At 42.0% G+C, this 144,179-nt stretch overlaps 2 protein-coding genes across 7 annotated transcripts; one reads left to right on the forward strand and one right to left on the reverse strand.

Annotated features, from left to right (window-relative positions):
- Positions 1 to 311: 311 nt before the first annotated feature.
- On the forward strand, positions 312 to 81,824 carry LOC106579060 (ataxin-2-like protein). Of its 6 annotated transcripts, none has more exons than XM_082965916.1 (24): positions 312 to 869; positions 1,079 to 1,205; positions 40,355 to 40,394; positions 40,714 to 40,770; positions 41,031 to 41,102; positions 49,545 to 49,698; positions 50,924 to 51,045; positions 64,352 to 64,443; positions 65,345 to 65,578; positions 66,066 to 66,487; positions 66,914 to 67,000; positions 68,721 to 68,834; positions 69,208 to 69,285; positions 69,677 to 69,738; positions 71,605 to 71,909; positions 72,659 to 72,728; positions 75,335 to 75,472; positions 75,841 to 75,904; positions 76,612 to 76,808; positions 77,070 to 77,208; positions 77,429 to 77,538; positions 77,906 to 78,079; positions 78,828 to 79,002; positions 81,109 to 81,824. In XM_082965916.1, exons 2-24 carry the CDS (start codon positions 1,093 to 1,095, stop codon positions 81,156 to 81,158), a joined length of 3,069 nt encoding a protein of 1,022 aa, XP_082822042.1. In that variant the 5' UTR covers positions 312 to 869; positions 1,079 to 1,092; the 3' UTR covers positions 81,159 to 81,824. The 6 variants fall into 6 exon arrangements, with proteins under 6 accessions (XP_082822042.1, XP_082822040.1, XP_082822045.1 ...); XM_082965914.1 differs by having other exon boundaries at positions 312 to 685; XM_082965919.1 differs by having other exon boundaries at positions 312 to 685; positions 77,070 to 77,172.
- Positions 81,825 to 81,828: 4 nt separating this feature from the next.
- On the reverse strand, positions 81,829 to 98,260 carry adprh (ADP-ribosylarginine hydrolase). The gene is made up of 8 exons (XM_014158545.3): positions 97,927 to 98,260; positions 94,085 to 94,199; positions 93,550 to 93,658; positions 93,328 to 93,426; positions 91,627 to 91,732; positions 90,887 to 91,153; positions 90,159 to 90,373; positions 81,829 to 84,511 (listed from the first exon to the last, which is right to left on the reverse strand). The coding sequence occupies exons 1-8, from the start codon at positions 97,932 to 97,934 to the stop codon at positions 84,339 to 84,341; spliced, it is 1,092 nt and encodes a 363-aa protein (XP_014014020.2). The 5' UTR covers positions 97,935 to 98,260; the 3' UTR covers positions 81,829 to 84,338.
- Positions 98,261 to 144,179: the final 45,919 nt, after the last annotated feature.

Below are 144,179 nucleotides of genomic sequence, written 5' to 3' on the forward strand. Positions count from 1 at the left end.
AAATGAGCAGCCATGCTTCTCTGGATATTAACTCTGTGGATTTAGAAGCTAGAAGTGCTCCTGAGTATAATGGACACCCCTTTTACTGCAACACAAGATACAGAAAAGTGTGTAAGTGGAATAAATGATAGGAGTACACATACAAAACACATTGTTGACCATTTTGGCTTGAACAACAAAAAAACGATAACTAGTAGAAAATACATCGATAATTGTGCATCATTTTCAACCTAATTATTACACACGATGGGACTCTTATTCTGAAGGATTCCAAAAATCCCTGACCCGGAACAATTGATTTATTACTGGCTTGTGACGACCACTCAACAGCGCTTTGATCGAGTGAAGCTTACATCGAGAGGTGGTGAGCGACTGCGGGTTTTCATCCCGAAACCTGAAGAAAATACAATTTAAAAACGCTTATGACCAGTATATTAGCATCACAGCTGAGATTCTAAGGTTAAACCTTCAAGAAGAATACGTCAAGTTCACCTAAAGAAGCAAGTAATCCAGACAGGGAAGCTACCAAGCGAATGTCCAAGAGACTGCCAGCTAGCTAACGTAGCTAGCTTGGATCAGAAGAATCCTAAACCACGATCTGGTGTGAAAACATTGCTATTTTGTATCGACTTATTCTCTGTGTAGCTACAAAGTAGCCAGCCAGGGAATACAATCAGAAACCAAGGTATATTTTAATGTTGGGCCGCCTTACTCTAGCTTTCCAGTTTGCGATGTCAATTACTATTAGCGTTAGTTAGCATGGCAGTTCTCAGTCATTGAGATTAATACAGGCTAAACGAATTATTTGGGACTCCCTAAAAACACTCAACTAAGATACAGCTACGACCGGAAGTGACCATCGGTAGCAGGTTAGGAGAGCATTTTCGCTAACCCTAACCCTTTTCCTAACATTAACCTAGCTAGTTTATTATACTAACCTTCAACGTTAATTCTCCAAACATGCAGCTTGAGTTCTCCTAACCTGCTACGAAAAAGTAACTTCCTGTTGTAGGTGTATCAAATTGTCTCCAATTATTTGCTGAATAATATTTAGTTTTGTAACTTGATTTTGTGAAAGCTTGCTTCTTGGCCATGTTGAAACAACAGCCCAGCTCTGGTGGGCAAAAAACCTCCAACTGGACTCCAGGCCCTGCCAGTATGACTTCCACGGCCAGTGGGATCAACAACAGAGCACAGGTTGGGAGGTGAGTGAAATTAGAATGTCCAGATAGGAAAGGCTGGGGATTTTATCATGGCTTCAAGGCCTACCGGTCAAAGCATGTGTAGCTTGTTGTGGTGGGAAATGGGATTTCGTTGATGGGCCTGTGAAAATATATTGTGCGTGATTGACAAATACCTATGGAAGCTATTTCAAGGCACCAAGAAAAGGTAATGTCATCTATCAGCAGACAAGAGGTTACTAAATACCACGCCCACTATGCCACACCCACTATGCTGCTAGCACTGTCTCTGGTCCACACTCCAGCACAGTAGGTGGCGGTAATGTACCAATAACGTTGGATGCCACCCTCCGAAAACCCCACCGAAGGAGGCTGCTAGCTAGCTTAGGGGACACCGGTGCACTATGGGAGACTCTCAATTGCCTACTCCTCGCGCCCTCTGTCCTTTCTCCTTGCTTCTTTCTCAACACCCATTAGATGAGAAAGCCAGAGGTCCCTCCTCCCTGACCACCTTCAATGGGGTTTGAGAAGGTGAGGAGAGACACAAGGAGTATGAAATTGCGATTCTCCCAGTGTCTTTCACCCCCCCCCCCCCGCCTGCCCGCCTGCCCGAACACCGCTTTCTGTTAACATTACTTAGAGGGAAGTAGCTAGCTAGCAGCCTCAATGGCAGTGGGCGCTGGATGTTGTGACCGCGGTCCGCAGATGGAGTTGTGACATAGCAAGTCGTTATTGTGAGATACGTTTAGGCGATCTGTGTAACATGAATCCAATGTGCACTTTGCATCAGGCCCGCCTCAACTTCCAAGGGTAACCTTATGTACAGCCTATAGTCAATCACAGTGTGTACACTTGGGAGTTATTGTTCCAGTTTTGTTGATGTGTGAGTTGGTGCATGTTTAATGACTTCTGGTTGACATCAGATTTAATTCAATTAAATCCATTAAAGGAGCAATCTAGTGTTGTTACATCACATTTCTATACAGGATAGCTATTGTTTCTTGAAGTATGACTTACTGTGAGATAGTACTGTAAGTCATAGAGTTTGGCATTTTTGAACACCTGTAACTGCCATTTCCTGCAATCTACAGCAAAAAATATATACTGTGTTAGGGTGTGGTGCCTGGCCTTAAATGGTGACAAATAAAAACAATTGTATTTATGTTTTTACATAGTGGCGCAGCTAGTCCACAAGGTGGTGCAGTGCCCCTCTTAAAGTCTTTGGGGAGAACCCTGCAATAGCTGTATATTAAAGGTCCTCAACAGTGGAACTCATGTTTTCTGTCAAATTGGATGATATTTGGATAAAACCAGTTGAAATTAGGGTGACCTAAGTATGAGCGATGACTGTAGCTGGTACTTTGATTAAGTTACTGGTCCCATCCCCTATGTCAAACACTTGGATTGAGGAGGCAGGCATTACCATCCATTTTTAAATGTACACCAATGGTAGCATGTTATCTTTACTAATGTAAGTATGTACTGCCTTGAAGGAAAATTCAGCCCAAAACCACTCATTCCTATAATTTAGTTTTACATAACACTAATATGTAAAGAACAATATTTTTGTCAACAAGTGTTTCCTGTTGTCGTTATAATAAAGTTGAAAGCAACGTGAGAATCGCTGTGGAAATCTGTTAAACCCTCTTTTATATTACACATTTCTCGAGGTAGGAATATCACAAAAATATGATCAATGGCTTATTCAAGAGAAGACATCCTCCTGTGTTATGACATAGGCCAGTATTGAAATCTGACATGTATGATAGACGTTTTTGCAATCTAAAAGTCATATTCCTATTAATTTTCAGCGTAGTGAGAGTGGCTTTTTCGCAATGCGACGTCATACTGGCCAAAGTTATGCCTGCTTGAACGGCAATAGCTCAAATACACATGACAACATGAAATGACCCAGGGAATCGAAAAAACATCACTCAGAGATGCACAAAAACAATATAACATTCAAAATGGGTAAATCTTTATTTTTAAACCGTCATCACGTGCGCCTACACCTTGCTTTGGCCTTGTTTACAAAGATACTGGTAACCTTTCATCTGTGGTGTGACTGTTAGCTAGCAAGCTACTTGCCGGAAAAATCACGCTGTGCTGTGACTGGATGCCAGAGTGTAAATTTAACGTTACACTATTTTCTGAAGAAATCCAACAGCAGTCTGCTTTTCATTTCGGGGGGACAGGCTGCACCGAAAATTACAGTCGTGTGTGCAGTGTACATTTAGAGCAAAATTGCTTCATCAATTCGGGAGAACGTTTGATGGGTCTTACCAGGAAGCTAATACGGATGCTGTTATTATTTCACTTTCCAGCTCCTTTTCTCTTTTCACTATCTTAAAGCAGACATTAAAGAACATTCAACATCTACTCTGTCTGCACAGCTTCCCAGGCAACATCCGCAGCAGGAAGGCTGTCATACAAAATCAGATTTCCCAAAGCAACATAGACAGGCTCCTGGATCTCCTCTTCAACCAGGCCACCCTTGATCCAGCGCCATATGTGGGGAAGCTGTGCGAGCTGTCCATCCCAGGACCCCTGTCTGCCCAGTGTGAGGCCTGACAAGTAGGAGGCCATAGCTGGATTTGTCTCCCACTTCAATACCCACCTGCTTCAAGATGTCTACTATTATCGACTACAGCTCGGCCTTCTATACCATAGTGCCCGATAGAAAGCTCATGACCCTGGGTCTGAATTCCTCCCTATGCAACTGGATCCTGGACTTCCTGAAGGGCCTCCCCATGGTGGTGAAGGTAGGCAACAATACCTCCTCGACACTGGTTTTCAACATGGGGGCCCAACAAGGGTTTGTCCTCTCCCCTCCTGTATTCCCTGTATACCCACAACTACGTATACTCACACAGTTACAACTCCATCGTCAAGTTCGCTGATGAAACAACAGTAGTAGGCTTGATTGCCAAAAATGACGAGACAGCCTACAGGGAGGAGGTAGGCACTCTAAAGGCGCGATGCCAGGTAAACAACCTCTCCCTTAACGGTAGCAAAATAAAGGAGCTGATTGTAGACTTCAGGAGGAACCAGGCTGGACATGCCCCCATCTTTATCAACGGGGCTGCTGTGGAGATGGTAAATAACTCTACCACCACGGATCGCAAGGCTCTTCAGAGGGTGATACAGTTTAAGTCGGAAGTTTACATACACCTTAGCCAAATACATTGAAACTCAGTTTTTCACAATTCCTGAAATTTAATCCAAGTAAAAATTCCTTGTCTTAGGTCAGTTAGGATCACCACTTTATTTTAAGAATGTGACATTTCTGAATAATTGTAGTGATTTTAAAAATAATATTTAAAAAAATAATATATATTTTAGCTTTTATTTCTTTCATCACATTCCCAGTGGGTCAGAAGTTTACAAACTCAATTACTATTTGGTAGCATTGCCTTTAAATTGTTTAACTTGGGTCAAATGTTTCAGGTAGCCTTCCACAAGCTTCCCACAATAAGTGGGGTACATTTTGGCCCATTCCTCCTGACAGAGCTGGTGTAACTGAGTCAGGCTTGTAGGCCTCCTTGCTCGCACACACTTTTTCAGTTCTTCCCACACATTTTCTATGGGATTGAAGTCAGGGCTTTGTGATGGCCACTCCAATACCTTGACTTTGTTGTCCTTAAGCCATTTTGCCACAACTTTGGAAGTGTGCTTGGGGTCATTGTCCATTTGGAAGACCCATTTGCGACCAAGCTTGAACTTCCTGACTGATGTCTTGATGTTGCTTCAATATATCCACATAGTTTTCCTGCCTCATGATGCCATCTATTTTGTGAATTGCACAAGTCCCTCATGCAGCAAAGCACCCCTACAACATGATGCTGCCACCCCCGTGCTTCACGGTTGGGATGGTGTTCTTTGGCTTGCAAGCCTCCCCCTTTTTCCTCCAAACTTAACGATGGTCATTATGACCAAACAGTTCCATTTTTGTTTCATCAGACCAGAGGACATTTCTCCAAGAAATACGATCTTTGTCCCAATGTGCAGTTGCAAACCGTAGTCTGGCTTTTTTATGGCAGTTTTGGAGCAGTGGCTCCTTGCTGAGCGGCCTTTCAGGTTATGTCTATAGGACTCGTTTTACTGTGGATATAGATACTTTTGTACCGGTTTCCTCCAGCATCTTCACACAGTCCTTTGCTGTTCTGGGATTTATTTGCACTTTTCACACCAAAGTACGTTCATCTCTAGGAGACAGAACATGTCCCCTTCCTGAGCGGTATGACGGCTGCGTGGTCCCATGGTGTTTATACTTGCGTACTATTGTTTGTACAGATGAACGTGGCACCTTCAGGCGTTTGGAAATTGTTCCCAAGGATGAACCAGACTTGTGGAGGTCTACAATTTTCTTTCTGAGGTCTTTGCCGATTTTCCCATGATGTCAAGCGAAGAGGCACTGAGTTTGAAGGTAGGCCTTGAAATGCATCTACAGGTACACCTCCAATTGACTCAAATTATGTCAATTAGCCTATCAGAAGCTTCTAAAGCCATTTACATAATTTTCTAGAATGTTCCAAGCTGTTTAAATGCACAAAACTATAGTTTGTTAACAAGACATTTGTGGAGTGGTTAAAAAAAGAGTTATGACTCCAACCTAAGAGTATGTAAACTTCCGACTTCAACTGTATGTGCAGCCGAACGCACCATTGCCCTACAGGACACCTACAACACCAGGTGTCACAGGAAGGCAAAGAAGATTATCAGGGACCCAAGCCACCCCTTGTCTCCCTGCTTCAATCTGACGCGGGCAGTACAGGAGCATCATGGCAAAAATGAAGGCTGGCCAATAGTTTATACCATCAGACTGCTGAATAGCCACCGCTGGTCACCTACCACTCCACCCTCCCCGCTGATACACACCCTATGGACATTCACCCTCAACGGTCACTTACCTTACCTGCTTCTCCCCTATGGACATTCTCTCTCCTGCTGCCCCCTATGGCATTTTACTCTGCACCCACCCCAATGACATTCATCACTGTTAGTTGTGACAATGTGCATTACTTTTTTATTTTATTTATTTCAGTTGGTCCCTACACCCCCTCAATGGTGCTGCTCCCCCTAAGATCATTGCCCCCCACCCTCTCAAGTCTTTACTCTGCCTCCACCCCAATGGATATTTTATTTATTCAACACTGCCATAGTTTTGTATGTTGTGCTATTTCTATTGTTTTTATTGCCATATTCATTTTATCCCACTTAGACTTGCATGTTGGAGCTTGAAGCCTAAGATTTTAAATGTACCCTGCAATCACACATGCAACCCTGTACATGTGTCATGGCTCTCTCTCCTTGGTGAGGATCAAAAGGACCCGTCAGCTAGGTCAATGGCTGACAGATAGCCAAACTCTCTCTCCTGGGGGAGTTGACTTAACCGGATCGTAAATACCTGGCAGAAACTCTCCCTTTGGCTTTGAAGTATTGAGAATGGAATGTCTGAGTACAACAGAGAGGGACTAAGCCAAAACTTTGAACATTGGGACAATATATTACAATATCAAGATGTTGGGAATTATGATATATGGAAAATAAGTCAATTTTGTGATGTCATTAAACTTATCAGAAATAAGTTACAATGGAAACATTGTAACTAAGAGCTTTCACAATGTGTATATCAGATTTACATCTAAATGTTGTAGAACGTATATGAATAAATATAGCAATGTGATTTTATCCATCTAAATGAGAATTGGCACAAATTTTACACGAAAAACAATCAGTAGCCACGCCCAAGTGAGCTCAGAGTTCGTGTCAACATGATTGAACCGCCTTTCTGGCCAGAGTGCTTTAAAGGACTTGTAACAAAATTTACAGTAGACCAAGCAGGTGTACGGTGTAAGCCGGATGTCATAAAATGGTTAAAACTACAAGACCAGAAAATGGTAAGACCTTCAAACTCTCAACGAGTGAAGAAGTTGAAGACTAGACCAAAACATTCCCACTCTGCAGCTGGTATGTAAAGTAGTCTAGGACAATTGACCAAGACAAGAGGGAAGGACAAAACTCTCTCACCATCATAGATACCTCGGAGGTATCTTCTAACGGACATCTACGTGCAGATCCCACTGTGCACCTTTTGACGTATCTATTCTAACTAACACTCCAAGACAGAGGCCTACAACTAAGGATTGACCTCTGGTGGACAACCAGAGACTTGCATCGAACTACTCGCCATAAACAGTTGTTTCAACAGAGAGACGACAGAGAAATACATCTACGTGTAAATATATGTTGCACTTCTAATCCGAATGAGTTGTTGTTGGGGTGCTAAATATTTATATTTATTTATTTTCTCTCTCTCTCTCTCTCTCTCGCTCTCTCGCTCTTTATCCCCCCCCCTTCCACAGTGTAGAAGCTGTCATATTGGGTTAGTCCACTAGGGACTTTTCATTTTATGTTAGTAATCGATAACCTATACCGTGTATGTATTTCTGTGTGACTATTTAGTTTGGCTTATTTATTTACTAACTATTTATGAATAGCTGATTCATCACTCAGGCTAGGTTTCTTGCGGATTAAGATATTTGTGACGTTCAGAATGAGACTGAGGTAATAATTGGCTGTATTGATGTAAGAGATCTATGCATCTTTAGAGTTTAAGTCGGGAGATGGGGCACCACTGGAAAAGTTGTTTAAAGAGTGACTAAGTTCCTAATGAGTTAATTGTTACATGATTAATTTAATCAAGTAATAACTAAACGGACTAGGTCATTATTTGATAAATAGCAGTCATCATATTAATGGTAGTCATGACACGTGACTTAAACACTCAATCTGAATCCTGCTTGATTGAAGCGGGGTACGTGGGTCCCCCTCCCCATCAATCTCTAGTTTGTTGCGCTTCCTAAAGCCAAAGTAATTCACTTTTACTTGGTTTGATATCACATTTAGTTGCTTTGTATTTTTTTTAAGCATTTGGGTGGGCGATGAGTGTTATTTATCAATGGTACCTGCACACTTTAAAGGCCGGATCCCAATATTAGGCTTATGGAAAAAACATATTTTTATGTCAAATGATGTCTAACCATTATTTCTCATGAGTGTTCACGTTGATCAATATTTCTGCTATTCAGACCTATTGTAAATTATCAAATAAATATATATATATATATATATATATATATTTATATATACATACAATTCTGAACATATTGTCATATATAATGCTAATGTAGAGGCACCAATACATTGTCCAGTACACTTATTGTATGCTGTTTTCATGTACATTCCCTTATGTCTAATCTTCTAAGATGACCCAGGCTTTACTAATTCTTGTGAAGAAGCTTATCAGTGAACTGTATTCTGTAATTAGTTACAAATCAATGGAAATGCAATTGTGTATTGCTGCTGTTTGTCTGCTATCCAACAGTCCATGATCAGCTCTGTTGACCATGTGAGCATTTTGCAGAGAAGATGGGTTGAGGCCTACTATTTAGGCTCGTAATGACATGTAGCCCATTGTTTACCTTGTTACCTGGCAGTGAACACAAGGGTGTATCAAAGAGCTGTTAGTCAAGGTGAGCTCATGAATATAAGATCCCTGCCCACTCAGCCTGTTCTTTCAGGCTTCCTGATAGTTAAAGATAGGAGAGAGTACAATTCCTTAAATTCAGAGCATTTTAATAGTGTAAAAAATGGTATGTCTTACCCCATCAGAACCCAAAGCAAGTTTTGTTTTACTCCATTACTTACTCCATCCATGAGATCAAAATAACACAAATGTTAAGCTATACAGTGTTTGTTTACAATTGCATGGTCTACAAACATTGTATAGATTCACTTTTTTATTTATTATTTTGATCTCATGGATGGTCAGTCATTGCCTCCATATGTGAGAGTCCTTACTTCTATGTATTTGACAGTGGTTACGTTTCTTCTGCCCCATTTCTTAGCCGTTTACCAAATGAAGTGGCGAGGTGTACACTTTGTTTTTGTTTGAATCCCAGATTGACCCATTAATAAGTGGTCGACTTGCAGGACTATTCAATCAATCAAATGTATTTATATAGCCATTTTTTACAACAGCAGTTGTCACAAAGTGCTAATACAGAAACTTAGCCTAAAACCCCAGAGTGCAAGGAAAAACTCCCTAGGGAGGGACCAGGCTCTGAGGGGTGGCAAGTCCTCTCCTGACTGAGCCTGGTGGAGATTCTAAGAGTACATGGCCATCAAGGCCAGATCATTCTTCAAGATGTTTAACCATTCATTGAAGACCAGTAGGGTCAAATAATAATCAGTAGTTGTAAAGGGTGCAAGAGGTCAGCACCCCAAGACCTCAAGAGTTACTGGGAGTTGGCTTTTCATAGCTGAGCATTTAGAGGTCGAGACAGCATGTCCGGGGGGGGGGGGGTCAGGCTTCCATAGCCGCAGGTAGAACAGCAGAAACTGGATCAGCAGCACGAACAGGTGGACTAGGGATGTGGACAGCCAGGAGTTGTCAGGCAAGGTAGTCCTGAGGCATGGTCTTAGGGCTCAGGTCCTCCAGGAGGGGACAGAGAGATTTAGAGGGAGCATATCTAAGATCACACAGGACACCAGATAAGACAAGAGAATTACACCAGATATAAGACTGACCCTAGCCCCCCGGCACATAGACTATTGCAGCATAGATACAGGAGACTGAGACTTGGAGGGGGGCAGGGACACTGGCCCCTTCCAAAGTTACAACCAGGCAGGATATGACCCCACCCACTTTGGCAAAGCATAGACCGCACACCACCAAGGGAAATCAGTGGGCCACAAACTTATTACCCAGAGACCAGGCTGAATATCGCCCACAAAGATCTCTCCACCGCGCGAGTCCAAGGACAGGAAGGATGGAAGAGCGTGAGCAAGCCAGTGACTCAGCCCAGGTAATATGGTCAGAGGCAGAGAATCCCAGTGAAGATAGGAAAGCCGGCCAGGCAGAGACAACAAGGGTGGTTTGTCACTCCAGTGCCTTGCCGTTCACCTTCGCACCCCTGGGCCAGACTACACTCAATCATAGGACCTACTGAAGAGATGAGTCTTCAGTAAAGACTTAATTGTCGAGACCAAGTCTCCAGCTCTCACATGGATTGGCAGACCATTCAATAAAAATGTAGCTCTATAGGAGAAAGCCCTGCCTCCAGCGGTTTGCTTAGATATTCTGCATATTGGAATAGGATCCAGTAGACAGCTGGAATGTTTAGAGGCAATTACTTAAAAAGAAAATTGGCGGTGCAACTGCATCTAGGGTATTACACAAGGTTTAGGTCCTTGGTGGTTACTGATTTTTGTACTCCGACGTCCTTGGGTAGGTGGAGTCTGGAAGTGCATTGAGGAATTTTTGCGTTAGAGAATTTATAATGCGGTTTTTGATAGTCATGGGTTGGGGTCGAAGCACATTATTTGTTGTGATTGCAAACGTAATAACGTGGTCCGACGATCCAGAATTATGAGGGAAAAACATTTAGATCGACAATGTCTATTCCACGGGACAAAACTAGATCTATGGTATAATTGTGGCAATATTTATTTTATTTCACCTTTTATTTAACTAGGTAGGCCAGTTGAGAACAAGTTCTCATTTACAACCGTTACCTGGCCAAGATGAAGCAAAGCAGTGCGACACAAACAACAACACAGAGTTACACATGGAATAAACAAACGTACAGTCAATAACACAATAGAAAAAAGTCTATATACAGTGTGTGCAAATGGCATAAGGAGGTAAGGCAATAAATAGGGCATAGTAGCGAAGTAATTACAATTTAGCAAATCAAAATTGGAGTGATAGATGTGCAGATGATGATGTGCAAGTAGAAATACTGGTGTGCAAAACAGTAAATAAAAACAATATGGGGATGAGGTAGGTTGGATGGGCTATTTACAGATGGGCTGTGTACAGCTGCAGCGATCGGTAAGCTGCTCAGATAGCTGATGCTTAAAGTTAGTGAGGGAGATAAGTCTCCAACTTCAGCGTTTTTTTATTAATGAAAAAAAATGTTTTTTTTTTGCAATTTGTTCCAGTCATTGGCAGCAGAGAACTGGAAGGAAAGGCGGCAATGGCGGAGGTGTTGGCTTTGGGGATGACCAGTGAGATATACCTGCTGGAGCGCATGCTACGGGTGGGTGTTGTTATGGTGACCAGTGAGCTGAGATAAGGCGGCGCTTTACACAGCAAAGACTTATAGATGACCTGGAGCCAGTGGGTCTGGCGACGAATATGTAGCGAGGGCTAGCCGACGAGAGCATACAGGTCGCAGTTGTGGGTAGTATATGGGGCTTTGGTGACAAAACGGATGGCACTGTGATAGACTGCATCTAGTTTGCTGAGTAGAGTGTTGGAGGCTATTTTGTAAATGACATCGCCGAAGTCGAGGATCAGTAGGATTGTTCGTTTTGCGAGGGTATGTTTGGCAGCGTGAGTGAAAGATGCTTTGTTGTGAAATAGGAAGCCAATTCTAGATTTAATTTTGGATTGGAGATGTTTAATATGAGTATGGAAGGAGAGTTTACAGTCTAACCAGACACCTAGGTATTTGTAGTTGTCCACATATTCTAAGTCAGAACTGTCCAGAGTAGTGATGCTGGACAGGCAGCGATCGGTTGAAGAGCATGCATTTAGTTTTACTTGCATTTAAGAGCAGTTGGAGGCCACGGAAGGAGTGTTGTATGGCATTGAAGCTCATTTGGAGGTTTGTTAACACAGTGTCCAAAGAAGGGCCAGATGTATACAGAATGGTGTCATCTGCGTAGAAGTGGATCAGGGAATCACCCGCAGCCAGAGCGACATCGTTGATATATACAGAGAAAAGAGTCGGTCCGAGAAATGAACCCTCTGGTACCCCCATAGAGACTGCCAGAAGTCCGGACAACAGGCCCTCCGATTTGACACAATAAACTCTATCAGAGAAGTAGTTGGTGAACCAGGCGAGGCAGTCATTTGAGAAACCCAAGGCTGTTGAGTCTGCTGATAAGAATACAGTGATTGACAGAGTTGAAAGCCTTGGCCAGGTCAATGAAGATGGCTGCACAGTACTGTCTTTTATTGATGGTGGTTATGTTATCGTTTAGTACCTTGAGTGTGGCAGAGGTGCACCCATGACCAGCTTGGAAACCGGATTGCACAGCGGAGAAGGTATGATGGGTTCGAAATAGTCAGTGATCTGTTTGTTATCTTGGCTTTTGAAGACTTTAGAAAGGCAGGGCAGGATGGATATAGGTCTGTAACAGTTTGGGTCTAGAGTGTCACCCCCTTTGAAGAGGGGGATGACCGCGGCAGCTTTCCAATCTTTGGGGATCTCGGACGATTCGAAATAGAGGTTGAACAGACTGGTAATAGGGGTTGCAACAATGGCGGCGGATAATTTCAGAAAGAGAGGGTCCATATTGTCTAGCCCAGCTGATTTGTACGGGTCCAGGTTTTGCAGCTCTTTCAGAACATCAGCTATCTGGATTTGGGTGAAGGAGAAATGGGGGAGGCTCGGGCAAGTATATGTGGGGGTTGCGGAGCTGTTGGCCGGGGGTAGGGGTAGCCAGGAGGAAAGCATGGCCAGCCGTAGAGATGCTTATTGAAATTCTCGATTATCGTGGATTTATCAGTGGTGTCAGTGTTTCCTAGCCTCAGTGCAGTGGGCAGCTGGGAGGAGGTGCTCTTGTTCTCCATGGACTTTACAGTGTCCCAAAACTTTTTGGAGTTAGAGCTACAGGATGCAAATTTCTGTTAGGAAAGCAAAGGCTAGCTTTTTCAAACTGACTGCGTGTATTGGTTCCTGACTTCCCTGAACAGTTACATATCGTGGGGACTATTCGATGCTAGTGCAGTCCGCCACAGGATGTTTTTGTGTTGGTCGAGGGCAGTCAGGTCTGGAGTGAACCAATTTCTAAATCTGTTCTTAGTTCAACATTTTTTGAATGGGGCATGCTTATTTAAGATGGTGAGGAAAGCACTTTTAAAGAGCAACGGAGGCATCCTCTACTGACAGGATGAGGTCCATATCCTTTCCAGGATACCCGGGCCAGGTTGATTAGAAAGGCCTGCTCGCAGAAGTGTTTTAGGGAGCGTTTGACCGTGATGACGGGTGGTCGTTTTAACGCGGACCCATAGCGGTGATCGCTGAGATCCTGATTTGAAAACAGCAGAGGTGTATTTGGAGGGCAAGTTGGTCAGGATAATATCTATGAGGGTGCCCATGTTTACGGATTTAGGGTTGTACCTGGTGGGCTCCTTGATAATTTGTGTGAGATTGAGGGCATCTAGTTTAGATTGTAGGACTGCCGGTGTGTTAAGCATATCCCAGTTTGGGTCACCTAACAGAATGAACTCTGAAGGTAGATTTGGGTGCAATCAATTCACATATGGTGTCCAGGGCACAGCTGGGAGCTGAGGGGGGTCTATAACAGGCGGCAACAGTGAGAGACTTATTTCTGGAGAGATTAATTTTTTTAAATTAGAAGCTCGAACTGTTTGGGCATAGCCCTGGAAAGAATGACAGAACTTTGCAGGCTATCTCTGCAGTAGATTGCAACTCCTCCCCCTTTGGCAGTTCTATCTTGATGGAAAATGTTGTAGTTGGGAATGGAAATCTCAGAATTTTTGGTGGCTTTCCTAAGCCAGGATTCAGACACGACAAGGACATCAGGGTTGGTGGAGTGTGCTAAAGCAGTGAGTAAAACTAACTTAGGGAGGAGGCTTCTGATGTTAACATGCATGAAACTAAGACTTTTACGGTTACAGAAGTCAACAAATGAGAGCGCCTGGGGACACGCAGGGCCTGGGTTAACCTCCACATCACCCGAGGAACAGAGGAGGAGTAGGATGAGGGTACGGCTAAAGGTTATCAAAACTGGTTGTTTAGTGCGTTGGGGACAGAGAATAAAAGGAGCAGATTTCTGGGCGTGGTAGAATAGATTCAGGGAATGATGTACAGACGGGTATGGTAGGGTGCGGGTACAGTGGAGGTAAACCTAGGCATTGAGTGACGATAAGAGAGGTTGCATCTCTGGATGCACTAGTTATGCTGGGTGAGGTCATCGCATGTGTGGGAGGTGGGACAAAAGAGGTATCTGACACATGTTGAGTGGGACTAGGGGCTCCGCAGTGAACTAAAACAATGATAACTATCCTAAACAACAGTATACAAGGCATATTGACATTAGAGAGTAACATAAAGCGAGGCATAAAGCAATCACAGGTGTTGATTGGGAGAGAGGAGTCGATGATGGTTCCGAATGCTTTTTGGAGTGGGTCTGAGGACTTCTCCGTGAATATTGAAGTCACCAAAGATTTGAATTATCTGCCATGACTTCAAGATCTAATAGAATTCATTGAACTCAGTGAGGAACACTGTATATGGCCCAGGAGGCCTGTAAACAGTAGCTATAAAAAGTGATTGGGTAGGCTGCACAGATTTCATGACTAAAGACAAAAAAGCTGTTTTTTAAAAATATAAATTTGCTGTCACAAATGGTAGCAACACCTCCACTTTTGAGGGATGCGCTGAGGATATGATCACAAGTGTAACCAGGTGGAGAGGCCTCATTTAACTCATCAGGCTTAAGCCATGTTTGTCAGGCCAATCACATCAAGTTTATGATTAGTTCATTGACTATGACTGCCTTGGAAATGAAGGATCTAACATTTACGTAGTCCTATTTTGAGTTGAGGTATTATCAGTCTCTTAAAAAAATGACAGGGATTGAGGAGGACTTTATTCCAGTGAGATTGCTAAAGCGAACACCACATGTTTAGATTTTCCCTACCTAGATCGAGGCACAGACACTGTCTCAATGGGGAACACTAAGCTGACTGTGCTAGTGGCAGACTCCACTAAACTGGCTGGCTGGCTAACAGCCTGCTGCCTGGCCTGCACCCTCTCAATGTGGAGTTAGAGCCCTGTCTTGACCGGTAACATGAGAGCACCCCTCCAGCTAGGATGGAGTCTGTCATTTCTCAAAAGGCCAGGCTTGGTCCTGTTTGTGGGTGAGTCCCAGAAAGAGGGTCAATTATCTACAAATGTAATATTTTGGGAGGGCAGGAAACAGTTTTCAACCAGCGATTTAGTTGTGCAAGTCAGCTGTAGAGCTCATCACTCCCCCCAAACTGGGAGGGGGCCAGAGACAACTACTCGATGCCGACACATCTTTCTGGCTAATTTACGCGCTGAAGTTATTGCGCTTGGTGACCTCTGACTGTTTCATCCTAATGTCACTTGTGCTGACGTGGATAACAATATCCCTATACTGTCTACACTCGCCAGTTTTAGCTTTAGCCAGCACCATCTTCAGATTAGCCTTAACGTCGGTAGCCCTGCCCCCTGGTAAACAGTGTATAATCGCTGGATGATTCTGTTTAAGTCTAATATTGCGGGTAATGGAGTCACCAATGACTTGGGTTTTCAATTTGTCAGAGCTAATGGCGGGGAGGCTTCGGCGGCTCAGACCCAGTAACGGGTGGAGGTGAGACCTGAGAACACTTGGGCTCCGACTCGTTGCTTAGTGGGGGAAAAACGGTTTAAAGTTTCTGTTGGCTGAATGAGCGACACCGGTTGAGAATGCCAACAGCATTTATTTTCAGAAGCCATGCGAAAATTGTCCGGCTGTGGGGACTATGGGGGTTGATTAATACAACTATCTGTACTTACTGGTGGCACAGATGCTGTTTCGTCCTTTCCTACACTTGAATTGCCCTTGCCTAACGATTGCGTGTGAAGCTGGACTTGCAACTCGGCTGTCCTCACCACAAGCCAATAGTTCTGCATATTATGAGTACAGTGACTGCTTTGTAAACAATGTCATTGTTCACAGATACTCTAAATTATAACATTATTAAATCTTTTATTTGTGGTTTACATGATAACCACCAAAAACAAGCTCATAGAACGGGATCGCCAAGTGCTGAAGCACGTTCACCATGCACAATACCAAGCGTTTGCTAGAGTAGTATTAAGCTCGCTGCCAGTGTACTCTGGAGCAGTGGAAACGCATTCTCTGGAGTGATGAATCACATTTCACCATCTGGCAGTCCGACGGACGAATCTGGGTTTGGTGGATGCCAGGAGAACGCGACCTGCCCGACAGCGATGTGCCAACTGTAAAGTTTGGTGGTGGAGAAATAATGGTCTGGGGCTGTTTTTTGTTTGTGCTTGGCCTGTTAGTTCCAGTGAAGAGATCCTAACACTACAGCATACCACGGCATTGTAGAAGATTCTATGCTTCCAACTTTGTGGCAACAGTTTGTGGAAGGCCCTTTCCTGTTTCAGCATGACAATGCCCCTGTGCACAAAGCGAAGTCCATACAAAAATGTATTGTCGAGATTGGTGTGGAAGAACTTGACTGGCCTGCACAGAGCTCTGACCTCAACCCCATCGACCACCTTTGGGATGAATTGGAACGCTGACTGCGAGCCAGGCCTAATCGCTCAACATCAGTGCCTGACCTCACTTGTGGCTGCTGTGGGACTTACATTCAATGTTCCAACATCTAGTGAAAAGCCTTTCCAGAACATTGGAGGCTCTTATAGCATCAAAGGGCGGGACCAACTCTATATTAATGCCAATGATTTTGGAATGAGATGTTCTACGAGCAGTTGTCCATACTTTTGGCTATGTAGTGTATAATTTACGTAAGTATTCACACCCCTAAGTCAATACATTTTAGAATCACCTTTGGCAGCGATTACATCTGAGTTTGCACACCTGGGATTGTACAATATTTGCACATTTCTTTTAAAAATTCTTCAAGCTCTGTCAAGTTGTTTGTTGATCATTGCTAGACAGCCATTTTCAAGTCTTGCCATAGATTTTCAAGCCAGCTTAAGTCAAAACTGTAACTAGTAGGGCTGACCCCATTTAGTCGATTGTTTGGTCGATGGGTTGTTGTAGACTGAGATTTCTTTAGTCGAGCAGTTGCGAAACACATTTTTCATGGTGCACTAGACACCCGTCTCATTCGCGCATATCTCAGTGGACTAATCCATTGCGGAGGCCACGGGGATGGCACAGTCCATCACTCTAAGACATGTTATACTGAAATTGTATATAGTTATATTATGCAAAAATAATGGTGCAACACTAATAAATCTACTATTTTATATCAAATGCGCTTCCTCCCGCGTTGGATATGGTCCCTGTTTCAGAACCGCGGACAATCTTCTGTTCGCCGTAGAATTGGAGCCTTTTCATATGTTGCTATGTGCATAGTAGCAAAATTAAACAGCATATGGATTGAGAACAATGAGGCGGATGCAGTAGAGACGAGCAACAGTCCTTGCTTTAAACCCTATTAGGATGTGATTATTTTTATTGGGGGTGGTCGGGTAATGTAATTATGTGTTCAAGCGCAAAACACATCTGTCATTTTAATCCCGTCCGAATCGGCAATGTCAGTAATTTGTACATGGCAGGAGAGTAACAGTTCTAGCCAGAATAATCAACTTTTTGGGGGCGAACTCCAAAGTCCTCTTATTAATATTAGTCCCGTGCGAATCGACATCCCTGTTTTTTCAGAGTAATATCTGAGTTTGACAGGTGTTGCTCACAGTTTGAGCAAGAAAACAATAACTGATTTGATACATTGAATGAAGTGCTGCGCATAGCCTATATATGAAGGGCCTACATATATCAACATTCACAGTGAATGCTTTTGTTCATATGTTTTGTGCATATGAGTTGAATGTTGCCAAATGCATCAGTAAAAAATATTGCGCCTATTTAATGTAACCCTTGCTTTTAATAGATCGCAAAGCAGTGTCGTGTCTTTGGGGGGTACCATTAAACGGAAGATATGTTTATCAATTAGCTCCCTGTAATTATTATCACGCGATTAAACTGATTAATCGTTTAATTGTAATTAACTAGGAGATCGGGGCACCAAGGAGAATATTCAGATTACAAAGCTATAATTTTCCTAATATAACTTTCCTGTACTATAATATTCTATTATAGTATAGGCCGATTATCTTCTAGTTTCAATGGTGTATTTTACCTCTAGTCCAGTCTCATTCCAAACGTCGTAAATTGTTGTATCTGCACGAACCCAGTCTTTACTAAAATCATCCATACATCAATTGTCTTAAAATCATTTATTTACTACACTAAGTAATTAACAGAAAAACATACAAACAGTAATTATCGTCACAAAGGATTGGTATAGGAATGTGCCCTTGTGGGCTAAACAGGCAGGTCGGCCTGTTGAACAATGGATCATAAAAGGTCAGCTGTGGCACACAGAGTTCATTAATATTAACAATTGACAATTGAAGGCTCACTCATTCGGGAACAATTGCAATCAATATATATTTACGCTCAGTGTGTCGTTCTGATTCTTGTTGGAGAGTAGTTCTGATGGAGAGTCTCTCTCTCGGTGAGAATGGATCTTTCAAAGCGACATTCATTAATGTCGTCATCGAATGGTTGTTTCGTTGGTCTTCGCGTTCGATGATATAATTTACTTAGCTGCAGACTAATAATTAATATCAAAGACTTGTTCTTATTCTGTCGGTATCAATAGTCTAAAAGTTAACCACGTGGTATGGTTCACTTTCAGTAGAGGAATTAGATGGTAGAACCTATGTGGCCACGGAGTGTAGGCCTGGTCTGAAGAAATGTGAATCAGGGGGTGTTTTATAGTGCCCATAGAACAGCTTGTCAAATGATGCCTGGTCCTGTATGGGTCCCTGGGGGCGTGCCAATGACTGAGTTAGAATTGTATTTCTGTAACCAAATCTATCACATTACATCAGTACATAGCATCTCAATGTCTTACAAAAGCTTTATCCTTATTAATACATTCTATACAACCATTATGATGCTATTATATAAACAGTTTTATGGTAATATGGCTATATTGTCTCTTCTGAGTATCACAAAATTGTACCAAGCGGATCAGTTCGTAGCTGGATTCTTCACCAATCTTCCATACCTTCTCCAGAACACAAAATGTCGCTTGGCTCTCCAATTCTATGAGTTGGAAGAATTTCCTGTGTCTCTCTATGGGCCATGTGGCCAGAGACTCTCCTGAAATTTTAGAGTTTTTACAACCCTTTACACACAGGGTGGATTGGGTGCAAAAGGGAGGGGTCAACTGTCCTCCCTGTACCAAAAGAGGCCAACGTCATGACATACCCCCCTGGTGGTTTGGATCTTGTTTATCCTGCAAGTTACAAATCAACATAAAATCATGACCACGTGATGTCCCATTGGTAGATCATCGTTGCAGTCCTCTCTGGTGGTTGAACTTGGTAGGCTCTCTGAAAGCGGAGCCGTCCACCACAAGGATGGGCAGTTTATGTCCGGTTGGTGATCGCCGTTGCGGTCTCCTCAATTGGTGTACCTTGGTAGGTTCCCTGGAAGCTGTAAAGTACCCCAGGAAGGGCCAGGGGATGTCCTGGTTGGTGATCGCCGTTGCGGTCCCCCCCTCTGGTGGTTTACCTTGGTAGTCTCTCTGACAGCGGGCATGCCGCCACAAGGATAGGCTGTGGGTGTCCGGATTTGGGGTCGCCGTTCCGGACCCGTCGTCCAGACTGGAAGATCTGGGCAGTAACTTAGGCAGATGTTAACAACGCACACACACTCATGAAATATATATAATTACATTCATTCCCCAATGAGCGGCGTTGTGGCACTAAGTGATGGTTGTATGGGGACTTTGTTTATGGCTCTATCACTTCCTAAGTGTCAAAGGAACTGAACCGAAAAGGAATGAAAGCATAAACAAAACAAAAATATACAAAATATAGTTCACACAAAAAAATCATCTAATTGGACTGTATTCTATATACGTCCAATGTTCTGGCAAAATGATTATCATGGCATTGTCTCTAATGCCATATCTAGGGTTTTCCTACTTGGTGTGTTGCTTAGGCGCTATCCTAAATTGATAACTATATGATAAGTCTACAGCTGTAATGCACTAGTTTTGGGCAGTCTACAGGTATGACCTACGGACTTCTGGGAAGAAAACTGGTGAGTGCTGTAGAGTCAAAGGCCTAGAAGTAAATGTTCAACTTTACTAAGGCTGGTATATTGCTTGGGCCCTTAAGTGGTCCTAGCATAAATCCTAATTGGATGTTCCGTTGTGCATGTGCGTTTATGCTTACACAAGCGCTCATGTCAAGGGAAGAAAACCAAGTATCCGGGCAGATTACAACTTGTTCAGAATGAGTCTGACGTAGTCAGGTAATTTTCAGGTCAATGCCTGGAGGTCAGTCAGAATTGGTGTCAAGGGAGTCTGTAGTAGTTTTTCTACAAGTCACTGTTTCTTCCACTTTGTAGTGGTGATAGGTATGAAGTCCATTTCATAGCTATGTTATCCACGGAGGAGCTAACCTCACGACGGAAGTACTCTTTAAGTATTGGACCAGTCATACGTGGTGTGATCATGGTTCATGACTTCTAATAATTTTACTCCTGAATGGAGGGTCCTATTTATTAGTGACATGTGTGTTAACCATTGGAAGAGTGCACTGGAGATTCCCCTCCACGTGTTGCACTCTGAGTGACTCCTATGTCGCTGTTGTCAATGGTAATTTGATTGGTTAAGTCTCTAACCTTCTTACTGATTGTAGCTGGACTGACTGTTGATAGTATTGGTACTGGTACTCAAGGGGACCAGTTATCCTACCGATTTATTCTGAAATATTATCTACCGGAACGCATGATTGGAGCATTTTACTAGTTGTATTGTAGTTGAACCTACACATGGCAAAGAATGATTATTGATGCCATTAGTTTTGGAGGTGGACAAGTCCACTGGACTTCCTTTATGACCAGTGTGGTACACCTCAGTACTATCTTAGATGTCTTCTAAGATAATCCCCGTCTAGGGGCCTGTCTGCTCCTCACTGTTCTCATAGGAGAGTTTACAACTAGATTTGATTTATGCTCTGGCGGCCTCGTACGGTGTTGTCCGTAGTCTTGACCCCCCCACCGGCCTCGATGAGGCTCATCATGGGTCTGGGCTACTATTCCCCCCCTTTGTGCCTCGGGACCCCCCCACCAGCGGGTGGTGTTGGTGCCCGATGCGCAAATGAAAAGGTCGGACCCTATGTACGAGTTGTCAGCGGCCGCGTTTTTATGAGAGTGGCTGTAACCTTTCAACCAAATCTCCTGGTGTTTGTGCTTCAAAACGCTCAGTGGCTGTCGAGGCATGTCAGTCACCACCGCGTCCGCGTGTGGCAACCTCTTCATTACCTGTGAACTGAGACGAGGATATCGGTCTGTGATATCGCAAAGTGTTTCACAAGGGGGAGTCATCGGGTCAGTTGCTGGACTGACGCCATTAGTGTCATTGTAAGGGGTGACAGTCCCCAACAAAGCGGAAGGTGTATCATCGGAAGCAGAGTATACTCTGCGCATCAATGTTTTTCTTGCTGGGACGGCCGCAGTGCTTGCGGAAGTGTCCAAAGGGAAAGAAAAGTTCATCTCAACTACCGTATTACATGACTGCAAGGAGGAGGGAAGTTGCTTATTCACAGAGACAGCTGGCTCGAAATCATGAAAAGAATGGTCAATCAGGTTGGCTGATGGAATGTGTCGAGATATCGTACTATCTCCGTGGATCGGATTTTGTACCAAGAGGTTTCTAAACGTCTTTTTCTCAAGGGGTGCTTTCGACAGATACCCCTCGTGAAGGACTGCGTTGCAGCTAGCATTAGGGGGAGACGGTGTGGTCAGTGGAGAAGGCACTGTGGCCTGTGACCATACCTGGTTGGTTTTCCAATCCATCAATGGGAGTAACCGATCCATCAATTCTGCTCCAAGTAGCAGGGTTACAGTTTCGAGGCTGGTAACATACACAGGGTGAACGAGCGATACGTCCTGGAAGTGTAGTTTCAGCATGACTCTCAATGTGAGAGGCGAGGTAGTCTGAGTGACCCCTCGAAGTTTAGTGTCGCATCGTTCCACTTTTAACCAACGTTTAGTTGGCTTCAAAGCCCTTTTGAGATCATCAAACAATGTTTGAGAGATGAGTGATATTGTCGCACCCGAATCAATTAGCGCATGACAAGCTAAGCAGTCCTCCAGGACTGTTTCCAGGTATGGCCGTTTAGATTCGTGGTTAGTGGACATATTCCCCACAAAGTGGAGTGGTCGTTCGCAACGACGTGATGTGCCATGTCTGTTCAAGATGGAAGCAGGTTGACTTTTCCGATTTTTGAGTGGGCTTGGCTTTAACGAAGCGTTTTACCTTTTTCTTCGCAACTTTTGTATCAGAGTCTATAGACCGAGCCCGGGGGCTTGTTTCTTGATCAAGCGGGCCCTGGATAGGGTCTTGAATGAGAGCGGGAGAAATTTGAACTTTAACGTCCATGCTATGGGTGTTAATTCCTGCGGACCCGGTGTCCGGTAATTCCCCGTCTAGTCCTTGTGACTTATCTTTTACCCTTTTCTCAAATTGTTCTCGCTTAAGTTCTTCCCGTAGTGGGACTTCTGGAGAACATTGGTCTACGTTTTGATCGTCCTTCAACCCTTTGTTACCCTTGTGCTCTGACACTTTTGGTGGGTTGGGTGCAGGAACGTAGCGAACGGGTCGATTGTAGCGGTAGTCATGTTGATGGCTACGTATTTTACAGTTATTTCGACCGCGGAGGTTATTGGAATCAGGGTTTCGTGGTAGAAACTGTTGTTGTGCGTAATCTCTCGACGCTCCAATACCTGATAATGCACCCTCTAACTGGAGTGAGTGCTCCTGGTTAAACTTCAAAACTGAGTGGTCAGGGCTCTTAGCGTTGTGAACTTTTGATGCCTCAAAAGCTGTGCTTGCAAGCTCTCTGAGTTGTAAGATAGGCAAGCCAACGTGGGCTGCAGGGCCCAAGTAGGTAATGAAGGTGGGATACATGTTTGACAGAAACATTTGTTTGAATGGTAACAGCTCTTCCATTCCTGTTTCTGTGAGTAGGCCAAAGTAAGCTGAACGAAGCCTATGATAGAAAGCTTGTGGGTGTTCGTTCCGAGCTTGTTTGACGGTGTTAGCCAGTGAGCTATCGTGTTTGCGAGTCGCAAAACCACTGAATTCTAATTTCAAAACTGTGGCAAGTTTAGCATAGTCATTTAGCACGTGTTGCTGTTGTAGACGAATGAACCTCGTCACGTGTCTCTTCGACGTTCGCTTCAACAGGTAAACCCTGTCAGAACCCGTAGCGTTCGGGTAGCCACCCAACGCGTCCTCTATGTCAGCTAGGAACGTCTCAGTATCGTTTGGCTGACCTGAAACGGGGTCAAAGGTGGGGAAATTCTTGACGAGTTTGTCAAGGTATTCCGCGCCAAGCGGGCGGAGAGGGTTGGCTTCATCCTGTGGAGAGATTGGGGCCGAAAGGCCAAGAGAAGAAGCCAAGCCTTGTTGTTGTTGGCCAAGAGGCGCCATATTACTCAGTGCCGAAGGGCCAAGAGGAGAAGACTGAGGGACACATGAGGGAGGCAAGGTCTGAAACCTATTGTCTTCACTCTTGTGAGTACAGGACTCCGGTTGCTTGGATGGGAAGTCGCGCTGTAGAGCGTGACCATTCTGGATTTCCTCCAGATGGTACCTAAGGGTGGAATTCTGCTGCATTGCAGAGTCCACTTGAGCGCTTAGAGTACTGGTTTTGGACACGTGAGTGTCACACCTGCTCCTTTCGGTCTCAAACTTATCTGTCATGGTTTGCAGATAGAGGTCTTGAGTACGGAGCGAGAGATTCAGTGATGAGATTTCCTCTGCTTGCTTAGAAATCAATATTTCCAACCTCATCACCTGAGTTCTCTCATCATTCATTTGGTCAGCGACTTCAATAAGTTCTGCTGATTTATCATCCAACTTTGTCATTGTGTTCATTAACTGATCGTCTTTGGTCTGCAGCGCTTTGAGGAGCACCGTGTTATTTTGAGTAACATTCAACAAAACAGCATGCATGTTGTCAAGTTGAGCGCTCCTGTTTGTAGATAACTCTTCAGATTTATCTAGTTTGGCGTGGACATCATCGTATTTAGTTTTGGCTAAATCGAGTTGTTCCTGTAGCATATGATTTTGTTCCTGTAGAAAACGATTTTGTTGAAGAGCTTGTGCTTGTTCATCGTCGTACGTTTTTGCAATTACATTTAATTGTTCAGTTTTCGAATGCAGTTCCATAGCTAGCAGAATTTTTCCCTTTTCTGCATTTGTCATTGGTTTCCCGGTTCTCTCCACCTGTCCCTTTATGTCTACCGCTACCTGCTCGTGCTTCAGCTGTGCACTGCGGTATTGGACAGATGGCAATCTCGGATGGCAAGACATCAGAGCTAGACTGGAGAGAACCTTTACGAGGCCTGCGCCCGATGGTTGATTTTGGAAAACATTGTTGTCTGCTTTTCCACTAATGGCATAATTAGGGTTGTTATCGCTGCTGAGGTCAGAGATCAATCCATTTACGGGTGGAGGTTCACTAATTAGCGGGCGAGTGGGGACCACCCCCTCTGATAGCCTGCACATTATTAGAACATTTGAAAGGAAAAAATGTTTTTCCTAATTTTCCAAAATTTGGTTTTGGAATGTGGAAAACTGCAAAGACGATTTTAATCTATTTATAGACGTTAATGAACCATCAGTACTGTACAGTACTGTGGAAGTTGGACGTGAATGAATTTGCCAAAGCAAATTGAATTAATCAATGCCAATGATTAGTCCTACCTGGGTAGGCTATCTGGGTATTAAACTTGAATTACCTGAGAGGTTGCTTCATCCCGGTTAATATGCAAAGTTTAAGTTGTCTCATTTAATTGGAAGAACCTAGAAAGGTATGTTCGACAATTTAACTAAATAAATTGAATGAGACGATAATCCATACAATCTCCATTGATTGGATATCATAAGTGTAAACCGTAGTTCAACTGTTGGGACCCTTCACCACTAGGGTACGCTCCTCCCTGGGGCTGAACGTCCGTAAAGGGGTTTTACTGACTGTGCCTTGCTAAAGCAGATTTTACTGATTAATCTATTTATGATATATCAAACCTGTATAGGCTATCTGGGAATTAACTTTCAATTAACCTGAGAGCATTGCTTCATCTAAGTTAAGTTTTGAAAAAGTTAATCATGTCTCATTGTAGACGCCCAATCAATTTTGGATATTATTTGAAAGATCCACTTGAAAAGGTAAATCTGGCAATTTCACTTGTTAGTTAAATTGAATGAGACGTCATATCCAGTCAATTGTGATTGTCTGGATATGTTACCGTGCTCCACGTTTGAATTTCCCCTAGAGATGTACTGGCAATTCTTCACCAGAATGCTGAAATTAAACGGAAGTACAAAGGTCGGACTTCTGTCGCGCTAGCGGAGAAATTTTAAACGTGTTACGGGGGAGGGTAAAATGTTCCCTCTCTGTTAAGCTTACCCGTAATGCTAAGCTATTGCTACTTGGTTCAGGAGTATCCTTCCAAGCACCAAAATAGGATCCTTTCACTTATGGAAAGGGTGGGTTTTCTAGTGACGTCTCACCTTAACCCCATTCAGCATATTCTGCTGTCGTTTATGCTGACCGGAGCGACACGGTACTTAAATACAAAATACGCATACGGTCTGCCCACACTGTCTTAGTGCGGTAGGCAAATTATTCGGCTCGGTTTACCGGACAGTTAACTTCTAATTTCTAACCTTACTCTAGAAGTTAATATTGACCGACAGAAATAGTACCGTTTGGCCTAACGGACTAAATCTTGAATTTAATCCTCACTGCTATCGACATAAGACCGGAGCTACTCTAAATAGCTTCTCTCAATGGAAAATGCACAATCACTTTGTTTACATAGCAGGCTGTTTGTACAATTCTGTTTGCACAATTAATATATAGAATTTCACAGCAAAGTCCAATTCTATCTTAGATTCCTCGCACGGGCCTCCAATATGTCGTGTCTTTGGGGGGTACCATTAAACGGAAGATATGTTTATCAATTAGCTCCCTGTAATTATTATCACGCGATTAAACTGATTAATCGTTTAATTGTAATTAACTAGGAGATCGGGGCACCAAGGAGAATATTCAGATTACAAAGCTATAATTTTCCTAATATAACTTTCCTGTACTATAATATTCTATTATAGTAATATTATAGTATAGGCCGATTATCTTCTAGTTTCAATGGTGTATTTTACCTCTAGTCCAGTCTCATTCCAAACGTCGTAAATTGTTGTATCTGCACGAACCCAGTCTTTACTAAAATCATCCATACATCAATTGTCTTTAAAATCATTTATTTACTACACTAAGTAATTAACAGAAAAACATACAAACAGTAATTATCGTCACAAAGGATTGGTATAGGAATGTGCCCTTGTGGGCTAAACAGGCAGGTTGGCCTGTTGAACAATGGATCATAAAAGGTCAGCTGTGGCACACAGAGTTCATTAATATTAACAATTGACAATTGAAGGCTCACTCATTCGGGAACAATTGCAATCAATATATATTTACGCTCAGTGTGTCGTTCTGATTCTTGTTGGAGAGTAGTTCTGATGGAGAGTCTCTCTCTCGGTGAGAATGGATCTTTCAAAGCGACATTCATTAATGTCGTCATCGAATGGTTGTTTCGTTGGTCTTCGCGTTCGATGATATAATTTACTTAGCTGCAGACTAATAATTAATATCAAAGACTTGTTCTTATTCTGTCGGTATCAATAGTCTAAAAGTTAACCACGTGGTATGGTTCACTTTCAGTAGAGGAATTAGATGGTAGAACCTATGTGGCCACGGAGTGTAGGCCTGGTCTGAAGAAATGTGAATCAGGGGGTGTTTTATAGTGCCCATAGAACAGCTTGTCAAATGACGCCTGGTCCTGTATGGGTCCCTGGGGGCGTGCCTATGACTGAGTTAGATTTGGTTACAGAAATACAATTCTATCACATTACATCAGTACATAGCATCTCAATGTCTTACAAAAGCTTTATCCTTATTAATACATTCTATACAACCATTATGATGCTATTATATAAACAGTTTTATGGTAATATGGCTATATTGTCTCTTCTGAGTATCACAAAATTGTACCAAGCGGATCAGTTCGTAGCTGGATTCTTCACCAATCTTCCATACCTTCTCCAGAACACAAAATGTCGCTTGGCTCTCCAATTCTATGAGTTGGAAGAATTTCCTGTGTCTCTCTATGGGCCATGTGGCCAGAGACTCTCCTGGAATTTTAGAGTTTTTACGACCCTTTACACACAGGGTGGATTGGGTGCAAAAGGGAGGGGTCAACTGTCCTCCCTGTACCAAAAGAGGCCAACGTCATGACAGCAGCATACAACTGACCTAAACGTTTAGGACGTCTTGCTAAAATATCCTAATGATTATGATCACACTTCCTCTATTCAAATATTACGTAGGCTCTATACCAAAGATGGTTTGCTATAGTTTAGAAACTTTGGAATCTAGCTTGAGTTATCAGTGTAGTCCAGTTATTGCCTGGACTTGTTGAAATATCTTCATGCCGAGAAAAAAACGTAACCTCTTACACTCCTTTTCTCAAAGAATGCCTTCATGGCATTCTGCTGTTTCTACTTTAGCTTTTCTACTGTACAGTCATGGCCAAAAGTTTTGAGAATGACACAAATATACATTTTCACAAAGTCTGCTGCCTCAGTTTGTATGATGGCAATTTGCATATACTACAGAATGTTATGAAGAGCGATCAGATTAATTGCAAAGTCCTTTTTTGCCATGCAAATGAACTGAATCCCCCAAAATCATTTCTACTGCATTTCAGCCCTGCCACAAAAGGACCAGCTGACATCATGTCAGTGACTCTCTCGTTAACACAGGTGTGAGTGTTGACGAGGACAAGGCTGGAGATCACTCTGTCATGCTGATTGAGTTCGAATAACAGACTGGAAGCTTCAAAAGGAGGGTAGTGCTTGGAGTCATTTGTTCTTCCTCTGTCAACCATGGTTACCTGCAACGAAACACATGCCGTCATCATTGCTTTGCACAAAAAGGGCTTCACAGGCAAGGATATTGCTGCCAGTAAGATTGCACCTAAACCAACCATTTATCAGATCATCAAGAACAGCGGTTCAATTGTTGTGAAGAAGGCTTCAGGGCGCCCAAGAAAGTCCAGGAAGCTCCAGGACCGTCTCCTAAAGTTGATTCAGCTGCGGGATCGGGGCACCACCAGTACAGAGCTTGCTCAGGAATGGCAGCAGGCAGGTGTGAATGAGGGGAAGACGGTGAGGGGAAGACTTTTGGAGGATGGCCTGGTGTCAAGAAGGGCAGCAAAGAAGCCACTTCTCTCCAGTAAAAACATCAGGGACAGACTGATATTCTGCAAAAGGTACAGGGATTGGACTGCTGAGGACTGGGGTAAAGTCATTTTCTCTGATGAATCCCCTTTCCGATTGTTTGGGGCATCCGGAACAAAGCTTGTCCGGAGAAGACAAGGTGAGCGCTACCATCAGTCCTGTGTCATGCCAACAGTAAAGCATCCTGAGACCATTCATGTGTGGGGTTGCTTCTTAGCCAAGGGAGTGGGCTCACTCACAATTTTGCCTAATAAAACAGCCATGAATAAAGAATGATACCAACACATCCTCCGAGAGCAACTTCTCCCAACCATCCAGGAACAGTTTGGTGACAAACAATGCCTTTTCCAGCATGATGGAGCACCTTGTCATAAGGCAAAAGTGATAACTAAGTGGCTCGGGGAACAAAACATTGATATTTTGGATCCATTGCCAGGAAACTCCCCAGACCTTAATCCCATTGAGAACCTGTGGTCAATCCTCAAGAGGCGGGTGGACAAACAAAACCCCACAAATTCTGACAAACTCCAAGCAATGATTATGCAAGAATGGGCTGCCATCAGTCAGGATGTGACCCAGAAGTTAATTGACAGCATGCCAGGGTGGATTGCAGAGGTCTTGGAAAAAGAAGGATCAACACTGCAAATATTGACTCTTTGCATCAACTTCATGTAATTGTCAATAAAAGCCTTTGACACTTATGAAATGCTTGTAATTGTACTTCAGTATTCCATAGTAACATCTGACTATCTAAAGACACTGAAGCAGCAAACTTTGTGGAAATTAATATTTGTGTCATTCTCCAAACTTTTGGCCACAACTGTAGTTTGTAGCCACTTATCTTCATTTATTTTCCCTCTCCAACACGGCCATCCCATTTGTGCCCCTCTATCTCATACTCTCCATCTCTTTCTCATACTCTCTCTGTCTCTCTGATTTTCTTTCTCTCCCCCTCTTTCTGAATCTCTATCTGCTGAGAATTAGAGGAGGCAGTTTGGAAAAAACTAATCGCGTCTGAATCGTCCTCTGGAATAATGGATATTCTGGGGTGATAATTACATAACCAACATTTTCTAGTAATACTAGTCTGGTGGGAATAAGGTTTAGCCTAATTGTCGAAGAAAATTGAGGAGAGAGAGAAAATCCCAACGTAATTAGGTCTATAATCAATAGTGTATCTGTTAAATGTGCCTGGCTTTATAAATCATTCGTACACAGTACCAGTCAAAAGTTTGGACACACCTACTCATTCAAGGCTTTTTTTCTTTATTTTGACTATTTTCTACATTGTAGAACAATAGTGAATACATCAACACTATGAAATGACACATATGGAATCATGTAGTAACCAAAAAAGTGTTTAACCTGTTAGGGCTAGGGGGCACTATTGACACGGCCGGATAAAAAAACGTACCCGATTTAATCTGGTTACTACTCCTGCCCAGTAACTAGAATATGCATATAATTATTGGCTTTGGATAGAAAACACCCTAAAGTTTCTAAAACTGTTTGAATGGTGTCTGTGAGTATAACAGAACTCATATGGCAGGCCAAAACCTGAGAAGATTCCATGCAGGAAGTGGCCTGTCTGACAAGTTGTGTTTCATCTTGGCTCTTTTTATTGAAGACTGAGGATCTTTGCTATAACGTGACACTTCCTACGGCTCCCATAGGCTCTCAGAGCCCGGGAAAAAGCTGAACGATATCGAGGCAGCCTCTGGCTGAAACACATTATCGCGTTTGGCAAGTGGCCGATCAGAGTACTATGGGCTTAGGCGCGTGCCCGAGTCGACCCCATGCTTTATTTTCTTTCGTCTGTTTACCTAAACGCAGATTCCCGGTCGGAATATTATCGCTTTTTTATGAGAAAAATGGCATAAAAATTTATTTTAAACAGCGGTTGACATGCTTCGAAGTACGGTAATGGAATATTTAGAATTTTTTTGTCACGAATTGCGCCATGCTCGTCACCCTTATTTACCCTTTCGGATAGTGTCTTGAACGCACGAACGAAAAACGCCGCTATTTGGATATAACAATGGATTATTTGGGACCAAACCAACATTTGTTATTGAAGTAGAAGTCCTGGGAGTGCATTCTGACGAAGACAGCAAAGGTAATAACATTTTTCTTATAGTAAATCTGACTTTGGTGAGTGCTAAACTTGCTGGGTGTCTAAATAGCTAGCCCTGTGATGCCAGGCTATCTACTGAGAATATTGCAAAATGTGCTTTCACCGAAAAGCTATTTTAAAATCGGACATATCGAGTGCATAGAGGAGTTCTGTATCTATAATTCTTAAAATAATTGTTATGCTTTTTGTGAACGTTTATCGTGAGTAATTTAGTAAATTCACCGGCAGTGTTCGGTGGGAATGCTAGTCACATGCTAGTCACATGCTAATGTAAAAAGCTGTTTTTTGATATAAATATGAACTTGATTGAACAAAACATGCATGTATTGTATAACATAATGTCCTAGGGTTGTCATCTGATGAAGATCATCAAAGGTTAGTGCTACATTTAGCTGTGGTTTGGGCTTATGTGCTAGCTTGAAAAATGGCTGTCTGATTATTTCTGGCTGGGTACTCTGCTGACATAATCTAATGTTTTGCTTTTGTTGTAAAGCCTTTTTGAAATCGGACATTGTGGTTAGATTAACGAGAGTCTTGTCTTTAAAATGGTGTAAAATAGTCATATGTTTGAAAAATTGAAGTTTTTGCATTTTTGAGGTATTTGAATAACGCGCCACGGGATTACACTGGCTGTTGAGTAGGTGGGACGCAAGCGTCCCACCTAGCCCATAGAGGTTAAAGTAATTAAAATATATTTGAGATTCTTTAAAGTAGCCATCTTTTGCCTTGATGACAGCTTTGCACACTCTTGGCATTCTCTCATCCAGCTTCATGAGGAATGCTTTTCCAACAGTCTTGAAGGAGTTCCCACATATGCAGAGCACTTGTTGGCTGCTTTTCCTTCACTCTGCGGTCCAACTCATCCCAAACCATCTCAATTGCCTTAAGGTTAGGTGATTGTGGAGGCCAGGTCATCTGATGCAGCACTCCATCACTCTCCTTGGTCAAATAGCCCTTGTTTTGGGTCATTGTCCTGTTGAAAAACAAATGATAGTCCCACTAAGCGCAAACCAGATGGGATGGCGTATCGCTGCAAAATGCTGTGTTAGCCATGCTGGATAAGTATGCCTTGAATTCTAAATAAATCACACAGTGTCACCAGCAAAGCACCATCACACCTCTTCCTCCATGCTCCATGGTGGGAACCACATATGCAGAAATCATCCGTTCACCTACTCTGCGTCTCACAAAGACACGGCGGTTGGAACCAAATATCTCATTTGGACTCATCAGACCGAAGGTCAGATTTCCACCGGTCTAATGTCCATTGCTCTTATTTCTTGGCCCAAGCAAGTCTCTTCTTATTGGTGTGCTTTAGTAGTGGTTTCTTTGCAGCAATTCGACCATGAAGACCTGATTCACAGTCTCCTCTGAACAGTTGATGTTGAGATGTGTCTGTTACTTGAACTCTGAAGTATTTATTTGATCTGCAATCTGAGGTGCAGTTATCACTAATGAACTTATCCTCTGCAGCAGAGGTAACTCTGGGTATTCCTTTCCTGTGGCGGTCCTCATGAGAGCCAGTTTAATCATAGCGCTTGATGGTTTTTGCGACTGCACTTGAAGCAACTTTCAAAGTACTTGACATTTTCAGGATTGACTGACCTTCTTCTTAAAGTAATATTGGACTGTAATTTTATCTTTGCTCATTTAAGCTGTTCTTGCCATAATATGGACTTGGTCTTTTACCAAATAGGGCTATCTTCTGTATACCACCCCTACTTTGTCACAGCACAACTGATTGGCTCAAACGCATTAAGACGGAAAGAAATTCCCCAAATTAACAAGGCACAACTGTTCATTGAAATGGTGACTACCTCATGAAGCTGGTTGATAGAATGCCAATAGTGTGCAAAGGGTGGCTACTTTGAAGAATCTGAAATATAACATCTATTTTGATTTGTTTGACACTTATTTGTTTTTGGTTACTACATGATTCCATATGTGTCATTTCATAGTTTCGACGTCTTCACTATTTTTCTACAATGTAGAAAATAGTGAAAGAAAGAAACCCTTCAATGAGTAGGTGTGTGCAAACTTTTGACTGGTACTGTATATCTACAGAAATCAGACAGATCTTGCTTCTGTTCCCTGTTTAATAGCCGACTGATTCCGTGAGCGCCAAGCCTCATACAACGACAAAATGTCGGATAAAGCAATATCACAGATTTGGCTCTTTTTAATCTTTGCTATGCTGTAATAAAGGCTTTACTATTTATTATTATTTTTTAGAACAGACTGGTATTATTTATTCTGTATTTAGTGTTTACACTGTTCCAAACAGGAAGAAAAATAATTTTGTCATCTAACGACAGCTGTTTCTCACACTTGTGCACTCAGCTCTCGCTCCTATACCCTCCTTTTTCTTGATCGCCTTATTACAATTATTATTATGATCATTATAATAAGTCATGTCGTTATTATTAGTAGGCTTTGTATAGTAGCCTTGTATAACCACTATCGAGACAGCATACAGTGAGTTCAGAAAAATGCCCCTTGACTTTTTCCACATTTTGTTACGTTACAGCCTTATTCTAAAATGGATTAAATTGTTTTTTTCCTCGTCAATCTACACACAATTCCCCATAATGACAAAGTAAAAATACAAGGCGGAAGTTTACATACACTTAGGTTGGAGTCATTAAAACTTGTTTTTCAACCACTCCACAAATTTCTTGTTAACAAACTATAGTTTTGGCAAGTCGGTTAGGACATCTACTTTGTGCATGACACAAGTAATTTTTCCAACAATTGTTTACCGACAGATTATCTCACTTATAATTCACTATATCACAATTCCAGTGGGTCAGAAGTTTATATACACTAAGTTGACTGTGCCTTTTAAACAGCTTGGAACATTCCAGAAAATGATGTGATGGCTTTAGAAGCTTCTGATAGGCTAATTGACATCATTTGAGTCAATTGGAGGTGTACCTGTGGATGTATTTCAAGGCCTACCTTCAAACTCAGGCCTCTTTGCTTGACATCATGGGAAAATCAAAAGAAGCCAAGACCTCAGAAAGAAAATTGTAGACCTCCACAAGTCTGGTACATTATTGGGAGCAATTTCCAAATGCCTGAAGGTACCACGTTCATCTGTTCAAACAATAGTACGCAAGAATAAACACAATGAGATCACGCAGCTGTCATACCGCTCAGGAAGGAGACGCGTTTTGTCTCCTAGAGATTAACGTATTTTGGTGCGAAAACTGCAAATAAATCCCAGAACAGCAAAGGACTTTGTGAAGATGCTGGAGGAAACGGGTACAAAAGTATCTATATCCACAGTAAAACGAGTCCTATATCGACGTAACCTGAAAGGCCGCTCAGCAAGGGAGAAGCCATTGCTCCAAACCCGCCATAAAAAAGCCAGACTACGGTTTGCAACTGGGCACAAAGATCATGGGCACAAAGATCATACTTTTTGGAGAAATATCCTCTGGTCTGATGAAACAAAATGTGATGAATGTGATGAAAGAAATAAAAGCTGAAATAAATCATTCTCTACTATTATTCTGACATTTCACATTCTTAAAATAGTGGTGATCCTAACTGACCTAAAACAGGGAATTTTTACTAGGATTAAATGTCAGGAATTGTGAAACTGAGTTTAAATGTATTTGGCTAAGGTGTATGTAAACCTCCGACTTCAACTGTAGGTCTGGTGTTAGAACCAATAATGGCTGCTTTACTTACCTCTCTTGGGTAGCGGAATTACTTCGGCTTCCCGCCAGGCCTGATGACAGACACTTTCCTCTAGACTCAGATTATAGCCACTCCTTTCTGTCATATCTTTAGTCAGCTACTATCCTCAGTAGCTTTCCATCTAAATTGTCAATGCCAGGAGTTTTGTCATTTATTGATCAATTACAAAAAATGTTCCACCTCTCCCACATTAACTTTACAAAATTCAAACTTGCAATGCTTTTCTTTCATTATTTGTTTTTTTTATGCATAAATATGCTGGCTCACTTCGTTGTTGGCATTTCCTGCTTAAATTTACCCACTTTGACAATGAAGTAATCATTAAAATAATTGGCAACATCAAATGGTTTTGTGATGAATAAGATGGAGTTGAAGGATGCCTGTATCTTTGTAGTGACTGGGTATATTGATACACCATCCAAAGTGTAATTAACTTCACCATGCTCAAAGGCATATTCAATGTCAGATTTTTGTATTTATTCAATGTGTGCTTTTTAAAACATTTTACCAATCTACCAATAGGTGCTCTTCTTTGCGAGGCATTGGAAAGCCTCCCTGGTCTTTGTGGTTGAATCTGTGTTTTCACTGCTCGACTGAGGGACCTTAAAGATAATTGTATATGTGGGGTAGAGGGATGTAGTCATTCAAAAATCAATGGAACTTATGTAAACTTGTTAAACATTTTTACTCCCATAGTTATTTAGGCTTGCTATAAGAAAGGGGTTGAATACTTGTTCACTCAAGACACTACTACTATAATTTGTAAATTCTAAAAACATAATTCCGCTTTGATATTATGGGGTTGTGTGTGTGTGTGTGTGTGTGCATGTGTGCGTGTAGGCCAGTGACACAACAAACTGGAAAAAGTCGAAGGGTGAGAATACTTTCTGAGGCACTCAATATCAATACAATACACTTGTTCAGTTTACCTCCATAGGTATGAGTTAAAGATGTGTATATCTATGGCAGTGGATAAGAAGTATGCAAAAGTGTTTTTGCTAAACCACCACAAGGGGTGGCTGGCTGAATTAATTTAATTTTGTCTCAAAGTATATCTAAAACTGTTCAAGTTCACAACCTATGCAGTAATGCACAGTTCGTAAGCGTCACATTAGTATTGAGTAGATTCACTAGTGCTTTACAACATTCAAAGCTCATGTATAGAAACACTTTATGGCATTAAAAGCTTCCTATGACAAGCACATGCTAGCTGTTCTTTACTAAAATATTTTCTTTCTGAAAACTGTTATACACTGTTATACAATAGAAAATGTATTGGCTAGCTATATATTTCAACTGAAAATAGCGCTGATGACTGAAAACATCTGTGCAGGAAAATGCTTGCAACACTGGTTTTAGTCACGCAGATGTTCTAATTTAGCTAGCTAGCTAGCTAGCAAACAATCTTATCATGAATGCAAGCTAGCACTTGGCCTGAATGATAAGACTGTGCCAACTGTCTTGCTTTTTGCAGATTGCATATTTCAGAAAACTAACTATATAAATAAACCCACTAATATAATAGGCCTAGACAGTAAGTGTTTGTATCAAGGATGATTTAACTTTGGCATCAGTCCAGTGTTCGCACATAAGTAACAGATTGCTAGGCCAACTACCTTGCTGGCTAGATAGAGCTAGCTAGCAAGAAAATGTTAACTACTGTAATTAAATCAAATTTTATTTGTCACATGCAATGAATACTGTGAAATGCTTACATACAAGCCCTTGACCAACAATGCAGTTAAGAAATATTTACTAAATAAACTAAAGCGAAAAAGAAAAGTAGCACAAAAGTAATCTGGATGGCCATTTGATTAACCTCCCTGGGCAAGGTGGGACGTTTGCGTCCCATCTAGTCAACAGCCAGTGGAATCGCGTGGCGCGAAATACAAATACCTCAAAAATGCTATTCAATTCAATTTCTCAAACATATGACTATTTTACACCATTTTAAAGACAAGACTCTAGTTAATCTAACCACATTGTCCGATTTCAAAAAGGCTTTACAGCGAAAGCAATTATGTCAGGAGAGTACCCTGCCAAAAATAATCACACAGCCATTTTCAAAGCAAGCATATATGTCACAAAAACCAAAACCACAGCTAAATGCAGCACTAACCTTTTGATGATCTTCATCAGATGACACTCCTAGGACATTATGTTATACAATACATGCATGTTTTGTTCAATCAAGTTCATATTTATATCAAAAACCAGCTTTTTACATTAGCATGTGACGTTCAGAACTAGCATACCCACCGCAAACTTCCGGTGAATTTACTAAATTACTCACGATTAACGTTCACAAAATACATAATTATTTTAAGAATTATAGATACAGAACTCCTTTATGCAATCGCGGTGTCAGATTTTAAAATAGCTTTTCGGCGAAAGCACATTTTGCAATATTCTGAGTACATAGCCCGGCCATCACGGCTAGCTAATTTGACACCCACCAAGTTTGGCCCTCACCAAACTCAGATTTACTATAAGAAAAATTGGATTACCTTTGCTGTTCTTTGTCAGAATGCACTCCCAGGACTTCTACTTCAACAACAAATGTTGTTTTGGTTCCAAATAATCCATAGTTATATTCAAATACCTCCATTTTGTTCGTGCGTTCAGGTCAGTATCTGAAGGGTGACGCGCGAGCGCATTTCGTGACAAAATAAGGTAACCTTTGCTTTCATGGGCACAGGGACTAGGATGGTCTGCTTGAATAGAGACTCATGTATTACAGACTCGGTCAGGGAGAGGTTGAAAATGTCAGTGAAAACACTTGCCAGTTGGTCGGCGCATGCTCCAAGTACACGTCCTGGTAATCCGTCTGGCTCCGCAACCTTGTGAATGTTGGCCTGTTTTTAAAGGTCTTGCTCACATCAGCTATGGAGAGCATGATCACACAGTCGTCCGGAACAGCTGGTGCTCTCATGCATGCTTCAGTGTTGCTTGCCTCGAAGCGAGCATAAAAGGCATTTAGCCCGTCTGGTGTCAGTGGGCAGCTCGTGGCTGGGTTTCCCTTTGTAGTCTGTAATAGTTTGCAAGCACTGCCACATCCGACGAGCGTCCGAGCCGGTGTAGTAGGATTCAGTCTTAGTACTGTATTGGCGCTTTGCCTGTTTGATGGTTTGTCTGACGGCATAGTGGGATTTCTTATGTGTACAGATTAGTGTCCCGCTTCTTGAAAGCGGCAGCTCTAGCCTTTAGCTCGGTGCGGATGTTGCCTGTAATCCATTGCTTCTGGTTGGAATATGTACGTACGGTCACTGTGGGGACGCCGTCGATGCACTTATTGATGAAGCCGATGACAGGTGTAATACTCTTCAATGCCATTGGATGAATCCTGGAACATATTCCAGTCTGTGCTAGCAAAACAGTCCTGTAGCTTAGCATCTGCTTCATCTGACAACTTTTTTATTGATCTAGTCACTGGTTCTTCCTGCTTTAATTTTTGCTTGTAAGCAGCAATCAGAAAGATAGAATTATGTTCAGTTTTGCCAAATGGAGGGTGAGGGAGAGCTTTGTACGCGTCTGTGTGTGGAGTAAAGGTAGTCTAGAGTTTATTTATTTTTTATTAGCTTGTTGAGTGCGGCTTTAGTGCCAGCATCAGTTTGTTGTGGTAAATAGACGGCTACGAAAAATATACATTAACTTTTGGCAAATAGTGTGGGAGCAACATTATATCCTTTGCATCAGACTCGACGGACATCCAGCGAAAAATCATATCGCCATTAGCATAACAAAATGTAATAATTTAATTTTTTTCAAAAACATTTTTTCAAATTATATCGTTTTATAGATACACCTCTCCTGAATCGAACCACGTTGTCCGATTTTCAAAAAGGCTTTACAGCAAAAGCAAAACATTAGATTATGTTAGAGGAGTATATCGTAAAAGTAGCCACATAGCCATTTTCCGACCAACCACATGCATCACAAATAACCAAAAAACAGCTAAATGCAGCACTAACCTTTTACAAACTTCATCAGATGACACTCCTAGGACATCATGTTACACAATACATGCATTCTTTTGTTCGATAAAGTTCATATTTATATATAAAAACAGCATTTTACATCGGCGCATAACGTTGACTAACTATTTTCCCTCAAATGCATCCGGTGAAACAGTGCTACAATTTACTAAATTACTATTCGAAAACATTTTTAAAATGTAATATTGTCATTCTAAGATTTATAGATGAATATCTCTTGAAAGCACCTGTAATGCCAGATTTAAAAATAACTTTACTGGGTAATCACACTTTGCGATAAAAGGGGATGCGATACTCAGAACAATAGGCTAGCAATAGCAATAGGCTAGCCATCTTGGAACAATCGCATATCACATCTAGTCTTGTATACTATTGTCAATAATCCCTTGCCTTTGATTATCTTCATCCTTAGGCACTTCCAGGAATCCCAGGTCCACAACAAATGTATTTTCGTTCGAAAAAGTTAATCCTTTACGTCCCAATAGCTTGTTCTTGTTAGCGCGTTCTGAAGGCTTCACCAAAAGTTACAACGTGCGCGGGGCTACTCTTTCAACAAAATGCATTTTTTTCTTATTTAGGTTCGTTCAAACATGTCAAACGTTGTATAACATAAATCTGTAGGGCCTTTTTCAACGAGAGCTCCAATAAGATTCGAGGGGGACAATTGCATTGTGTTCCAAAACGTTTCGAAAGGGGAGGGTAACCAGGGGCGCCGGCGTCATAATGGTGATGGCCCTCTCCATGTGACCACGTTCCACAGCGTGTCATTCTGTCAGTTTTCACAGTAGGAGACTCAAATCACTTTGTATAGACTGGGGACATCTAGTGGAAGCAATAGGAAGTGCTCAATGAACCATAGCTCACGGTGTGATTTAATAGGCAACGTGATGAAGTTGAGTTCGCAATTCAGAATTCCACTTCCTGTTTCGATCTGTCTCAGGGTTTTGACTGCCATATGAGTTCTGTTATACTCACAGACACCATTCAAACAGTTTTAGAAACTTTAGGGTGTTTTCTATCCACAAGTATTAATTATATGCATATCCTAGCTTCTGAGTGTGAGTAGTAGGCCGTTTAAAATGGGCACAATTTTTTTTCAAAATGCGCTGTGGCGCCCCCTATCCTAGGCGACCGTCAAGAGGTTAAAGAAAAAATCTTACTTCAGTTTGAGGTGAGTAACTGCTGATCTGATAACCAGAAGCTATTTTCGGTTAAAAGAGACTGTTGCAGCAACACTATGTACAAAATACTTTTGATTATTTACTTATTCAAATACGCTGGCTGTTGCAAGCTACTCACCGTCAAACCACCATGCCCACTCTCTCACATCGGCACTTCCGAGCTATATGATGTTCAATGAGCAGCGCGTAGAGCGCTCTCTTCAGACAATCATTGAATTTTTTTTTTTAAATGACCACAAATGAGCATACCATCTCATAATGACTTGCTATCTCACAGCTCCTAGTGAGATTTTATTTTGGGGGTGGCGGGAACGGTCCTCCATACACACTAGCTAATCCAAGTTTTCATATCAAGACTGGCTGAGTTTGGGCAAATAGACGATAATGTAAGGCGGGTAAAAAGTTTGAAAGCTTTGAGCAAATAAGGCGGGAGAATATGGGATATTGATCGTTCTGCCAACCACTCACTGTGTTTCAGAGGAGGATGTTGACTCTAAGCGGGGGGGGTTTTTGTGGCGCGAAATAAAGAATTTAACTGCTGACTTTTTGCTAACAAAGCAAGAGATTAGTCATAAATTAATTCAGAGATTGTCAGACGAAAAGGTATACAAAGTTATCTTGCTATTTTCCAATGATGTCATGCTAGGTTTGTAAGGAAATTATTTATCATGTTAGCTGATTGGTTTAGTCACCAAACCTCTGCTTTGTATTGTTCTACATCCACAGTTTTGGCAAGTTCATATTACAGCTATCTACACTTTGTAGGTGTACATTTAGAAATGTGACTTTCTTAATTTTGTGGTTTGCTATGACATTAGCACACCTACTGCAATCTGTATAGTAGGACCAGCCTTTTATATAGTGAAAGGACTATTGCATTTTTGTTCAATGTCAAATCTGTTCTAACCCCATTGTACTCCCCTCCCCCCCAGGAGTCGAACCTCTGTGAAGCCACCTTTCCTGTCCTCTCCTGTGAGTATGACTCAAACAAACAAAAAAACACCATAGAACTACGTAATTATTACCCCCTGGTTTTGTTTTGAAATACATCCCTGTTCAGTACATTTCAATGTTGTTTTCAGTTTTTTAATGTCATCAACTGTTGTATTATATCGAGTAAAAAATAGACACACAACATCTCTTCTCCGTTTGAAAGCAGTGTGTATTTTTTGTCGATATTTGAAGATCACATATATTGTCATCGATTTCTGAATCATCGGCCATACTGCACAAAGCTGCAGTCTAATGAATGGAGTTTCCTTTAAGGTGAATGTTCTGGTCCCTTTCCTAGGTGTTTGAGGGCGTCTACAACAATGCCAGAATGATACATTTCCTCACAGCTGTGGTGGTGAGTCATTTTTAACACTGGTCAGTTTTTTTGTTGTCTGTTTTAATCCTGAGACATGGCTAGAATTCAATGGCGTCTACAGCCATTTCTCAGGGCTATGTCTGCATGGACATTTAGCATCTTGTTATATCAAACCATAATGTTGTTGAAATGGCTCATCAGAGTTTTAGATAGTATTTTCTTCAATCTCCTGCTCCTTCTCTCATTCTCCTGCCTACATACCTCCCTCCATGCCCCTCTCTTTTTTGCCTCCTTTACAGGGCTCCACCTGTGACGTAAGAGTGAAGAACGGCAACGTGTACGAGGGCATCTTCAAGACCCTCGGCTCACGGGTAAGTACATGAAAGTCTCTAAGATCCAAGCCACACTCTGTAGTTCTTGACCAGGGTTTATGTTCGCGGCTCTGATGTCTCTACTAGTCCTTATGGTCTAAAGAAGGTTGTCTTCCCTCTAGGGCTGACTCCATTTAGTCGACTGGTCAATCATTTGGTAGATAGGCTGTTTGTCAACCAAGATTATTTTAGTTGAGCAATCGCAAATAGATTTACAGATGCATTTTTTTTTCATGACAAACGTGACACCTTTCCGATTCAGGCCTGTCTCAGTGGACTAATCCATTGCGGAGGTCGCGGGGATGGGACAGTCCAAGACGGGGAGTGTGGCTAAGATCCATGGCTCTCTTTCGCCACTTTGTGCGCATTCATTGTTTAATAACTTCACTGTGTAAATTGTTTGCCCTTTGATTGTTAGTGTCTATCAATTCCCCATTACATATACAGTATCACCAGTAGTAGCCTACATTTACTGTTAATTCCCATCATTTCTAATCTACAATGTTTGTTTTGTTACAGTATTTTTGGTTAATGCATTTAATATATAAGTATTACAGTCGTTTACCGTTCTCATTGTCAGAGTGGACCTGTTAATTTCAGAGCTCGTAACCTATGCTACACTTGTGTGAAACAGATTTTGGTTTATGTCATTCCATTTATGAGTTTTGTCAATTTATTTGTCTTTTGTTAGGAGTGCTCCTGTCAAAGTTGAGTAATATACAAGTAGGCCTAGGCTACCTGGCCTGTGCGCAAATGTCTGCCTATAAATGTGCCCATTTGGGGATGTCTGATTTAGTATTTCTGATTGTCTTACCACCACTAATGAGATGTGGAGCGTCTTTAAGGATTTTTTTATTCACCTCAAAGAGCAGGTAAAGGAAGTCTGTTTTCTTATTTTATGTATTTTTTTCAAACAAGGAAGTCTGTCATTGTCAAAGGATTCTAAAAACAATGGTTCCTCAATGTATACAAAAAAATTAATCTCTTTCCCTTTCGATAACCACTCGGCATGAAAGGGAAAAATGTAATCCTCTGATCCAGTGGAAACCTCATAAAATGCCTGATTACTTCTTATCCCTTGCACAAATAGACTACAGCTGTGTCTTTCCCGAGCTCACTGGCGCGGGAATCTCTGAGGGCCCAGAATATCCCAGAAAAAAAAAAAAAAAATAGTGCACAATTTTTTTTACATCTCTGTTAATGAGCATTTCTCCTTTACCAAGATAATCAATCCACTTGACAGGTGTGGCATATCAAGAAGCTGATCAAACAGCATGATCATTACACAGGTGCACCTTGTGCGGGGGACAATAAAAGGGCACTTTAAAATTTGCATTTTGTCACACAACACAATGCCACAGATGTCTCAAGTTTTGAGAGCGCATGCAATTGGCATGCAAGAATGTCCACCAGAGCTGTTGCCAGAGAATTGAATGTTAATTTCTCTACCATAAGCCGCCTCCAACGTCATTTTAGAGTATTTGGCTGTAGGTCCAACTGGCCTCACAACCGCAGACCACGTGTAAGTCCTGTGGGCGAGCGGTTTGCTGAGTCGTTGTGAACAGAGTGCCCCATGGTGGCTGTGGGATTATGGTATGGGTAGGCATAAACTACGGACAACGAACAGAATTGCATTTTATCGATGGCAATTTGAATGCATAGAGATAACGTGACGAGATCCCCAGGCCCATTGTCGTGCCATTCATCCGCCGCTATCAGCTTTTTTTTTCATCAAGATAATGCATGGCCCCATGACGCAAGGATCTGTACATAATTCCTAGAAGCTGAAAATGTCCCAGTTCTTCCATTGCCTGCATATACTCACTTGGGATGCTCTGGATCGACGTGTACGAGAGCATGTTCCAGTTCCCGCCAATATCCAGCAACTTCGCACAGCCATTGAAGAGGAGTGGGACAACATTTCACAGACCACAATCAAAAGCCTGATCAACTCTATGCAAATGAGATGTTGCGCTGCATGTGGCAAATGGTGGTCACTGGTTTTCTGATCCAAGCTCCTACCTTTTTAAAGGTATCTACGACTAACAGCTGCATATCTGTATTCCCAGTCATGTGAAAGCCATAGATTAGGGCCTAATTTATTTTCATTTGACTGATTTCCTTATGAACTGTAAATCAGTAAAATCTTTTAAATTGTTGCATATTGCGATCTGTTTTTTCAGCTCATGAAACATGGGATATATATATATATATATATATGTACCAGTCAAAAGTTTTGACACACACTTAGGTTGGAGTCATTAACTAGTTTTTCAACCACTCCACAAATTTCTTGTGAACAAACTATAGTTTTGGCAAGTCGGTTAGGACATCTACTTTGTGCATGACACAAGTAATTTTTCCAACAATTGTTTACAGACAGATTATCTCACTTATTCGCTGTATCACAATTCCAGTGGGTCAGAAGTTTACATACACTAAGTTGACTGTGCCTTTAAACAGTTTGGAACATTCCAGAAAATGCCTCTTTGCTTGACATCATGGGAAAATCAAAAGAAATCAGCCAAGACCTCAAAAATAAATTGTAGACCTCTAAGTCTGGTTCATCCTTGGGAGCAATTTCCAAACGCCTGAAGGTACCACGTTCATCTGTACAAACAATAGTATGCAGCCGTCATACCGGCATGAACATACTTTGATGCGAAAAGTGCAAATCAATCCCAGAACAACAGCAAAGGCCCTTGTGAAGATGCTGGAGGAAACAGGTACAAAACTATCTATACCCACAGTAAAACGAGTCCTATATCGACATAACCTGAAAGGCCGCTCAGCAAGGAAGAAGCCACTGCTCCAAAACTGCCATAAAAAAGCCAGACTACGGTTTGCAACTGCGCATGGGGACAAAGATCATACATTTTGGAGAAATATCCTCTGGTCTGATGAAACAAAAATGGAACGGTTTGGCCATAATGACCATCGTTATGTTTGGAGGAAAAAGGGGGAGGCTTGCAAGCGGAAGAACACCATCCCAACCGTGAAGCACAGGGGTGGCAGCATCATGTCGTGGGGGTGCTTTACTGCAGGAGGGACTGGTGCACTTCACAAAATAGATGCCATCATGAGGATGGAAAATTATGTGGATATATTGTAGCAACATCTCAAGACATCGCACAGGAAGTTCAAGCTTGGTCGCAAATGGGTCTTCCAAATGGACAATGACCCCAAGCATACTTCCAAAGTTGTGGCAAAATGGCTTAAGGACAACAAAGTCAAGGTACTGGAGTGACCATCACAAAGCCCTGACCTCAATCCTATAGAACATTTGTGGGCAGAACTGATAAAGTGTGTGTGAGCAAGGAGGCCTACAAACCTGACTCATTTACACCAGCTCTGTCAGGAGGAATGGGCCAAAATTCACCCCACTTATTGTGGGAAGCATGTGGAAGGCTACCTGAAACATTTGACCCAAGGTAAAGAATTTAAAGGAAATGCTACCAAATACTAATTGAGTGTATGTAAACTTCTGACCCATTGGGAATGTGATGAAAGAAATAAAAGCTGAAATAAATAATTCTCTCTACTATTATTCTGACATTTCACATTCTTAAAATAAGGTGGTGATCCTAACTGACCTAAGGCAGGGAATGTTTCCTCGGATTAAATGTCAGGAATTGTGAAAAACTGAGTTTAAATGTATTTGGCTAAGGTGTATGTAAACCTCCGACTTTAACTGTACTCATTTCATAGTTTTTCTTATCTTTACTATTTTCTACATTGTAGAATAATAGTGAATACATCAACACTATGAATTAACACATGGAATCATGTAGGAATCAAAAGTGTTAAACAAATCAAAATATATTTTAGATTCTTCAAAGCAGCCACCCTTGGTGTTGATGACAGCTTTGCATACTCTTGGCATTCTCTCAACCAGCTTCACTTGGAATGCTTTTCTAACAGTCTTGATGGAGTTCCCAGATATGCTGTGCAGTCGTTGGCTGCTTTTCCTTCACTCTGCGGTCCGACCCATCCCAAACCATCTCGATTGGGTTGATGTCGGGTGATTGTGAAGGCCAGGTCATCTGATGCAGCACTCCATCACTCTCCTTCTTGGTCAAATAGCCCTTAAACAGCCTTGAGGTATGTGGTCTCATTGTCCTGTTGAAAAACAAATGAAAGTCCCTCGAAGCGCAAAACAGATGGCATGGCGTATCGCTGCAGAATGCTGTATTTGGGATGCAATTTCTGTGGCTGGTAACTCTAACTTATTCTCTGCAGCGGAGGTACTGTAACTCTGGGTCTTCTTTTCCTGTGGCGGTACTCATGAGAGCCAGTTTCATCATAGCGCTTGATGGTTTTTGAGACTGCACTTGAAGAAACTTTCAAAGTTCTTGACATTTTCCGCATTGACTGACCTTCATGTCTTAAAGTAATGATGGACTGTCGTTTCTCTTTGCTTATTTGAGCTGTTCTTGTCATAATATGGACTTAGACCTATTTGGTAAAAGACCATCTTCTGTATACCACCCCTACCTTGTCATAACACAACTGATTGGCTCAGACAAATGAACTTTTAACAAGGCACACCTGTTAAGTGAAATGCCTTCCTGGTGACTACCTCATGAAGCTGGTTGAGAGAATTCCAAGAGTGTGCAAAGCTGTCAAGACAAAGGTTGGCTACTTTGAAGAATCTCAAATATAAAATATACTGCTCAAAAAAATAAAGGGAACACTTAAACAACACATCCTAGATCTGAATGAAATAAATCATCTTATTAAAGACTTTTTTCTTTACATAGTTGAATGTGCTGACAACAAAATCACACAAAAATAATCAATGGAAATCCAATTTATCAACCCATGGAGGTCTGGATTTGGAGTCACACTCAAAATTAAAGTGGAAAACCACACTACAGGCTGATCCAACTTTGATGTAATGTCCTTAAACCAAGTCAAAATGAGGCTCAGTAGTGTGTGTGGCCTCCACGTGCCTGTATAACCTCCCTACAACGCCTGGGCATGCTCCTGATGAGGTGGCGGATGGTCTCCTGAGGGATTTCCTCCCAGACCTGGACTAAAGCATCCGCCAACTCCTGGACAGTCTGTGGTGCAACGTGGCTTTGGTGGATGGAGCGAGACATGATGTCACAGATGTGCTCAATTGGATTCAGGTCTGGGGAACGGGCGGGCCAGTCCATAGCATCAATGCCTTCCTCTTGCAGGAACTGCTGACACACTCCAGCCACATGAGGTCTAGCATTGTCTTGCATTAGTAGGAACCCAGGGCCAACCGCACCAGCATATGGTCTCACAAGGGGTCTGAGGATCTCATTTCGGTACCTAATGGCAGTCAGGCTACCTCTGGCGAGCACATGGAGGGCTGTGCGGCCCCCCCAAAGAAATGCCACCCCACACCATGACTGACCCACCGCCAAACCGGTCATGCTGGAGGATGTTGCAGGCAGCAGAACGTTCTCCACGGCGTCTCCAGACTCTGTCACGTCTGTCACATGTGCTCAGTGTGAACCTGCTTTCATCTGTGAAGAGCACAGGGCGCCAGTGGCGAATTTGCCAATCTTGGTGTTCTTTGGCAAATGCCAAACGTCCTGCACGGTGTTGGGCTGTAAAGCACAACCCCCACCTGTGGACGTCGGGCCCTCATACCACCCTCATGGAGTCTGTTTCTGACCGTTTGAGCAGACACATGCACATTTGTGGCCTGCTAGAGGTCATTTTGCAGGGCTCTGGCAGTGCTCCTCCTGCTCCTCCTTGCACAAAGGTGGAGGTAGCGGTCCTGCTGCTGGGTTGTTGCCCTCCTACGGCCTCCTCCACGTCTCCTGATGTACTGGCCTGTCTCCTGGTAGCGCCTCCATGCTCTGGACACTACGCTGACAGACACAGCAAACCTTCTTGCCACAGCTCGCATTGATGTGCCATCCTGGATGAGCTGCACTACCTGAGCCACTTGTGTGGGTTGTAGACTCCGTCTCATGCTACCACTAGAGTGAGAAAGCACCGCCAGCATTCAAAAGTGACCAAAACATCAGCCAGGAAGCATAAGAACTGAGAAGTGGTCTGTGGTCCCCACCTGCAGAACCACTCCTTTATTGGGGGTGTCTTGCTAATTGCCTATAATTTCCACCTGTTGTCTATTCCATTTGCACAACAGCATGTGAAATTTGTCAATCAGTGTTGCTTCCTAAGTGGACAGTTTGATTTCACAGAAGTGTGATTGACTTGGAATTACATTGTGTTGTTTAAGTGTTCCCTTTATTTTTTTGAGCAGTGTATATTTTGATTTGTTTAGCACTGTTTTGGTTACTACATGATTCCATGTGTGTTATTTCATAGTTTTGATGTCTTCACTATTATTCTACAATGTAGAAAATAGTAAAAATAAAGAAAAACCCTTGGATGAGTGTGTCCAAAAATATGTGGGAACTCCTTCAAGACTGTTGGAAAAGTTTCCAGGTGAAGCTGGTTGAGAGAATGCCAAGAGTGTGCAAAGCTGTCATTAAGGCTAAGGGTCGCTACTTTGAAGAACATGATTCCATGTGTGTTATTTCATAGTTTTGATGTCTTCATTATTATTATTTATTATGTAGAGAATACTAAAAATAAAGTAAAACCCTGGAATGAGTAGGTGTCCAAACTTTTGATTGGTGCTGTATATATATTTTTGTGTGTGTGTAGTTGATTTAATTAAACACACAGGGTGTGTCTATATATGGAAAAATACACTTCTAAATGTCAACCAATCGATTAGTCGAAAGAACTGACAGCTCTTGGTCGATTTAAGGTCTTTTTTTTGTTGGGGTCAGCCCTGTTAACTCGAAATGACACAACGACAAGGTTAACAAAGTTTACTATACTGTATGAACACACTACAAGGTAGCCATTACACTCAAGGCTAGGTCCATCAATAACTAGACTTCCTGTGCAGGCGCACTCTTGACTGAGTGATAGCACCGTAATAACAGAAATATAGGGATACTTAAAACATGAACTTAACCCCTGGTCGGGCTCGGACGGACATCCAGCGAAAAATCCTATCGCCATTAGCATAACAAAAATGTATTATTATTATTTTTTCAAATATAGGACTATGTTATATCGTTTTATAGATACACCTCTCCTGAATCGAACCACGTTGTCCTATTTCAAAAAGGCTTTACAGCAAAAGCAAAACATTAGATTATGTTAGAGGAGTATATCGTAAAAGTAGCCACATAGCCATTTTCCGACGAACCACATGCATCACAAATAACCAAAAAACAGCTAAATGCAGCACTAACCTTTGACAATCTTCATCAGATGACACTCCTAGGACATCATGTTACACAATACATGCATTCTTTTGTTCGATAAAGTTCATATTTATATATAAAAACAGCATTTTACATCGGCGCGTGACGTTGACTAACTATTTTCCCTCAAATGCATCTGGTGAAACTGCGCTACAATTTACTAAATTACTATTCGAAAACATTTTTAAAATGTAATATTGTCATTCTAAGATTTATAGATGAATATCTCTTGAAAGCACCTGTAATGCCAGATTTAAAAATAACTTTACTGGGTAATCACACTTTGCGATAAAAGGGGATGCGATACTCAGAAAAATAGGCTACCGTTACAGGTCAGCGCCATCTTGGAACAATCGCATATCAAATCTACTCTTGTATACTATTGTCAATAATCCCTTACCTTTGATTATCTTCCTCAGAAAGCACTTCCAGGAATCCCAGGTCCACAACAAATGTATTTTCGTTCGAAAAAGTTAATCCTTTACGTCCCAATAGCTTGTTCTTGTTAGCGCGTTCTGAAGGCTGCTCCAAAACTTCCGTCGGCTGCGGGACTACTCTTTCAATAAAATGCATTTTTTTTTTTAAATTTAGGTTCGTTCAAACGTTGTATAACAAATCTTTAGGGCCTTTTTCAACCAGAGCTCCAATAAGATTCAAGGGGGACGATTGCATTGTGTTTCAAAACGTTTCGAAAGGGGAGGGTAACCAGGGGCGCCGGCGTCATAATGGTGATGGCCCTCCTCATGTGACCACTTTCCACAGCGTCTCATTCAGTCAGTTTTCACAGTAGGAGACTCAAACCACTTTGTAAAGACTGGGGACATCTAGTGGAAGCAATAGGAAGTGCTCAATGAACCATTGCTCACGGTGTGATTAATAGGCAAAGTGATGAAGTTGAGTCCGCAATTCAGAATTCCACATCCTGTTACGATCGTTCTCGGGGTTTTGACTGCCATATGAGTTCTGTTATACTCACAGACACCATTCAAACAATTTTAGAAACTTTAGGGTGTTTTCTATCCACAAGTATTAATTATATGCATATCCTAGCTTCTGAGTTTGAGTAGGAGGCCGTTTAAAATGGGCACAAATCTTTTTCAAAAATCGCTGTAGCGACCGTCAAGAGGTTAACAAGCCCTACTTCCCTTTGACTTAAATGTTCTTCTGTCTGCAGTGTGAGCTGGCAGTGGACGCAGTCCACAAGCGAGGCGAAGACGAGAGGCCTGCCCTGCCCCGGAGGGAGGAGATCACCGACACCATGGTCTTCAGCTCTTACGATGTGGTCACCATGACCTGCCGAGACGTGGACCTAAACTACGCCACCAGAGGTACAGATGAGTGTTTTTTTCTCAATTGTCTAAAATCTGTCATCCCCACACCTCTTTCATCTTCACTAATCTATAAGAACAGACCAGGTGAAAGCCAACCTAATGATGATCTTCCATCATATTGTTTTCACTTTGCAAGTGCAGAGGAAGAAGGACGAACTTTGAAGCAATTGAGACAGCTAGGGAGAAGTGGGATCGGGAGGGTTGGACGGAGGGAGGGATGTGTTATAGGTTAGTGTTTGATCAACGTGTAGATTGTCTGCATTGTCCGGTAAGGGATGAGTGGTTTAATGGATTTGTAGGTCATTGTTTATTTTAGATGCACTATTGTAAAGTGGTTGTTCCACTGGATATCATAAGGTGAATGCACCATTTTGTAAGTCGCTCTGGATAAGAGCGTCTGCTAAATGACTTAAATGGAAAATGGAAAAATTGTTGATGGTTACTTTAACCAGGTTTCCATCCAACTATTTCATTTGGATGAATTACCTGACGCATATAAAAAGTCCCGACAGCCCTGATGGAAACAGGAAATTCGTCAGTAAAATGTCCTGATGTCGACGAAACAAAATACGCTAGACAAGAGTGGATACTTTTTGGGTGGTGAAATAGATTATGCGACAATTGCGGTGGACACGCTTTTTATATGCTAATATTTATATAAAAACCATGTCGCACTAAACTTGGAGTCACGCAATGATATGTTACGTTGTACTACTACTACCACCTCCTCCACCACCATGTGGAAAAGCATAGTTATGTAGAATAAGATATGATGAAGTTATGAAATAAGTTAAGTGCACGGTGATGATCGCCATGCAAATAAATATCGAGGGTAGGCTATTATTTGAATGATGCTGGTGACATCATGATGATGTGGCAATTTGCTTTTTGAAAGTACTATATCTTGAAAACATGATTGCTGTAATGCGAAACCTTTTGGGACTGTATCAACGATGGACTAATAAAACAAGTAAAGGGGATTTTGAGTGGATTATTCCTTTAAGGCAAAATTCCAAGTTGACATCTGAGGGCTAAACTAATAAGAAGTTAGGGTAATTTGCATGGGGTCATAGTTACATTGTGTAAGAATGTAATGTGTTGTCTGCTTACGATAAACGCACGTTGTGGGGACAGTTTATGGGTCATATAAAGAGATATACCTCTTCCTCTTCTCACGCATTACTTTTTGGATAATTGTTGTGTTTGTACCCTGTACATGCAGACACGTTCATAGACACGTCCATCAGCTCGACCCGTGTCAATGGGGAACACAAAGAGAAGGTGCTGCAGAGGTGGGAGGGAGGAGATGGCAACGGAGAGGCCTTCGATTTGGAGAACGATGCTGTGAGTCTAACACGCTTATATGTATGCACACATACCAACACTTATACTCGCTCACTCACTCTGACAATCACACACACCATCACTCTTTTTGACACACAAACACCAGTGGCGGTCTGTGCCTTTTTCAGATGAGGGAGGATGATTACATTTTTTATGGGCCTTATTTCTATTTCAGCATATTGGATGACTAGCATTTATATTCCATTCACCCAGCTCAATTTAACATTGATAGGTTTAGGCTACTACATGATACTCAAATTTTCCCGATACCCATCATGAGGTTGCTACAACCTAGCCTTCCTCTCTCGAAGAAGAAGAATACATTTGAGTAAGCAAGGTTACAGTGACACATTCAATACTGCCTTGTAGAGGTCTGCATGGGACTGTTTTTTTTCATCCCGCTCCCAGCAACACCCGCAGCTTTTCATATCACACCCCGCCCGCACCTGCTGCCTTTTCAGTCCGACTTCCACGAGAACTGGTCCCAAACAGCGATATTATTTTAGGCGTATGTGACGCAGCTCACTTGCCCGCCATGGTCCCAGCAATTTTGCACCCCATAGGCAATATCAAATGCACAAAAATAACTTAAGAAATAGGTTAACATACTAGAGATTCTCACGTGGCCCATTTATATTAGGCTATCTGTATTACATCAGCTAATATGCTAAATGTAGTTTAAGAGAGCATAGTTGGAGAGATTTGGCCTTTCTCTTGAGCTATTTTTAAAGCCTACCTTTTCGTAGTGGGAGGATTTTTAGACCGAGAAATATGGGTGATTTCATATTTATTTCTAGGCAATGTAGTAAACTATAGCCTAATCATATGTAGGCAGTACAGTTGAAGTCGGAAGTTTACATACACCTTAGCCAAATTCATTTAAACTCAGTTTTTCACAATTCCAGACATTTAATCCTAGTACAAATTCCCGGTCTTATTTTTATTTTTTTATTTCACCTTTATTTAACCAGGTAGGCTAGTTGAGAACAAGTTATCATTTACAACTGCGGCCTGGCCAAGATAAAGCAAAGCAGTGCGACACAAACAACAACACAGAGTTACAAATGGAATAAACAAAACATACAGTCAATAACACAATAGAAAAAAAGTCTATATACAGTGTGTGCAAATGAGGTAAGATAAGGGAGGTAAGACAATAAATAGGCCATAGTGGCGAAATAATGACAATTTAGCAATTAAACACTTGAGTGATAGATGTGCAGAAGATGAATGTGCAAGTAGAGATACTGGGGTGCAAAGGATCAACAACAACAAAAAATGACAGTATGGGGATGAGGTTGTTGGACGGGCTATTTACAGATGGGCTATGTACAGGTGCAGTGATCTGTGAGCTGCTCTGACAGCTGGTACTTCAAGTTAGTGAGGGAGATATGAGTCTCCAGCTTCAGTGATTTTTGCAATTCGTTCCAGTCATTGGCAGCAGAGAACTGGAAGGAAAGGCGGTCAAAGGAGAAGTTGGCTTTGGGGGTGACCAGTGAAATATACCTGCTGTAGCGCGTGCTACGGGTGGGTGCTGCTATGGTGACCAGTGAGCTGAAGTCAGTTAGGATCACCACTTTATTTTAAGAATGTGAAATGTCAGAATAATAGTAGAGTGATTTATTTCAGCTTTCATTTCTTTCATCACATTCCCAGTGGGTCAGAAGTTTACATACACTCAATTAGTATTTGGTAGCATTTCCTTAAACAATTTAAACTTGGGTCAAACGTTTCGGGTAGCCTTCATCAAGCTTCCCACAATAAGTTGGGTGAATTTTGGCCCATTCCTCCTGACAGAGCTGGTGTAACTGAGGTCAGGTTTGTAGGCCTCCTTGCTCGTACACACTTTTTCAGTTATGCCCACACATTTTTTATAGGATTGAGGTAAGGGCTTTGTGATGGCCACTCATTTGTGACCAAGCTTGAACTTCCTGACTGATGTCTTGAGATGTTGCTTCAATATATCCACATAATTTTCCATCCTCATGATGCCATCTATTTTGTGAAGTGCACCAGTCTCTCCTGCAGCAAAGCACCCCCAAAACATGATGCTGCCACCCCCGTGCTTCACGGTTGGGATGGTGTTCTTCGGCTTGCAAGCCTCCCCCTTTTTCCTCCAAACATAATGATGGTCATTATGGCCAAACAGTTCGATTTTTGTTTCATCAGACCAGAGGATATTTCTTCAAAAAGTACGAACTTTGTCCCCATGTGCAGTTTCAAACCGTAGTCTGGCTTTTTTATGGCGGTTTTGGAGCAGTGGCTTCATCCTTGCTGAGCGGCCTTTCAGGTTATGTCGATATAGGACTCGTTTTACTGTGGATATAGATACTTTTGTACCTGTTTCCTCCAGCATCTTCACAAGGTCCTTTGCTGTTGTTCTGAGATTGATTTGCACTTTTTGTACCAAATTATGTTCATCTTTAGGAGACAGAACGCGTCTCCTTCCTGAGCGGTATGACGGCTGTGTGGTCCCATTGTGTTTATACATGCGTACTATTGTTTGTACAGATGAACGTGGTATCTAAAGGCGTTTGGAAATTGTTCCCAAGGATGAACCAGACTTGTCGAGGTCTTGGCTGATATCTTTTAATTTTCCCATGATGTCAAGCAAAGAGACACTAAGTTTGAAGGTAGGCCTTGAAATACGTCCACAGGTACACCTCCAATTGACTCAAATGATGTCAATTAGCCTATCAGAAGCTTCTAAAGCCATGACATCATTTTCTGGAATGTTCCAAGCTGTTTAAAGGCACAGTCAACTTAGTGTATGTAAACTTTTGACCCACTGGAATTGTGATACAGTGAATTAATTATAAGTGAAATAATCTGTCTGTAAACAATTGTTGGAAAGATTACTTGTCGAACACAAAGTAGATGTCCTAACGGACTTGCCAAAACTATAGTTTTGTTAATTAACAAGACATTTGTGGAGTGGTTGAAACAGGAGTTTTAATGACTCCAACCTAAGTGTATGTAAACTTCCGACTTCAACTCTACATTTTATTGTAAAGATATCTGCCCTGTGCTTCTACATCCACACATAGGCTATAGCCTACTCAATTTAATTAAAACCACACGCGCACCGGACCTCGCACGTATGGCTACTGAACTTGAAGTAGTAAGAATGATGACCGCGACACTTGCTACATTTTGCATATAGAATATAGGCTACCTTTTAGGAGGCCGATTTGCAGGCAGAGACAAATAAATGGGTAATCAATACTTATTGAAAATGATAAAGTTGCAGTGCTCGCTCACCATTATAGCCTGACCTATAGGCACATTGTGCCTTTTCATTTTCAATTATTATATTTTCTGATTACATCTCGACTCACGTTGGTTGAGCGCCATTTCTTTCCATGATCAGTATTTATTTGCAGACACTGTAGTAAACTACAGTCTAATTATATTTAAGTCAACTTGATATGAAATGAACTACCACGTGATTCTCCACCCATGAACTCGCACGCCCAGCTAGGAGAGAAGAGGTAGGCTACTGAAATTGAAGCAGTGAATTCTGAGTGTGTGAATAATGCAAAAAAGATGTGCTTTTAATACAATAGGTAGGCTAAAAGGCTCTGCATGGTCATCCAACATCCGAAGTGGCCGTACAGGGTTTACTGAGGCGCAGCCTCCAGACTTCAGGGCGTTCATATGTTGGGGTTCGTTTCCTTGTTCCTTGTCAATCATTGGTTCATTGGTGAAATTAGCATTATGACAATATCTTTAATTAAATCATTCAAAAGCTTTATTAATGCAATTTTAGACAGAAGTTGACAATCAGGAACATAGTACGCCTGTTTCCGAGTAAGTTCTGCATAAAAAAAAAGGTCCCATGTTGTTTTATTAAACCCGAAGTTCAGCCCTAGTGATGTCACTGCCTAAGTCATTATCTTTTACTCATGTGACCAAAACCAAGCCTACACAGCTATATAAACAAGGCTTTTAGTGTTATCTAAAAACTTACCAGTAAATGTCTAAGTTGATTTATAGTGGAATGTCTGAGTAGTCTTATCTCCTACACTCCCCTGCAGAGTTCTGTCTCAGTCACACATTTCTCAGAGGGGTCTCTTTATAAGAGGCAGAGAGAGAACTAGAAAACAACTGTGGAACAATATTAAAACCTCATAATGTATATATATTGTTAATCTGTAGACTAGGACCCTATAAATGTAAGGGGGGAGGATCTTATAATCCCAACCCCATCTGGTAAAAACAATATAAGCATAATCAATTATTCTAATACATCAATCATTTGGTAAAGCCCCTATCATGACCCCTAGGTGAACTCTTGAACACATACTTCTTGCGCTTAGCGGAGCAGAGCTATTGTGTTGGAAGTTGTCAAGGAAGTGAGTTTGTGCTTATACAGGACGTACCACCTCCACCTACCGTCAATCAATCATGTCAATGCAGAGATATACGGCACCCTCTGCATTGTTTCACAATTTGAGAGGCGCACGGTGATGCGGTACGGAGCTTGATTTGGCTTCTGCATGCCTCCGGAGGCTCCGAAAATTGCGACCACATTTACGGATCAAGCATACATTTGCTTTAATGCGTACAAAGAAAGATGACAGTTTCCACATAATCTGAGGGACAACAAAAATATGTTTTGCCCAGAGTCGTCTGTCTGCCCGCTCCAGCCCGCAGCACGAAAAATACAGACAGCGCCGCAATGATCTCTGTTGAGGGACCCGCCCTCTACCGCCTTGCACACTCTTGCCTGCATCTAGGGTGTAATCATTAGTCCAACAGTTGAAAATGAAAGTTTCTGTTGGATAAATTCAGGTATGTTTATCCCCGTTCCGTTTAGGAAACATTTTTCAACACAATCAGCGGAATGAATACACCACTGATCACCCGCAAACACGGTTCACTTTCATAGCTGCCATATACAAACTGCATGATCACTTTGCTCGTGGTATAATTCCTTCTCGCATCTGTGCGGTCTCCTCTCACCTTTTCCCTTCACTTGTGAATTTCATTGCACAACAGCTATCCGTGACCATGTGAGAGAACCTTTCCAAGCCAAACCTTCTGTTAGGTTGCGTCAATTCGAATCTGGTGTCAGGACAAAGAGAAACTCTGGTCTCTAGTACTGTTTCACAGCTGTTTATTAAGCTAAGTAAATAGTGATAAATGCAATGTTCATATATACGGGTTCACTGTAACACCTCGCAGGGCAGACAGAGAACTGAAATGACATCATAAGTGTCTTCCTTAAATACTTCTTGACAGACGTAGTTCCCTCTCCCTGAGGGCCTGTCATAGTAGAGGCTTGGGTGTGGTTTAGACTTACTCCAGCCTATCGTTGGCATGCAGGCTGGTCCCAGCCTCTAGACGCATCTTTGTTGCCAAGCATAGTTGTCTTCTAGCTTATCTTCGTGTGTGTACCCGAGAGTCAGACACCCAAGGACAGTGCCTGTTCTTGTGCCACAGCCATTCTCCCCTCTATCAGTTCCTCACATACACCTGTCCTTGAGCGGCCCCACAACCAGGCATTGTGTGTGTGTGTGTCAAGAGTCTACTCAGCCTACACTCCTACTAGCCAGCAACCCTCCAGTTAGTCATGTCTATTATATGTTGCTCAATCTATGTTAATACAATATAAACCTCTTAGTGCATTACAGTCCGTTCATACTTAGGCCTACATCTACTGTAAATGGTAATGCATCACATCTAATAAGTGAAATAAAACCCAACAATCCCCCTTTTCACACCCAAAGGGTGTGAACATTCCACAATAAGACATTTCAGAGAAATTTAGGATTCCCCCTTTTGACACCCCCTAGGGTGTCACTCAACACAATTTTAAATTGCCATTTTAATGATTAGATGATTAGTTAAAAAACCCTCAAGTCCTTCCGGCTACACCTCACTTGTACTAGGTTGACTACCAGCCACCCAGGAACTTCAAACCTTCACATAAGGAAAGACAAATAGTACACAGGATAAATTCAGAACATATTATTTAAAAAAACGTATAAAAAGAAGACCTTCCTGCGGCAGTGGCTACACCTAACAGGTATGGGACAGACTTTTTGTCCCAGTACTTAAAACCTTCACATCCACCTGCCACTACATTCAATACATATGAGGACATTTTGGATAAGCTTTATTCAACCACTTCCCCAACAGCAACCCAAGGATCGTCCTCAGACAGACCCGTCTTTTGCCCAGAGGTTGATTCAGTATCCACTGGGGTCACTTCCATCAAAGACATCATTCCGGTTGCTCTGACAACTTCTGTAAGATATTTTCTCAAGCAAGGGATTATACAGGCAGCACAACACATCAATAATAGGAACATAAGCACTAGGGTCAGAAATCCAGTAACCACCATAGATGTGTACTTACCAAAAAAGATGTTCAGCCAATTCCCCTCGTATACCCCTGCTACACCCTTCATTTCAGCAGATAGCTTGTCCAGTCCCATTAGGGCTTTGGTAATGCTTACCATCAGGGCTAGTGTTATAAGGGATGAAAGTACAGCATTGTTCACCAAACGTTTTATACACCCCCCATTATTAGCCAATATCATATCCAACTCCAATCTATTTTGTCTAGCGGTTCTAGTGGTAGCCTCTAGTTGCTCAGCCATACCTGTCAGTGCAGTGCGAGTATAGTTAACAAATCTCTGTTACACACACATCAGTAAAGAACTCAACCCATCTTTAGGCGGATGTATTTTTCCCACAGTACACATACATTCCTTATCAACTTTGCCACCTGTCTTCTAATCTTCTACCCACTAAGCTATTCCCAGGCCGTTGTTACTCTCCCTAACTTAGGGAGGCTTCTTCTCCTGTTCCCTTCCCAAGGTCGTCTTATCAACTCTGCCCTGCTCATTCTGGTAACAGTGTCTTACTCACACAGTATTGGAATATAGTTTTTAACCCATTATTATAGCTGTATCTCTAATACATTTCAACAGGTTATAAGGTTTCTGAGTGAAATCTTTTAGTCAAACCTTTCATTACATCCACCCGATTGGCTAAATATTTCACATACATTATAACACATCTATTTTTATTGGATTCAGAAATTTCCCACAAAATCAAACTAATTCAGGAAACTCTAAAGATGGTCTCATCTTATCATGGGCTCGTCATAACTGAATGAATCCTCCACCAGGCTCGGCGGTAGGTATTTGTCGTCCCACTGATCTGAACTTTGACTCGGTCCGTATCTCACCATCTGCTCCGTTATCGATCTCTCCAGAACCCTGGAAATGAGACCTCTCGCACATGGGACCAAACAACAACCACACAACCCAAACACACTCATACAGGTGAAAGCTGCCCATAATACAGTTCCTACAACACTTTTCCATTTCCCAAACATGGGCTGTGTTATCAGGAATGTACGTACAGCAATGAACCTAATCATTCTACCTACACCATCCTCTTTTGCCAATAACATATCGAGAGTCAGTCTATTTTACCAGGTCATGAGGGAGGTGGCGGATAATTGGTCAGAGAACCTCTTTACTGCATCCCCGGTTTCATTCATGAATCTGTTGATTATAAAAGATGTCATTAATCCAATCCACATTTTTATTTGTCACCCACCAAAATAATGTAGTGTTAAAACCTTCACATATTTGATTCATAGCTTTGTATTCATCTGGAACTTCTCTGAGGATGCCAATAGCATCCATCTAGACAAAGCTACTTCCATCCTGGTCAAAACTCCTCCTGTGCCTACTTTAGCCTCCTATAACTGGCCTCTGATGACTAACTCGAACTGGTTGGACCTATAACCCCAGGGCGCAAGTTCCTAACCACCCTTTGTGGTAATTTCTGTCGTATGCATCCTTTACTGGTACTAGCCCACTCTTCATCAGTTATAGGTGCTGTGAGGTTAAACATCTTCTATTCATCTTTCAAACCTAAGTCAGTCACATTCACGATTACCTTTCAGCCATTAAAATCATCTAAGTTCTCGGTGCCATTCTTGTATCTATAACACTGGTGCTCATCAGGAGTTAAGGTGAACCGAGGTGGGTTGGCTGAGTACTTCAATCTGGCCAACCCCAATTCCTGTACAGTTGTCTGCTTCCCCAGGAAATTGTTTAATGTTTACCTTAAATTCTACATCTTGATCTTCTTTGATTCCTTATTCTGTATGTCACTCGTCAGTGTATTATATAGTTTATCTTTTACTTCTTCTCCATGACGACGGTATCGTATGATTAGTACCGGAAGGTGGTTGATCTGAATGTATCAGAAAGGTTACCAAAACTATGATGCAGCTCAGAGTCCCTACTCTTCCCAAAAACCGCCAACCCTCTCCTGCCCTTAGTCTCTCTGCTAGGTACCACCCCATACTCACACCTCTAGGAGCACACACAGTGATGAACGGTCGGGATAGGGAATCTTCGTTAAGGAGGTAACCCCCGGACCCTGTTGGTACTCGGTTCTTCTCCTAACTCTGTGCGTGATCAGCAGTGGATATGTGTACATACCTTCTTGCAGTGGATAACGTGGACCCAAGTGACTCTCTCAGCTTTTCTAATGGCAAAGGCAATGGTTTAACAGAACCTGGTATGGGCCTTCCCCACGGGGCTGCTTCCAGTCTTTTCTCCTCAGGGACTGGATCCACACCCAGTCTCCTGGTTGTACTGAGTGAATCACCTTCTCCTGTAATTCACCTGTTGGACACAAATTCTTGGACATACGGGTTTGGTTAACAAACAGTCTTCTCATGTGTTCTGTTCGTATTACTTCAACTTCTATGTCTACCTGTTCTGGTATCTCTAACTCTGGCATTCTATAGGCTCTACCTGATTAGCTAAAATGTCATCCATCCTTTAAAGAGAGATCCTAGTAAACCAACTCTAGGGATAATATCTTGACCTAATATTCTAGCTACCATAATCATGTCCACCAAGTAAGTTGGGAACGCTTCTACCCATTTGCTATACTTATCTATTATTGTTAAACACCCCTTCTTCCCCTCAATTCGGAATAGTTCACTAAGTCCATTTCCAAATGTTGGAATGGATATTCTACAAAAAAAAAATGTGTTTAAGTAATTATCCTAACCTGTTCTATCGCCTGCCCTACCATACTCCTCCTATTTATACATGGCTCAAGCCATGTATCAATATTGCTGCGTATCTAAACAAATTATCCTTATGTCAGCCCTTCTCTTGTAGGATTGCCCCCTTTTATTTTCCACATGTCCAATTCTCCCTGGGGCCTTCATCCTCGGCTATTCTGTAACAATTCTCTGTCAAGTGTTTTATCTTCTTTAAGATTTATCTGTGCTGTTTTGTATGGTTTTAAATGTCTATGTGCTTGTCTGTGTAAATAGTAACTTTTCTCTCCTTTCTTATTTCACCGGTTCTAGTCAATGCTACTATTTCGGCCTACTGTGCAGAATAGTGTCTGGGCAATGGTTCAGTGTCCAATACCTGAAACCAACTAAGCTTTCATTGTCCTTTTAGTTAGGGTAACAATTACTTTCAATAAAATGATCATATCTCCTCCTAGCGAATTTACCAAACATAAACTTAAAATCAAAACTAAAATACATGCCTGCCAACGGAGCCGATAGTCTCTCCATGAATTAATATCCTAGAGCTAAGTGAACCAAATTCTCTTCCTATCTACTCCTGCTGGCCCCCCTCCTTTCTTCCTGCTACTCCCCAACCCTCAAGGTTTCAGCGGTGCAGGGGAGGATTTCTCCGTCTGCCCTTCCTACCCTTAGTCTAAGGCTTTGCCCTTTTTAGTCTTCTCATTGGTTCAAATTATCAATTGTGTCTAAGAACTTTAACTCCATCATAATTATCAGTTCTACAAATTCCCTTACAATCAATATCACCAATGACCTTAAATTCACCATCCAAATGGCTTTTCAATGTGGCTGATCAGACCACACAGGGAAGCCACTAGAGGGGTCAAAAGTCATACCACCCTTTCAGAACCGTGTTTCTTACTATAGTAGACAAATGAAGGCTAAGAACTTTATCTACATTTTGTATCCCAGGTTCCCAGAACATTCCCTATCAAACTAATTTCATGTGTTTATTAAAACTCAGAAAACCAAACTTCCAAAATGCCATGTGTGTATACCCCTTTAAGATATCCTGTCCCTAGGAATTTTTCCCAAAAGAGCTAAGCGCTCCTTTTTCCATAAAATAACCACGAACATTTAGTCATCATTCCTTATACTACACCGATTCAGAAACCCAAACGTTAGCTACAAACAAAACCTAATAATAACTCCACTGTACTTCCTCAAATCATTAATAATTTGTTTTAAACTTCCTCAACGGTTCTGTGTACTTTAATTGAGCATACACTACCCTTGGATAAAATATTTTACTTCCAATCTATGAAACCCCATATTTTAACGTACTATTTGACTAATTTGACCCAAGATTGCTTAAAACCTTAAAACCCCTTCAGTTTGTCTGCAAACAGGCCCATTCTGTTTACTAGGAATACCCTGCCATTATACACAACTGTGTTTAATGTGCATCGTCCCTGTAAAATAAAATTAACTCCATGTATCGCTCATCTCCCGTAAATTCCTGCACCTCCTTTACGCGCTTCCCCCTCCTGCTTCCACTCGGAACAGGTTGTGTCTGTTTTTCGTTTTAGCATTTCCAATATTCTACCGGGCTCCCCGTCGACTGGGAGTCCGTTTGGGTGCATTAATACTACCTTATTTTAGCCATCCCTTATATAATTTTTCGCCTCTCCTCTTCCATTCTTTCCCATCGCGACCACCATTCCGTTCGAGAGTCGCTTTCAAAGTTTTCAACACCCGTTCTGGTTCAATATCCCCCATTCTCACGTTACCTTTTCCACAGAGGAATTATGTCTCCCTTCCTATGATCTATTTTACCCCGCTAATTTCTAGACCTGTTTTAACAATGTATTATGCCCACCCGGTAAAACCCCAATATAACCTGGAACCTCGCCTAGCCTAGAACCTAGCCCATACCCTTTTTGTATAGGACCTCGTAAAGGACCTTGTCCAGGGAATCAAAATACACTCACACGGTAAACCCCCAAATATAACCTGGAACCTAGCCTAAAACCTAGCCTATACCTCTTTGTATAGGACCTCGTAAAGGACCTCGTCCTGGGAATCAAACTAATCCTGAACCTTCTCTATAAGATGGTCAACCCTGTAAAGCATTACTGGATAGCCGATATATTAAACACTCAAACCAGATATTCAGATCGCTGTCTAATATCCAATGTACTACATTCACACGATTGGGTTGGCCTCCCAAACTTCACACAGTCCCGTTGATAGTCAGATTTATCAACCACATTCAAACCGATACCTAGTATCTAGTACATTTCAATCGCTGGTTATATTCGTAATTACCCACATTCAGTCGGTTAAATAACTCAGAACCTATACCCGAAACCTAGCCTGAAATATGAGTCAATTAATTTCGGGTCCTCGTAAGAGGTTAACCACACACACACATCATATTACCTAATACATATCATTCATCACAGTTCTTAATAGGTCACATGCATTACTGTTTAACCGGTTGTCAACAATGCATTTATCACTTAATCAAACTCCAAATGTTCAATACATACTTCAATCAATTTGTATATGTTAAAATAAAAAATTTGGTCACTTACATCAAACAGGTGTCTCACAAAAATAAATTTGGAAATAGCCAATGTGCAGAACTTCAGTTATTCACAATAGGTGTCTGCTTACCTTTTTAGTTGACCGGTCAGGATTTGTGAAACACACCGTCCGACGACAGCGATGGCCAATCGGCTGGACAAATTCCAGCGAAGTCCCTACAGCAGATCACGTCGGGGTCACCATGTTAGGTTGCGTCAATTCGAATCTGGTGTCAGGACAAAGAGAAACTCTGGTCTCTAGTACTGTTTCACAGCTGTTTATTAAGCTAAGTAAATAGTGATAAATGCAATGTTCGTATAAACGGGTTCACTGTAACACCTCGCAGGGCAGACAGAGAACTGAAATGACATCATAAGTTCTTCCTTAAATACTTCTTGACAGACGTAGTTCCCTCTCCCTGAGGGCCTGTCATAGTAGAGGCTTGGGTGTGGTTTAGACTTACTCCAGCCTATCGTTGGCGTGCAGGCTGGTCCCAGCCTCTAGACGCATCTTTGTTGCCAAGCATAGTTGTCTTCTAGCTTATCTTCATGTGTGTACCCGAGAGTCAGACACCCAAGGACAGTGCCTGTTCTTGTGCCACAGCCATTCTCCCCTCTATCAGTTCCTCACATACACCTGTCCTTGAGCGGCCCCACAACCAGGCATTGTGTGTGTGTGTGTCAAGAGTCTACTCAGCCTACACTCCTACTAGCCAGCAACCCTCCAGTTAGTCATGTCTATTATATGTTGCTCAATCTATGTTAATACAATATAAACCTCTTAGTGCATTACAGTCCGTTCATACTTAGGCCTACATCTACTGTAAATGGTAATGCATCACATCTAATAAGTGAAATAAAACCCAACACTTCATACCATAAACGCTACACACTGTCTACATCGCTACTATAACTAACGCGTTAGTAAACCCGCTACAATCGTGCAGTACTGCAAGCAGTTTAGCAGTTACACCGGCAGGCCCCGGTGGCAATACATTTATAAAACCAAAAGCTTACCTTGATTTGGAAGCGTTCCAGTGTTGGATAGCCAGCTAGCTTTCATAGTATCCCTCTCTGTTTGAGCTAGGTGTTTGAGTAGACTAACTAGCTGCCTTCGCTAGCTAAACAAGTGAAAGTAAAAATAATAAATACAATCAAATATCGCTAGTTCTCTCCATTTTTGAAGAAATTATTTTGTTCAAAACTTTTCAACTATTGTCTTTCTCTTTTAGTCAACTAACCACCACATTTTATGCTCTACAGTTGTAGCTACCTGTAGCTAATTCTTTCAGTACCAGATTCATTCTCGATTACTTTGGTCGGGTAGACAAGATGTCAGTTCATGCTGCAAGAGCTCTGATCGGTTAGAGGACATCCTCTGGAAGTTATCATAATTATTGTGTAAGTTTATGGAAGGGAGTGAGAACCATGAGCCTCCTAAGTTTTGTATTGAAGTCAGTTTGCCCAGAGGACGGAAACTTGCTGACCTTCATTGCAAAACAGTGTGTTATAATTCATTATTTGGCGATGTGAATATATTTAGTATAGTTTCACTATTTAAATTTGTATGAAATTCACTGAGGAGGATGGTCCACCCTTTCCTCCTCTGAGGAGCCTCCATTGACACACACAACCTGGAGCTTACCGCCACAGGCTTTGGCAACTTACTCACAAAGTTTTTTCTCCCTCAGTCCAACGGCTGGGATGCCAACGAAATGTTTCGTTACAACAAGGTGAACTTCGGTGTCGAGTCTACCTATGACTCCAGCCTCTCAATGTACACGTAAGTCCACCTCCATGTCAACACAAAAAAAAACAATAAGTCTTCAAGGCCTAAATAGAGTCTAAGCGAAAGGACTGGGTTTGAGAGCTGGGTTTGAAATACTTGAAAGGTAATTTCAAATACTTAATCTGTTCCTGTTTGAGCATGCCTGTTTTAATAATCCAATAGAGAAGTCCCAAAATGGCAAATCGCGCCCATCTGGCACTCCAAGCAGACTCGAGCAAACACAAAGTATTTGAACCCAGATCTGATCGTCATACATGATTGTGATATAGAATTTTGTTATCAATGTTCATAAACTTCAATTAATCTACTCAGTCTGCAACCCAGAGTTTGTAAAGTTCTGGTTTAAATGAAAGAGACAGAATTCCCAGTTTACAATAGTCAAATCAATGTTTATTCACGAGGGCACTCTCCAGTTCATATACAAAGACATCCATTTTATACCATGCTCCTTACATACGCACACACAAACATTTAGGAGAGTTATCTTCTTCTCCAGAGTTCTCAACACTGTATATCACTACCCAGCCGACAGTTCCCTTCCCCCGAGATTAGGGAAACCTTGACGGGTACTCCCTTCTCCTATCATAAATTCTCAGAGTTCTAGCCAGGTCGGATCAAACACAGTTTAATTGTTCTCGGTGTTTTCTTAGACACACACACATTCCTCTCTTTCCCAGTCCAACCTAGTTAGACTTATGTTTAATATTTTAATTATTCCTTATACATGCTACATAACCTATAATCCCTAATGGTTACGTTTCAGGGTAGAATTATTTAATCATTATCTTTAAAATGATCAATTATTTTATCAGATTGTTTGTATGCATCTATGCATAGTGTTGATCTTCACCATCTCTCTATCCTTTTCTCTCTCTTCTCCCTCCCTGTCCCTCAGGGTCCATCTGGAGAGGGGCAGCACGGAGGGCTTCCGGCAGCGGGAAGCGCGTGCCGCCCGCATGGCTAGTGAGATCGAGTCCAGCCCCCAGTACCGCCACCGCGTCTCGTTGGAGAACGAGGAGGGCAAGAGCGAGGAGGACAAGTACAGCGCAGTGGTGCGCAGTGGCGAGCGGGGGGGGGGAAGCCCCAGGGAGAGGGAGAAAGGCTGCGACAGCCCCAGCATAGTCAGCAGGTGAGTGCTCCGGTCAGGCTGTATTATTTGGCTATGTCACAATTCTCCACCCTTTTCCAAAAGTGTGCACTTCATGGATTCAACAATGGTGGAAATGAATTCTTTCTAGCCAATGATTTCATGTTTTTAAATACATGATGGTGAGTAAAAAAGTCCACGCTTGGGGAGAAGGGTGGAAAATTGGGATGTAGCCTTTGGCTAGTGTGTGGGGGGTGTCACTATTGGCTAAGTGGTTTGTGTATTTGAGATTGACCACATTTCAGTCGGACTGAGTAGAATGGCTGATCTACAAATCAACTGGCATCCCAATTAACTACTCATTATGTGATCAAGATTAGTGATTCTGCCCCTCACCTTGCTCAAACTGATCCCCTCATCATGCTGAAAGTTTTTGGCAGCAGTGGATGGATTGGGGAAAGCATGATCTACAGTACCCCCCCCCCCCCCCCCCCCTCATTCTTTCTGTTTATCTCTCTCTCTCTTTCAGGGAAGGCAAATACATTCCGTTACCCCAGCGAGCTAGGGAGATGGGCGTGTCGGGGGGCAGCATGCGAGGAGACCGCGAGCGGGCGGAGCGAGGCCCTGGAGGAGGAAGCGGCGGACCCCAAGGTCACAACCGCATGAGCGCCGGCTACCGCTCTGCCCCTCCCTCCTCTTCCTCCCCCAAACCTCACCTGCCCTTGGCCACTGGTGTCCCCCAGCCCAATCCCCCCTCCTCGGAGTGCAGCAGCCCCCTCTCTGGCCGAGGTTACTCCCCCCACCACCCCCAGGGCAGCCCTGGCTCTGCCAGCCCCTACGCCCCTACCTCCCCCGGGAGTCCGGCCTCGGCCAACGCTGCCCCCTCTTCAGCTAGTCCCCCCACCCCCCATTCCAACTCTCTGTCGGACACTGGTAGGCCCGTCAACGGAGGTGAGTGAAGTTATTAGTGTTTGTTTGTTGTAATGGGATATATGTGTGTCTACATGGATGTGTTACTCCAGAAAGTGTACATGGCAGTCATGAATTATTTGTTTTTATAGACTGGGTGGTTCGAGCCCTGAATGCTGATTGGCTGACAACCGTGGTATATTAGACCGTATACCACGGGTATGACAAAACATTTATTTTTACTGCTCTAATTGCGTTGGTAACCAGTTTATAATAGCAATAAGGCACCTCGGGGGTTTGTGATATATGGCCAATATACCACGGTTAAGGGCTGTGTCCTCATCGGGCCTTATTTCTTAAGTTTGCACTGTGTGCAGTCTTGAAAAGTAATAGGTGAAGCTTACAATAATATATTGCCAGTTGATTGTCGGGAAATTGAACCTCCTCTCTTCTTTCTGCCTGCCTCAGTGTCTTCCAGGATGTCTCCCAAATTACAGAGACCCGCCCAGTCAAACCGACCGGTCCGGACACCTAACTCACACACCCAGTCCACAGGTTAACATACAACTATGCCTTTTATCTCACACTTTGTCTACACACTTCAAGACGCACTCCAGAACTCAAGACACAGACATTCTGCCTCATAGACTTAAGTCCAATGAATCCAATGAGAATTGCTACTAATGGTAGATGTTGGTTAGTAAACTAACTACTAACTCGCATTTCATATGCATCTGATATGGCACACTATTCCTTATATACAGTTCAAGTCGGAAGTTTACATACTTAGGTTGGAATCATTGAAACTTGTTTTTCAACCACTCCACAAAGTTCTTGTTAACAAACTAGAGTTTTGGCAAGTCGGTTAGGACATCTACTTTGTGCATGACACAGAAAATAAATTGTGGACCTCCACAAGTCTGATTCATCCTTGGGAGCAATTTCCAAATTCCTGAAGATACCACGTTCGTCTGTACAAACAATAGTACGCAAGTATAAACACCATCGGACCACGCAGCCATCATACCGCTCAGGAAGAAGACGTGTTCTGTCTCCTAGAGATGAACGTACTTTGGTGCGAAAAGTGCAAATCAATCCCAGAACAACAGCAAAGGACCTTGTGAAGATGCTGGAGGAAACAGATACAAAAGTGTCTATATCCACAGTAATAACAAGTCCTATATCGACAGCCTGAAAGGCCGCTCAGCAAGGAAGAAGCCACTGCTCCAAAACTGCCATAAAAAAGCCAGACTACGGTTTGCAACTGCACATGGGGACAAAGATCGTACTTTTTGGAGACATGTCCTCTGGTCTGATGAAACAAAAATGGAACTGTTTGGCCATAATGACCATCGTTATGTTTGGAGGAAAAAGGGGGAGGCTTGCAAACCGAGGAACACCATCCCAACCGTGAAGCACGGGGGTGGCAGCATCATGTTGTGGGGGTGCTTTGCTGCAGGAGGGACTGGTGCCCTTCACAAAATAGATGGCATCATGAGGAAGGAAAATTACGTGGATATATTGAAGCAACATCTCAAGACATCAGTCAGGAAGTTAAAGCTTGGTTGCAAATGGGTCTTCCAAATGAACAATGTCCCCAAGCATACTTCCAAAGTTGTGGCAAAATGGCTTAAGGACAACAAAGTCAAGGTATTGGAGTGGCCATCACAAAGCCCTGACCTCAATCCTATAGAAAATGTGTGGGCAGAACTGAAAAAGCGTGTGCGAGCAAGGAGGCCTACAAACCTGACTCAGTTACACCAGCTCTGTCAGGAGGAATGGGCCAAAATTCACCCAACTTATTGTGGGAAGCTTGTGGAAGGTTACCTGAAACGTTTGACCCAAGTTAAACATTTTAAAGGCAACGCTACCAAATACTAATTGAGTGTATGTAAACTTTTGACCCACTGGGAATGTGATGAAAGAAATAAAAGCTGAAATAAATAATTCTCTACTATTATTCTGACATTTCACATTCTTAAAATAAAGTTGTGATCCTAACTGACCTAAGACATGGATTTTTTTACTCGGATTAAATGTCAGGAATTGTGAAACTGAGTTTAAATGTATTTGGCTAAGGTGTATGTAAACTTCTGACTTCAACTGTATATAGTGCAATACTTTTGACCCTATATAGGTAATAGGGTGCCAGGGCAGAAAGTGGTGCACTTTAAAGGGAACAGTGTGCCATTTCAGACACAGCCAAAAATGCTAACCATTTATAACGACTCATTGTCTTTCATTCTGACCTCTGTTCTGTCTTGTCCTCCCTCAGCCTCCCGCTCCCCGAAATCTGGCTCGCAGGACTCAGTGCAGTACCTGGACACGTCATCTGTCTCCATGCCCGCCCAGAAAACATCAGGCCTCGCCCCGCTCTTCCCCATTGATGGTTCGAACAATGACAACAATGAACAAACTATATTTATAAACAAGCGGAGACAGGTTGTGGTAGTTGAGTAGTGGTGACGACAATGAAATTGCTCATGATAATAGGTATTTATAAAACAAACTTTGATACATTTGGCTGAAAGCACTACTACATCTTCCACGTCCGGTCTCAGTTTGTTTTCATTGTGCTTATTGAGTCTATATTAAGAAATGAAAAGGGCCCCAACTGTCATCAGGACAGGGTCACCTGTACAAGAACCAGGCAGGTGTTTTGTGGGAATCTGTTCAAGTGGTTGGGGTTTTCCAGTGGCTAATTGGTCCCCTGTGTGGTTTTTTTCTATCTCTGTCTCTCATTCTGTCTGTCTGTTCTACAGTGAACGAGATTCTCTGTATGGCTGCCAAAGAACGATCAGCAGAGAGTCCAGGCAGCACGGAAGATGGCAAGAGTAAAGGTGTGTGTTTGTGAAATGTGTGTATTAGAGGTTAGACACACCTCGACAACGAACGGTTAAAGCACCTCCTGGGTGTCGATGAACGGTGACTGCGCTGATTCAACATGTAGACACCTTTGGGAAATGAAAATGACAGCAGATATTCTGGTCGGTAGGATGGCTAGTGGCCACCCCCTATTTTTAACTGTTTGCCCGTTGCGGTGTCTCACCTCAAAAAGTGTGTGCATGTTAGTGTGTCAATTAGCTGTTGTCGTCGATGAGAAGAGTATTCCTGTAGAAAAGCATTTGTTTGCCATAAGGTGCTGTCAGAAAGAAAAGTGCAGCCAAAAACACACATTCTTTCCTGCATGAGAACTTTTTTTGTATCCTTTCTCTCCCCCTTTCCACTCAGCTCCCTCCATTCAGCAAAGGTCACAAATTGAAGAGCTGCGGAAATTCGGCAAAGAATTCAGGGTAAGACTTCTGTCGCTGCTCCTTAGCCATGTGTGAACGAGAAATCTGCAATTACCTCTGAGTCTAAATTCTCTTGATGAAAAGAATTGTTCTGTCAAGTCCTGGGCTGGTGGTATTTCAAGAAGCAGGACCAAGTTGGACAGATAAACTCAGCAAAAAAAGAAACGTCACGTTTTCAGGACCCTGTCTCTCAAAGATAATTCATAAAAATCCAAATAACTTCACAGATCTTCATTGTAAAGGGTTTAAACACTGTTTCCCATGCTTGTTCAATGAACCATAAACAGTCCATGAACATGCACGTGTGGAACGGTCGTTAAGACACTAACAGCTTACAGACGGTAGGCAATTAAGGTCACAGTTATGAAAACTAGGACACTAAAGAGGCCTTTCTACTGACTCTGAAATACACCAAAAGAAAGATGCCCAGGAGGGTCCCTGCTCATCTGCGTGAACGTGCCTTAGGCATGCTGCAAGGAGGCATGAGGACTGCAGATGTGGCCAGGGCAATAAATTGCAATGTCTGTACTGTGAGACGCCTAAGACAGCGCTACAGGGAGACAGGACGGACAGCTGATCGTCCACGCAGTGGCAGACCACGTGTAACAACACCTGCACAGGATCGGTACATCCGAACATCACACCTGCAGGACAGGTACAGGATAGCAACAACAACTGCCCGAGTTACACCAGGAACGCACAATCCCTCCATCAGTGCTCAGACTGTCCGCAATAGGCTGAGAGAGGCTGGACCGAGGGCTTGTAGGCCTGTTGTCTGGTGAGGACCTGCCTTACATCACCGTCAACAACGTCGCCTATGGGCACAAACCCACCGTCGCTGGACCAGACAGGACTGGCAAAAAGTGCTCTTCACTGACGAGTCGCGTTTTTCTCTCACCAGGGGTGATGGTTGGATTCGCGTTTATCGTCGAAGGAATGAGCGTTACACCGAGGCCTGTACTCTGAAGCGGGATAGATTTGGAGGTGGAGGGTCCGTCATGGTCTGGGGCGGTGTGTCACAGCCTCATCGGACTGAGCTTGTTGTCATTGCAGGCAATCTCAACACTGTGCGTTACAGGGAAGACATCCTCCTCCCTCATGTGGTACCCTTCCTGCAGGCTCATCCTGACATGACCCTCCAGCATGACAATACCGTGCGTGATTTCCTGCAAGACAGGAATGTCAGTGTTGTGCCATGGCCAGCGAAGAGCCCGGATCTCAATCCCATTGAGCACGTCTGGGACCTGTTGGATCGGAGGGTGAGGGCTAGGGCCATTCCCCCCAGAAATGTCCGGGAACTTGCAGGTGCCTTGGTGGAAGAGTGTGTTAACATCTCCCAGCAAGAACTGGCAAATCTGGTGCAGTCCATGAGGAGGAGATGCACTGCAATACTTAATGCAGCTGGTGGCCACCAGATACTTACTGTTCATTTTGATTTTGACCTCCCCTTTGTTCAGGGACACGTTATTCCATTTGTGTTAGTCACATGTCTGTGGAACACGTCTCAGTTGTTGAATCTTGTTATGTTCATACAAATATGTGAAGTTTGCTGAAAATAAACGCAGTTGACAGTGAGAGTTTACTGAGCTTATTCACTTTTATAAGTAGTCAGAAATAAATTACTTACATTTCTAGTTTATAACCCATTTCTACTGTTAAACCCTTTTAATCATGTGTTTGTAAAATAACTTGGAAATGTGTTTTGAGAAATGCAAGTGGTCTAGCACCCCTTACTAAAGTTTCATCCTCCTTGTAATTTTATATCCCTCTTGTTTCTTTCTTTTTAGCATAGAGTGCATTGAGTTGCACTTGCTTTGTATGAAATGGCTGTATAAATCAATATTGATTTAATGTGATTCTCCTCAGCTTCAGCCCAGCGGATGTGGCTCCAGTGCTCCAGCGGTATCTCCCTCTGACACGGCCAAGCCCTTCCCCTCGTACCCCAGCCCCGCCTCCTCAGACTCCAAACAGACCCCCGCCCCCCAAAGTACTTCCCAGCCCTCCGCTTCCCCCTCAGGGGACCCTGCCAAGGAGCCCAGTTCCAGCGCAGCCGCTACCAACGCCAGCCCCATTTCAGATAGGCAATCGCCAGGACAATCCCAGTCAGCCAGGACCCCAGGAAGTGAGGAGTCCAGACAGGAGAAGGCAGAGCGAGTGGAGGTTGTGATTGAGTGAGTTTTGCTGAAGACTGAAAGGAGATTTCTTTCTGGTAGTGCTGAGCGATTAACCAAAATGTCAGTTATTTTTCATTTTTTTAAACAACTAATTGACCAACGTCGGTTCAATTATTAGAATTCCATTTCGTTCGTTTTTTTTCTTCTGTGAGCTCAACATGCAGTTTCTCTAGAAATTAATCAGATCAAGCCCAAACTGTGCAATGTAGTAGGGAGTTGAAAGTTCCCAACAGGCCAAAATTCTACATAGTTTAGCCAATGACCATAATCCATTGCGCGTCTACTTGTCCAGACACTGAAATGGAGAGAAGAGAAAGAAGACTTGCGATCGAGAGGGATAAAGAGCAGTTGCTCCACGAGGTATCTCTACCTGAAAATACACAATCTAAGTGATTGATAGTTGGTATTTAGCAGTCATAAGTATACATAGACAGCAGCTCTATAGAAATTAGAAATATTTTATTGAAGCAGTAATGGGCAGTCACTACCATCATGGGACTTTTAATAATTGTTTCATTCTGTTAAAGCATTCAACTCACATACTACATGCATTTTATGTTTAAAATTATCTAAACCTAAATCGAAAACCGAGATTTAAAAAAAAAAAATAATCTAAACTGAACCTACCTCAAAAAGCACATCACCCAGCACTACTTTCTGGTTTATAGATGGATTTGGTTACAGAGCAGTGGATATCATTGTGTATACAGTACTAACAGTGTTCTCTCTCTCTCTCTCTCTCTCAGTCAAGTCAGGAAGTCAACTCTGAATCCCAACGCCAAAGAGTTCAACCCAAACAAAATGGCGCTCACTCTGGTAAGCAAGAAGGTGTAATGACATGTCAAGAAGAGCAAAAATAATTAGGATCTAAAATGTCTTGATGTCTACTAACCAAACAATGACTTTGTCTTGACGTATGGCGCTTGTACACATCATGACTGTAAGTCGCTTTGGTTAAAGCGTCTGCTATCTATCTACTGTATCTATACTACGAAACACTGTCTAGACACGCCTATGCACCAAACGATGTCTAGAGGTCTACGCGTGAAATGGTGTAGGGCAGGGATGGGCAACTTTGATCGGGGGAGGCCACAAAAACTCATTATGAGGGGCAGCAGTGGCTCGCGGGTCGGCGTACCCACACATGCAGTCAGACTTCTTTTTTTTTTTGAGAACCCTAAGTGTTTTGCTTTTTTTGAGTGTCTAACCAGGTTTCTATCTAACCATTTCATGTGGATGATTTACCTGATGCATGAAAAAAGTCAAGGCCTGGCTGATGGAAAGAGGATATGCCGGTACAATTTGATAAATGCAATTTGTTTCTTCGACCTGGTGGGCTCTTTTTTTTTGTTGTGTCAGTAAAATGAATTATGCGAGATTGTGATGGAAATGCCTTTTATGCGCAAATATTGATATAATAACCGCCATATTGAAGTCGACTTGGAGTCACACAATGATATGTTGTGTGATTCTCCCACTACGACTTGGAAAACCATGCAGTTTGTTAGGCTACAGATGAAATAAGTTATGATGAACTTCACAGGGTGGTGAAATTACATGTGATGAGCTCGATGTTTCTTTCCAATAAAATATCTAGGGTCTTATTTCTGTGACATGATGATCGATGCTTCGCTGCCGTTTGACAAATAAAAAGAATATCACTCTTATCCATAATAATCTCATAATGTACAGTCCTGTGAAAAAGTATTTGCTATTTTCTATCTATTCTATTTCTATTTTCTAGTTTTGAATATTTTTTAATATTGAATGTTATCAGATCTTCAACCAGAACCTAATATTAGATAAAGGGAACCTGAGTTTACAAATAACAAAAAAATACTTTATTTATTTAACAAATTTATGCAACATTCAATTCCCCTGTGTGAAAAATTAATTGCACCCTTACACTCAATAACTGTCTGTGCCACCTTTAGCTGCAATGACTGCAACCAAATGCTTCCTGTAGTTGTTGATCAGTCTCATATCGCTGTGGAGGAATTTTGGCCCAATATGGCATGCAGAACTGCTTTAACTCGTTGACATTTGTGGGTTTTCAAGCATGAACTGCTCGTTTCAAGTCCTGCCACAATATCTCAATTGGGATTAGGTCTGGACTATGACTAGGCCATTCCAAAACTTCAAATTTGTTGCTTTTTAACCATTTTTATGTAGACTTGATTGTGTGTTTTGGATCATTGTCTTGCTGCATGATCCAGCTGCGCTTCAGCTTCAGCTCACAGACGGATGGCCTGATATTCTCTTGTAGAATTCGCTGATACAGAGAAAAAAATCATGGTTCCTTCTATTAAGGCATGTCGTCCAGGTCCTGAGGCAGCAAAGCATCCCCAAACCATCTCACTACCACCACCATGCTTGACTGTTGGTATAAGGTTCTTACTGTGGAATGTAGTGTTTGGTTTTCGCCAGGCATAATGGGACCCATGTCACCCAAAAAGTTATACTTTTGACTCATCTGTCCATATAACATTTTTCCAAGAGTCTTGATGATCATCCAGGTGCTTTTGGCAAACTTGAGTCAACTTTTTGGACGAGATGGGTCCATTTTATGTCTGGCGGAAACCTAACAATGCATGTCAGGTTCTGGTTGAAGATCTGATATCATTCAGTGTCAAAAATATGCAAAAATAGAGAAAATCAGAAAGGGGGCAAATATTTTTTCACGGCACTGTATCTGCGAGCTGTTGGCTAGAGCACACGTGCCAAGACCAGAGTGGGCACATTTGCTATATAACGCAACAGTTTTTGTGACAAAACCATCAGAGTTGAAAATGCGATGGAAACCATTTAACTTGTATTTTTCATTCGGTACATGGGGAATTTAACTGCAAACGTTATGTTTATGTGCGCAACGTCATCACGCACATACTTTTATTCGCAATAAGTCAGTTTGATGGAAACACATCTCTGGTGGGAAAATGCGCATATTATTTTATGCAGATTTTAAACTTTGCATGAAAATCTGTTGCAAATTGGATGGAAACCTAGCTGTCTGACATAAGAGATTGCTGTTGCACAAAAATCAACAGAAAAACATTTGCACCGTGTGTATTCTACTATTCTAACTGAACTTTTTTAAATAATAATATTTGCCCATTCCTGTTGTAGGGTAAAGTTGCCCGTAGATACTTATTTTTGTGTCCGTTTTACATTTTCCCCACTAATGATTTAGGATTGGCGTAGGGATGGGCATTTGAAATCATTTCAATATTCAAATAATGTCATTCATTTTGGGGAGATATCGAATATTCAAATAACCGTGCCCATCCCTAGATTGGGGGAGGGGAAGCTGATCTTATCTGTATCTAGGGGAAAGTTCACCCTGGAGTTTACCAAACACTGCCTAGACATCTACTTACCAAACTGATATAAATGGTTCTTCCCCCTTCCCTCTGTGTCTGCAGACGAAGCCCAACCCTTCACCCACGCCCCCCCGGCCACCCCCTCCCAGCCCTGCGGTGGTGCTGCAGCACCCAGGCAGCCAGGGTCCCATCTACAACGCCCCCTACCTCTCCTACATCTCCCAGATCCACTCTGTACAGGTAATGCACACACAGATCCAAACTGTACAGGTAACCCACACACACACAAGACACTTCTGACACTGTGAATGAATTGACTGCATGCTGTGGAACATTGTTTCCCCTTAAGAACAGCCCTTAGCTGTGGTATATTGGCCATATACCACACCACCTTGTGCCTTATTGCTTAGTTATAGTCAATGCTATACTTGAGTTTCACCAGTGGTGATGTGGTGTGTGACTATATACAGTGTTACACTATTGTTTGAACGCATTTTAGGATCTATTACGATTTCATGTTAAAATTGCCTAAATCCCCTCATTGGAAAGCCAATGCGGCTTGTAACTTTGTGTTGACCTCTTGTCTCCTGGCTTCTGTTTCCCTCCAGCCTCCACATATGTACCAGTATACCATGTCGACAGTCTGCCAGGGGAAATACCCCCGAGTCAAAGGTATGCGCGCTCTGCACGCCTCCTCTCCGACGCCCTACCAGTGTGCATGCATTGTTTACACCTTGACATACTCTAGCCTGGTCCCAGATCTGTTTGTGCTGTCTGGCCAACTACTATGGTCAGTATCAAGCTGAGTTGGCAAGACATTACAAACAGGGGCTCAGCGGTCTAAGGCACTGCATGTCAGTGCTAGGGGCGTCACTGCAGACCCTGGTTTGATCCCGGGCTGTATCACAACCGGACGTGATCGGGAGTCCAATAGGGTGGCGCACAATTGGCACTGCGTTGTCCGTGTTAGGGGAGGCCATCATTGTAAATAAGAATTTGTTCTTAACTGGCTTGCCTAGTTAAATTAAGGTAAAAAAAGAAAAATACATCTGGGACCTAGGTAAGATTATTTATTTATATATATATACCTTACTTACCTTACGAATACTTATTATTATTAATACTTCTTTGTATTCTAACTTCTTTATCTACTAATGCATGGCAAACTGTTGTAGTTCTATAGTAAAGTTGAATGTCAGGCAAAACTAGTGAATTTATCCTTGTTCCGAAGTTTAAATCGTAAGCATGTGACGTAATTTCCCCCTGGGGATCAAATCAGTTCTTTTAAAGCATGTTCATATCTACTAGTGCGTCATTTTGGGCAGTGTGGTCTATGTGACTGTGAGCGAGTTCTCCTCCCTGTCACCGTTGTTATGCAGCCATGTTTTGGTCTCCCCCAGGCTTAGGGGTGGGGGCCCCCCGCTCGGACCATGGCAACTCGGGCCCGCCGCAGGCCATGCTACAGGCGGCGGCGTCTGCAGCCGGAGCCCCCCTGGTGCCGTTGCCCTACCCCCAGCCCTACCTGCAGTACAGCCAGCAGCAGGTCATCCAGGCCATGACGCCTTACCCTGGACAGGTCAGTGGGTGGGTGGGAAGGTGTGTGAGTGTGTGGAGAAGTGGGTGAGTGTGGGTGGATGGGAAGGTGTGTGTTTGTCCGTGTCTATGGCTGTACTGTGTGGGGGTCAGACCTCAATTTCCTATCCCCAGAGTTTTGAATCTAACCACCTCCCTTTGCCTTAGTGGTTATCCAGTTTTGGTCATCATAACTGTAGCGGTCAGGTATGAAACCAATGTCTCTGTCTTTCTCTATGTATCTCACCCGCTCTCCCTTCCCCAGCCGATGTACTCCATGCTGCAGGGCGGTGCGAGGATGTTGGGCCAGGGAGGGAGTCACCCCCAGGCCATGGGCCCTCCAGGGGGCCCCCAGTTCCCCGGCCAAGGTGAGGGGCCTCTGGTGCCACAGCAGGGTATCTATGGTGAGTCCAAAACTGGTTGGATCCTGGATTTAGACTGGATCATTGTTTTGGGGGTAGCCTAGTCCAAGATCTGTTTGCTATTTGTGCTGTATAGCCAACCAACGACCATAGGAGTTGTGTATGCAGCACAAACAGATCTTGTACCAGGCTACTGGATCATTGTTTTGGGAAATTTATAATGGAAAGTGTCTTCAGCTCTCTCTTTCTCACCCCTCTCTAGCCCCCCAGTCGTTCTCCCATCACCAGGGTGCAGTGCACCAGCCCCGGCCCTCCAGCACCCCTACGTGTAACCAGCCCCCCCCTCAGCAGCACGCCCCCAGCCCTGGACAGGTAATACTAACACCCCTCATCCCGGCTTCAAATCTCATCATCCCTCTCCGGACCGCATACCAGTTCTAGAACATACCCCTTTTTGTCTTGGCCACGTTTTTTATTGACATACAGCGTTGTTGGGCATTTTGAAGGGCCATGTTAAAGGTATACTCGGACAGCGATAGGACAAGTGGGCTGACTTTCAATACAAAGAGCGTGAAGCAAGAGATGGATCTTCTCAACTATTGTCGTCACACAGCTATCTCAATCTGCAATATCTTTGTTTCACACTACTACTCGTGGTCACGTCATATTGCTGAGTCTGAGCTTTTTTTTCCTCTAAGTTTATCCTATGCTAATGATTTCCTTCTCCATCTCTGCCCAGTCGGGACCCCAACCCCAGTCTCTATATCACTCCGGGCCGCTCTCAGCCCCCACCCCCCCTAATATGCCCCCCGGACAAACGTCGCCCCAGGGCTCGTTCCCCCTTCAGGGCTACAGCCTGCATGGCCACCAGGGAATCCCGCACACGTACCCTGGTCTGGGGCAGATAACACAGGTACATTTACACTGCTGGAGTTACTCTGGGTTCTCTTCATTAGGGTACATGTCTTAAAACATTTTGCAACATAAAATGTAAATGTGCCTTTCTTATTGGAAAAGTCCAGGTAGTCCCTCCAGTCCTTTCAGTCATTTTTTTTCCTTCATATAACCCTGGTTATGACTAACCAGAGATAAATGTTGTTGATGTTATCAGGAATTCCTCACTTTTCTGACAGCACCCTTTATTCTTTCATAATTGAAATTGGCTAACCCACAAACAGATATCCTTCTTTTTCTGTGTTGCATATCTTTTCGAAGCCGTCAAAAATATATTATCTAATGCCAGATTTGTAAAGTAAACACCTTTTGGAAGGAGTGAAAAAAAAATGACTCTATTCCATCCCAAATGGGTGGCAGGTAGCCTAGTGGTTAAGAACATTGGTCCAGTAATCAAAAGGTCACTGGTTCGAATCCCCGAGCCGACTAGGTAAAACGTTTGTCTCTGTGTCCTTGAGCAAGGCACTCAACCCTAATTTCTCCTGTAAATTGCTTTGGATTAGTCTGCTAAATGACTAAAATGAAAAAGCAAAACTGTCCATCAATTTCTATGTCTAAGCAATAAGGAATTTAGAGTGATTGTAAGAACACAATGTCCTAATGTTTATATTTAGGCAGATCATGTCTTTTTACCTGTGTTTTATATATTGTGTGACACATTTGATGTATGTTTCTGCATACTGTATGTCCCTGGTCCCTCTCCGTAGGCTCACGTCCAAGGGGCCATGCAGGGACCCCACCACCAGGGCCAACACAGCCACCCGCAGGTAGTGATGCTCCAGGCCCCGCCCCCCCAGCACGGCCTTGGACAAGTCTCCCAGCACCCCCAACACGGCCTCCAGCAAGGGGCCCACCAACACTTCTACATAGGACATCCACAAGGTATGAAGGTTCCCTAAGCTTGTATTAGTGCAGAGAAGGGGACCAGAGTGTTATACTAGGGGGTGCGACATTTCCGTAGTAGAAAAAGACCGGGGTTTGGGAAGTCAATGGTAGAAGTGAAATATTCATCCTTAGTTGTTAATTTTCTCTAAATCTAAAGGCACAACCTAGATTTGATTCAATGCGTGGGTAAAAGTAAGCCGGGCCGGTACGGCGTCCCTGCAAAATAAATAGTGGGGGTACGCTGTATCGATAAAACGTGAGCCGATCACAATTAAAACAAAATAGCAAGAAAACTAGGCTATTACATCATTATTTTACATTACCGCATGTCAGCCGCATGAAATATGAGTGAATGAACTTGAATGGAACCGGGTGGTATATGCTCCAACTTGTCTCGTGGTTCGACGAGAACACTTACATTTTCCCAAGGCAGAGATGAGTGGCCGAGATCGAGACGACGCGGAGGTGAGTGACCGAGACGTGCGCGGAAAACAGTGGATGCAATTCAATGAAACAATCGCTGAATGTCATTACAATAGGCATACAGTAGCAGTCAAAAGTTTTAGAACACCTACTTATTCAAGGGTTTTTCTTTATTTTGACTATTTTCTACATTGTAGAATAATAGTGAAGACATCAAAACTATGAAATACCACATATGGAATCATGTAGTAAGCAAAAAAGTGTTCAACAAATGAAAATATATATTATATTTGAGATTCTTCAAAGTAACCTCGATGACAGCTTTGCACTCTTGACGAACCTAAGCACACAGCCAAGACAATGCAGGAGTGGTTTTGGGACAAGTCTCTGAATGTTCTTTAGTGGCCCAGCCAGAGCCCGTACTTGAACCCCATCGAACATCTCTGGAGAGACCTGAAAATAGCTGTGCAGCGACGCTCCTCATCCAACCTGACAGAGCTTGAGAGGATCTGCAGAGAAGAATGGGAGAAACTCCATAAATGCAGATGTGCCAAGCTTGTAGCGTCATACCCAAGAAGACGCGAGGCTGTAATCACTGCCAAAGGTGCTTCAACAAAGTAAAGGGTTTATGTAAATGATTACTTATGTAAATGAAATATTTCCAGTTCTATTTTTGCTTTGTCATTATTAGGCTGTAACGTAACAAAATGTGGGAGAAGTCAAGGGGTCTGAATACTTTCCGAATGTACTGTATGTACAATTATATAAATTGCACAATTGTAGAACATTGAGGTCCTTGGAAATTACAATGAAGTGCTTGAAAAAGTCCCTGAATGTCCTTGAATTTGACTTGCCAATGTCTTTATGAACACTGCTTAAAGTTAAAGGATGTATAGTCCTTGGCCTATGTCGTTGAATAGGTAGAGTTATGGGCTAATTTGAATATATTCACTTTTATATATTCCTCTAAGTACACGTGGAACTGCATGAAAATCCTTTTTTATTTTTGTTTCAAAACATTTTGTAATGTTTATCCTAATGTGACACATTGGCCCCATTTTATTTATAGAAAGACCATATATGAAATTAATAGGGATTCGATATGTAATTAAGCGAGCTTGCGGGTCTCGTACCAGTAAGAAATGAAATATACTTTCACCCCTGATTCAATGTCTTAAGTAGCTGAACATGTCATTACTATAACCTTGTGAAAGTTAAACTGACACGTTTACATTTGTCAAAAACTATAGCGGATAAGTGCCTTTTCATTTGACGGGTTTGCACATGTGCAGTTCAGCGCGACTCCGTTGGACCCTATGATGTGTTTTTGCGCATGAGCTAAGCCGCCATGACATCACCTACAAGCGTGATCTGGGATTTCTATTGGAGAAGCAGTATCTGGACTTCTTCGCATATATATTGTCTCACTGTTGGCCGTTTATATAGAACTTTCCTAAAAACTGAAGTTATAAATGCTGGTTTCTTATGTGTTTTGTGATGACTGTAGTTGAAAAGTACTTTTGGAATATTTTGTCTGAAGGTACTATTACATCCTCCATAAATATCAAATAGGTGAATGGTGCCCTTTGAACTGAAACACTACTACTCATCATATATTTTATCCATAGTAATATTGTGTTAATCGATACTCAAATCTTCCTTCTGTTTTTTCCCCCACAGCGATGCAGGTACAGACGCACCCCTCTCCCTTCCACCCTCCTGGAAACTGAGCTCCTCTGTTCTCCCCTCCCAGAAGAACTGTCCCTCGAACGGTCCACCCCCCCTCGCCCTCTGGACATGACCACACCCAACCAAGAAGTGACACAATCACGTGACACAGTGATGGGCTTGCAGGGAGAAGCGGCAAGACCTCATTGGTCAGCTACACTTCTCAGCTTCATCGTCGCTAAAACCTCGGTTATAGCCCAACTGATGATGATGATGATAAGCGGCGTCAACAGAAGCCGCACCCAATCCAAACCTTCGTCTCGGTTCTCTCTTCCAGCTCCTTCCATATTAAAGACAAAAGACACGACCACGTGAGATCATCATAGTGGAGAGAAAAGACATGGACGCCAAACGAGCGAAGGACACAACGTTTGACAACATCAAATCGCTTTGAGACTGACTCCTTTAGTTTAAGTTCCTTGATATTGGGCGAATGGACAGAAGAAATACAAACACTTGCTCAGAAATCGTTGAGTGTCGCAAAAAGGAGGAATGAATGGAATGGCATAAATGAGGAGATTGGATTTTTACTTTAACCCGGTATCAACCCACCCTTCCCCTTTCCTCTCTCTTATAGCGAATTATGAATAATAAAAATATGGAAAATACAAAAAAATACTTTAAACTACAATGACCAAAAAATAAAGTTTTAAACTTAACTACAGAAACATCTTGTTTGTTGAATGTATAACCTTTTTTATTGGAAGAATATGTTAGTTGTCAAGTCTTATCTCATAATAACCACTATGTTACACCAAAGGGAAACCATTTGTAAGACACATTTCAATGTAAAGAAGACACTAACAAATGAATCATGTAATTTAAACAAACAACCAAATGCAGTTCCCACAGTTAAAACCGATTTTTAAGCAGTTCTTACGTCATGGGTATCCATTGTACTTTAGTCACTTAAGAGGTTTTGGTTACACTTTTACTGGAGTTTTGTGTTTACCGTTTAACACTTGGCAGCTTAACAATTAACATTCACACATAAACATGTCTACACATTACATGAAGCGTGGTTGCAAACTGACAGTCCAACCCAGAGTTCTTAAATGTTCACAATTTATGTAGTAATGCGTAAAAAAAATGTATAGGGTATCGTGATATCATTTTTGCCAATTTTATATTGATACTGTGACCGAGTATTGATTTGCTAGGTAGTTAACGTTAGCTAGTGCTAGTCGGCTGTATTTCTCATCATATAGCTTTTTCTCCATCTTCTTTTTAAATAGTGAGACAACATGTTTTGAGCACTTATCTACAAAATTTGCTTTCTCATGGCTCTTGTCCCTCTGCAGCAGACATATATAGTGAGCAATATGTTTGGAACATCAAATCGCAATACGTATCGATACCGAAGTATCGCGGTAATATCGTATAGTGAGGTCCCTGGGAATTCCCAGCCCTAATTTAGCCACTTATCTAGCAACGAGTATTGTAAATACAGTGCGTTCTGAAAGAATTCAGACCCCTTGACTTATTCTAAATTGTATTACATTACAGCATTATTTTAAAATTGATTTAAATAGTTTTATTTCCTCATTCTACACACAATACCCAATAATGACAAAGCAAAAACCGGTTTTTAGAAATGTATTAAAAATAAACAACGGAAATGGCACATTTAAATAAGTATTCAGACACTTTACTCAGTACTTTGTTGAAGCACTTTTGGCAGCGATTACAGCCTCACGTCTTCTGGGATGACACTACAAGCTTGGCACACCTGTATTTGGGGAGTTTTTCCCCATTCTTCTCTGCAGATCCTCTCAAGGCCTGTCAGGTTGGATGGGGAGTGTCGCTGCACAGCTATTTAAGTCTTTCCAGAGATGTTTGATTGGGTTCAAGTCTGGGCCACTCAAGGACATTCAGAGACTTGTCCCGAAGCCACTCCTGCGTTGTCTTGGCTGTGTGCTTAGGGTCGTTGTCCTGTTGGAAGATGAACCTTCGCCCCAGTCTGAGGTCCTGACCACTCTGGAGCAGGTTTTCATCAAGGATCTCTCTGTACTTTTCTCCATTCATCTTTCCCTCAATCCTGACTAGTGTTGCAGTCCCTGCCGTTGAAAAACATCCCCACAGCATGATGCTGCCACCACCATGTTTCACCGTAGGGATGGTGCCAGATTTCCTCCAGACTTGATGCTTGGCATTCAGGCCAAAGAGTTCAATCTTGGTTTCATCAGACCAGAGAATCTTGTTTCTCATGGTCTGAGTCCTTTAGGTGGCGTTTTGGCAAATTTCAAGCAGGCTGTCGTGTGCCTTTTTACTGAGGGGGGGCTTCCGTCCGGCCACTCTACCATAAAGGCGTGACTTGGTGGAGTGCTGCAGAGTTTTCCTTCTGGAAGGTTCTCCTCTCTCCACAGAGGAACTCTGGACCTCTGTCAGTGACCAGGTCTTGGTGGTTTCAAACGTCTTCCATTTAAGAATGATGGAGGCCACAGTGTTCTTGAGGATCTTTTGATGCTGCAGACATTTTTCGACACAATCCTGTCTCGGTGCTCTACGGACAATTCCTTCGAGCTCATGGCTTGGTTTTTGCTCTGATATGCACTGTCAACTGTGGGACCTTGTATAGACAGGTGTGTTCCTTTTCCAAATTATGTCCAATCAATTGAATTTACCACAGGTGGATAACAAGTTGTAGAAACATCTCAAGGATGATCAATGGAAACAGGATGCACCTGAGCTCAATTTCAAGTCTCATAGTAAAGGGTCAGAATAAGGTAATGTTTTTTTTGCAAACATTTCTTTGTCATTATGGGGTATTGTGTGTAGATTAATTATGAAAATAATCAATTTCAGAATAAGGCTGTAACGTAACAAAATGTGGAAAAAGTCAAGGGGTCTGAATACTTTCAGAATGCACTGTACTCCCTTAATTTATCATGTATTGTCAATGCTCAATAGGGGGAAGCCTCTTGTATGACTGAATCCTCCTCATTGTACTTGGGTGTAGATTTGATATGTGTCCCAAATGGAACCCTATTCCCTACATATAATGCCCTACTTTTGAACAGAGCCCATAGGGAATAGAGTTCTATTTGGGATGCAACCTTGCTCTTGGTCAGTGGGACGGAACCATTCTCTCCAGGCATCTACGTAAAACATTAAAGAATCTCATTCTCTCACTCACACAGTTTCTCTCACACATTTTCTCTCTTCGTCTCCCCCTCAGTCCTTTATGAATCGTACTTGTCACCTCCTGTGTGTGATAGGGCGTAGAGCTTTTCAGCGCTGCTCTCCAGCCGCTCCCTGTACTCCAGGTGGGTGTAGTTGCCGGGCGGGACGCCCTCCGTGCCATGGAGCAGCCCCCAGCAGCAGCAGGCGATCACCGCCGTACTGTCACTGTCACCTGGAATTGGGGGAGGGGGGAGAGGTAGGTGAATGGGGGAGTGAGATGGATGAAGAAGTGAATATAAAATAGATGAGGGAGGAAGAGGCGGGAGAGGAATCAAGTAGATGGAGGTGGGTGAATTACTGAGGTGAAGTTATGTAGAAGTGGATTCTAATGCAACCATGTGGCCTGGGGTTGGTCTTGTAGTTTGTGACACCGCTGTCAGTGCACACAGTTACAAATATGTCCCACTCCCCTTCTGGCACATATCTTTCCTATCTCTTGTTGACTGGCTAGCTGTCCAATAAACACCCAACAATTATTAAGGAATGAAAAGAAATATGGTTTCAAAAATGTAAACGCAATCTAAATCAAACACCTCCTTATTTGGTATTGATTAGTAAGGCGGGATGGTAGCATCTCACAATTGGATTTGCAGGACCTCGTCCAGACAAAAAAAGAAAGCTAAGTAACATTATGCCTTCTCATTGCAGTCGCTGTACTCTTTATATACAGGAGAACTATTGCCTTGTGGTGAGGATAGCAGAGTTGCAAACTTGGCTTCAGACGCAATCGTTAGGCGAGGGCAATCTAAGTGTAGGAAAGGAAGATACAGCGTCTGTGCCACCAGTAAATACTGGTAGTATTGTTAATCCCCCTGCAGTCTCAGCCAGACAATTTTCTCATGGCTTCTGGAAAGAAATGCTCTCTGCATGCACAACCAGTGTCGCTCATTCGGCAGATTTAGAAACTTTTCAACCGGTTTTCTCCACTAAGCAACAAGTCTGATTCAGAGCCTGAGCCATCTCAGGTCTCTCCTCCACCCTTTACGGGGTCTGAGCCACCGACGCCTCCCACCATTAGCTCTGACAAATTGAAAACCCAAGTCATTGGTGACTCCATTACCCGCAATATTAGACTTAAATAGAATCATCCAGCGATTATACATTGTTTACCAGGGGACAGGGCTACCGATGTAAAGGCTAATCTGAAGATGGTGCTGGCTGATGCTAAAACTGGCAAGTGTAGATGGTATAGGGATATTGTTATCCACATCGGTACCAACGATGTTAGGATGAAACAGAGGTCACCAAGTGCAATATAACTCAATCACTGTTTGAAAACTGTTTTCTGGCCCGCATTCTGGGACCCCCACAAACAGGACCAAGCCTGGCCTGCTGAGGAGTGATGGACTCCATCCAAGCTGGAAGGGCGCTCTCATCCCATCTATCAACATAGACAGGGCTCTATCTCGTCTAGCTCCACAATGAGATACGGTGCAGGCCAGGCATCAGGCTGTTAGCCAGCCTGCCAGCTTAGTGGAGTCTGCCACTAGCACAGTCAGTATAGTCAGCTCATTGAGACTGTGTCTGTGCCTCGATCGAGGTCAGGCAAAACTAAACATGGCGGTATACGCCTTAGATATCTCACTGGTAATAAAGACCACCTCCATTCCTGTCATTTTTGACAGAGATTGTGATCATTTTTGTTTTTATCCTTTATTTAACTAGGCAAGTCAGTTAAGAACAAGTTCTTATTTTCAATGACTGCCTAGGAACAGTGGGTTAACTGCCTTGTTCAGGGGCAGAATGACAGATTATTTTATCTTGTCAGCTCGGGGATTCGATCTTGCAACCTTTCAGTTACTAGTCCAACGCTCTAACCACTAGGCTACCTGCCGCCCCAATATCTCACATCTCAAAATAGGACTACTTAATGTTAGATCCCTCACTTCCAAAACAGTCATAGTGAATTAATTAATCACTAATCATAAACTTCATGTGATTGGCCTGATTTGAAACATGGCTCAAGCTTGATGAATTTACTGTGTTAAATGAAGGCCTCCTGGTTACACTTGTGACCGTATCTCCTGCGCATCCCACAAAGGAGGAGGTGTTGCCAACATTTACGACAGCAAATTTCAATTTACCCTCCAAGACAATTTTCGTCTTTTGAGCTTCTCATCAAGAAATCTTTTCAGCCTACTCAATCACTTTTATAGCTACTGTTTATAGGCCTCCTGGGCCGTATACAGCGTTCCTCACTGAGTTCCCTGAATTCCTATCGGACCTTGTAGTCATGGCAGATAATATTCAAATGTTTGACTTAAATATTCACATGGAAAAGTCCACAGTCCCACTCCAAAAGGCTTTCGGAGCCATCATCAACTCAGTGGGTTTGTCTAACATGTCTCCGGACCAACTCATTGCCACAGTAATAACCTGGATCTAGTTTTGTCCCGTGGAATAAATATTGTGGATCTAAATGTTTTTCCTCGTATTCCTGGACTATCGGACCACCATCTTATTACATTTGCAATCGCAAGAAATAATCTGCTCAGACCCCAACCAAGGATGATCAAAAGCCATGCTATAAATTCTTGGACAACCCAAAGATTCCTAAATGCCCTTCCAGACTCCCTCCACCTACCGAAGGATGTTGGAGTACAAACATATGTTAACCGCCTAACCTTGCTTAACACCCTAGATGCAGTCGCAACTCTAAAAACTAAAAATATTTGTCACAAGAAATTTGCTCCCTGGAATACAGAAAATACCAGAGCCCTGAAGCAAGCTTCCAGAGAACTGGAACAGAAATGGCGCTCCACCAAACTGGAAGTCTTCCGACTAGCTTGGAAAGACAGTACCGTGCAGAGCCCTCACTGCTGCTCGATCAGCCTACTTTTCCAACCTAAATTTGAGGAGAATAAAAACAAACCAAAATAAAAGTTTTATACTGTCACAAAGCTAACTAAAAAGCAGCACTTTCCATGTTTTATACTGTCGCAAAGCTAACTAAAAACCAGCATTCCCCAAGAGAGGATGACCTTCACTTGAGCGGTGATGAATTCATGAACTTCTTCGACTAAAGATTATGATCATTAGAAAGCAAATTACGGACTCCTCTTTGAATTTGCGTATTACTCCAAAACTCAGTTGTCCTGAATCTGCATAGAACTGCCAGGACCTAGGATCACTGGAGTTTTTTAATCCTGTATCTCTCGATACATTCACGAAAATAGTCATGGCCTCTAAAACTTCCAGCTGCTTTCTGGACCCTATTCCAACTAAACTACTGAAAGAGCTACTTCTTGTGTTTGGCCCTTCTATGTTGAACATAAGTAACTGTTTCCTATCCTCCGGATGTGTACCAAACTCACTAAAAGTGGCAGTAATAAAGCCTCTCCTGAAAAAGCCAAACCTTGACCAAGCCAATATAGAATCTTCCATTCCTCTCAAAATGTTGGGAAAAAGCTGTTGCGCAACAACACACTGCCTTCCTGAAGACAAATAATGTATACAAAACACTCCAGTCTGGGTTTAGATCCCATCATAGTACTGAGACTGCACTTGTGAAGGTAGTAAATGACCTTTTAATGGCATCAGACCAAGGCTCTGCACCTGTCCTCGTACTCCTAGACCTTTGGTGATTGGTTGGTCTACAAGGACAAGTTCTTGCCTGGTTTAGATCTTATCTGTCGGAAAGATATCAGTTCGTATCTGGATGGTTTGTCCTCTGACAAATCAATTGTATGTTTCGGTGTTCCTCAAGGTTCCGTTTTAGGACCACTATTGTTTTCACTATATATTCTACTTCTTGATGTCATTCGGAAACACGATGCCAACTTTCACTGCTATGCGGATGACACACAGCTGTACATTTAGATGAAAGATGGTGAAGCCCCAAAATTGCCTACCCTGGGAGCCTGTGTTTCATCCATAAGGAAGTGGATGGCGGAAAATGTTTTACTTTTACACTGACAAAACAGAGATGCTAGTTCTAGATCCTAAGAAACAAAGATATCTGCTGTTTGAGCTGACAATCTTGATGGTTGGTACAGTCTCAAATCAAACTGAAGGACCTTGGTGTTACTCTGGACCCAGATCTCTCTTTTGACGAACATATCAAGAATATTTCAAGGGCAGCTTTTTTCCATCTTCGTAACATTGCAAAAATCAGAAATGTTTTGTCCAAAAATGATGCAGAAAAACTAATCCATGCTTTTGACACTTCTAGATTAGACTACTGCAATGCTCTACTCTCTGGCTACCCAGATAAGGCACTAAATCATCTTCAGTTATTGCTAAATACAGCTGCTAGAATCTTGACTAGAACCAAACAATTTCATTATATTACTCCAGTGCTAGCCTCTCTACACTGGATTCCTGTTAAGGCTAGGGCTGAGTTAAAGGTTTTACTGCTAACCTACAAAGCATTACATGGACTTGCTCTTACCTATCTCTCTGATTTGGTCCTGCCGTACATACCTACACGTTTTGCTATACTCTACTTGACGTGATCTTCCTGTCTGGTCTTGGAGGAGATCTTCATGGGCTATACTCAGCTTTCTCAGGGTAGTACGTTAGTGGTCTGTTGAGATCCCTCTAGTGGTGTGGGGGCTGTGCTTTGGAAAGTAGATGGGGTAAAAGCCTGCCTGGTTGGCCCTGTCCAGGGGGTTTCGTCGGACAGGGCCTCAGTGTCCCCACGTCTCAGCCTCCAGTATCTATGCTGCAAAATCTATTCTCTGTGTGTGTGCGGACCTGAGCCCTAGGACCATGCCTCAGGACTACCTGGCCTGAGATGACTCCTGGCTGTCCCCAGTCCACCTGGTTGTGCAGCTGATCCAGCTCATCTATGAAAAGCCAACTGACATTAACTCCTGATGTGCTGACCTGTTACAACCACTGTGATTATTATTTAACGCTACTGGTCATCTATGAACATTTAAACATCTTGAAGAACAATCTGGCCCTAATGTCCATGTACTCTTATCTCCACCCGGCCCAGCCAGAAGAGAACTGGCCACCCCTCAGAGCCTGGTTTCTTCCTAGGCTCCTGCCTTTCTAGGGAGTTTTTCCTAGCCACTGTGCTTCTACATCTGCATTGCTTCCTTTTTGGGGTTTTAGGCTGAGTTTCTGTATAAGCACTTTGTGACATTATGCTGACGTAAAAAGAGCTTTATAAATACATTTGATCTTAATTGTTTTATCTAGAGAAGAGTAATGTCTGACTTATAATTTAATACAATCTCTACAGAAAGTCCTGTGAAGTAAACAATGCATGGAATGCGAGTATAAAAAAAGTGGCCCAAGAGACCACACAAACCTTAATTTAAGCATATAGTTTATGTATTTCCTCAATTCAGACAGTGTTGCCAATATTGTCCTTTCTAAGATGGCCATCAAGTCACTCACTACCAAGAAAGTGTCACATTCCCGGCAGATCACATTGCATTGCATCAACCAATGGCTGCATGCCACGTCGTTTACTGCGCAGTCGAGCATGAGATTGCTATATCATATGATGTGGTTAGCTGAAATTTTAAACAGCTATCCAGATGTTGTAAGATCTGGCATGCGTCAGCAATGTAGTCAGACAGGAATGCGGCCGATCGATAGAACTCATCTTTGTCATTATAGCGTCTGTGACAGCATGGGCATTGCCATTGAGGCAATCTCCATTTTGAAGTAGTCAATTTTCTTCACGATTGGCTGATATCTCCTGATGACCCAGTTGGACAGGACTCCAACAGGGATCAGCCAATGAAGTTGGAAGTCCCACCCAGTTAACTACATTAAAATGGCGCTGCCTATGCTAATAAGGCCTTTTGGCCACTAGAAGCCTCTATCATTTTCTAAGGCAAAACACTGCACTGTGAACTGACCTCCATGGAAGCCCCCGCGGCTCATCAGCTCCTCCCAGTCTGACCCCGCCCCAAGCAGGGCATCCAGGGCGATCATTGGAGCGTCGTGGCCGCTGCGGCCCGCCCAGCCCTTCAGGCTGAAGCTCTTATAGACCTTGTCTCTCTCCGCCGGCCCATAGGACGCCGGCCAAAGCACGGGGCCCGTCCTCTCGGAGAGGCCTCTCAGCTCCAGGTACCTATGGAGGGGAAGGGGGTCATAGAAGGGGATGGAGGTGTGGGTGAAGTTGCCCCCATATAATAATCTTGGTTCGGTTTTTGAATTTTACCCACTAATGGTTAAGGTTAGAATTGGGGGAGGGGAAGCTGATCCTAGATACCTCTGGGGAAACGTCACTCCAGAGCAGACATGAATGCTTTTACATTGATTTTGTTTTTTCATTCCTTATTTACTGTACATCAGCGTGGAATTAATTACACCTTTCAGCCAGCTGCCTTGACTTGCTGAGGGTTATGGTTTGAAATCATAAGCTAAGATCTGTATCCATCCACATTATTGAAATTGAATGTTGCCAGTCATTTGATTCTGTATTATACTGTATAAATGTCATCCAATGTTATTGACCTTAACATGAAAAAAGTGTCTATTGAATTAGCAAAAAACGAATTTAAAATGATATGGCAGCTCAACCAAAACACACCCGCCCCCTATTGATTTTCATGTTATCATTGATGTTATTGGCTAGTCTTACCAATCCCACTTCTCAGTGAAGTAGCCCCAGTCTCTCTCAGTCTCCCTGACAGCAAAGCCCTGCGATTGAACAAAGCTCTTGGAGATTGGACAGGCCTCCTTGACCAGGCCCAGCCCCCAGGTCGTGATAGGTCGGCGCTGGACGGCGTATGAGGTGAAGAGCGCCGACGCCACAGCACCGAGGAAACCGGTCGGGTGAGGGTGGGTCATCCTTCCTGTTTCCACAGCAATGGCCACCAGAGTGGACAGCTGCTCTGGCCACGGGTACCTAGAAAGGGAGATACGTGGTGGTGGATCTGAACGTGGTAGGTGCATGTTTGACTACATTGTGACCCAATCCCTTACACCAATTTCTAGAATGCTCCATGTGTATTTTCTGCCATGTTGGTAAGAGTGCATTTACATCTACCAGACGAAGGATGACTAAGTACCGTCTCTTATATGTAAAAAAGAAAATAGAGTTCAGTGGTGCAACTATAATATTACCTTGGCCCATATTCCTAAAGCGTCACAGAGTAGGAGTGCTAATCTGGGATCTGTCCATATAATCTCATTCATTATTATCTAAAAGGCAAAACTGGATCTAGATCAGCACTCCTACTCTTCATTAGTTTAGGGCCTAATGAATTTATTTCAATTGACTGATTTCCTTCTATGAACTGGCACTCAGTAAAATATTTGAAATTGTTGCATGTTGTGTTCATATTTTTGTTCAGTGTATATAACCACTCTCAACCTCACCTCAGACCGATGCACATAGACCTCATGGCTGCCCCACATCCGGTGCCATCAGGGTTGTAGGGCACTCTGAAGCCCCCTTCAGTTCCCGGCCTCAACTGGGACACTCCTAAGTGTACAAGAGAGTGCAAATGAGGTCTAGAGTGTTTGTCACAGTACAAAAAATAAATGTAGGAACAAAGAAAAACATTTTGATACAGTGCATTTGGAAAGTATTCAGTCCTCTTTACTTTTTCTGCCTTATTCTAAAATGGATGAAAGTGTTTTTTTCCACCTCATTCTACACACAATACCCCATAATGACAAAGCAAAAATAGGTTTTTACATTTTACATTTACATAAGTATTCAGACCCTTTACTCAGTACTTTGTTGAAGCACCTTTGGCAGCGATTTCAGCCGTCTTCTTGGGTATGACGCTACAAGCTTGGCACACCTGCAATTGGGGAGTTTCGCCCATTCTTCTCTGCAGATCCTCTCAAGCTCTGTCAGGTTGGATGGGGAGCGTCGCTGCACAGCTATTTTCAGGTCTCTCCAGAGATGTTCGATCAGGTTCAAGTCCGGGCTATGGCTGGACCACTCAAGGAAATTCAGAGGCTTGTCCCGAAGCCATTCCTTCATTGGCTGTGTGCTTAGGGTTGTTGTTCTGTTGGAAGGTGAACCTTCGCCCCAGTCTGAGGTCCTGAGTGCTCCTGTAGCAGGTTTTCATCAAGGATCTCTGTACTTTGCTCAGTTCATCTTTCCCTCGATCCTGACTAGTCTTCCAGTCCCTGCCGCTGAACAACCTCCCACAGCATGATGCTGCCACCACCACGCTTCACCGTACAGATGGTGCAAGGTTTCCTCCAAATGTGACACTTGGCATTCAAGCCAAAGACTTCCCTCTTGGTTCATCAGACCAGAGAATCTTGTTTCTCATGGTCTAAGAGTCCTTTAGGTGCCTTTTGGTAAGCTTCAAGCGGGCTGTCATGTGCCTTTGACCAGACGGAAGCCACCCGTCTGGTCAATCTACAATAAAGGCCTGATTGTTGGAGGGCTGCAGAGATGGTTGTCCTTCTGGAAGGTTCTCCCATCTCCACAGAGGAACTCTGGAGCTCTGTCAGAGTGACCATCAGGTCTTGATGGTTTGAAACTTCTTCCATTTAAGAATGATGGAGGCCACTGTGTTCGTGGGGATCTTCAATGCTGCAGACATTTTTTTGGTACCCTTCCCCAGATCTGTACCTTGACACCATCTGGTCTCAGAGTTCTACCAACAATTCTTTCGACCTCATGGCTCTGATATGCACTGTCAACTGTGGGACCTAATAGAGACAGGTGTGTTCCTTTCCAAATCATGTCCAATTAATTGAATTTACCACAGGTGAACTCCAATCAAGTTGTAGAAACATCTCAAGGATGGTCGATCGAAACAGGATGCACCTGAGCTCAATTTCGAGTCTCATAGCAAAGGGTCTGAATACTTATGTAAATAAGGTGTTTCTGTGTTTTTATTTTTAATACATTTGCAAAAATGTCAATCTGTTTTCACTTTGTCATTATGGAGTATTGTGTGTAGATTGATGAGAGAAAATATATATGTAATGTAACAAAATGTGGAAAAAGGTAAGGGGTCTGAACGCGCACTGTACACTAAAATATCAGAGGAGATTTACGAATAAAAAAAAAAAATCTAAACATTGTTTGGACAAAATATTATGTGTTGCCTAAGATGCTTGATGGCCCTGGTTTCCTTCCTTCCATGTCTTTCATGCCCTCGACATAACGAGCTGCCACATCCTGCAGAAGCTCCTCCCCTTCCTTTCCTGCGAGAGAGTCAAACCAAACCTATTCACAGAGGCAACCCATCAACACAACCTCAAACCAAACACCTTTAGGTACGTAGACATCTGTAAACAATGAGCAAACAATTTTGATTTTGGCCTCACCGGTGGCGAGCGCTTCTGCAGTGGCCAGGTGCAAGACTGTGTCATCGCTGACTGGCCAATCAGGAAGCTGTGCTGTGATGTTCTTCAGCCCACCAAGCTCTTGCAACTCCTGAGGAAACAAAGATGTGAGTGTTGCCCAATTCTAAATCAACGCTTTGCCCCAACACCTTGGCCTTGGTACTTCATGTAGAACTGAAAGATTGGATAGGTAGGCCTATTAGCGGTGGTATGATAATAGCTCAACCTTTCTCTTTAAAAGGCTAGCTAGGTGGTTACACATTATACCCCTCACTGCTTAAACATTATCCACTCCTTTCAGATTTATACTAGTGCCTGGTGTCTATAGGTCCTAGGGTTCAACTTGGAACCAGTCATATGAATGTGAGTAGTACTGAATGCCCTAGAATGATAACCTGAATCCAAACTGTTTCTGTTTCACTTCACGATAAAGTCAAATAGTGCAATGCAGTTGGGATCCGGGATCCAGGCTCCCGTCCTCCTGGGAATTGTATAGGGTAATTTCCAGATTGCCCACCTGGTGAATGGCTGGCCCTGAATCGTTATACTCCCACAGCTGGTTGCGGTAGCCCAGGGCATCGCCAACCCCACTCAGCAGCATGGCAGCCTTGTAGTCCTGGAGGGTGGCAGGCCTGGCAGAGGGGAGGCGGGGATGGGTGTATAAGAGGGAATGAGTTAATACCATTGGTTGTGGCTCTGAGAAGGTTTAGTTGACTGGGTTAAATTGTATAACATTTTATGTAATTTTATTATAAGGGTCATTCCTACTGTCCGATGCCTTTTCTATCCACCTGAAATATCACTTCTTATTTAGTGAGGCTCCCAAGTGGCTTAGCGGTCTAAGGCACTGCATCTCAGTGCAAGAGGCGACACTACAGTCCCTGGTTCAAATCCAGGCTGAATCACATCCGGCTCTGATTGGTAGTCCCAAAAGGCGGCGCACAATTGGCCCAGCATCATCCGGGTTTGGCCGGGGTAGGCCGTCATTGTAAATAAGAGTTAGTTCTTAACTGACTTGCCTAGTTAAATAAAGGTAAAAAAATGAAAAACTGAAATGTCTTGAGTCAATAACTATTCAACCCATTTGTTATGGCAAGCCTAAATAAGTTTAGGAGTAAAAATTAGCTTAACAAGTTGCATAATAAATTGCATGGACTCACTCTATGTGCAATAATAGTGTGTAACATGAGAAATGCTTACCAAGAAAAACTTCCAAAAGGACTAATTCAAGGTAAAAAGGAGTTGGAGCACTTGACAAAAAAAGGTAGTGATTTATTTTTGCTGACTTTAATCCATTGTACAGGTTGCGAACAGTTGACGGACGTTTCGACATCAAGCTGATGTCTTCTTCAGGTGAATCACATGATTTTTCACCTCATCTCTGTACCCTACACATACAATTATCTGTATGGTCCCTCAGTCGAGCAGTGAATTTCAAACAGATTCAACTGCAAAGACCAGGGAGATTTTCCAAGACCTTGCAAAGAAAGTCACCCATTGGTAGATTGGGAAAAAAAAAAAAAGTGACATTGAATATCCCTTTGAGCATGGTGAAGTAATTAATTACACTTTGGAGTACACTACCGTTCAAAAAGTTGGGGTCACTTAGAAATGTCCTTGTTTTTGAAAGAAAAGCACATTTTTTGTCCTTTAATATAACATCAAATCGATCAGAAATACAGTGTAGACGTTGTTAATGTTGTAAATGACTATTGTAGCTGGAAATGGCAGATTTTTTATGTAATGTCTACATAGGCGTACAAAGGCCCATTATCAGCAACCATCACTCCTGTGTTCCAATGGCACGTTGTTAGCTAATCCAAGTTTATCATTTTAAAAGGCTAATTGATCATTAGAAAACCCTTTTGCGATTGTTTGCACAGCTGAGAACTTGTCCTGATTTAAAGAAGCAATAAAACTGGCCTTTAGATTAGTTAAGTATCTGGAGCATCAGCATTTGTGGGTTCGATTACAGGCTCAAAATGGCCAGAAACAAATCTCTTTCTTCTGAAACTCGTCAGTCTATTCTTGCTCTGAGAAATGAAGGCTATTCCATGCGAGAAATTGCCAAGAAACTGAAGATCTTGTACAACGTTGTGTACTACTCCCTTCACAGAACAGCGCAAACTGGCTCTAACCAGAATAGAAAGAGTGGGAGGCCCCGGTGCACAACTGATCAAGAGGACAAGTACATTAGAGAGTGTGTAGTTTGAACAACAGACGCCTCACAAGTCGACTCCGGGATGCTGGCCCGTTCCTCTGTCCAGAGTCTGTGTTCTTTTGCTCATCTTAATCTTTTATTTTTGTTGGCCAGTCTGAGATATAGCTTTTTCTTTGCAACTCTGCCTAGAAGGCCAGCATCCCAGAGTCGCCTCTTCACTGTTGAAGTTGAGACTGGTGTTTTGCGGGTACTATTTAATGAAGCTGCCAGTTGAGGACTGAGGCATCCCCCCAGACTTAAATTAACAGACTTAAATTAGTGTTCAGTTGGCATATTGAACATTTACAATGGATAATCAATCATGTAAAAGTAACAGAGGTGCAAATTATTAAACAATTGCTTACTTAGAGTTTATATAGGCCTAGATTAACATGTATATTGCTCGTATTTCAACATAGCATGTCACATGACGTCTACAGGGGGCGAAAATCCCAGGGGGGACGGGGGGGACACGACCCCCCCCATCCTGGGAAAAATATGATTTGTCCCCCCCAATATATCACTGTAAACATAACTATGTAATTTAAATAATATTAATAATACGCAATGAAAGCAATTGTGCTGATTATAGACACTTAATAGCGCGTTTTTAAGTTTCAAAAGATTGTGAACCCCCCACCCTTTGCCTCACAATGGTTTGATCCACTGCCAGTTCCTTAGTTGGCAAGGTAACAGAGGGTTCGTATCTACTGTCTGAAAGGCACTCAATGCACGTAACTGACGTAAGGTTAATTCAGTCAATCGCGCCATAGCAATGTTTTGTTTTATGTTGGCAGGGTTCACACACACACTAGCTGAATTTGCAGAGCTAGCGCACAAATATTAACTATTAAGCTAGCTAGTACCTATTCCATTTATGTGGCGTCGTCAAAGATGGAATCTTTGCTATCGTCAATTTATTCCAAGATCAGCACGCAGATGTAAGTTAGTGCTTCAAAGTCCCTGTGATAAGGTTAGCGATAAACTGAAGTCCAAACTGAACAGAACTACACTCTCTTCTACCATTGTCTTAAATATATTTAATGGTCTCGTTGCAAAAGCTAAATTGTCGAAAGGGAACTTTTATTTATTTATTTCATTTCACCTTTATTTAACCCGGGTAGCAAAGATTATAGCAAACACCACTGAAACGGAATTGGTGCTCGCTAGCTTTGCAAATTCAGCTATTGTTGGAAGCCAGCCAATATGAAACAAACGATTAAAATTACAAAAGGTTGCAGCATATGTTGTGTAAATGGTGAACTCATACAGCTGTCAACTCTTGTCACTGCAATCCGTTTCACATTTGCTAGCTACCTTTTAGATCGAAGCCCATATAGAATGATAGAAGATAAGATGATAGAAGCCCATTTCCTACTGTAAATAACCTACACACTGTGTGTGTAGCCAGCCAGGTAGAAAAATGGCAGAAAAAAAGACGGACATCAGAGTATTTTTCAGTACACCAAAACGCAAAGTAAGAACCCTAGTAGCCTAATATCTCAGACTAGTTGATAAAATGTTCATAAGAAAGAAGTGAAATGCTAATGGAAATGTTTCACAATGATGTCATTTGGCAGAGCAGGCAACAGATGGCACACAGACAGCAGAGTTAGGGACAGATATGCAGGGACAGACTGGCAGAGACAGGGAGTCTCAGGTAAGTTTGTTGAGTCTTTGTTTGGCAACATTATGAAAGGTTCTCCATTTTTTTGGGGACTTGTAAAATAGGAACATAATTGGAAAATGCCATGGATACCCCCACTCTCAACTTAAACTGGTGACTGAACTAAGATTTGTTAAAGGCAATGGTATTGCTGTTGTGATTAGTTGTGTAGTTTTGGGTACCGGTAGTTAGGGGTACAGCAAACACCTTATTTCTTTGGTTCCTCAATATACATTTACCATATTACAACGTAGGCTGTGTGTTACAGCACTACTTTTGGTGTCCCCCTCAGGAATTGCTCTTGAGAAAATGTCATGTAATTGTCCCCTCCAAAGTTGATATCAGAGTTTTGCCCCTGGACGTCTATACTTTATTTTTTTACAAGACATGCAGTTGTAGTAATAAATCTATCATGGCAATTACCCATGTTTGTAGGAAAATAATATTACAATATGCATGATCTAAAATCCATATTATGAGACACGCGACTCACCGGTCCATTGCGACACGTCTTCCAGAGATCGCGCTTTAGAGGCAGCGACAAACTTAAGTTTAGACCGCGGCTCCAAACTCCCAAATTGTGTGTAAATAATAAAACTATTTATAGATGTAGTCTGTGTCCTACTACCTCAGGTTCTTGTTCACTCCTTCGCCGTTTTTAAAGACAGAAATCCTATATTGACAAAATATATTAGACGGGTAGGCCTAGTAGCCGATTTAAATATTGAATGTTATATGTTCTCCGTCTCGGGGACCACTATCTTTGCAAATGAGTTTACAGATTTTCAGCAAGTGTGCCGGAGAATAAACACGATCAAGGTTGCCAGGTCTAGCAAACAGTTTTTGTATTCAAAGACCACTGAAAACTAGTCTCCATTTTTATTTTTATTTATTTTTTGCAGCAAGAAAAAGTTATATATTTATTCATGAAATATATTTATTCATTAAACACTTTTTCCATAACGTTAGCGAGAGAATTAACAAGCAATATCGACATAACTTGAAACGGCATATAAAGAAAAAATCAGGTTTCCATCAAAAGAATAGCCTAAATTGTGTGCGCTAATGTGACGTAATAAAGGCATTTCAATCTCTGTGAAATAAACATGTTAAACTATTTTCTGGCAATTGTGCCATTTTTATGTGCCAGATATTAAGACTACAAGCCCTTATAATTAGCATATTTGCGAGATTGACTTGTCATTTCAATAGGCATAGGCTAGCGGTCCGTGTATCCTCCGTTCATTGGTTATTCCATTCAAATCAGGAAGTGGGGAAATGGCTCGTGTATTGTTTGGTTTCAGAATTTTACGAATGAAAATCGGATATCAACTCGTTTTCTTATTTATGGTGTCCAAATGGTGCATCGATTAACAGAAAACAAATAAATTCCAAATGTATCCCATTTTTCATTTTGTTCAAACCTGGAAGTACACACCCCATAATAGAATATTTATAGACATAGTAGGTGTTTGTTTACTGTCTGGGTTGAGCTGCAGTGTCGGCAGCTCAGCAAAGCGAATTTACATTTGTGTGACAGGAAGATAAAAATAGTAATATTAGTTAAGATAGTTAACTTATCATGTAGTCAGCATGCCAATAGAACGAACTCAACAACAGCTGAAAAATGTTGGCTTGCACTACCTGCATAGCTAGCAATAGCCGGCTAACGTTACTGCAGACTAGTTAACAAGCTGACTCACTGACTAACTAGCAGGCTGGCCGGCCAGCCCTACCTAGCTACTGACTATAGTCATGCTAGCTAGAAGTAACTAGTGGAAGTTAGTCCCTCAACCTGCTACAAGATACACCTTTTTATTGGTGTGGGTATAATTCACAAACCTTTCCTGCTTACTGAAAGGCAGATGTAGAAAAGGAATGTGTGTGGGCACTAAATTAATTGCTAGGACAATTGGCTATTCTGGATGTTTACCTACCACCTTTTAGGGGGGCTGAAAGTCAATGATACAGATTCAGTCTGATATTATTTGATTACTGATTCCCCCACACTCCCTCTCGCTCATTCACAGGACCATTCACACAGTCCAGTCACTCAGCTCTATCCAGAAACTCAAGGTCCTACACTGCTTCCTCCTACAACACCCTGATGAGAAGCAAAAAGCCTGTCCCCATGACTAAGTTTGCATATCTCTCTAACCGTGCTGAGACAATCTGCCTCTAGAACAGTATTACAGTAGTTTTAAATGAAACGCTCAACAGTGATTATTGCTGTCTCGCTCTGCCATCCTCACAGTTCACTCACTCAGATGGTATGTAGGCTGGTTGATGGCACCTACAGGCCTGTTTGAGGCACAACTGGACAGAACATATCAGAATGCTTCCTTCCCAGTCTTTCAAGGAAAGCACCTTCTTTACACTTCCTGTTTGGCATGATGCTCTCAAGGTGTCTCTTTCTCATTTCTCATTCTGAGTAATTCTCATTGTGTTCTGAAAAATGACTGTGTTGTTCTTGGGTACTGACTCACAAAAGTAAGAATAAACAGATTCAATATCATCATCAGTGGAGGAAAAACAAGACTGCCCCACATTGCCCTCCTCAGAATGGAGGCATTCTAGTTTTCCTGAGACCTGCCAGTCTGTCCACATCCAGGGCTCTGTCGCTGCCCAGCCTCACTACAGTCAAAGCTCATGTGGCCCGGAGAGAAGCACTTGAAGCACAGCTGGTGCATCTGACAGTGAGCTTTGGTCCAGTGATTAGTGCTTCCACAGACGGCGCACTCACGCTGACGTTTGTGGAACTGTTTACGGGGCCCTCTGTTCACAGACTGAGTATTGCTGACCAGAGCCTTCTCTAACAAAGTCAAAACCTTCTCTAATGTCTCACCCTCAGATATAGATGGTGCCTGGTCTGGTTCACGGCCACATTGAGAAAAGGATGACACCTTAGGTCTGTTCACAGGACCCACTCCCTCCTGGGGGTGTCAAAGACGGCAGCCACCTGCTGTGAAAGTTGTGTTCTACATGCTTTACGTTCCCTTAACAGTTCATCCAACTGATTCTGTACCTCACTGGCTGTCCAGTCACGAAGGGGTTTGCTCTTGAACACTTGGGCCAACTCTTTATCAGGACAGTTGCGTACAAACATGACTGCCAACTCTGAGCACTCATTGGGTAGGGTTCTGCCCTCACAAGGTACTGTTTGGCTGCCTCTGCAGCTTTGTTAAGCCTAATCCAGAAATCTATTGGACCCTCATTAGCATATGGTTTGATTGAATAGAAATCAGCTAATGGCATACCTGAGCAGACAGTATCCCCAAAGTGTTGCTTGAGAACACTGAACACCGCCTTAACATCTGTGACAACAGGCTTGTTACGCATCCAGACTTTGGTCACATCCCGTGCCCTCCCCATGAGCCTAGACATCACCTCCCCAACATTCTCAGACCCAGTGTAACCCCTCTTCTCTAAGTAGACTCCCATTAACTCCTCCCACTCCAGGACAGAGTACTTATCTGAGCCATCACCCCTAAAGAAAGGTGGAGGACTAACATCGGACTTCACAACCAGATTCAGCTTGGACGCATCAATAAAGGTTGACCCACACTGCTCAGGCAGGGGAAACTGCTGGGGTTGGTGAGGGGGACAGGCAGGAGCAAGACTTGAAACCCCAGACTGCAGTAAACTCGCTCTGATAGATTCACCTATCTCTGAACCAATCTGCTTAATAATGTCACTAAGCTGACTCGGAGGCGTCCCATTATCACTGAGGACTGTGGATGACGGTACATCAAAAGACAGAGGTGGGATACCCTGGTCAGGTGGAACAAACAGCCTACCCCTCCCAGCGCTTGCAAACTCAGGACTAGCAAACGCTCTACTCCCAGGAGCTGACTGTACAAGTGGTGTAAATGCAAGGACACCCCTCCCTCTACCCACACTAAAATCCCCAGCATAACTAAATTTGTGGACTTGAGTCTTCCATGGCTCAACAGAGCACTAAAATACAATGTAATTTACTGCATTCAAATACAAAAAAAAATTGCAATAAGCAAATTCATCAAAAACATACAAATAAGCACGAATACCTGTATCTAATGAGTATGCTACACTCACATTCACTGTTCACAGTATATATTAGCTTACAGCAAACCATCAACAAATGCGCATGCGCAGGTCGTGCGCCTCAGCCACATGCACAGCTCCCGGGGGTCGGCTTGAGCTGACCAGTCGGCAGGTCACGGCACCAGTTTGTAGCGTGGTTCGTTCTGCGTTGTGTATTTTTATTTAGGACACTGCCACAACTGGAATTCTGTTGGTAGAATCATTTTTATTCGACCTGTACACGAAGAGACAACACACAATATGTTAGCCCTCGGTGCAGTCACAGCTCTCGGGCACCTTGCTAGCTGAAGGTCCGGCAAAAGAGAACGATAAAAGGGTACGTAAGTACGGATAACCCGCGATGGACCAAACCAAAATATACAAACTTTTACAATTAGGTGTATTTACAATATAGATATCAAAAAATGTTTGTACACTGAAAAATAACATTAACTATGCTGCTGTAATTAAATAAAGAAAACACATTAAATTATTATTATTGTTATTAACTTATTAACATCCCCTCTTGACCTGGCCTACGTGAACTGTCCTTGTGCGCAACTTGGTGCATAATCTAGGGGAACAACATCACTCTACTACACAGAGTGTACAAAACATTGCAGTTCTTGACACTCAAACCGATGCGCCTAGCACCTACTACCATAACCCGTTCAAAGGTACTTAAATATTTTGTCTTGCCCAATCACCCTCTGAATGGCAGACATGCATAATACATGTCTCAATTGTCTCATGGCTTAAAAATCATTCTTTAACCAGTCTCTTCATCTAAACTGATTTGAAGTGGATTTAACAAGTGATATCAATAAGGGATTATAGGTTTCACCTGGTCAGTCTGTCATGGAATGTGCAGGTGTTCTTAATGGTTTGTACACTCAGTGTATTTCATGTGTTTCCAACGCAGGTTTAGAAATGGACTTCTCTCTCATATTTGGCAGTCACTTTTTCTACCGATCAATAGTGAGGGTTTTTTGGTTTTGATTTATATTTAAGGGAAGGTCATCCAATTCTGGTGTTATATTTTACATGTACCTTGTAAACTGCTCTGTGTTCACATTTCTTTTTACAAAACAGGAGGATGTGTTGCACTTTAGGGTGAGGGTATAGTAAGCAGAGCACAGCAGGTAAAATGTTTCAAAAATGTGGGTGTGGGTTTAATGACTTCAACCCCAAGTAATGGCACTCAAGCTGTTTGATTTGGATTATAGGCACATTTTGTGTGAATTTATCGCTGTTGGATCTCAAGCCTAAACCTTGTGCACTCTGCCCCAACTCCTTTGGGATACTCAGTTATTGAAGGTGGATTACTGCCATCTGGATCATAAAAATACTGCTGCTGTAAGTCATTACATTTCCACTCTTACATTCGCGCTGTTGATCACAACCAGTCATATTTAGTATCCATCAAAGCAACATTCACAATGCAAATTAAGGGAATTTAATTAATTTGGACATTTTTCTCAGTACTCGAAGGGTGTCATTTCCAATGCTACCGAGTTGCCAACACCGATTGGCTGGTGAGTGTTGAGCCAATATTTCTTTCTGTATCTACCTGCAGGTTCAGAGGCATCAGGCAGACACCATACGAGAGCTTTTAAACCTAAGTCCTACTTTCAGCATTGTACACTTTTGTAATTATGATATCCTATAGGAGCAGCCAGAACAGTTTTGTACTGATGTTGAAAATAGATGTAAAAAAATATGACAGAATTTCCAGACCAGGGGCACACGAGCAATATTTACTTTTTTTTTTTTTTAAAGATATACCACATCAGTACACATTGCTGAAATTAGGACAGGGATTGGTGTGTGTAATTTTGTTTTACTTGGAGGCAAAAAAACTACTGGAAAATGTGGCTTTATGCTTCAAGTTACCCTTTGAAACTTCTAACTCAGTGTCATCTGTCAACTTTCAGTTAAAAAAACACACTTCAAGCTAATGTAAACATTTCATTAAACCAATTTAATCAAAGAGCAGTTGAACAAGAGTTAGCAAAGTTTAAGATCAGGGGGATAAAGTCATTGATGTTGTCTGGCAGCACGAGATTGGCAGTGGTGTAAAAAGTACACCATTTTTATACTTGAGTAAAAGTAAAGATACCTTAAAAGAAAATGACTCAAGTAAAAGTGAAAGTCACCCAGTAAAATACTAATTGAGTAAAATTCTAAAAGTATTTGGTTTTAAATGTACTTAAGTATCAAAAGTAAAAGTATAAGTCATTTAAAATGTCTTATATTAAGCAAACCAGACAAGATTTTCTTGTTTTTTAATTTACGGATAGCCAGGGGCACAGTTCAACACTCAGACTAAATTCACAAACAAAGCATTTGTGTTTAGTAGTCTGCCAGATCAGAGGCAGTAGGGATGACCAGGGATGTTCTCTTCATAAGTGCGTGAATTAGACAATTTTCCTGTCCTGCTAATCATTCAAAATATAAAGAGTAAAAAGTACATTATTTTCTTTAGGAATGCAGTGGAGTAAAAGTTGTCAAAAATATAAATAGTAAAGTACAGATACCCCAAAAAACGACTTAAGTAGTACTTTAAAGTATTTTTACTTAAGTACTTTACACCACTGGAGATTGGTGACAACACCAAAGAAAATTCCCCTAATGTATGCTGGAGAGAAAGCGCGAGAGCATGTGGCAGTGGAGGGATCATTAAATTATGTGAAAGGGATGCAGTATTTTAACACACAGGTAACAAGTTGGAAGGATTACTTTATCCTATCCCAGGTATTCCTTAAAGAGGTGGGGTTTCAGGTGTCTCCAGAAGGTGGTGATTGACTCCGCTGTCCTGGCGTCGTGAGGGAGCTTGTTCCACCATTGGGGTGCCAGAGCAGCGAACAGTTTTGACTGGGCTGAGCGGGAACTGTGCTTCCGCAGAGGTAGGCATAGCCATTTACAGTAACTACAGTAAATTATTAGCCTACTCCATCAATGAGCATCAGCCAGACAGAAGATCTAGCTAAGTTAGCTACAGAAAGTAATGTATAAATATCACCTTTCTGTAGCAGGTACCTCTGGCTGGGCAGCTTCATCTTGTAGCAGGTTGAGGGACTGACTTACTTCCACTAGCTAGTTACTACTAGCTAGCATGACTATAGCCAGTAGCCATGTAGGGCTGGCTATCCAGTCTGCTAGCTAGCTAGTCAGGTAGTGCAAGCCAACTTTGCTCAGTTGTTGAGTATGTTCTATTGGCATGCTAACTTCATGGTAAGTTAAGCATCTTAGCTAATATTACTATTTTTATATTCCTGTCACACAAATGTCTATCTAACCCTTTCCCTTTCTCAGCCCAAACTGTAAACAAGCACCCAGATCCTCCGTGAACCTCAATTTTTGCTTGATGAATAATTCTCAATTCTTCCCTGGATTGTGAGTTCCTCATCAAGCAAAAATGGAGGTTCACGGAGGATCTGACCTCTAATTTGGACAGAACTGGGAGGCCTAAACACTGCCTAATTGCCAGGTGAAATGCAGCCTTTCATTGTAAAGAATTTACACAAACACTTGAATGAGAAAAGGATGAACTGAAAACTGTTAAAGTAAACACTAACTATGGGTGAATAACTGCTTATTGTAAGGTCTACACAATGTCTCCCCCTTGTGGGAGTAAGAACAATTTGGAAACTGTTTGACCAGTATTTCTTAGTTTTTTGTTGGAGGGGTTAACAATGGTATGGAAACCGTTTGAGATACATATCCTTAGGAAAAGCTTATATTAGCATAACAAGGTTGTTGTTTGAAGTTTGTCTATCTGTTTGTTCAATTAATATCAGGGGTATTTGTAATTTACTCAAACGTAAGGCTATTGTCCTGTATTGCAAAAGGTTTAATGCAGACTTTTACTTTCTACAAGAGACTCATGCTTGTCCTTCCAATCGACCTTTTTGGAAAAATCTATGGGGTAACGATATCTGGTTATCATATGGCAACAACCACTCTGCAGGTGTAGCAGTTTTAAGAGGTGCATTTAAAGGGAAGGTCATCAGTCGTAAGACACCACTCTGGACGTTGGTTAATTTTAAAAGTGAATTTCAACAGTGAAATGTTTTTATTAGGGAATATTTATGCATCCAACAACAAACAAAACAACAGGATATTATTTCAAGAATTTGAAGAAGAGATTAATGGAGTTATAAGTGTATTTCAGGATATCAAAATTATCTTAGGTGGAGATTTTAATTCTGTATCTATTGTGATGATAGACACATATCCCCCTCCTAACATATCCAGCATTGTTAATCCTAAATTTAATAATCATTGTCTTGGATTAGTCAATAATTGGAGATCTAAATATCCAGATAAAAGGGACTTCACTTGGAGTAACAAGGACATGTCCAGACAGTCAAGAAATGAGTTCTGGTTGATTTCTAATTCATTAGATAACACTGTACTCAAGGTATCCTTTGAACCATTCATTCTTACTAATCATAAAGTGATATTTGTATCTTTAAATATTAATGGATCTGAAGTTAATAAAACAAATCGCAGTTATTGTAAACTCAATAGTAGACTGTTGGAAGATGATAATTTCAAGATGGATGCCAAAGATATTATACAAGAAAATTGGAGCAAAGCCCAACTATTTAAGTCTTGTTGGCATTATTGGGAAATAATGAAGTATGAAATAAGACAAACAGTCATGAAGAGAGGTAAAGTAATTGTTGAACTTAAAAGATTGAGGGAAGATCAACTTGGGAAATACTTTCTCTAATCTCTATGGAGGCCCTTAATGAAGAAGGAAAGGGTCAGTTATTCTCTTTACAACTAGAAATGGACCAAATGTATGGAGAGAGAGCAAAAGGGGCATTTGTAAGATCAAGAAGGAGATGGTTGATGGTAGAGGTCGACCGCTTATGATTTTTCAACGCCGATACCGATTATTGGCGGACCAAAAAAGGGTCGATACCGATTTAATCGGCCAATGAATAAATTTTTTGGTAATAATGACAATTACAACAATACTGAATGAACACTTATTTTAACTTAATATAATACATCAATAAAATCAATTTAGCCTCAAATAATGAAACATGTTCAATTTGGTTTAAATAATGCTAAACAAAGTGTTGGAGAAGAAAGTAAAAGTGCAATATGTGCCATGTAAGAAAGCTCATGTTTAGGTGCCTTGCTCAGAACATGGGAACATATGAAAGCTGGTGGTTCCTTTTAACATGAGTCTTCAATATTCCCAGGTAAGAAGTTTTAGGTTGTAGTTATTATAGGACTATTTCTCTCTATACGATTTGTATTTCATATACCTTTGACTATTGGATGTTCTTATAAGCACTTTAGTATTGCCAGTGTAACAGTATAGCTTCCGTCCCTCTCCTCGCTCCTACCTGGGCTTGAACCAGGAACACATCGACAACAGCCACCCTCGAAGCAGCGTTACCCATGCAGAGGAAGGGAAACAATTACTCCAAGTCTCAGAGCGAGTGACATTTGAAACGCTATTAGCGTGCACCCGGCTAACTAGCTAGCCATTTCACATCGGTTACACCAGCCTAATCTTGGGAGTTGATCGGCTTGAAGGGGTGGGTATAATTTGTGGAACGTTCCAACAGGAATCTGTTCCAAAAAACGTAAAGTAAAAGGTTGCCAACCAACAACGCATACAAAGTAGCAATGCATACAAACCTAGCTAACTAGCTGCCGAATAGGCATCAACTCACCACGTAGCTTATTCTTAATGTTTATCCATAGGCAAACAGTCATGTGAGGACAGACATTTTTCGGAATAAACGTGATGAGTGAAAAACGCAATGAAATAGACCACTCCCTACCCAGTATCTTATTCTGCCGCTATACAACTTTGTATGCGTTGTTTTTTGGAAACCTTGTTATTTACGAAGTTTTTGGAATAGATTCCTGTTGGAATGTTCCACAAATTATACCCACCCAGGTTGAAGTCATAAACAGCGCAATGCTTGAAGCACAGCGAAGGGCTGTTTGAATGAATGCTTACGAGCCTGCTGCTGCCTACCACCGCTCAGTCAGACTGCTCTATCAAATCATAGACTTAATTATAATATAATAAACACACAGAAATACCAGCCTTAGGTCATTAATATGGTCGAATCCGGAAACTATCCTCTCGAAAACAAAAGTTTTTTTCTTTCAGTGACGTATTTTATCTAACGGGTGGCTAAGTCTAAATATTCCTGTTAGGCATTGATGTTTATGGTTAGGTACATTGGTGCAACGACAGTACTTTGTTCGCAAATGCGCTTGTTAAATCAACACCCGTTTGTCGAAGTAGGCTGTGATTCAATGAAAATTAACAGGCACCGCATCGATTATATGCAACGCAGGACACGTTAGATAAACTAGTAATATCATCAACCATGTGTAGTTAACTAGTGATTATGTTAAGATTGATAGTTTTTTATAAGTCTAATGCTAGCTAACAACTTACCTTTGCTTCTTGCTGCCCTCGCGTAACAGGTAGTCAGCCTGTTAATCCTTGTGGAGTGCAATGTAAGGCAGGTGGTTAGAGCGTTGGACTGGTAACCGAAGGTTGCAAAAACGAATCCCCCCTGAACAAGGCAGTTAACCCCCGTTTCTAGGCCGTCATTGTAAATAAGAATGTGTTCTTAATTTGACTTGCCTAGTTATTAAATAAAGGTGTTTAAATTTTTTTATTTTTAAATGGTGGCCAAAAATACCGATTACCGATTGTTATGAAAACTTGAAATCGGCCCTAATTAATCGGCCATTCCGATTAATCGGTCGACCTCTAGTTGATGGTGAAAAAAACACAAAATACTTTTACAATTTAGAGAGAAATTCTGAATTTACCTCTATTCATAAGCTTAATATAGATGGCAAAGAAAATGAAAACCCCAAAGGTATGTTTCAGAATTCTATGGAAATCTTTACACCAGTAATGCCTGTCCTACTAGTGACATATCTGCCTTTCTAGACTCTGTCAAATATTATGCAAAATTCATAGATGAAGTCATTAAAAAGTCTTGTGATACATTTTTTATTTCATTAATAGAAATAAATTCATCAGCAAGTTAAAAGATAACAAATCTCCAGGGAATGCTGGCCTTGATTCTATACATATTTTCAGGAGGATATTGTTGAATTTATATTTCATGTTTTTAAGGAGGCAATTGATTTAGGGGACCTGCCTGTTTCTATGACAGGCCTCAGTTCTGTAATCCCCAAACCAAACAAAGATCCTAGGATGTTAGAATATTGTAGACCAATCACATTAATGAACAATGGTGGAAAGATACTTGCATCCATCTTTGCAGAAAGACTTCAAGGTCTTGACCAAATCATTGATGATACCCAGTCTGGTTTTATGAAGGGCAGACATGCATGTAATAATATTCAACTAGTATTGAACTTAATAGACTACAATGAGCACATTATGGAAGATGGCTTTATTTTATTTGTAGACTTTTACAAGGCTTTTGATACAGTTGAACATTATTTACTTTTTGACTCTTAGATTTTTTGGTTTTGGTCAATATTTTCAAAGTGTAATTAAGGCACTTTACAATAATAGTAAGAGTTCTGTTACATTATCCCATGGAACTTCAGAGATTCGACATTAGATGTGGAACTAAACAAGGATGCCCAATTTCTCATTTTTTTTTATTGGTCACACAAGAAATAAGGATTGCATTAGGAATATAATCCCTAATTTAATATTCCAACAGATTGGTGGTCAAGAATTCTTACTCAAATGCAACTTTGATGTGGGTAAGATCCCTATTAAGCTTGCTAACTTTCATAAGTACTTCTAACTTGGAACCTCATGTACAAACATTTTTCACCACATAGATATACCATCTGGAATAATAAAGACAGAAAATACAAAAACAAGTCTTTGTTTTTCCACAACTGGTTTGACAACAGCATTATCTGGGCTAAACAATTATTGAATAATGATGGACAACTGTATGACCAAACCAAACACATTAATTAGTTCCAGTTTTTGTACTTCCTGGTTTGAATGGAATTACCAATGAACGGATGATACATGGACCACTACTGACTTCAACTTTGCCACGATTTGCTTAGCTAGATGCAGGTAGACTAAAGTCCCTGATAGGCCTACATCTAATTTCAGATAGCCTACAGTAGCCTAGGCAAGAAGTAAGCTGAATGATTTAGCAGCTTGCTTAGTTCAAATTGAGAGACTAATTTATCCAATATGAATAGCGAGGCAATTTCGAGGAACAGTGCATTCGGAAGGTATTCAGTCCCCTTGACTTTTTCCACATTTTGTTACGTTACCGCCTTCATCTAAAATGTATTAAATATATATAAATATATGGAATAGGCTACTGAGAATGGGGTCTTAATTTCAATCACTGAATCAAATAATATGTAGCAGAATTTGAAATGTTTTTTTTACATCGGATAAAAGTAGGTACTGAGAGCTACAAAATGATATCATACACTGCATTTTTTAGTAAAACTTGTAAAGTAATTCTGCTTTGAAAGTTGTTGAACTTGTAAATTGACTTTTGAGAAAAGGGCCTTGAATGTTTTAGTACCTACTGGAGAGCTCTGCTTTGTCTACACCCATTCAGCATTGTTCACACCCTCTTAAGCTAGCTCCACCCATCTCTTTAAGGATTCACATGTGAGGTCATGTGCTAAACAGTGAGTAGTGTAGTAAAGATTAAAAGTGGTAGTAGCCTACAATAAAGAACAATTCCAGGTAAACAGAAAGTGTCCAGATAAAATATTTTATAAATATTAGATGACGCTCACCCAGACACACTCGTCTAAATTGATGGGTCATGTGAAAAATGCTATAACCCCCAGCCACATCCAGTGGTGGAAAAAGTACTAAATAGTCATACTTTAGTAAAAATATAAATCATTTAAAATTCCTTATTAAACCAGACTGCACCATTTTTATTTATATTGATGGATAGCCATAATTTACAAACAAAGCATTTGTTTATTGAGTCTGCCAGATCAGATGCAGTATGGATGACCAGGGATGTTCTCTTGATAAGTGTGTGAATTGGACAATTTTCCTGTCAAAATGTACTTTTGGGTGTCAGGGAAAATTTACATGATTTTATTTCAGAATCTAATGAAGTAAAAGTAGGCAAAAATATAAATGGTAAAGTAATGTACAGATAACCCCCCAAAATATTTTAAAGTACTAAAGTACTTTAAAATATTTTAAAGTACTAAAGTACTTTACACCATTGCCCAAATGCCTTCACGCCAGTACATTAGCATACTTTATATACTGTTACACACGCACTTATCACATGGTAAGGCCATGCAACCTGAGTTGAAACCTGAGTGAGGTGCACATGTACATAAAGATGCATGCGCCATATGTGGTGGACACTTGATACAGTTACATGATATTGTTGTGGTATGTCACAAAATCATGTTACGACCACACATATCAATATTCATTTTATATATCAATATTTTGCTAAGTGGATGGGTCTCTACAGAAGGTGTAAACAGTACAGCCAAATGGTTAGTTGCATCGTAGCAATATCAGAAATAGTGTCAATATAAATAAAATAATATACAGTATGTACAAGAACAATATCAATAGATAGTGATAGACGAGGTAGTTATATGCATACAATCAGGGGTAAAGAGGCTGAGCAGCAGGATAGAAAAAATTGTAGCAGCAACATATGTTAGGAGAGAGTCATTTGAATAGAGGCACTGCAGATAGTGCTAATGACTGGTCCATCTGAACCACGCATGTTTCTGTCCTGACTTTGGTGCAGGGCATGTGATGTCCATATAATATTCTCAAAACTGTAAGTTTGTCTAGCTGTGTCCAGTCCAGGTGGTGCTTGTACAGGCAGACCATCTATGGGAGGAAGGATGGTCAGCATTGCACAACATCAATTCACCTCCCAAGTTTAGATAAGAAGAATAACCTCATACAATGCAATGAAAATGATTTTCACCTGAAGTGCTGGTACTGCTTGATCTGTGGCAGCGGCCTGAAGTACGAAGTCAAGTGTTGTTGCCGGCCATAGCTTTCCACCAGCACCGTATCATCCTCCAGTCCAACCAGCTGTGGGATGTTGACCCCTATCACAGTGCTGTACTTCACAACACCAGCAATCTCAGACAGTGTTCACTCTGGTCTTTCTGAAGCGCTGCTTGATGAGGCCGAAGCACCAGTCGGGGGCAAACTTGGTGTGGCCTTTGATCTTGGAAGTGAAGGTCCAGACTGTTTGCTGGTTCAGTAGGGGCCCCCTGAGACAGATTCCTTGTAGAGACGCCACACTGCTGCTTTTGTCACATGGGATGGCAGCAGCTTTCCACCAAAGAGTTTGTGTCCTGGGTGGTGTCCTGGTAATACTATTGCATTATCCTCTGCGTAGTTGTTGAAGTTCACCACTTGCTGCAAGTCCTCATGCTTCAGGTGTAACCTGTGCTTGCTTGGGCCAGCTCTCTTTTTGATGGGAGGCATTAGAACATTCTCCTTGTATGACTGGTGGGGTAGAGTCAGGCATGTTCTACTGATGCTGAAAGACAAATTCCAGATACAAATATTTTATAATTGTTATACAATAGATATGAAATGGCATTCTGAGATATCACTACACACAGTTCATACACGTAATGTTAGCTAGCCAGCCATCTAACGTTATCTAGCTAACAGCAAGCTTTAACTTGGTATTTTGTTTAGATGTGTAGCTATCTAAATAATGAACAATAAGCCCAATCCATAAAGTACTAGCAATACAAACCGATTGTCATAGCTAGCTAAAGTTCCAGGCTGTATCACATTCGGCTGTGATTGGGCGGTGCACAATAGGGCGCACAATTGGCCCAGCGTTGTCTGGGTTTGGCCGGGGTAGGCCATCATTGTAAACAAGAATTTGTTCTTAACTGACTTTCCTAGTTAAACAAAGGGTCAATAAAAATAAGTAAAATAAAAAAGTTAACCAAATAAGTTCAATGTTAGCTAGCTAACATTAGGCTATAATCTAACTAGCAATGTGAAATGGCATTCTGAGAAAACATCACTAACGTTGCACAGTTCATACACGTAAGTTAATGTTAGCTAGCATGCCAGCCATCTAACCTCAGCTAACGTTAGTTAGCTAACAGCAATCTTTAACTTGGGGTCTTTTCTTTAGACATGTAACGTTAACGTTAGCTAGCTAGCTAAACAATGAACTATAATCCCAAGCCTTAGAGGTACTAGCAATACAAACCGATTGTCATAGCTAGCTAAAGTTAACCAAATAGGTTCAATGTTAGCTAGCTAACATTAGGCAATAACTAGCAATCCGTACTGGCACTCTGAGAAAACATCACTAACATTACACACAGTTCATTGATCGCCGTTCCTTCCCCATCACTGTCATCAGAAGACTCTATAATGTCTTCTACAATACATTTTTTTTTACCTAAATCGGGGATTTCCTCATCGTCTGATTCAGTTTTCAGAGTCCGAGAGAGTCAGCATGGCATGATCGTCCTCCAGAAAGTAGTCCATCACAACTTTTTTTCACTGACCGTTGTCGATAGCGCCTGATAAATTCAGGGCGGCAATGTTACTGAGAGCAGTAGCAACATATTTGCAGTTCTCCATGGCCCTGGCACTGCAGTAGAAAGGATTATGTACGCATAACGAGCAGCTCATTTTATAGACACAAGATGTTACACCGTAGACCAATCTGAAACTCATCTCTTGGCATGTCCAGCCCACTCATTATCTCAGCCAATCATGGCTAGCAGGAAGGTTCCTTTATTTTTCTTTGGCTAAACCAACTAAGCTCGTAATTTAACAACTTTATTCGTATTTACAGATGGCATGAAAGTTCACATGTTCGAGAAGGCATTTCTGCCAAAAAACGCATTTTGATAAAACCTTTTTTATTTTTTTTTACATTCAAACGGCTCTCCTGTGAAGTCGTGACTTGCGACATACGCCTAGCTTCCTAAAATGGTTCACATATGGATATGAACGGAATATGCTTATCATCAACAGCCAGTGTAAAAAAGGCTGGCCCTCTCAGTCCGATTGGCCTTCAGGATGTTTACATTGCTGATGTGTGAATATCCTTGTTACCCTGTATTATTATTGCATTTGTTGATATGCTTTTATCAGAGCATATGTTTACACATCCTGCTGTTTTGTGTTCTTGCATTCCTATTTACAGTTGAAGCCGGAAGTTTACATACACCTTGGCCAAATACATTCAAACTCAGTTTTTCACAATTCCTGACATTTAATCCTAGTAAAAATTCCCTGTCTTAGGTCAGTCAGGATCACCACTTTATTTTAAAGAATGTGAAATGTCAGAATAATAGTAGAGAGAATGTTTGATTTATTTCAGCTTTTATTTCTTTCATCACCGTCCCAGTGGGTCAGAAGTTTACATACTAAGTGAGTGTATTTGGTAGCATTGCCTTTAAATTGTTGATCTTGGGTCAAACGTTTCGGGTAGCCTTCCACAAGCTTCCCACAATAAGTTGGGTGAATTTTGGCTCATTCCTCCTGACAGAGCTGGTGTAACTGAGTCAGGTTTGCAGGCCTCCTTGCTCGCACACACTTTTTCAGTTCTGCCCACACATTTTCTATAGGATTGAGGTCAGGGCTTTGTGATGGCCACTCCAATACCTTGACTTTGTTGTCCTTAAGCCATTTTACCACAACTTTGGAAGTATGCTTGGGGTCATTGTCCATTTGGAAGACCCATTTGCGACCAAGCTTTAACTTCCTGACTGATGTCTTGAGATGTTGCTTCAATATATCAACATCATTTTCCTGCCTCATGATGCCATCTATTTTGTGAAGTGCACCAAGTCCCTCCTGCAGCAAAGCACCCCCACAACATGATGCTGCCACCCCTGTTCTTCACGGTTGGGATGGTGTTCTTTGGCTTGCAAGCCTCCCCTTTTTCCTCCAAACGTAACGATGGTCATTATGGCCAAACAGTTCTATTTTTGTTTCATCATTTTGGAGCAGTGGCTTCTTCCTTGCTGAGCAGCCTTTCAGGTTATGTCAATATAGGACTCGTTTTACTGTGGGTATAGATACTTTTGTACCTGTTTCCTCCAGCATCTTTACAACGTCCTTTGCTGTTGTTCTGGGATTGATTGGCACTTTTCACACCAAAGTATGTTCATTTCTAGGAGACAGAACGCATCTCCTTCCTGAGCGGTATAACGGCTGAGTGGTCCCATGGTGTTTATACTTGCGTAGTATTGTTTGTACAGATGAATGTGGTACCTTCAGGCATTTGGAAATTGCTCTCAAGTATGAACCAGACTTGTGGAGGTCTACAACTTTTTTCTGAGGCCTTGACTGATTTATTTTGATTTCCCCATGATGTCAAGCAAAGAGGCACTGAGTTTGAAGGTAGGCCTTGAAATACATCCACAGGTACACCTCCAATTGACTCCAATGTTCTCAATTAGCCTATCAGAAGCTTCTAAAGCCATGACATCATTTTCTGGAATTTTCCAAGCTGTTTAAAGGCACAGTCAATTTAGTGTATGTAAACTTCTGACCCACTGGAATTGTGATACAGTGAATTCTAAGTGAAATAATCTGTCTGTAAACAATTGTTGGAAAAATTACTTGTGTCATGCACAAAGTAGATGTCCTAACCGACTTGCCAAAACTATAGTTTGTTAACAAGAAGTTTGTGGAGTGGTTGAAAAACGAGTTTTAATGACTCCAACGTAAGCGTATGTAAACTTCCGACTTCAACTGTAGGTAGTATAGTAATCATCCTCTGGGTCAGTTGGGAAAGCAGGAGGGTCATAGCTGGGGTCAACTCCAGTTCATCGTAGGAGGCAGGTAAAGCCAATACCATTAAACCAGGCATGGTCTTCTTCACTGCCCATTTACCAAGACAACAAAAAAACAGTAAAAGCCTATCAACACAGGAACTACAAATGATAAGATGCCCATAACATTTCCAAATTTCCCAGTGAACCATTTACCCATCCTGGTCAGAACATCATCGTCACTAGGGCTGAGAGTATTAGAGAGCTTAGACATATCAAGCAGAATTTTGGTCATGTTATTGGAGGAGTCAGGAAGTAACATTACGCATTCGTCATCGAGGTCCAGTCCCAGGGCCTTACACTCGCCTTCCTGTGCTGCCAGCAGGTAATCCAAAGCCAAACTGTGCCTACCCGTAACTGCCTTAAGATTCTGGACATCCAGGGAGAGCTGGCTAAAACCCTTGTAGGTCAAATTAATGAGCTTGTAGTGAGTAAGTCAAATTATTAATCAATTTACCTAAAATGGATACACCAGCGGATACACCAATTCACAGAGGAAACAACACCCGCGCCAGTTATTTGGAATGACCAGATAACCTCTACCGCCGCAAATCCACATAAACCCCCAGGGTGATCCCATACCATCGTTTAGAGCAAGATAGGTCACTCTAGCGCTCTTCTCCTTCAGGGAATTAGCCTGCATAAGATCTACAATGCACTGTTACAGCCAAAGAGCTATTGTTACAGATACATAATGGCGGAATGCGTTCTTACTTCAGATTCTATAAATTTGGTTCAGCCACAGTGGTCTCCAGGTTTTAACTCCAACCATACATCACTGGGTGAGTACACATAAGCCTTTTCCTTACTAAAACCCACAAGTTACAGTCCCTATTTTATCCACAGCTTCTGGATTCCCATTTGTCAAACACCCTCCCCAGATCTTGTATCCCCCAGTCCCTTTCGATATGTTCTTATTACCCTGATCAATTTGCTCATGTCCAAAGAGTCCTTGGTTACAATTACGCTGGCTCTGCTTGTCTGTTGCCCTCCTCATAAAATACAACATTCCACAGGCCTGATCTGTCTCTGCCATTGGTCTACTCATTGAATCAAACAACTCTCTCATGGATTTGGGTTTATTCAAAATTAACACCGCAGTCCTGTTTGGGGACGCTTTTCTACCTAAGTCTCAAACAAACTTTTTCCACGTGTTGACAGGGCCAGCTTCACCCACACAAACAAGTAGTGTGGATAGAGCCAACACAGTCAACCACCAACAACCACATGCTGTCGTCTTCCCTCTCTTATACCCCCTAAGGGTTTGTTTATTTACAACATAACCTTGCTGATCATGTAAAACAGTTGGTTCTTAAGGGCTTTGGTCTTGCCCTTCATATTTTTCAAGTCTTTGGTCTCGACTCACATCTGCTTCTGTCTCTTGTTTCAGGCTGTGTCTGGCTCCATAATCTCCTGTGGGCGGTACACCTTCTGGCAGTGGGACAGGTGGTGCCAGCCGGATCTTTCCTGAACTCTGACCGCCTTTGGTGTTGCCATGGTTACCTCAAATGGCCCCATCCTTCTTGGCTGGTTCCATTTTCTCTTGTGGATCCGGATTTTGACCCAGTCTCCAAACTCCACAGGCAGGTAGTCGGGGTCCTCACCTAGTACCCTCTCCTGAGCTTTCCTAGTGTGAGAGTGGAGAGATCTGACAATAGTAGTTAGCTCTTTCATGTACTCCAAGTGTTCTACTTCAGCTAGAGTGAGGTCTATTTGTCTGTCAGTCATGGGTCTGTGTGTGGGAACATTCATGGGTCTTCCTGTCAACATTTCATCTGGTGTACACCCCAGGCCTTTATTAACCTGTTAGGGCTAGGGGGCAGTATTGACACGGCCGGATAAAAAATGTACCCGATTTAATCTGGTTACTACTCCTGCCCAGTAACTACAATATGGATAGAAAACACCCTAAAGTTTCTAAAACTGTTTGAATGGTGTCTGTGAGTATAACAGAACTCATATGGCAGGCCAAAACCTGAGAAGATTCCATGCAGGAAGTGGCCTGTCTGACAAGTTGTGTTTCATCTTGGCTCTTTTTATTGAAGACTGAGGATCTTTGCTCTAACGTGACACTTCCTACGGCTCCCATAGGCTCTCAGAGCCTGGGAAAAAGCTGAACGATATCGAGGCAGCCTCTGGCTGAAACACATTATCGCTTTTGGCAAGTGGCCGATCAGAGTACTATGGGCTTAGGCGCGTGCCCGAGTCGACCCCATGCTTTATTTTCTTTCGTCTGTTTACCTAAACGCAGATTCCCGGTCGGAATATTATCGCTTTTTTATGAGAAAAATGGCATAAAAATGTATTTTAAACAGCGGTTGACATCCTTCGAAGTACGGTAATGGAATATTTAGAATTTTTTTGTCACGAATTGCGCCATGCTCGTCACCCTTATTTACCCTTTCGGATAGTGTCTTGAACGCACGAACAAAACACCGCTGTTTGGATATAACTATGGATTATTTTGAACCAAACCAACATTTGTTATTGAAGTAGAAGTCCTGGGAGTGCATTCTGACGAAGACAACAAAGGTAATAACATTTTTCTTATAGTAAATCTGACTTTGGTGAGTGCTAAACTTGCTGGGTGTCTAAATAGCTAGCCCTGTGATGCCGGGCTATCTACTGAGAATATTGCAAAATGTGCTTTCACCGAAAAGCTATTTTAAAATCGGACATAGCAAGTGCATAGAGGAGTTCTGTATCTATAATTCTTTAAATAATTGTTATGCTTTTTGTGAACGTTTATCGTGAGTAATTTAGTAAATTCACCGGCAGTGTTCGGTGGGAATGCTAGTCACATGCTAGCCACATGCTAATGTAAAAAGCTGGTTTTTGATATAAATATGAACTTGATTGAACAAAACATGCATGTATTGTATAACATAATGTCCTAGGGTTGTCATCTGATGAAGATCATCAAAGGTTAGTGCTGCATTTAGCTGTGGTTTGGGTTTATGTGACATTATATGCTAGCTTGAAAAATGGGTGTCTGATTATTTCTGGCTGGGTACTCTGCTGACATAATCTAATGTTTTGCTTTCGTTGTAAAGCCTTTTTGAAATCGGACAGTGTGGTTAGATTAACGAGAGTCTTGTCTTTAAAATGGTGTAAAATAGTCATATGTTTGAGAAATTGAAGTAATAGCATTTCTAAGGTATTTGAATAACGCGCCACAGGATTCCACTGGCTGTTACGTAGGTGGGACGATTTGGTGCCACCTACCCTAGAGAGGTTAACACTACCGCACATTTTCATTGACACCAGTAGTAAACAATCCACCCAAGATTTCTTGGTGGAGTGGCATGCCTTAGCTAACCCTTGTTTAATGGATTGGTTAGCTCTCTCGGTAACCCCATTACTCTGGGGGTGGTAGATAGACACAAACTTCTGGTCCACTCCCATCATTATGTCTACCTGCTTCACTACATCACCAGTGAAGTGGGTACCATTGTCTGCAGATAATACCTAGATTTGGTTTTCCTGAGGTTTTATCTCCCTCACTAGTAGCTTTGCTACTATCTTAGCATCACAGTGTGTGGTGGGAAATGCCTCCACCCACCTGGTGAACCTGTCAACAAGGACTAAACAGTACCTTTTCCTTCTGCAAGATCTCTAAAATCCATGGCAAGATGGACAAATGGTCCTCTTGGCGTAGGGAAATGACCTGGTTTCAGAGGTGTTCCTTTGGCAATGTTAAATTGCATGCAGAAACTGTTTCACACACTGAGTGAAATTTGGACAAAACCAATCCAAAGAAATTGCCTCTATCATATCCCCCCTTGACAAATGGGCCATACCATGGGCCACTTGGCAAACAGAGGCGATAAGACAAGCTGGCAGACACGGTCTGCCAAACAGTCTGTCTCCAAATTTTTGAAACGGGTTCAAGTTTACAACCCCGCTGTTGCCATACCAAATGAGAACCAATATCCAAAGTCTGTTTAGATGCCAAATCATCAGTGTCTTTCCCAACAGTAGCAGAGAAAAACATGGAGTGGCTATGACACTTTGAGGCAGCCAATTTAGCAGCCTCAGCTGCCGTGGCGTTACCCATATTCACAAAATCTTTCCCCCCAGTGTGAGAAGCAACCTTCACAATAGCCAAAGCAGAGGGCAACATCATAGCCTCCAAGAGATCGAAAACCATAGTTCTATTACGAATAGGACTTCCACAAGCATTGTGAAAACCCCTACTCCTCCAGACACCACACCAGGAGAGACAAACCCCTATTGCATAAGCAGAAACAGAGAAAATTGTAACCATTTTCCCTTCTCCCATTTTACAGTCAGTGGTTAGTGCCAAAAGTTCAGCCTGTTGAGCTGAGAAAGTATATGGTAATGGTTGTGTGTGTGTGTGTGTGTGTGTGTGTGTGTGTGTAGTTCTATCAATTGTCACAATACCAAGGTTTGGGGTTGCTGCTGATGTCCACCTTATTGTTGGTGTCTTCCTCGGTTTCCTCCTGAAATGTCCTCTCCCTCTTCGGTTCACTCCAGGTGTTGTAGCCCATCCTTGATATTGAGGATTAGGTGGACATTGGTTCCTCATGTTGGTTCCTCATGTGTCCAAATTGTCCACACCCCCAGCATTGCATAGGTGGCATTCTGGGTGATGGTGGGCCCCATGGTTGTGGGTTCCCATAGGTCTGAGGGGGAAATTGTACGTAAGGCACTATAGGCTGTGGTTGCGGTGCAGGTCCACTTGGGGACGCTGTAGGAGCAGGAGTGTTCATCATCACCATGTCAGGCTCACCTCCTTTATTACTCTTCTCCAATTGAGCCTTTTTTACTGCACCGTCAAGCCCCTGTTTTCTTGATTTCTCTGCTTGTTTATCACAAAGCCAGTTCTAGCAGTGGTGTCTCATATAATCCTCGCATTCCCCACCCGCCTTTCTATCCCAGCCCACGATATCCCTCAGTTGCATCTGTACTTTTTCTGGGAGGTTGCGGCAGGCTCTGTCATAAAACATGTTCTCGGTGGCTTCAGAATGGTCATGGCACTCTCCCAATTCCTCAAGCCATTTCTGTTTCAGGTTATCTATCCAATCTCCGAAATCTGAGTCGGGTCCAAATTTATAGTCAGTCTGTCTCACATGGTAGGGGACATATCTCTCAAGCAGTCCCATAGGTGTTGTCTGCACTGGCTTAACTCCAGCTCAGCGGGTTGAGGCAATAACCCACAACGGATCATTACATCATTGAACTGTCCATGGGTGAGTGCCCGGGATAAAATTGCCTTCATATCTCCAAGGCATAGGTTCTGGTGGCCGTGCCTTGTTTCAAATTCTCTTATCCAGACTTCGGCTCCTTTCGACATTCTTGGTAGGGATTTAGCAGCAATTTTAATGTCAAACTCTAGGGCTTGTTTTCAGCACAAATTTGCCCCCCCGGGCCTTGTTTGTACACTAGCGGGAACATGCCCTTTGGGTCATCTGAACTTCTTGCGCTCTGTCCTCTACGTTTTTCCTCTTCCAGTTTCATTCTTTCCGTTTTCTCTTCTATATCACGTTCCATTCTTTCGTCTTCCGTGAGTTGTTCCCTTAGTTTGTCATTGTCTCCTGTTTTCCTCAGAATCGTCATCCTGTAGTTCCCTCAGTGGTTTTCGGTGTTTGCGGTCTTTACACCTTAAGTCTTTCCATTGTTCTTCGAAAACACAGTATTCTTTTACTCGTTTCAAACTTTGTTCTTCCATCATATGGCAGTTCTCACTGGTTTGTATGAGATCTTTTTCTTACTGCCTGTTTCCCAGTCCTTCTCCGGATCCCAGGGTCCACTACTGCCCTTATATGAACTGCTGGCCATATGCGGAATCTTCCTGCCTTTGTCTTTGCCTGGGTTTCCTAGAGGGGTTGACGAGGACCCGGGGGACCCGAATTCCGCAATTCGCCAATTACTGAAACTTTTTTCTCCATCTCGTTCTATTCATTTTTCTTTTGTACTCTCACCCTCTTCTCCTTCTTCATCTTCTTTCATTAGTTCCCCCTTAATAATTATCTTTGTACCAGTAGCTGTTAAAGGGTATAAACCTTCTCTCACTTCCACACCTCCTTCTTTATCTTCATAAGGTGGGGGAGCTGTAGGGTGAAGGGGCCCACATACCGGGTCTCTCTTTTTCCCTTGTTCCGCCGCCCTTTGACTCTTCAACTGTTTCAACTGACTTTGAGCATAAAATGTCTGTCCTTCAGTCCGAATTAGACCAAATATAGTGGCTGACCGTATGGTAACCTTCTTGTTACTCTTCTTACTGCCTTGCCTTCCCTTGACTATGTCACTTATCACATCACACTTAGTCTTATCAAATATTCCTGTGACTGGATATGTGTACTTTTCTTCTTTGTTTGTCCATTTATTCCATTTTACAAAACACCCAGTCCAGGTCGGTTTTCAAGTAGGGATATTTGTCCTGTAAATATTGTTTAGGACTAATATGTTTCATTGGTGTGGGACCCACTGTCTCTGCACTGCCTTTGGTTGAATCTGTTATGGTGCCCCGTAAGTTTGTTTTATTGGTACTGTAGAAAAACCCAGTTCTATCCCCAGATTTTTATTTTCTTTACTTTTATTTAACTAGGCAAGTCAGTTAAGAACAAATTCTTATTTTCAATAACGGCCTAGGAACAGATTTTTACCTTGTCACCTCAGGGATTCGATCATGCAACCTTTCGGTTACTAGTCCAACGCTCTAACCACTAGGCTACTTGCCGCCCCAAGGCGGGTAGTAGAACCTAACATAGGACGATATACAGTTGAAATCGGGAGTTTACATACACCTTAGCCAAATACATTTAAACTCCCTGTTTTAGGTCACATTATTTTAAGAAAGTGAAATATCCGAATAATAGTAGAGAGAGTGATTTATTTCATATTTTATTTCATTCATCACATTCCCAGTGGGTCAGAAGTTTACATTCACTCAATCAGTATTTGGTAGCATTGCCTTTAAATTGTTGAACTTGGGTCAAACATTTCGGGCAGCCTTCCATAAGCTTCCCACAATATGTTGGGTGAATTTTGGCCCATTTCTCAACTGTACCCAACGCAGTTCTATTTTCTCTAACCCCTCTTCTTCTTTAGTTTCACTACATTCATTCACTAACCACGCTACTGTCAATGGTTCCACATATGTGTGGTAAATAACCACAATTGGTTTCAATTGTATTTTAACTTCAGTATGGGGGTCTCCCTGTCTCCTCTCTTGTGGATGTAATGGAAGAGTAAACTCACATCTCTTTCCCAATACGCAATTCACAAATATATCCCTTTCTTGTACTAGTCTTAAAGACTTGTCTATACCAGTCTAGATTTATTTCTGCACATAGAAATTCTTGATATTGACTAGCATATCAATCGCTGTTATCAAATACACTCAACTCATACAACAATTGTCCCACACCAAATCTATAATCCCATCAATTATACAAATATCAAAACAAAACCAATGCCTTCCTTCAGGTAAGAACACCATACATCAATCCAGTGTCTTCCCTCAGGTAAGAACACCATACATAAAACCAGTGTCTTCCCTCAGGTAAGAACACCATACATAAAACCAGTGTCTTCCCTCAGGTAAGAACACCATACATAAAACCAGTGTCTTCCCTCAGGTAAGAACACCATACATAAATCCAGTGTCTTCCCTCAGGTAAGAACACCATAGATAAATCCAATGCCTTCCCTCAGGTAAGAACACCATACATAAATCCAGTGTCTTCCCTCAGGTAAGAACACCATACATAAATCCAGTGTCTTCCCTCAGGTAAGAACACCATACATAAAACCAGTGTCTTCCCTCAGGTAAGAACACCATGTGCATATAACACTTTCAATCACTTGTCACCCAGTAGTACCTCAGCACTGACTTGGTTCATCCCAGTCTATAACCAAGTTCCTCACACAAAGTTCCATTAGACCCTCAGGAATTTCTAACTATTACACCTGGCGTTCTGTGTCATTTATCACATATACATCCTATTACGGGCTTGTACATACATTTAGGTATTGACTGTTCCTGTAATTATCAACCCCATGAGTGAGGTGCCACTTACATACTGAAATGAGTCATCAACCACACATTGCTTTTTCTAATATCAGACTTTTGGTTTAACAGGCGTCTGCTTACCTTATAATTTGATGCGCTGCACAGTGGGATGAAGATCATCCAGACGCAGTGGTCACTCACTCCTGGCAAGCTCGCCATATGTTGGTTGGTCCTTTGCATGGAGTGATGTAAGTTTCCTATAACAATCAGTCTTCCAGATAGATGACACAGGAACCTTGGTATAAAACTCTTTAGTAATAAAATGCTGAAAACATGGATAAAACAGTATACCACATATTCACGGAAAATGATTCAATACATTACAGAGAGTAGAAAGTCAGTCCCATACATACATACATACATACATACATACATACATACATACATACATACATACATACATACATACATACATACATACATACATGCATGCATGCAGTGCATTCGGAAAGTATTCAGACCCCTTGACTTTTTCCACATTTTGTAACGTTACAGCTTTATTATGAAATAGATTGAATGACTTTTTCCTCATCTATCTACACACAATATCCCATAATACAAAGAAATATCCCATAATGACAAATAAAAATAAAAGTATTCACACGCTTTACTCAGTACTTTGTTGAAGCACCTTTGGCAGCTATGACAGCATTGAGTGTACTTGGATATGACTCTACAAGCTTGGCAACCATGTATTTGGGGAGGTTCTCCCATTCTTCTCTGCAGATCCTCAAGCTCTGTCAGGTTGGATGGGGAGTGTCACTGCACAGCTATTTTCAGGTCTCTCCAGAGATGTTCGATTGGGTTTCAAGTCCGGGTTCTGGCTGGGCCACTCAAGGACATCAGAGACTTGTCCCAAAGCCACTCCTGCATTGTCTTTGCTGTGTGCTTAGGGTCGTTGTCCTGTTGGAAGTTGAACCTTCGCCCCAGTCTGAGGTCCTGAGATCTCTGGAGCAGGTTTTCATGAAGGATCTCTCTGTACTTTGCTCCGTTCATCTTTCCCTCGATCCTGACTAGTTTCCCAGTCCCTGCCGCTGAAAAACATCCTCACAACATGATGCTGCCACCACCATGCTTCACCGTAGGGATGGTGCCAGGTTTCCTCCAGACGTGACACTTGGCATTCAGGCCAAAGAGTTCAATCTTGGTTTCATCAGACCAGAGAATCTTGTTTCTCATGGTCTTGAGAGTCCTTTAGGTGCCTTTTGGCATGCTCCAAGCAGGCTGTCGTGCCATTTACTGAGTGGCTTCCGTCTGGCCACACTACCATAAAGGCCTGATTGATGGAGTGCTGCAGAGATGGTTGTCCTTCTGGAAGTTCTCTCATCGCCACAGAGGAGCAATGTCAGAGTGACCATCATGTTCTTGGTCACCTCCCTGACCAAGGCCCTTCTTCCCCGATTGCTCAGTTTGGCCTGGCGGCCTCACCATCACACCTCCTCCATGCTTCACGGTGGGAACCACACATGCAGAGATCATCCGTTCACCTACTCTGTGTCTCACAAAGACACGACGGTTGGAACCAAAAATAAAACATTTGGACTCATCAGACCAAAGGGCAGATTTCCGCTGGTCTAATATCCATTGTTCGTGTTTATTGGCCCAAGCAAGTCTCTTCTAATTATTGGTGTCCTTTAGTAGTAGTTTCTTTGCAGCAATTCATGTTAAACAAATCAAAATATATTTTATATTTGAGATTCTTCAAATATCCACCCTTTGCCTTGATGACAGCTTTGCACACTCTTAGCATTCTCTCAACCAGCTTCATGAGGTAGTCACCTGGAATGCATTTCAATTAACAGGTGTGCCATTTTAAAGTTATGCTGAACCACACTGCTGACATTTTACGATATTTTTTAAGGTCAGTGAAAACTCGAATCTGGGCACCCCAAGGGGTGCACATATTTAATTTTTTTTACTTCATTACACAGCTGATTTAAAATAATTAAATATTTATTATGAGTTATTTTAACCAACTGTGTAGTCGTATTAATGCATAACCCCAAAATGTCCACCCTTTGGGGTCCCCAGGACCGAGTTTGGGAAACACTGCTATAGGTTTTTGGCAGAGTCAGCAGTCAGATCAAATAACTCAGCTTGAAAGAAACGGGAGCTTGATTAGTGGGGAGTTGCAGTAGGGTCCAAAAGCTGCTGGTCAGTGGTAGAACCTGCCAAGCTGGGTCATGGTTCTAGGTTGACTCAGAATGGACAGCTCTTTGGGAACAGTAGCATTAGAATAACAATATTGAGTTATATGTCAGCTGGGCAGCAAGGATAACTTGTTAAACAGAACAAGACATTTGAGTCATTTTATTGAGTCACTCTATAAAAGTAAACAAAAGGAGACAAGAAGACCAAATGCTGGAACCCAAGCCAATAACACACGGTTGCTGTTCCTGATCACTTGTTAACTCCTTCCATGTGCGAGTGTGAATGGATGACAGGGTGTGTCAATGTGTGTGAATCGGTGCATGTATTGTTTATTCACTTCAATGTGCCATCATTATGCACCAACGCAATCATTATGCAAGTTGTCATAGGTTTACTTTTAATTTGTAATTTCATACTTCAAAACATTTTCTTCATAACAATTATCAGATTATCTTGAACCAATAACAAATGGAATAACAATGACTTTTATTTAACTGGTAACATTGCCCAGTCCCTCAACCCAATGGTGCAACAATAGAGTGAGGGAGGGAACTGACTGTAATCAAACATGGAATGCATATATTGACTAGGAAACAACATATTAATAAATGTAGCCAAGGATGCACAACACATGGCTTGTCTAGTTCGCAAGCAAGCCTACATGGAGCAGAAAACTGCTAGCTGAATTTCCAGTGGTGGAAAAAGTACCCAAGTGTCATAAAAAGTAAAGATAGCTTAATAGAAAATGACTAAAGTAAAAGTCATCCAGTAAAATACTACTTGAGTAAAAGTCAAAGTATTTGGTTTTAAATATACTTAAGTATCAAAATCATTTCAAACTCCTTATATTAAACCAGAAGGCACCATTTTCTTGTATTTTTATTTATTTAAGGATAGCCAGCGGCACACTCTTACACTCAGACATTATTTACAAACAAAGCATTTGTATTTAGTGAGTCTGTCAGAGCAGAGGCAATAGAGATGCCAGGAATGTTCTCTTGATACGTGTGTGAATTGGACCATCTTCCTGTCCTGGTAAGCATTCAAAATCTAACTAGTACTTTTGGTAGTCAGGGAAAATGTATGGAGTAAAAAGTACATTTTCTTTAGGAATGTAGTAAAGTAAAAGTAGTCAAAAATATAAATAGTAAAGTACAGTTACCCCAAAAAATGACTTAAGTAGTACTTTAAAGTATTTTTGCTGAAGTACTTTACACCACTGAGAATTTCTGTTTTTAATCAGATGATGTTACAATTTCTTACCTCTACACCAGTCGGGAAAGAGTGCTTTATCCTGCCATCATTAATTGCCCTGTTTAGTCCCTGAAAGAAAACATATTGAAAAATATATTTCCAACATTTCTCATTAGCTAGCTAGCCAGATCATCAATTCAGGATTTAAAAACTGAGTGGTTCTTAATAATTTACACATTCCTGAATGAACTAGTTCATTTAACTTTGCTTGTTCATCTAGTTAGCTAGGTTGGCTAGTGGACTGATCTCGAAAGCACACACTCTGCGTTGCATGCCCCAATGGTCAAATTGAACATTCATATCAAAGTCATTAGTTTAATATTTTAACATTTTTTTGAATAAATAAACATTATACTCACATTTCATGAAGTTGTTCTTTATTTTTATAGTTAGCTAAAAAAAAACTTCTCCCAAGAAATGGCTGAATGAAACACTGCTTCGCGTCATGAATTTGTTCTTAACGGACTTGCCTAGTTAAACGTTAAATAAAAAAATATATAATAATAAATGACAAAGACTATCCAAATGACTGGAGATTGCCGACTCTCATCTGAAGCCACATTTGTGGATTATAATACATGGACAGGCAAAAAAAAAGATAAATTCTGTTAGCACAGAATACAGATCCACAAGCACTTTTTGAATGCGCAAATTGACCTTCCACCGTTGTAAATGTTAGGTATTTCTGAACATTTGCTCACAAATCGTTCTACATTTGTTCTACATTTTACATTCTTAAAATAAAGTGGTGATCCTAACTGACCTAAGACAGGGAATTTAGGATTAAATGTCAAGAATTGTGAAACTGAGATGAAATGTATTTGGCTAAGGTGTATGTAAACTTCCGACTTCAATTGTACATATGAGATGAGTATGTAAGATATGTAAACATTAAAGTGACTAGTGATCCATTTATTAAAGTGGCCAATGATTTCGAGTCTGTATGTAGGCAGCAGCCTCTCTGTGCTAGTAATGGCTGTTTAACAGTCTGATGGCCTTGAAATATACGTTTTTTCAGTCTCTTGGTCCCAGCTTTGATGCACCTATACTGACCTCGCCTTCTGGATGGAGAGGGGTGAACAGGCAGTGGCTCGGGTGGTTATTGTCCTTGATGATCTTTTTGGCCTTTCTGTGACATCGGGTGGTGTAGGTGTCCTGGAGAGCAGATAGTTTGCCTCCGGTGATACGTTGTGCGGACTTCACCACCCTTTGGAGAGCCTTGCGGTTGAGGGCGGTGCAGTTGCTGTACCAGGCGGTGATACAGCTCGACAGGATGTTGCGCCGTGGGTGGACCATTTCAGTTTGTCCATGGTGTGTATGCCAAGGAATTTAAAACTTTCCACCTTCTCCACTGCTGTACCTTCGATGTGGATAGGGGGGGTGCTCCCTCTGCTGTTTCCTGAAGTCCACGATCATCTTCTTTGTTTTGTTGACGTTGAGTGAGAGGTTGTTTTCCTGACATCACACTCTGAGTGCCCTCACCACCTCCCTGTAGGCTGTCTCATCATTGTTGGTAATCAAGCCACTATTGTTGTCATCTGCAAACTTTATGATTTAAGTTGGAGGTGTGCATGGCCACGCAGTCATGGGTGAACAGGGAGTACAGGACGGGGCTGAGCACGCACCCTTGTGGGGCCCCAGTGTTGAGGATCAGCGAAGTGGAGATGTTGTTTCCTACCTTCACCACCTGGGGGTGGCCCGTCAGGAAGTCCAGGACCCAATTGCACAGGGCGGGGTTGAGACCCAGGGCCTCAAGCTTATTGATGAGCTTGGAGGGTACTATGGTGTTGAATGCTGAGCTGTAGTCATAGGTATTTCTCTTGTCCAGATGGGATAGGGCAGTGGTGCAGAGGGATGGCAATTGCATCGTCTTTGGACCTATTGGGGCGGTATGCATATTGTAGTGGGTCTAGGGTGGCAGGTAAGATGGAGGTAATATGATCCTAATATGATCCTTAACTATTCTCTCAAAGCACTTCATGATGACAGACGTGAGTGCTACGGGGTGTTAGTCATTTATTTGTTATCTTTGCCTTCTTGGGTACAGGGACAATGGTGGCCATCTTGAAGCATGTTTGGATAGCAGACTAGGATAGGGAGAGATTGAATATGTCCGTAAACACACCAGCCAGCTGGTCTGCGCATGCTCTCAGGACTCGGCTAGGGATGCCATATGGGCCGGCAGCCTTGCGTGGGTTGACACGTTTAAATGTCTTACTCACGTTGGCCATGGAGAAGGAGAGGGGGGGCCCGCAGTCCTTGGTAGCGGGCCGCGTTGGTGGCACTGTACTATCCCCAAAGCAGGGCATAAAAGGTGTTTAGTTTGTCTGGAAGCAAGATCGGTGTCTGTGACGTGACTGGTTTTCTTTTTGTAGTCTGTGATTGCCTGTAGACATTTCCACATACGTCTCGTGTCTGAGCTGTTGAATTGCGACTCCGCTTTGTCCCTATACCGACATTTCGCTTGTTTGATTGCCTTACGGAGGGAATAACTACACTGTTTATATTCTGCCATGTCCCCAGTCATCTTTCCATAGTTAAATGCGATGGTTTGCACTTTCAGTTTTGCTATCCATGGTTTCTGGTTAGGGAAGGTTTTAATAGTCACAGTGGGTACAACATCACCTGCACTTCCTTATAAACTCACTCACTGAATCAGTGTATAAATTGATGTCAATCTCTGAGGCTGCCCAGAACATTTCCCAGTCTGCGTGATCAAAACAATCTTGAAGTTTGGATTCCGGTTGGTCAGACCAGTGTTGAATAGTTCTTGACACAGGCATATCCTGTTTGAGTTTCTACCTTTAGGACGGTAGCAGCAAAATTAGTCGTGGTCGGATTTGCTGAAGGGAGGGTGGGAGAGGGCCTTGTATACATCACAGAAGTTAGAGTAGGGGTGATTGTGTATTGCCCACACGAGTGCTACAATCAATATGCTGGTAGAATTTAGGTAGCCTTGTTCTCAAATTTGCTTTCTTAAAATCCACAGCTACAATAAATGTAGCCTCAGGATATATGTTTTCCAGTTTGCATAGAGTCCAGTGAAGTTCCTTGGCATTTTTCCTATTTTGTTGCCTTACAACCTGGAATTAAAATTGATATTTGGGGGGTTTGTATCACTTGATTTACACAACATGCCTACCATTTTATACTTGCCTACCCCCCAATACTTTGTAGAGACACCTTTTGCAGCAATTGCAGCTGCAAGTCTCTTGCAGGCAAAACTGCTCCAGCTCCTTCAAGTTGGATGGGTTCTGCTGATGTACAGCAATCTTTAAGTCATACCACAGATTCTCAATTGAATTGAGGTCTGGGCTTTGACTAGGCCATTCCAAGACATTTAAATGTTTCCCCTTAAACCACTCGAGTGTTGCTTTAGCAGTATGCTTAGTGTCATTGTCCTGCTGGAAGGTGAACCTCCATCCCAGTCTCAAATATCTGGAAGACTGAAACAGGTTTCCCTCAAGATTTTCCCTGAATTTAGCGCCATCCATCATTTCATCAATTCTGACCAGTTTCCCAGTCCCTGCCTATGAAAAACATCCCCACAGCATGATGCTGCAACCACCATGCTTCACTGTTCTCGGGGTGATGAGAGCTGTTGGGTTTGCGCCAGACATAGCGTTTTCCTTGATGGCCAAAAAGCAAAATTCTAGTCTCATCTGACCAGAGTACCTTCTTCCGTTTGTTTGGGAATTTTTTTTCTAGCCACTCTTCTGTGAAGCCCAGTTCTGTGGAGTGGTTCTATGGACAGATACTCCAATCTCTGCTGTGAAACTTTGCAGCTCCTTCAGGGTTATGTTTGGTCTCTTTGTTGCCTCTCTGATTAATGCCCTCCTTGCCTGGTCTGTGGGTTTAGGTGGGCGGCCCTCTTTTAGCAGGTTTGTTGTGGTGCCGTATTTTTTAATAATGGATTTAATGGTGCTCCGTGGGATGTTCAAAGGTTCAGATATGTTTTTTTTATAACCCAACCCTGATCTGTACTTCTCCACAACTTTGTCCCTGGCCTGTTTGGGGAGCTCCTTGGTCTTCATAGTGCTGCTTGCTTGGTGGTGCCCCTTGCTTAGCGGTGTAGCAGACTCTGGGGCCTTTCAGAACAGGTGTATATACACTGAGATCATGTGACAGATCATGTGACACTTAGATTGCACACAGGTGGACTTTATTTAACTAATTATGTGACTTCTGAAGGTAATTGGTTGCACCAGATCTTATTTAGGGGCCTCATAGCAAACGGTGTGAATATATATGCACTCACAACTTAATTTTTTTATTTTTCATAATTTTTTGAAACAAGTTTATTTTTTCATTTCACTTCACCAATTCTGCCTATTTTGTGTATGTCCATTATATGAAATCTAACTAAGAATCCGTTTAAATTACAGGTTGTAATGCAACAAAATAGGAAAAACACCAAGAGGGGTGAATTATTTTGCAAGGCACTGTATGGTCGGCATTTGATTGTAAGGAATTCTAGGTCAGGTGAACAAAAGGACTTGTGTTCCTGTTACGATTACACCTTGAGTCGTTAATCATGAAGCATACGCCCCCACCTTTCTTCTTCCCAGAAAGATGTTTATTTCTGTCTGCACAACGCATGAAGAATCCTAGTGGCTGTACCGACTCCGACAACATATCCCGAGAGAGCCATGTTTCCATGAAACAGAGAATGTTACAATCTCTGTCTCTCTGGAAAGCAACCTTGCCCTAATTTCGTCTACCTTGTTGTCTAGAGACTGAACATTGGTGAGTAATATACTCGGAAGCGGTGGGTGGTGTGCACGCCTTCTAAGTCTGACCAGGATGCCACTCCGTCCACCTCTTCTAAGACGACGTTGTTTTGGGTCGGACTCTGGGATTAAATCCAATGTCCTGGGTGGTGGTACTAACAAAGGATCCGCTTCGGGAAAGTCGTAATCCTGATCGTAATGTTGGTAAGTTGACGTTGCTCTGATATCCAATAGTTCTTCCCGGCTGTATGTAATAACACTTCAGATTTTCTGGGCTAACAATATAAAAAAAAACTAAATACCGCATAGTTTCTTCAGGACTAGAAGTGAGGCGACTGTCTCTGTCGGCGCCATAGTTTCTACTCCCTTCCTCCGGCGCTCGATGTCGCCGGTCTACTAACAACCGGTCCTGGCAACCCATTATTATGCACAACCTTCATTATGCACACCTGCACCTCATTAGTCACACCTGGACTTCATCACTTCCCTGATTACTCCCCCTTTATCTAGCATTCTGTTATCACCCATCAGGCAGTATTGTTTCTATGTTTATGATCAGATGCTACTCTATGTTCGTTCTTATAAAACTCACCGACTGCACCTGCTTCCTGACTCCCCGCGTCTGCGTTACAAACATATACAAACCTTGTATAAAATATGTTGAATTTGTACCTTTAAAACAATGTCAGATTTTCTAAGTTATATCCACTATCAGAAACAAAATAGGCTGGGCAGCACCTCCTACTGGAGAATTTATCAATCTACAGCTACACTTTGGTCTCCCATCTAAGATTTTAATCTTCCCTAGCCCTGCTTAGCTATGATATTTGTCACTTTACTATTACCATTGCTATTGTGAGAATGATTTTTTGCGAGGTCTCCACTTAAAAACTAAATTGCTATCAAAGTCATTCCAAAAGGTAGGTTTTACTGGGAAATTAAATGTGACCATAATTTATCAATCATTAATGATAACATTTAGGCCTATATAGCATTTGAAAAGTAATCAACAATTCAACAGCAATTGTTTGAGTTCAACCCAGAATTCAACAAAGAATTGACAATACAATAGGCTTAGGGTTTCAAGCTCTGGTTGATTTCCAATGTAATTATATTTAGTCATATTGAATTGTTTGTTTGTCAATGCAACCAAATATCATCATTTTGAAGGAGATTTATCTTCTGCTTGGATAGTTCCATCAGTGCCACTGACTTAGTCTGACTTTAATTCCAGTTTGTCTACAAATAAATAAATAAATATATATATATATATATACTTGGATTCACATCTCCATCTCAACCCAAAATCTATTTAAAGTGCATTTAAAGTTCAATTAGAATTGATTTAGTCCTATTTTATAAGTTCGATTTTTGGTTGAGATGAAAGCTGTAGACAAACTGGAATTTAAGTCAGTGTAACAAATGGAACTATCCAAGCAGAAAATACATCTCCTTAAAAGGTTGATATTTGGTTGCGTTGACAACCAAACACAATTCAATATCACTTTTTAAATATACAGTGCCTTGAAAGTATTCACACCCCTTCACTTTTTCAAAATGTTGAGTTATAACCTGAATTTAAAATGTGTAAAATAAAAAAAATGGTGTTAGTGGACTGCTCACAATACCCCATAATGCTAAAGTGGAATTATGTTTTGTCATTTTTACAAATGAATTAAAAGCTAAAAGCTGAAATGTCTTGAGTCAATAAGTATTCAACCCCTTTGTTATGGAAAGCCAAAATAAGTTCAGGAGTAAACATGTGCCTAACAAGTCACATAAGTTGCGTGGACTCACTCTGTGTGCGATAATAGTGTTTAACATGATTTTTGAATGACTACCTCATCTCTGTACCTCACACAAACAATTATCTGTAAGGTCCAGTGGAGGCGGGTGGAGGAGATATAGGAGGACAGGCTCATTGTAATTGTATAAATGGAACAGAGTCAAAAATGTGGGTTCCATATGTTTGATGTGTTTGATACCGTTTGATTAATTCCATTCGAGCCATTACAATGAACCCATCCTCCTTTATATCCTCCCAGCAGCCTCCACTGATGAGGTTCCTCAGTCAGGCAGTGAATTTCAAACCCAGATTTAACCACAAAGACCAGGGGGGTTTTCCAAAGCCTCGCAAAGAAGGGCACCAATTGGTAGATATAAAAAAATAATTAAAGCAGACCCATTTGAGCATGGTGACATTATTAATTACACTTTGGATGGTGTATCAATATGCCCAGTCACTACAAAGATACAGGCGTCCTTCCTAACTCAGTTGCCGGAGAAGAAGGAAACCACTCAGGGACTTTAATAAGGATCGTACCCTTAAATTTTTGCCTAAAATGACATACCCAAATCTAACTGCCTGTAGCTCAGGACCTGAAGCAAGTATATGCTTATTCTTGATACCATTTGAAATTAAACACTTTGAAGTTTGTGTAAATGTGAAATTAATGTAGGAGAATATATCACATTAGACCTGGTAAAAGATAATACAAAAAAAAAAGTTTTTCCAAAAATAAAAAGTTTTTCCATCATTGAAATGCAAGAGAAAGGCCATAATTTCAGATAGGAGTCTAGGTGTAATTTAGATTTTGGCCACCAGATGGCATCAGTGTGTGCACAAAGTTTCAGACTGATCCTGTGAAGAATTACATTACTGCACATTAAGTCTGCCAGGTGTTTGCCCAAATGTGCCGAATTAGTAAATTGATACATTTTCAAGTATAGAACTATAGAGAAAATACAAAAATGCTATGTAATAAAACATTTAAGTTTACACACTCCCACGAGTGTCATAATGATGGATCATTAGCTTATACACTAATTTTTACACATCTTGATGTCTGGGCGGGGTGGATGCGTAGCCAGAGACAGCAGTGGCGTCAAACTGTAGACCCCAGTTCCTACATTTGAACATAAAAATTGATTTTACCAAACAAAACTATGCTACATTCTATCTCTGGGGCCCTCAGGAGGACAAATCAGAGCAAGATTACTAAATGTAAGTACATTATTTACCTTCATAGGTGAATGTATCAAACCTGTTGCTGTGATAAAAGTTTTTTGTTGTTGTGCACTCTCCTCAAACAATACCATGTTTTTCTTTTCACGGTAATAGCTACTGTTAATTGGATACTGCAGGTAGATTAACAAGAATATGAGCTTTCTGCCCATATAAGACATCTCTATGTCCCGGAAAGTTGGCTGTTATATACAACGTCATTCTGGTCACGTTAGCAACAACCGTCCCGGTTTAGGGACACCGATCCCGTAGGGGTTAAAAAAGTTAGGGTTTAATGGCTATGATAGGAGAAAACCGGGAATCGATCAACAACATGGTAATTATGCCACAGTACTAACCTAAATGACTGAGTGAAAAGGAAGCCTGTACATAATAAAACATATTCCAAAACATGCAATAAAGCACTAGAGTAAAACTGCAAAATATTTGCCAAAGAAATGTACTTTATGTCCTGAATACAAAGTGTTATATTTGGGGTAAATCCAAAACAACACATCACTGAGTACCACTCTATTTTTTCAAGCATGGTGGTGGCTGCATCATGTTCTGGGTATGCTTGTCATCGGCAACGACTAGGGAGTTTTTTGGGGGATAAAAATAACAGAATAGAGTTAAGCACATGCAAAATCTGTGGTGGTTAATTTCTGTATTATCAAATGAGGAGAGACAAACTTATCCCACAAGTTATGCTTAAACTGAATCATTATTAGTGAGAGCTCTGCAATAGCAATGGCTGGTCGACGAACCACCCTCAGATGATTAGTTGAGAGCCGCGACACAAAGGCTACAGAAATATTTTATAGCAAAGATCCACCCCATAGTCTACATGACAAACAACAGATGTGTGGAATGCCTCACAAGGTGAGACTTGATAAATGAGAAAGGAGTATCCCGCAGCCAGATAATTATCTATAATACCTAACTAATTCTGATTCTTCTGCCACAAATCCTAGAGGAAAACCTGGTTCACTCTGCTTTCCAGCAGACACATTCACCTTTCTGCAGGATAACAACCTAAAACACAAGGCCAAATATGCACTGCAGTTGGTTACCAAGACAACACTGAATGTTCTAGTTACAGTTCTGACTTAAATCGGCTTAAAAATCTATGGCAAGACTTGAAGATGGCTGTCTAGCAATCATCTAGCAACTTGACAGAATTTTTTTTTTTTTAAAGAATAATGTGCAACTATTGTACAATCATAGATCACTTCACCTGTACATAGCCAATCTGTAAATAGCCCATCCAACTACCTCATCACCATATTATTTATTTGATTTATTTTGCTCCTTTGCACCCCAGTACCGCTACTTGCACACTCATCTTCTGCACATCTATCACCCCAGTGTTTAATTTGCCATACTGTAATAATTTCGCCACTATGGCCTATTTATTGCCTCACCCCCCCTTATCCTACCTCATTTGCACACACTGTATATAGACTTTCTCTATTGTATTATTGTGACTGTATGTTTGTTTATTCCATGTGTAACTCTGTTGTTGTTTGTGTCGCACTGCTTTGCTTTATCTTGGCCAGGTCGCAGTTGTAAATGAGAACTTGTTCTCAAGTAGCCTACCTGGTTAAATATAGGTGAATATATATATATATATATAATTTTTAAAAAATACAGGTGTGCTCTCAGAGACTTACCCAGAAAACTCACTGCTGTAATCGTTGCCAAAGGTGATTCTAACATTTTATTTGTAATAAGTTAGCAAACATTTCTAAAGACCTGTTTTTGCTTTGTCATTATTGGGTATTGTGTGTAGATTGATGAGGGGAAAAAAAACACTTATCAATTTTAGAATGACTGTAATGTAACAAAATGTGAAAGTCAACTGAAAGTCAAAGTTAACTGGCCGTAAAGCTGATGGAAAGTGGAGATATAAAGTGGTGCATGTGATGATACTCTTGAATAGAATAGGAGGCTTTTGTACCTCTTCTAGCTAGAGATATTCTGTCACTGTACCACCATCATGGAAACACATTGGTAAAAAATGAAAAGCAAAAACAGCTCACGCACAATGATTTCCACATTTTTCAAATTCTGTTTGTGTGTGCGCACGTGTGTGTGTGTGTGCATGCATGCAAGTGCATGCTCATGTGCATGTGTGTAGTTTGGAGAGCCACATATGGATTGATTTAAATATGTTGTTTCCACACGTCACAGACATTCAATAATTATACATGATCATACACAGAAGCAACCAAGGGGTGTCAAAGTCAATTGAAGTTCACATGATATCCAGATTCAATAGGACTAATTACCAACCAGGCCTATTTGCATTCACCCTCATGTTGTTCTTTTTAAATTACCTGCTTCAGCTTTGTTCAGCTTTATTGAGCAAAAAAAATCAATGGTTAGTTATGTACTGAGATATACAGTTGAAGAAGCAACCAGCAGTTGTTACACACATTTTTGTACTTATACATTAATGATATGTACTAGGAGTGAAACGGTACGTGTATTCGTATTGAACCGTTCGGTACAGGGTCCACGGCGCACGGTTCGGTACGCACTGCGAACCGAACAATACATTAATCATAAATTATAGCGAGGGGGGAAAAAATCTATATATATTTCATTGTAAAAAAATATATATTATTGCGTAAACCAATGGCGTGTAAATTAACGTGGGAAAAATATCCACATAGTAATAAAGTTGTTTCGTCTCGTAGCTGTATGCAGCTCCGCTCATTAGTTATTTCACTCCAGCGAGAACAGAGCTGAGAGACTGAGAGACAAATCAAGCAGCAATTAGCTTATGAAGGAACAGAGCTGAGAGACCGTCGTAGCGGCAATTAGCTTATGAAGGAATTAGCAGTAAGCTAAATGCAAAGGAGCAACATGGCAAGCATTGGCGAGCCAGAACTAAAAGACGCCCCAGTATCATTCAGGTCTGCTGTCTGAGAACATTTCGGTTTCCCTGTAAACTATAACGGGATTGCCAAAGATTGGTGGATAAAACTTCTACAACATGTAGGCTCTGTCCATTGCCGATTGCCTATTCAAGTGGCAATACGAGTAACATGACTACTCATTTGCCCCGACATCACCCCAAAGTGCCAAATGGTGGGACTAGGCCAAAAATGACACAGCAACCACTTCTCCCCACAGCCTTCATGCAACAGTATGCTGCTGACTCCGGTAGGGCTAAAGAAATCAACGCAGAGATAGCAAAATTCATGGCGGCAGATATGAGACCCTTCTCTGTGGTAGAAAATGCAGGGTTCGGAAACATGTTTAAAGTGGTCAAGCCGCGCTTCACTATTCCTTCCCCTACACATTTTGCCCAGACATTAATACCTGCCTTATACAAAAAAACTAAAGAACAACTTGACAGTGAGTTGTCAGAAATGCGGTCTGTTGCTCCTAACAACAGACAGTTGGACGTCTAGAGCTACAGAGAGCTACCTTACTGTAACGGCTCATTTCATTACGTCAGAGGGAGAGATAAAAAGCCATGTCCTTCAAACACGTCCCCTTGACAGGAGTCACACCAGTGTAAACTTGGGGGAAGAGCTAAGGGAAGTTGTTGGAGAGGGATAATGTAACGATTCCTATGACCGCTGACAACTAGAAAAATTGTAAATGCAGTTGCACTAGCTGGATTGGGGCCACAGATAGGATGCTTTGCTCACGTTATTAATCTAGAATCTCAAAAAGCAATGTCAGTGAATCCAATCTCTCGCTTCCTAGCAAAGATCAGGAAGGTGGTATCCTTCTTTCATAAAAGCACAACTGCTGCACATGTTTTCAAGACAAAACAGGAGATGCTGGAGCTGCCAAACCACAAACTAATCCAAGATGTTCCTACTAGATGGAATTCAAGCCATGACATGGCTGAGAGATACCTTGAGCAGAAAGTTGCGGTGTATTCTACACTGACTGATCAAGCTGTGAGGATGAATGTCAAAGATATTGTGACTGTCTGAAAATAACATAAGACTAGCAGAGGAAGTTATCAAAGTGTGCAAACCTCTCAAAACAGTCACAACACTGATATGCACTGAGAGCCTTCCATCAGTTTCCATGGTCCTGCCTATGAAAACAATGATCCTGAAATCAATGGTGTCATCTGATGAAGATGAACCCGCATTAAGGGATGTCAAGACTGCTAATCAGAGTTAACCTGGAGCCTAGATATGCTGGCCGTGGTGTCCAAGACTTCTTACACAAGAGCACCGCTTTGAACCCCCGGTTCAAGTCCCTGCTGCACCTGGATGCTGCTGCTCGTCAGAGTCTACAATGAACTCACAGCAGAGATTTTGACCAATATACAACAAGTATTGCATTTATTTTGTTAATGTGACTTTCATTAATTAGTGATTTAACAATTCATTATAAAGTAATAATTGTAATTGTTATAAGTGTCTGATATATATTTCTAAAAACAAATCATATTTTTAAAGCCACTTCAGAGATAATAATTTTCATATAATATAATTCTGCAGGGTCAAGCCACAGATACCACAGGAGCCAACCCCTCTCCAGAGACGGCAGACGACAGGGGTTCTCCTCCAGAAAAAAAGTCTGCCATGGTTGAGCTTTTTGGTGAGTTGTTCACGACCCAGGAGCAGGGAACCAAGTCAAGGTCATAGAGGAGGAGGTGACCTCATACAGGGAGTGGACTGTATTCCCCTGGATGCTGATCCACTTACATGGTGGAAGACCAAAGAGTTAATATACCCTCAGGTTACCATGTTAGCAAGACACTACCTGGCTGTGCCTGGGACCTCTGTCCCTAGCGAGCGGGTATTCTCCACAGTGGCTGACATTGTCACAGCAAGCCGATCTGTGCTCACTGCAGATAATGTGGATAGACTAATGTTCTTAAAGAAAAACTTGAAAATCTGATAAAGTTACATTTTTTTCAAGTAACCAGTCTCAAGTGGTCCTATTTTGTTTAAGGCACTGCTATGTGACTTAATGTTGATATATGCTGCTGGACTATGCACTCTTGTTGAAGTTCTGTTTTAAATGACTTTTATTTCATGTTATAAGGCAGGCACTGCTGTTTTTTGTTGTCCCTTTGTTTCCATATGCTCCTGGGAATTCAAGCCAGCTGTAACGAGTGCGCTGAGAGTCGGGAAGCAAGTTCAGGGAGTGAAAACATTTCATTAGTAAATCAAGAAACACAAACGGCCCACCGACATAAAACAGGAACAATGACGACTGGGGAAGAAACCAAAGGGAGTGACATATAAAGGGCAGGTAATCAATGAGGTGATGGAGTCCAGGTGAGTGTCATTATGCACCTAACGCTGGTGACAGGTGTGTGTGCCCTAACAAGCAGCCTGGTGACCTAGAGGCTGGAGAGGGAGAACACGTGACACTACCCATGTATACTATTATAATAAATGGAAAATCTAAATACAAATGACATATTTCTCAGGCATTTATTTTGTTGAACCATGACACCGAACCGTGACACCACTGTACCATATCGTACCCAACTGACCGTGAGTTTTGTGAACCGCTTTACCCCTAATATGTACCCATTGATTCTTGAAGAATATAACTTATAAATGTCTCATGAGCTAAGTTCAACTGTCACACTCCATCAGAACCCAAAATATATGCATGTTTTACTCCAATGTTTATAAACAAAGTAAATGTAAACAAACACTAAAGCCTCAAAACATTGATGAAACTATACATGGATGGTCACTCTTGCATCCATAACTCTGAATTTAAGAAGGATTACATTTCTCGAGCCCGATCCCTCAGATTTTTACTGAACACTTTGTTTCTAATCAAATCAATGTTTTTGTCACGTGCGCCGAATACAACAGGTGTAAACCTTACAGTGAAATGCTTACTTACAGGCTCTAACCAATAGTGCAAAAAAGGTATTAGGTGAACAATAGGTAGGTAAAGAAATAAAACAACAGTAAAAAGACAGGCTATATTCAGTAGCGAGGCTATAAAAGTAGTGAGGCCACATACAGACACCGGTTAGTCAGGCTGATTGAGGTAGTATGTACATGTAGATATGGTTAGTGACTATGCATATATGATGAACAGAGAGTAGCAGTAGCGTAAAAGAGGGGTTGGCGGGTGGCGGGACACAATGCAGATAGCCCGGTTAGCCAATGTGCGGGAGCACTGGTTGGTCGGCCCAATTGAGGTAGTATGTACATGAATGCATAATTAAAGTGACTATGCGTATATGATAAACAGAGTAGCAGCAGCGTAAAAAGAGGGGTTGGGGGGGGGGGGCACACAATGCAAATAGTCCGGGTAGCCATTTGACTACCTGTTCAGGAGTCTTATGGCTTGGGGGTAAAAACTGTTGAGAAGCCTTTTTGTCCTAGACTTGGCACTCTGGTACCGCTTGCCATGCGGTAGTAGAGAGAACAGTCTATGACTGGGGTGGCTGAGGTCTTTGACAATTTTTAGGGCCTTCCTCTGACACTGCCTGGTGTAGAGGTCCTGGATGGCAGGCAGCTTAGCCCCAGTGATGTACTGGGCCGTGCGCACTACCCTCTGTAGTGCCTTGCGGTCAGATGCCGAGCAATTGCCGTACCAGGCAGTGATGCAACCAGTCAGGATGTTCTCGATGTTGCAGCTGTAGAACCTTTTGAGGATCTCAGGACCCATGCCAAATCTTTCTAGTTTCCTGAGGGGGAATGGGCTTTGTCATGCCCTCTTCATGACTGTCTTGGTGTGTTTGGACCATTCTAGTTTGTTGTTGATGTGGACACCAAGGAACTTAAAGCTCTCAACCCGCTCCACTACAGCCCTGTCGATGAGAATGGGGGCGTGCTCGGTCCTCCTTTTCCTGTAGTCCACAATCATCTCCTTAGTCTTGGTTATGTTGAGGGATAGGTTGTTATTCTGGCACCACCCGCCAGGTCTCTCACCTCCTCCCTATAGGCTGTCTCGTCATTGTCGGTGATCAGGCCTACCACTGTTGTGTCATCTGCAAACTTAATGATGGTGTTGGAGTCGTGCCTGGCCATGCAGTCGTGGGTGAACATGGAGTACAGGAAGGGGACTGAGCACGCACCCCTGGGGAGCTCCAGTGTTGAGGATCAGCGTGGCAGATGTGTTGCTACCTACCCTCACCACCTGGGGGCGGCCTGTCAGGAAGTCCAGGATCGAGTTGCAGAGGGAGGTGTTTAGTCTCAGGATCCTTAGCTTAGTGATGAGCTTTGAGGGTACTATGGTGTTGAACGCTGAGTTGTAGTCAATGAATAGCATTCTCACATAGGTGTTCCTTTTCTCCAGGTGGGAAAGGGCAGTGTGGAGTGCAATAGAGATTGCATCATCTGTGGATCTGTTTGTGCGGTATGCAAATTGAAGTGGGTCTAGGGTTTCTGGGATAATGGTGTTGATGTGAGCCATTACCAACCTTTCAAAGCACTTCATGGCTACAGATATGAGTGCTATGAGTCTGTAGTCATTTAGGCAGGTTGCCTTTGTGTTCTTGGGCACAGGGACTATGGTGGTCTGCTTGAAACATGTTGGTATTACAGACTCAATCAGGGACATGTTGAAAATGTCAGTGAAGACACCTGCCAGTTGGTCAGCACATGCCCGGAGCACACGTCCTGGTAATCCGTCTGGCCCCGCAGCCTTGTGTATGTTGACCTGTTTTAAAGGTCTTACTCATGTTGACTACGGAGAGCGTGATCACACAGTCGTCCGGAACAGCTGGTGCTCATGCATGCCTCAGTGTTAGAAGTGATTTAGCTCGTCAGGTAGGCTTGTGTCACTGGGCAGCTCGCGGCTGTGCTTCCCTTTGTAGTCTGTAATAGTTTGCAAGCCCTGCCACATAAGACAAGCGTCGGAGCCGGTGTAGTATGATTCAATCTTAGCCCTGTATTGACGCTTTGCCTGTTTGATGGTTTGTTGCAGGGCATAGCAGGATTTCTTGTAAGCTTCCGTGTTAGTCCCGCACCTTGAAAGCGGCAGCTCTACCCTTTAGCTCAGTGCGAATGTTGCCTGTAATCCATGGCTTCTGGTTGGGGTATGTATGTACAGTCACTGTGGGGACGATGTCCTCGATTCATTTCATTTATTGATAAAGCCAGTGACTGATGTGACGTAATGCCATCGGAACAATCCCGGAACATGTTCCAGTCTGTGAAAGCAAAACAGTCCTGTAGTTTAGCATCTGCTTCATCTGATCACTTTTTTATAGACTGAGTCACTGGTGCTTCCTGGTTTAATTTTTGCTTATAAGCAGGAATCAGGAGGATAGCGTTGTGGTCGGATTTATCAAATGGGGGGCGAGGGAGAGTTTTGTACGCGTCTCTGTGTGTGGAGTACAGGTGATCTAGAATTTTTTTTTCCTTCCGTTTGCACATTTAACATGATAGAAATTTGGTTGAACTGATTTAAGTTTCCCTGCATTAAAGTCTCCCGCCACTAGGAGCGCCGCCACTGGGTGAGTGGTTTCCTGTTTTTTTATTTCCTTATACAGCTGACTGAGTGTGGTCTTAGTGCCAGCATCTGTCTGTAGTGGTATATAAACAGCCACGAAAAGTATAGCTGAAAACTCTCTAGGCAAGTAGTGTGGCTGCAATTTATCACAATATACTCTACTTCAGGTGAGCAAAATCTAGAGACCTTAGATTTCGTGCACCAGCTATTGTTTACAAATATGCACAGACCCCCCTCCCATTCAGCCACGATTCTGTGAAACATAGGATATTACGTTTTTTGATGTGCCGTTGGTAGGATATTTGTGATCGTACCTTGTCTAGTTTATTGTTATTGTCCAATGATTGCGCGTTGGCGAGTAGTATTGACGGTAACGGCAGCTTTCCCAGTCGCCTTCTCCAGGTCCTGACCAGGGATCCGGCTTTTTGTCCTCTGTACCTGCGTCGCTTCCTCTTGCAAACAACGGGGATGTTGGCCCTGTGGGGTGTTTGGAGAATGTCCTGTGCGTCCTGCTTGTTGTAGAAAAAATCTTTGTCTAATCCGAGGTGAGTGATTGCTGTCCTGATATCCAGAAGCTCTTTTTTGCCGTAAGATACGGTTGCAGAAACATTATGTACAAAATAAGTTACAAATAACGTGAAAAAACCCACATAATAGAACAATTGGTTGGGCGCCCGTTAAACTGCTGCCATTTCTTCCGGCGCCATTTTAAACTTCTACTGCTGATTGCTGCTTGCTGCTTTAAGGTTGACTGTAAAACTTCCTTCCAGCTCAGCCTTGAGGCCGAGGGAAAAAGTCCCATTGCTGGAGCAGCAGAAGAGACTGGAATGCCTGAATGAATCCACACTGCAGTTCCATTGAGAGACTGTAAGGCAGTGGCTTCGTCCAAAATGGCACCCTATTCCCTTTTTGGTGCATTAATTTTGACCAGGGCCATAGTGTGAAGTGACTTGATTTTCCCTTCCTCTTTTTTTATACACCTGAACAAATAGTCCCACACTTCTTTAAAGTTATATTTGGTTGGTAGGCCTAATCATATTTCAATTCCAACTAAAGATTTACATTTGATCTCTGCCTGGGTATAGCCTACAAAAAAAAGAACATATCGATGTGTCAAAAAGGAAAGAGTGCATTTTTATATTTCATGTTTGGAGTGTTCCCGAAATGACACCCCCTAATCTTCTTAATGTAACCTGAGGTGTTGCTTGGCATTGCTCATCAAATCAACATTGGGTATTGAAACAATGATGTTATGATAAGAGGTTGGCAGACTGGTGGGGCTGAGAAGTAGACAG

This window comes from Salmo salar, chromosome 19 (genome assembly GCF_965601325.2).
Source record: "Salmo salar chromosome 19, fSalSal1, whole genome shotgun sequence".
In the NCBI taxonomy this organism is placed as follows: Eukaryota; Metazoa; Chordata; class Actinopteri; order Salmoniformes; family Salmonidae; genus Salmo; species Salmo salar.

Bases quoted from the DNA above. Each gene is read 5' to 3' on its own strand.
- LOC106579060 (XM_082965915.1), top strand. From the start codon at position 1,093: ATGTTGAAACAACAGCCCAGCTCTGGTGGGCAAAAAACCTCCAACTGG. The intron at 64,444-65,344 runs GTAAGTCCACCT...CCTGTCCCTCAG, and splicing joins TCCAGCCTCTCAATGTACAC to GGTCCATCTGGAGAGGGGCA. The intron at 77,209-77,428 runs GTGAGTCCAAAA...ACCCCTCTCTAG, and splicing joins GCCACAGCAGGGTATCTATG to CCCCCCAGTCGTTCTCCCAT.
- adprh (XM_014158545.3), bottom strand. The intron at 93,659-94,084 runs GTGGGCAATCTG...TTGTTTCCTCAG, and splicing joins CAGGGCCAGCCATTCACCAG to GAGTTGCAAGAGCTTGGTGG. The intron at 91,733-93,327 runs GCAACACATAAT...TTGTACACTTAG, and splicing joins AGGGCCATCAAGCATCTTAG to GAGTGTCCCAGTTGAGGCCG.